General features: G+C 43.8%; 1 protein-coding gene across 1 annotated transcript; it reads left to right on the top strand.

The window, feature by feature from the left end:
• The first annotated feature begins 38,353 nt into the window (after positions 1 to 38,353).
• On the top strand, positions 38,354 to 111,788 carry LOC115084320 (anterior gradient protein 3-like). The gene is made up of 8 exons (XM_029589032.1): positions 38,354 to 38,467; positions 75,888 to 76,031; positions 81,979 to 82,042; positions 89,173 to 89,225; positions 95,703 to 95,779; positions 102,045 to 102,108; positions 109,865 to 109,948; positions 111,136 to 111,788. The coding sequence occupies exons 2-8, from the start codon at positions 75,926 to 75,928 to the stop codon at positions 111,183 to 111,185; spliced, it is 498 nt and encodes a 165-aa protein (XP_029444892.1). The 5' UTR covers positions 38,354 to 38,467; positions 75,888 to 75,925; the 3' UTR covers positions 111,186 to 111,788.
• Positions 111,789 to 144,179: the final 32,391 nt, after the last annotated feature.

Raw genomic sequence — 144,179 nt, 5'->3', positions numbered from 1 at the left:
TGCATTTGCCCTTGTCTGAAAATCCACAATGCCTTCCATGTTCCGCTGTTGAAACTGCTAGTCCTGTCAGCGTTTCATTGGAAGCCCCCCGAACCCCTGGATGTGGCAACTGACGAGGACCCTATTTACCAAGTCCAAGGTATACTAGATGTCAGGTACAATCACAGATGTTGAGAGTACTTAATCTGGCAGGGTTTCGGTCCAGAGGAAAATACCTGGTAACCTGCCTCCAATATCTTGGACAAATCTCTCCTCCACCAGTTCCATCGTGAGCACCATGACAAGCCCGGTCCTTCTCGGAAAGGGCATAAGGGGGGCTACTGTTGGGAATCCAGGCCGCAGACACCACAGTCGGGTCCCCCTACCTTACCCGGTGGATGCCAGCCTCAGCCTTCCTCCACGGTCCCACGAGGGAGACACCACCGACTGCTTCTTTGGGCTCCGCCCCCCTAGATGCACATGCACGGCCTAGCCAGGAATTTAAAGGGGCCATGTCAGGAAACCTCCGCCTGGCCCCCAGTGATGACATAACAGGCTGGGGCTATTTAAACCCACTTCCTGCTTCCCTTCCTTGCCTTGGCAATAGATCAGCTCAAGAGATTAGTTAGTTGCTTGTTCCTGCATTCCAGTCTCCATTCCTGTGTTCCTGCTACTTCCTGCCTCCGTTCCTGTGTTCCAGCTTGTTCCAGTGCCTTTTCCCATGTTCCTGCTCCTGTGGTTCCACTCCTCGTCCAGTTCCTGTCTTCAGTTGTCTCCTCGGCTCTGACTTTAGCTTGGTATCCTGATTCTCCTGTCTTCTGCCCGTCCTGACCTCTGGCATGTTCTCTGGATCCTGCTTGTCTTCTGCCTGCCCCGACATCTGGCCTGGTTTACCGTGTTGCTCCGCTGCTGCCCACCTTGATTCCTGGACAGTCTCCATTCTTCTGGATCTCTGCCAGCCTTGACCCGGATCGTCTACTGCAGTAGTTCTCAACCTTTTTTAGGCCGGGACACACCTGACAGATGGTTCTCACATGCATGATACACTGAACATGTGACCATTTATTTATTTATTTATGTATCATTTTTTTATATACCGCGGTACGTAATGCACATCACCTCGGTTTACAGTAAACAGTAATTCAGCCACAAAAGGCTTTACAATGAACATATATGGAAAAAGCAAAGTGCTAATTTAAACAGAAAAACTAGGAGTATACCTATCAAATACATATATGTAACAATATTAACAAAAAGTTTGTCTTGAAGGGATTTATTTGTAAGGAATAAGGAGGGTAAGGGAAAAGGGCAGGAAGGAAAGGGGGGAGTTAAGGGGGAAAAAAAAGGGAAAGGCGGGGTAGATTAGAGGAGTTCTGCGTAGGTTGAGAAGCGAAGAAGTAAATGCATGATTCCCATCCTTCAAAGAAAGGCTTTTCTAAACAGCCAAGTTTTTAGGTTCTGTTTGAATTTTCGGTGGCAGGGTTCTTGGCGCAGATCAGCAGGCATATTATTCCACATTTTAGTTCCTGCTATGATGAGCGAATGTTCTTTGGTGGATGTAAGTTTGGTTAGTTTAGGAGAAGGGATCGGCAGTCTGGCCTGATGTTGGGATCTGATTGGAAGGTTTGTTTTTTTGAAATACAGGTGTTCAGGAAACCATTGCATGTTTTGGTTATAGATAGCCTTATGAATTAGAGTAATCGATTTGTATATGATCTGGGAAGCTACAGGTAGCCAGTGAAGTGATTGAAGCACAGGAGTGATGTGATCGTGGCGGTGCGTGTTGGTGATGATGCGCGCCGCTGCATTTTGAAGCATTTGCAAAGGTTGCAACGTGTTTTTTGGTACTCCTAATAGCAAAGCGTTACAGTAGTCAAGTTTTGATAGAATTGTAGCTTGAAGTACTGTACGGAAGTCATATGGGTGTAATAGAGGTCTGATACGCTTTAGTGTGTGAAGTTTAAAATATCCGTTTTTAACAGTGTCAGCGATGAATTTTTTAAAGGTAAAATTGTTGTCTAAAATAACGCCAAGACTACGGACTTGTTGAGTAGCCAGAGGGTGGCCTTGGGGTAGGACTGTTGTGTTCAGTGTGGAGTTGTTTGTAGGTGAGATGAAGAGAAGTTCAGTCTTGTTCGTATTAATAGCTAGAAAGTTGTCGGTGAGAAGTTTTTTTATTTCAGTGAGTGCAGCATTCCAAGTGTTTAGAGCATTTGAAAGAGAGTTTTTTATAGGTATGAGAATCTGCACATCATCTGCGTAAATAAAGTGTTGGAAACCCAGTTTTGATAGAAGACGGCATAGTGGAGTGAGATAAATATTAAACAGCGTTGACGAAGGTGCAGATCCTTGAGGTACTCCTTGTGTGAGGCTTCTAGGTTTAGATTCATATTGTCCACTTTTAACACTGTAAGTCCTGTTACTCAGGTAGGACTGGAACCAGAGTAGTGCAGTGCCGGAAATACCTATTTCAGAAAGGCGTGTTATAAGTGTGTTGTGATTAACAGTGTCAAAGGCAGCAGATATATCCAGAAGGGCAAGTATGTATGCATGGCCAGAGTCAAGGGCTTTTAGGAGTGATTCTGATAGTGATAGGAGGAGAGTTTCGGTGCTGTGGTGCTTTCTGAATCCATATTTTGATGGAAAGAGTAACTGATGTTCGTCAAGGTACTCGGAGAGTTGTTTATTGATGATTCTTTCCATAATTTTGGATAGGAAGGGTAGGTTCGAAACTGGTCGATAGTTCGCTGGGTCTGAGGTGTCAAGGTTTGGTTTTTTGAGAGTTGGTTTTATGATGGCATGTTTAAATTGCGAAGGAACTGTGCCAGAGTGATCGATTTGTTGAGTATTTTTGCTAAGGGTTTCGCTATGATGGTGCGAAAAAATAGAAGTATTTTAGTGGGCATAGTGTCTGCAGGATGTAGGGCTGGTTTAATTTTCTTTAGTATTGATTCTCCTTCTATCTGAGATGTATTTTCAAGAATGGTAAGCCTTGCTTCATTGTTTCTTTTTCTATGTGTGGTTGGTGAAGGTTGTATGGTGGAGGAAGACAGGGTAACTGGAGATTGTTTGTTGTTGAGGTTGCAGTTGGTTATTGCTGATGAATAGGGTGGACTTTGTGAATTAAAGCGAGACATAATAGTTTGTATTTTGTTGTTGAAGTAAGCAGCAAGTTTCTCACATTTTGATTTGTCCTTGTTGTTAGAGTTTGTATTGACTGGAGCAATAATGAGGCTTTTTACATATTGGAATAGTGCGTGTGGATTAAATTGATATTGGTGGATTTTAGCTGCATAATAGTCCTTCTATACTTTGTCAGTGGTTTGGCGGTAGCGGTGGAGTAAAGCTTTGAATTTTTGAAGAGTTGTTGTATTTTGGTTTTTGCGCCACTCCTTTTCAGATTTGCGGAGCTCAATTTTTATTGATTTTAATTCCGGTGTGTACCATGGTTTTTTGTTAATCTTTTCTGTGTTGATTTCTTTAGTTTGTATGGGGCAGAGCTTGTTTGCTATATTGCTTGTAATTTGGAACCAAGATGAGGAGGCGGTGTCGGCATCTGTGAGGTCTAATTCTTCCATTTGCCCCTGTTTCCAGAAGGAGATCGTTTTCTTGCCGAGAGATGTAGGTAGAGGGTGTTTGATAGTGCAACATGTATCAATTCTAAAGTGGTCTGACCACGGTATCGGGGTACAGCGGGGTAGGTCTGTTTGAATGATCGAATTGGTAAATATAAAATCAAGTGTATGGCCAGCTTTATGTGTGGGACTCGTGACTGCTTGTTGATATCCTAGTGCATTTAGTGAAGTCATGAATGCTTTGCAAGCTGGAGATAGTGGGATGCGGTTGATGTGAAGATTCAAGTCTCCTAGAATGATGGCTGGTATATGGATTTCAATGTGTTTAGCAATGAATTCTATGAGAAGAGATGGATTATTTTCAAGAATGTTTGGGGGAGCATATATTAGGCAGATTTGAAGCGTCTCGGATTTAAATAAGCCAATCTCGAGTTTGTGAGGGAGAGGAATGGCTTGTAGGGAGAGGTTGAATTTCTTTTTGGCAGCAAGTAGGAGACCTCCACCTTTTCGTTTGTTCCTTGGAATTGAAAAAACGTTTTATGCATCAGTGGGTAGTTGATTCAATATAGCTGTGTCAGTGTCCTTTAGCCATGTTTCTGTGATTGCACAAATGTCTGGAGATTCTTCAGTGAGTATATCACTAAGTAGTGTGGCTTTTTTTTAGAAGTGATTGAGTGTTTAATAGTAGTACTGAGAATGTTAACAGACCTAACATTTGTGTAATGGGAGCAACCATAATGGGAGTTAGTGTTCTATGAAGTGAAATGTTTTGGTTGCGTCTCTCAGGTCTGTGTACAGAGTTGAAGTGTTTAATGGTGGGTATGTATTGAATTGTCATCTTGGAAAGTGGTGAGATACTGTTAGACTCTTGGGTAATGGGTTGTGAGTGAGTTCCTAATCTCGTTCTTCTACCTGCTTAGGGGTTTTGTTTTTTTTTTTGTTTTTTTTTAGTTAGTCAATAGGGCTACACTTTGGGGCTGCACAAAGGGGCGCACAAAGGGGCCTGCCCCTTTGTTGCGCTCCTTCGGCGCGCGACGCTCGGCGCACAGCGCTGGGCAGATCTTCGTTTTAAAGTTCCCCAGAGCCTCTCTGGATTGGTTAATAGGAGCGGCTGCTCCTATTGACTGGTTCAGGAAGGGCTGCTTAGTGGGCGGGACTTGACGGCGTTTGAAGGCCCGCGATCGGCGCTGGAGCCCCCGAGGGTAATGGTGAGTTTAAAGGGCCTTACCCCGGTGGGTCTGCGGCGCCGATTGCGCAGGCCCTCCCTCGCAGCATCCGGCGGAGAAGAGGAAAGAAACGGCGGGCAGATCTTCGTTTTAAAGTTCCCCAGAGTCTCTCTGGATTGGTTAATAGGAGCGGCTGCTCCTATTGGCTGGTTCAGGAAGGGCTGCTTAGTGGGCGGGACTTGACGGCGTTTGAAGGCCCGCGATCGGCGCTGGAGCCCCCGAGGGTAATGGGGCTAAATGTAAACATGCACTCTGCATCCACAGGAATCCCCTCAACCCCCAGCAATGTGCAGAACAGATCTAGGGCACTACCCTGTACAACTTGCCATACAAAAAAGATATTCTGGTTCTGGTGACATCCCAGTAAAAGCAAAACAAACTCCTTTTACTACCAGGCAAAATAGCCCTTATGAAAAGACAGTAATTTACCACTAATGCATATCCTATTGAGAAAACACAACAAATAAGATTGATACAAATGCCTACATGCTAGTTAAATACCTCACCTCGGTCACATATCCTTCACCAAGTACAGAAAAACCACAAATTATAAATATGGAGACAGAAACTGGAATGGAAAAGCAAAAAAACCATTCTGCATGCAGTGCAAACTTGGAGAAATGGAAAGAGAAATATAGCACCTAACAGACTCTCAGGATTTGCAATAATGCACACAAACTAACCCGCACAAAGTTACACCTGTATTATGGAACACACTCAAACAGATGTACCTACGAATGTCATTAAAAAAACCTTTAATTAAATAAATAAATAAATAAATAAATAAATAAATAAATAAATAAATAAATAACGTAACAGTCCTATCTAAGAAATACAACTATTAAACCAGGCCCTAAACACTAATACATTTCCTATTGGGAAAACAGAATAAGCCAAGCTGCTATAGAGCCCCACACAGAAATAACTGAAAAGCTATACTAAAAATGTTACAAAACAGCTGCTGAACAAAATAATATCCAACAATTAAAAACTCATAAAAATTATTAAAACATGTCCAAATATCAATAAAATATTTCAAAACAGCAGACATTGCATAATACCCAATAATTAAAATGGCAGTCAATCAAGAAAAATAAATTTAAAAAGCCACCTTTACTTACCCTCTCCAGCAACTCTCCTACTCCTTTCCCTTCCAGGCCAATAGCACTCACCAGAAGCAACAAGGGCTGCTGAAGCTCTGTCCTCACAGTCCTCTTCCTTAGCGCCCACAACCTGTCACTCACACACACACACCCCCAATTAGATAGACCCCACGACCAGTCTCGGTCTCTCTCACACCAGTCATCTTCCTGACCTGTCTCTCTCTCACATACGCACACTAGTCATCTTCCTGACCAGTCTCTCACTCAATCACACTCATGCTCTATTATATACAAGCTCTCAATCACAAACAAATGCTCTCACACCCATTCACACCAGCTCTTACCCAAGCTTCCATTCACACCCACACACACAAGCTCTCACCCAGTCTTCCATTCACACCCACACACACAAGCTCTAACCCAGGCATCCATTCTCACACGCACACACAAACTCTCACCCAGGCTTCCATTCCCACCCACACAAACAAGCTCTCACCCACACCAGCTCTCACCGTGGCACACCAGCTCTCACCCTGGCACACACACACACAAGCTCTCACTCATGCATCCATTCACACCCACAGACAAGCTCTCACCCAGGCTTCCATTCACACCCACAAGCTCTCACCCAAGCACCCATTCACACCAGCTCTCACCCTGGCACACACACATACACACACACACACACAAGCTCTCACCCATGCATCCATTCACACCCACGGACACAAACTCTCACCGAGGCTTCCATTCACACCCACACACACAAACTCTCACCCAGGCATCCATTCCCACACACACACACAAGCTCTCACCCAGGCTTCCATTTCTACCCACACAAACAAGCTCTTATCCAGGCATCCATTCACACCAGCTCTCACCCTGGCACATACACGCACAAGCTCTCATTCATGCATCCATTCACACCCACAGACACAAGCTCTCACCCAGGCTTCCATTCACACCCACAAGCTCTCACCCAAGCACCCATTCACACCAGCTCTCATCCATGTATCCATTCACACCCACAGATACAAGCTCTCACCCAGGCTTCCATTCACACCCACACACATAAGCACTTACCCTGGCACCCAATCACACCCACAGACACAAGCTCTTACCCTGGCATCCATTCACACCCACAGACACAAGCTCTCACTTAGGCACCCATTCACACCCACACACACAAGCTCTCACCAAAGCACCCATTCACACCAACTCTCACCCAGGCTTCCATTCACACCCAAACATACAAGCTCTCACCCAAGCACCCATTCACACCAGCTCTCACCCTGGCACCCATTCACACCCACACACACCAGCTCTCAGCCAGGAACTCATTCACATACAGACACACCAGCTCTCACCCAGGCACTCATTCACACATAGACACACCCACTCTCACCCAGGCACTCATTCACACACATACACACCCCCTCTCACCAAAAACATATTCTTTCTTCACTGCAGGGATGGGCTCCAGTTCTGCCGTGGCTTTACTCCGGCAGGCTTTATTTTTGCACCACCACGGGAATGGGCTCCCGTGGAGGCCTCAGTCGGGGTCGGGTTTCCTCTTTGCCACCATGGGGATGGGCTCCTGTGGTAGCCTCGGTTGAGGTTGGCTTTTCTCTTTGATGCCACGGGCTGTGGCGGCCTTGCTTCATCGGGGTCGGGTTTCCTCTTCACCGCCACGGGCTGTAGTGGCCTTGCTTGGTCGGGGTCGGGTTTCCTCTTCACGCACCACAGGCTGTGGTGGCCTTGCTTCATCGGGGTCAGGTTTCCTCTTTGCCACCATGGGGATGGGCTCCTGTGGTAGCCTCCGGGGTCAGGTTTCCTCTTCCGATTGGCCTGCTTGGGGGCAAGCAGAATGAAGGAGGCTTCCCATTGGGCAATGGGGGTAGGAAGAAAGGAGGCTTCCAATTGGCCCACGGGGGCTGGAAAAAGGGAGAAGGGAAGTGCAACGGGCAGTGGGACATTGGGAGATGCGACACACCTGCCGGTGTTTGGCGACACACTAGTGTGTCGCAACACACCGGTTGAGAAGTGCTGGTCTACTGGACTCTTCTTGCCAGGAGACCTTCACCTACGTCCTGCCGGCCCCGACACCCAAGGGCTCAACCTGCAGGGAATGAGGGCTGATATAGGTGAAGCTCCAGTCTGGTCTCCTGGTCCTGAACTGCCTCCTGGCTATGAGAGGTAAAGGTGCGAGACTTAGAATGCACTAAATCAATAAGAATGTGAATAGAGTTATGATCTGAAATAATACTAGTCAAGATCGCACTTTCCCTAACTTTGTGAAAAAAAATTTGGAGTACATATAAAGTAATCTATTCTGTACATAGTATGTATAATCTTTCTTCCCCTGGTGCTGATGTCTCCAAATATCTACTAGGCATAACATCTCAGTGAGATATGTAGCTAGCTGAGCCAGATTTTACCTGTGATGTCTTGTCGATTTCTGGGTCAGGACACACATTCAAATCCTTTCCTATGCACAGATTTTTAAACCCAATTGAGAGTATCCTATCTGTCAATCTTTTATAAAACTCTTTTTGGCCAACATTTGGGCCATAAACAGTTACAAGGAGTAATCAAGTATTATAAACCCCCCCTTCAAGGCCAAAATGTGACCTATGCACTTGCAAAGGAAGATTTTTATCTATAAAATGCACACTTTCCTACTTCACAAATTATAGGAGGAATGATATACTGCCCCTACCCATCCTTTGCATGTTTCCTTCTGGTTAAGTGCATTTCTTGCAGCATCAAAATTTTGGTTTTGGATTTCCAGGCAAATTGCAATACATGTTTTCTTTTGATGGGTGATGATATGCCCCTAACATTTAAGGAGATACAGGTTAGCATGTTATTCATACTACCAAATTAAAGTCTAGGGTAAAAACAGGGTTCACAACATATGTATCCACAGCATTAAATCACACCATGTTCACAACACACCAACCTACTAAGATGCATAAAAGTCTACACCAGAGGCAAAACATCTTAATAGAATTTGACAAACTGAATTGGACTTGTACAGTAATACAGGTAACTAGACACTAGTATGCCTTTCACCCCTTTCCCCTCCCATACATCCCCCACCCATCCACCCCCAAACCAAACCCTCCAGCTAACCCTAAACAACAGGTCAGCCAGCATACTCCTCCAATTTAACCATATCTGCCTTCACAGCACTAAAGGTCAATTGCTCCTCAGATGGGATAACTATCGGGGACTAAGGGGTGAACCCAACACCCAACCCAACTCTTCTAATCCCACTAAAGAACTCTACAGATTCCTCCCAACTTCAGACCTTCCTTTTCCTTCCCTGCATTCTACTCCCCTTCCCTGCCCCACAACTCTATTTACCCCCTATCCCAACTCATTTCTACCACTGCCATCAAAATCCCCAAGCATTCATTTAAGAATTTTTCTCCCATGAAAAAAATATGTCAGCATTAAAAAGGCAATTTTCAATGCAAACTGAAACCTAGACAGTCTAAGCAGGCAAGGCATGTGTGTGAATCAAGCGATAGGCTGAAAGATCTTAGTCAAAGTCCAGGTAACACAGGATCCTCACCCATGAAGCCTCTGCTCTGTCCATTCCCACCAAGTAGCCACAGCAGATCAAAAGGTACTAGCCACCTTCTCTCACTGCAAATTCAAAAAGAGCAATTATTAGCTAGGGGAGGCAGACTATGAGCGCATATCATATTATGTATAAACTTACCAGCCTTCATGCATCAGATGACTATGCTCATCCCATTCCAGGTAGATGGTGTAATCCAGCATTTCAGCTCCAAATAGACTGTCCAAGAACAAGAAAACTGCAAGAATAGACTTAATAGTTGATGACTGTAGGATCCATACCTCTGTCCACTGCTGGCCGGTCTTACCATCTCTATGGAAACAATGCCTGTTGCAGGAAACTTTTCAATGGCACAGCAATTGAACAGAGAAGGAAAAGAATAATAAAAAATAAGTCCATCAAACAAATAAAAGGAGGTAGCTTGCTATTCTGAACCTTACAGATTGCCACAATTAGGAACCGATCAAACTGTTAGAGGCACTTTGGTCTCCCACAGTGTAATTTCGGTTTCTTGCCTGTTTGCACCTATGGTGACGCTATCTTGCTTTCAGACTGCCATTTCTGAAGCTACACTTCTGCATCTTTAGCAGCGTTGAAAACCATAGGCTTTCCCGGACCGAACATCTGCAGCTTTGCAGGATATTGAAAGCATATTTAACATTACTCTTGCAGTTCTTTTTTAACTACAGGGAATGCCTGCCATTTCTGCTGCAGGAAATGTCAGGAAAAAACATAATGTGATTACCCTGATAATTATTATCTTTCAAATCTCTGGCATCATTAAGGATCTGCTGCTTATCTTGATAGTTGTGCAGTTTAATTATAACTGCCCTGGTGTTTAAGAAGATCCAAGATGGCCGCACCTCACGAATAGGAGCTGAGAGAGGTCCTGCTACTCGTGCGAATTTTTGTCCTGTTGCCCATTCCTCATGCCTCCAAAAAGGAAGGGGAAAATCAGGGTTTATCCCTCAATTCCTCCACCATCTTCGACGATGCAGCAGGAAATCATTCGGTTCCTTACCTCACAAGCTTCAGGAGAACCAGCTGTCGAGGAACCATTGGAGCATGGAACTGAGGGAGTAGCTTCCACTCTGGAGGAGACAACGCTGAGCCCGGATCTTAGACCAGCCCTGTTACAAAACTCAGGGCTCATGTTTCAACACTGTGCGCTGAACGAAGAAATTCCTTCCAGTATGTTGGCAGAGAATACAACAGATACCGTGGCTTCACAGGTTGTTGCAGCTAGTGAGATGGTACCGGGAATGCCGAACAGCACAGGGACCTCGAGAACCATACAGGCAGAAGGGGCAGAAGGTAAGTCTTATAGGTAATAGCCTGCAATTACTGAAGGAGACTGCCCCAGAAGTTAAGCCCCTAAGGATTTCTGAACGCCCGGAGGTTGTGACAATGGCTGCATTATGGGACTTGGTGGTGGGGGTTGCAGCCACACTGAACAATCTAAACACCAAAGTTGAGTATTCGGCATCTCAAAATACTCAAAAGTCTTTGGAATTACAACAGAAAGTTGATTCGATATCCACACAAGTCTTGGTTCTACAGGAAAAGGAACGTGAAAACCTAGTTTTCAAGGCTGCAGTGGTTAAATATAAACCATTTCTTACCAGAAGAGTGGAAGCTCTTGAAAATGCTAGAAGACACTTAAATATAAGGATTCTAAATTTTCCTCGGATTCTGGGAGAAACCCCGTATGTTTCCTTAAAAAGATTTTTTCAAGATGTCCTTGGATTTGAGGAAGGGAATTTACCCGCAATCGGTTAAATTTGCAAGAAAATCTAACTGAAATAGTAGAGAGTTCAGTTCTAGAGTTGGACAGAGCTACTCTCTTGGTATCATTAATAACTTCAGCAGATGTGCAAAGCATTATGAAAATGTATTTCAGGAAGTTTCCAATTACCTATATGAATGAAAATGTAAACATTTTCCTGACTTCTCCTTGATAACACAAGAGCGATGTAGGAAATTTTAGCCGTACGCTCTGAAATAATTTCCTTAGGATATATTTTCATGTTGAAATTTCCTTGCAAATGTGTGTTAAGGAGGGGGTCAGAATTAAATGTTTTCTTTACAGTTGAACAATTGAAAGAATTTCTTCAAACTAAGACCCCCATTACTTCATCTCCCATAAATTAAAGAAATGAGTAAGCTTGTAGAAGTGTAGCTTTTCTATCTATTAAGTTTTGTTTAATTGTCTCCCTGAAATTGCTGGATCCTTTAAATAATAGTATATTGATTTATGGATATAATGGAGTCTATATATACATTTCTTTTTTTTTTCTTTCCTCTTGAGGATGATTTGATTATTTGTATAATGGAAATTGTTGCTTAGACTTCCATTGGTTTATCATTTTTTTGCAAATTGAATTTTGTAAAAATTAAAATTGACAAATAAAGAATTAAAAAAAAAATTATAACTGCCCTTGAGTGTCCACCCTGTGAGGGAACTGGCATGAGTGCCTGATGCACTCTATCTAATTTAAATAGGCCTTTGTTATTTCAGATATGCAGTATCTGACTTTTGAGGGGCCCCAATTATCCAGATATTACAGTGCCTGGATCTGTTTTCCAAGTCATCTAGTTTTTCTTGCATATTAGGCACATGTTGCTCGATTTTATCAAGTTTAGCATTCATCGATGTAGCAGCCCTTTTGAGATCTATGATGCATAGTTAAGCCTCCTCAAGGCATGTGTTGTTTCCTGCATCACGTGAACTAATGAAGCCACCTTTTCTACAATTTTTCCTATTCTCTTGTTGAATTTCAGTGAGATTTATTCCGCAAACTTCTCTAGCAGTGAGTGCAGGTAAGTCGTGTGTTCTGAAGTTACCCCGACCTCAAACTCTGTGTTAGCAGCTTTCTCAGAGGCCAATTCCTCAATTCATGCCACTTTTTCCTCCTGAGCACTTTTGGGACATTTTTATTTTTAGTAACTTTGTCTGCCCACATTGAAGGCAAAGAATGTCTACTGGTGCTTTTAGCTTGAGACATGCTGGTGATTAAGGCAGTAAAACCAAAAGGATCAAGTTTAAAGCAAATTCAAGCAGGATCCCCGATGAGCTGCACACTCTCAGGTCAAAGCATATCTGGAATTCCATAACCACATCTTTTTGTAGGAAGTTTGTGTAGGATATAAATGTCCCCATGAGCATGCTCAGTCTCTAGTGGGTTGGAGAAAAAGATTAAAGTGAAAGTTGGTGGTGCTGAAGTTAGAGATTTTTCCAGGATCTCAAAGCAAGAGGAGTTAGGAGTTTGAGATTCATCCAGGGTCTCATCTGAGGAGTAGAGATTTTTGGTGGGCCTCTGCTCATCAGATTCAGTTAATTACTGTAGAAAAGAGATTTGAGAAGATTTTTGGATGAAGATTGATTGACCAATGCCAGAGGGAAGGGCATGCCTCCAGTATCCCAAAGGATTGGGTCAAAGATCTTTATGTCTGTGCGACCAGTAAATAGTGTGGGTGAAGGGCAAGGACTAAGGATTTTGAGAAAAGGATTCAAGACACTTGAAGAATTTTAAGAGTTTGGATTACAGTTGCTGTTGTGATCTGTTTCGAATCCAGTTTACCATTTTTATGCTTGGGGATAATTTTCCAACTGATTAGTTTATACTGGAGCTACACTCTAGTTATCCCACCCTTACTGGTGAGGATATATTTTACATGGATGAAGATACAAGAGGTATAAGAGAGCTGAGAAGATCTAAAATCGACAAGGAAACCATATGCCATCTCAAAATGTTTCCAGCTGATGTGACCACCTTACCCTGCCTAATGATAGAACTGTACCTTCTCACACCACAAAGGCTGGAAGAAGGTAAAGGCATGCTTGTATTAGCCTGAATGGACCCAAAGAAATTAGAGACAGACTTGTCAAGTCTCCCACATTAGGTGAGAGCCTCCCAATCTTCCATGCAGAATCAGGAAACTCCCACCAAATACAAGAGACTTGGACACACTCCTGATGCTTCTTCTCTCCTGCTCTACCTTCTTCCTGCCCCCTGATGGCAGAAGGAGTAGCAAGAGTCCATTCTGTTGCTGCCCAGCACTTCCAGCCTCTGTGATGGCACCACAAGGAAGTTCAACAACTTGCAGGGTGGCACGTTCTACATGCTGATCACATGACTCACACCCAAATGTAGAATAAGAAGACAGAAGAGGATGACACTATGAGTCCTAGGCTCCAGCCTCTGGCATCAGGCCTGGATCTGGATTGAGGCCCAGCATCGGAACCTGGCTTCTGGACTGGGTCCGGCGTCAGGCCTGAGCCTGGGGCCGAGACAGGCGTCCAGTCTAGGCCCCAGGCCTCGAAGTGCTTGGGCTTTGCATAGGGCCTAGGTCAAGGTCATTGGATTCCCCCCCCCCCCCCCCAACTGGGTAAGTGGGGGCTGGGGAGGATCCTGGCCCTGGCATTGTTTTGGGTGGGAGGGATGGGTGTTGGGGATGGGAGGCCCTCAGTGACCCCATTTCTTTTTCTTTTTTTTTCTGTTTTTGGGTTTGTTTTATTTTAATGTTTATTTCAGTTTTTTAAATAAAAAAATGAAATAAACATTAAACAAAACAAAATTAGTGGGAGAAAATGCCCTCAAAAGCAAAACAAATAACGAAACAAAATTTTTACTTCTTCCCACCCCTATTAGAAACTGGATTATGAAGTTCAAGAGACTGCACAGTGTTGACACTGGCACAACAAAGTTATTTTTCTAGAAAGACTACATGGGGGAGAAGCGGGTTGTTTGCTGTGTGTGCTGAAAATCTTTCTTACAATTTGCTTCCCCCTTTGCAGCTTTGGTAGATGTGTGCTTGCATCGGACCACGCAGGCTGGAAGGAGAAACATGCAACTGCCCTCCCATCTGCCTGTACAGAGGAAGAAAGCTGAGGGCTGTAAATATTAGATTAACAGGGGATGGAGAGAAGGAGGAGAATGCTAGGGTCAGGAAGCAGAGGGAGGTTGGCAGTTTTTATGGAAAAGGTCAAAAGGGGGCCCATCCACAATTGCCCTTAAGGGGTTAAAGCGACCCTGTTTTACTGGTCCCTAGGCTGGACCTAGTGTGTTGCTGTAACTGAAGCCTTACTGTGGCCAAGTGGCAGAAGCTATTCGATTGTTATCCTGAGGCAGGAACGCTTGATGTGCTTGTTTTGTATTGTTTGGCATGAAAAAAAATGCCTGGCTTCAAAAACACTGGCTCCATTTCCTGAGGGCATCATTTATTTGGCTCCCTCACAAGTAATTAATTGTAAAGTCCTTATAATAAATACTGGGGAGTAATAAACCTTAGTGTCCTCAAGTTGGCTAACTTTTCTTCCCAGCTATATTAGCATTCTAACAGGTCAATGCAGAAAGGTACATTCAGCCAAACGCACAGTTTAACCCTCACTTGAATGCACACTTTGTGTATGTAAAGCTTTCTTCTGATGCAGGAAGGAGTTTTATATTACTCCTGGGGGAATTCTGTGCTACTGCACATCACAGAATTTGCACAGAATTCCCCACCTGCGCAGAATTTCCAAATTCTACGCAGAAAATAGCAGAGAAGACCACGGCATGCCGGAAACGGAGCGCGTGCCAACTGTTCGCGGTGAAGATGAAGGCCCGGCGCACCGTTTGTGGCGAAAAGGGAAGGCCCCCATGTGCCGCGCTCCGTTCGCGGCAAAGATGAAGGCCCGGCGTGCCATTTGCAGCACGCGGGGGCCTTCCCTTTTTGCCACGAATGGCATGCCGGGCCTTCATCTTTGCCGCAAATGGAGCACATCCCGCGGCACATGATCCGTTTGCGGTGAAAAGGGAAGGCCCCCGTGTGCCGCGGGACGCGCTCCATTCGCGGCAAAGATGAAGGCCCGGTGCACCATCCACGGCACACGGGGGCCTTCCCTGTTCGCTTTGAACGGCGCACCGGGCCTTCATCTTTGCCGTGAATGGAGCACGTCCCGTGGCATGCCGGTGAGAGAGAATGTGTGTCAGAGAGGGGAGGGTGAGAGAGAGCAGGAGGGTGTGAGAGAGAGCATGGGGGGGGGATGCTGGTGAGAGAGAATGTGTGTGTGAGAGAGGGGAGGGTGACAGAGAGCATGGTTGGTAAGAGGGGGATGGGGAGGGTGAGAGAGAACAGGAGGGTGTGAGAGAGAGCATGGGAGGTAAGAGAGGGTGGGTGGGGGGATGCTTGAGTGTGGGTTTCAGACAGAGGGAGCCTATATGAGGAGATTGTGAAGGAGTGTGTATGTGTGTAAGAGATTGGGAGCTTGTGTGTATGAAAAAGGGATCATGTGTATGTGAGGGTGCTAGCCTGTGTGAAGGGATTGTGTATGTGTGAGACAGAGCCTGTGTGAAGGGCTGCGTGAGAGAGAGACATAGGTAGCCTGTGTGAGGATGAATGAGTGAAAGAGAAAGGGAGCTTGTGTGGGTGTGTATGCAAGAGAGAGGGCCCTGTATGAGGGGATGTGTGTGTGTGTGCGAGAGAGTGAGAGAGCATGTATGAGGGTGTGTGTGGAAGGGACACTCACAGTGAACTTCTAGGGAAATTCTGCTCAAAATATTTAAAATTCTGCAACTTTAAGTAATAATTTTTTCTGTAATAATTTAAAATGTAATTACTTAAAGACTCCCAAAAACTACTATTTTCTAGGCTTGTAAGTCCTCTCAACGTAAAACTACAAATAAACAACCCCAATATTAGAGGAACTTGTTACTTAAATATTCCAAAATCAAATTTTTATTATTATGGGAAATTGTATCAGAAATGTCATGTGCCTCACAGTTGTCTGGCTCTTGCCCACACAGGGCTGCAACCAGTTTCGTGTATGTAGCACTCACAGTTACCTCATTTACTTTTTCCCATCAGTTTCATTTATTTACCAAAAAAAAGTTTTTTCTTTTTAAAATTTGTTTCACCCCCCACTCGTGTTACCCTAAATTTAAAATCACATCCAACACTTCTTCTTAATGTCTCAATATTGCTTCACATTCAAATCGCATTTCTCTTTTTCTTTACTGTTCACTCTCACTCCTGTACTTGCTGTTTTCAGGAGTCATCTACTGTTATTTTCGCTGCTGTTCAAAATTCCACCACTCCAGTGCCGTCTGCTGTAAATACTCGTTGAGTTTGTTTTTATTCTTTCATTGCAGTGCTGTCTACCGCTACTGCATACAAGCTATTCAAACTCCCAACATTGATGCTTCGGCGGTTGTGCCCGCCTTCTTCAGGGGATCTCCTATCGTGTAAGACACAACAAAACTTACTTTCAAAGCAACATTTTAACAACTTTTTCTCTCACACTTATAAAGCCACCAAACAACCGGTCTGACTTACTTTCAGTTTCTTGGCCACATCCGGCTCCTTCTCACAGCACACCAAATCACAAATGGCATTTTTTCACGCTCAATCCCACCCCTCCAAAACCACATCTTTTAAACGCCTTCCTTTATCTAACTGACCACCAATCAGCTTCCCGCTAGGTACACCGACCCCAATACACTTCTTTATTCATTCCCTCAGGCTGAACCATTCCCAATTTAAAGATCCATTTTTGTTCTTTCTGTAACAGCTTTAAATCCACATTTCCTCCTCGCTGATCTTTTTTTACAACTTCTAAGACCGTGCATTTGAGCTCCTCAAAAGTATGTCCTTTCTCCATACAGTGTTGCACTAAGGGTGCCTCCATTTTTAAACATTTCAAGGCACTCTTATGTTCTGTCAGGCGTGTTTTTAATTTTCTTACAGTCTTACCCACATATAACAGTTTACAAGTGCACCATATTACATATATCACAGCCATAGTGGTACGTGTTGATCTTACTACCGGGTACCTATCCTTTCAACTTTTCAATAGGAATTTGAATCTTGGTATGGGCGACCACACACATGGCACATGATTGACAGGGATAATGACCCACTTCTTCAAGACTGGTCTCCTCTACTGGTTTAAACCAAGAGTGTACCACTCTATCTTTAATATTACTCCCACGCCGATATGCTATTAAAGGTTGCTCCTTAAACACCTGATGTGTTTGTAGAATGCGCCAGTTTTTTTTAATGCTCCGTGTCACTTCATGCGCACTTTCAGAAAATGGCAGAACACAGGTCATTCTACCAGATTGGTTCTTCCTCTGGAGATTCAGTAAGAGGTCCCTATTATTCCAACGGGCCCGTTTTATGGCCCAACGAATAACCTGTTTTGGGTATCCCCTCTCCAGGAACCTCTGGCCCATTCCCATGGTCCTTAAACTCTGTGACCGTAGAGCAGAGCTTATGTAACCGTAGGAACTGCCCAAAGGGAATGCTATCTACAAATTACGAGGATGACAGCTGACATAACTTAACAGCGTATTCCTATCAGTGGGTTTTTGAAAGATTTTAAAGAAAAACCGCCCTGACTCAATCATTATCTGAATGTCTAAAAAAGCAACCTTCAAACCCCCATACGTGTATGTAAACTGCAACGAGGGGTCGCAGGTGTTCAACCAATCTCCAAATTTATAAAACTGTTCCTTGTCACCTGTCCAAAGGACTAGGATATCGTCAATAAAATGACGCCATAATAATATTTCTAGGAAGCTGGCAACTCAGCCACACTCCCAGGAGCCCTGCCACCTGTCTCCCACATTTCCCCAGCAACTGTGTCCTGGAGAAGTGAGAGATGGGTGAAGGATGAGGGTATGTGTGTAGCCTTGTTCCCTCTTCCCTCCAGCCGTTCCCACACACAATTAACAATGTATGCATTTATAACAGAGCTCACATAAAAAGGGACATCAAAGTACAGTCTTCTGATGTAAAAATCACTTACAACAACATATATATTATATTTGCATGCACTGCCAAGGTATCAGCCAGAAACCACTTCAAGAAAGCGACTTGGAACCAATATGGTATTAGAATCTTCAGAGGGATAGCCAGGTTAGTCTGGAGTAGGCAAAAATGATAGGAATTGGGTGGCACCTTATAGATTAACCAGTTTATTGAAGCAAGAGCTTTCACGGACACAATCCTCTTTGTCAAATGCATGAAGCGATGTACAGGAAATTAGTAAAATATATACAAAACAAAAAGAAGGCATTGAATTTGGCAGGACATGGGGTGGAGAGAGTGTTAATAGCATTATAGTATAGCCTACTGACCACTGAGGTAAGTGTGAAAAGACAGAATGATTTGAGAGGTGGCAACATTTTGAGGCAGCAGCAAGTGCCCCCCAAAATAGTACCCCTGCAGCGATTGCATCATTTCCACGCCTGACAAGAATAATTTAATTTAATTTTCACTTTTTATCATTTTTAGATTTTATTGTACTTGTATCTTTTATTTTATTGTTTATAGTTTTTAATAATCGAAAAAATATTTTTAGTTTCATGAACACTGAGTTGAGTTTATATTGGATTTTATTGTATTTTTCTCTTTTTGAAACTATGTGATGACTTTTTATTTTTATTTATGTAAACTGTAGAGACAGAAACTTGCTTTCTGTGCAATGATATATAAAAACTGTATAAATAAATAAATGAAATAAACACACAAACACACACATACCCTCCCCCCCACCATTCTGCCCTTTCTGCTATTAGCTCTATTGGTCAGCAAGGCTGTGACATGCAGCTGTGCATCTCCCTCCCTCCCCTGAATTTAAATGTGTGTTCAGCCTGTGCTGAATACACGTTTTGCCCTGTTTAAGGGACATTTTAATTCCCAAGCAATTAGCATATCATTAGCTTATTGTATCATGAGTTAAAAAAAAATGTTAATCTGTGCGTTAAAACTGTGCACTGAAATCCAATGCACAGCTTCTTAGTGCACAGATTATTGCATTAGCCAGTAAAATAGTATGCACACAGTTAGTTATGAATTTGGGAAAATATATTGTGGAAGAAGATTGGTTATGAGGAAAGAGAGGTTTATTTTCTTTCTGTTAGTTTAAGTCCCCAGGCAAGTTCCTTCATTGATCTTACATTTGTTTGAAAGTCTGATTAGAATGATTTCAAAACTTTTAAAATGTGTATGTGCTAAGTTTTTCAATATTTCAAGAATGACCTTTTAAACTCTTTAAATGGATTTTAATTTCTATTTGATGTAATTTATTAAGATTGTGAGGGCAATTTTTCAAACCACTATATAGTTGCAAACTATGGGGAACTTTTAACGTGCACACTTTGCATACATTTTTCAAAGAGAAACTACCTGCATGTGCAAAGTACATGCACTAAAAGGGATTGCACAATTTGCACCTGTTGTTTGTGTAGAAGGCAGAGGAGGCACAAAATAGCACGCGTGCATAGGAAAATCTAGATGTTTCCTCTCTAACCTAAACACATGCACAGAAACACCTCTTTTACCCATAGCAAAAAGGACGCACATTATGGAAACCATGCGCACTTTTAGCCACATTTGAGGATGGCTGAGATCAGGAAGACCATTTTACCCAGGTAAATACCTGTTTATCTGAATAAATACCTTTTGAAAATAGACCTCTGTAAAATCTCCTAAATATATGTTACAAGTGGGGATGGTAAATTTTAAACAGCTAAACAGCCATGCAGATGCACATCTATGCGCATATGCTGGCTCGCACTAATAGATGGGGCCATTTTATAACATGCACGCATATTTATCTATTTATTTATTTATTTATAAATGTTTGTATACCGCCTTTACAATTCAAAGAATTAATCAAAACGGTTCACAACTATCATACACAATAATAAAATAAAACAAAACATCCAACAAAAAAAAAATATATATATATATATATGTGCGCATGATATAAAATAGAATGTACGTGCGTACATGTGCATGTAATTTTATATGGGCGCGCACATGTACGTGCAAATGCTGCCTCTACCGCGTAAGTGGGGGAATTTTGGTAGATATGCGCATTGACGCAATTACCGTTTTCTCCAGTCCGTTGTCAGTTCACCCAGTTAAAGGATAGGATTTTCTAACCTCCCCTACTTAATAAGTTCTTTTGTATCCTTTTAGTCCCAACCTTTAAAACCCTGCTGACTAGCCTCATTTTTTTTGTTTTATTAGTTACACACCATTCATTGCAGAAGTAAAGATAAGCATGTAGGGACCCCGGCATGTGCTTGTGCTTTTAAACATTTATGCACTGGTTTGTGGTTTCATTAAAAAAAAAAAATCCAGGAATGCCCACAGCCTGCCCCTTTTTCAGAAAAAAAATTTTTGCATGCGTACCAGGAGATATGCACGTACTCACGCATTTTAAAATCTGAATCCCAGATTCAGTGCACGTAGGACTTTTAAAATTTGCCTTTAAGTGTTTAGAAATGCCTAGTATTGATACCTGTAAAAAGGAAATTATTTTAATAATAAAATTGTGAGGGTTGAGCTTCACTTATGTCAAGGCTTGGTGTGCCAGTAAAGGGTTAACCTTCCCCCCCCCCCCCCCCCCCCAGACTGTAACTGGTTGGATCCAGAAAACAGGGCTGGCAGGATCAAGGGACAAGACAACTTCACCTGTACCAACCACCAACCCCTCAAGTTGAGCCTTTGGGTTCTGGTGGCTGGCAGGACTTGGATGGTCCAAGGGCAGGGACTTAAAAGGATTCACAAGAGCAAGGTTAACTGTAGAACAAAGGAGACAGAACAGGTTACCCACAAGAGACAGACAAACAACCAGGTTGGGGAACACAGGACAAATAAATAGAGGGAAACGAGGAGGCCACAAACTAAGGCCTTAACAAACAGAAGTAAACAAGAAACAAAACACAAGCAAAAGACACAGAGAGTGCAGGCCACAATAATGGGGCCAACACTTAATAATAACAAGGACAAAGTGAGGCAGAACCAGAGGCTAGGAACCCTGCAGCTGCACGAAGAGCTAGAGAGACCCAAGCTGAGACAGGGAGTGGCAAGTGAGATAGGCTTAAGTAGCATGGAAGTGCTGAGTCATGAGCCCAAGAGGTAGGACTTGTGCAGCACAGCACATGGCCCCCCCTGTTGGCCCCTGCTGGCAGAAGGGCCGCACAACTGCCAGGATCCTCACAACTTGCCTGTTTCCTGGGTAAATCCCATGGAACCTACAGAAAGGAAAGAATCATTGTTATAATAAGAACTGATGTACCTATTTCCACTCATCCGACCGGCCATCTAGATCAGTTCATCAAGGAACCCTCCTCACCCCCTCACTCAAAACTGCACACCTCTCTTCCACCAGGGAATGCACCATCTCCATAGTGGGCCCATCCCTCTGGAATTCCATGCCCCTCGAGCTCAGATTGGAAGTCTGCACAAAAAAATTCAAAAAAGGTTTGAAGACTTGGCTCTTCAATCAAACCTACCCAGATCTGAACACCCCCCCCCCCCTCCAGCCTCCCTCCCTCCTCCACCCGCCCACTCCCCTCCCTGTGTGCCACCCTCATCCTGCCTTTTCTGGTTCCCAAATCTTCCGCCAGCCCTTACGCCCCGCCCCTCCCTGGTCCCTCTCCCTCCCCTCTCCCTGCCCCCTGCTCCAGTTCTGCCACCCCCATATTTATCACGCACCCTTGCCCCCTCCCCCGCCCATTTCACCCTCCTCCCCCTGAGCCCTCACCCCCTTATACTCAGTGCTAACACTGTACCTTGTTTGTTCCTGCATTTTGCTACAATATATTCAATGGAATATCTTGTATACTGTTCGATGCTTCCTGTTTGATGCTTACTGTAATCTTGTAGATAATGCTTTATGTTAGTCCTTTGGACGATTGTTCATTTGCTTTTACGCTGACCTGTTTCTTCCCTTCCCTTTCTCAGAGCTTTTCTCTTCCCCGCTGTCCCCTTTCCCCTTCCCTGTTTATTGTATTTTCTCCTCAGTTTTATGTAAACCGCTATGATGTCTATTCGAATAATGGTATAGAAATATATTAAATAAAGAAATATATAACAAAATAAAGAAATAAATTGAAAGAAATATTAGTTTTGAATGAAAGAATAAGTAACTTTTATCTAATAGTATTTGATTCCTTTTCGCAGCAGAAGTGATCCTATGGCAATGAAACTAATTGCCCTTTTTAAAATTATTTATAGGGTTAAATTGTATGTAGGATTTGTTTATTAATTTAAAAATATCCAACTTATATATGTAATTACATCTTTTCAGCCTAGAACATAAGAACATAAGAACATAAGAAATTGCCATGCTGGGTCAGACCAAGGGTCCATCCAGCCCAGCATCCTGTTTCCAACAGAGGCCAAAACCAGGCCACAAGAACCTGGCAATTACCCAGCACTAAGAAGATCCCATGCTACTGATGCAATTAATAGCAGTGGCAATTCCCTAAGTATAATTGATTAATAGCCATTAATGGACTTCTCCTCCAAGAACTTATCCAAACCTTTTTTGAACCCAGCTACACTAACTGCACTAACCACCTCCTCTGGCAACAAATTCCAGAGCTTTATTGTGCATTGAGTGAAAAAGAATTTTCTCCGATTAGTCTTAAATGTGTTACTTGCTAACTTCATGGAATGCCCCCTAGTCCTTCTATTATTCGAAAGTGTAAATAACCGAGTCACATCTACTCGTTCAAGACCTCTCATGAACTTAAAGACCTCTATCATATCCCCCCTTAGCCGTCTCTTCTCCAAGCTGAACAGCCCTAACCTCTTCAGCCTTTCCTCATAGGGGAGCTGTTCCATCCCCTTTATCATTTTGGTTGCCCTTCTCTGTACCTTCTCCATCGCAACTATATCTTTTTTGAGATGCGGCGACCAGAATTGTACACAGTATTCAAGGTGCGGTCTCACCATGGAGCGATACAGAGGCATTATGACATTTTCCGTTCTATTAACCATTCCCTTCCTATAAATCTCCTAACATTCTATTTGCTTTTTTGACTGCTGCAGCACACTGAGCCGACAATTTTAAAGTATTATCCACTATGATGCCTAGATCTTTTTCCTGGGTGGTAACTCCTAAGATGGAACCTAACATCGTGTAACTACAGCAAGGGTTATTTTTTCCCTATATGCAACACCTTGCACTTGTCCACATTAAATTTCATCTGCCATTCGGATGCCCAATCTTCCAGTCTTGCAAGGTCCTCCTGTAATGTATTTCAGTCTGCTTGTGATTTAACTACTCTGAATAATTTTGTATCGTCCGCAAATTTGATAACCTCACTTTATATATATATATATCATTTATATATATATTGAAAAGCACCGGTCCAAGTACAGATCCCTGAGGCACTCCACTGTTTACCCTTTTCCACTGAGAAAATTGACCATTTAATCCTACTCTCTGTTTCCGGTCTTTTAACCAGTTTGTAATCCACAAAAGGACATCGCCTCCTATCCCATGACTTTTTAGTTTTCATAGAAGGCTCTCATGAGGGACTTTGTCAAACGCCTTCTGAAAATCCAAATACATTACATCTACCAGTTCACCTTTATCCACATGTTTATTAACCCCTTCAAAAAAATGAAGCAGGCTTCCCCTGCCTGCCTCCGAGAACAATCCTGAGCTGCCTGTGATACTCATTCATTAATTATACAATTGGTAGCAAGATTTTGGAAGAGTTATGGTTACAACTGGAAGCAGAGTTATGGAAAGGTCTATTTATTTATTTATTTGAAAAACATGTATTTATCGCCTAACAGAAAATATCTTCCTAAGTGATTTACAGCAAAAAATTCAAAACATTATTTATAAAATTACAAAATACATAAAATCAATTATAATAATATCATCATCAAATCTGAGCAATTTTTCTTTAATTCCTCTCTATCAGGTACCTTCTGTTCATTGAGCAATTTCATACATCAAGCAGGCTTTTAAAGCTTTCCTAAATTTTAAAAGATCTACCTCTTCTCTCAAACTCTTCGATATATAGTTCCAGAAATGGGGAATCATTCCGGAAAATGATCTTGCCTTTAGATGAGCATGTTGAAACATTTTAACATCCTGGACCTTTAAAAAACATTCTTTCAAGTACCTTAGACTTCTAATGGGTCTATACCAACTAAGACGATTCTTCAATTGCTGTGGGCCAGTTCCTTTCAGGGTTTTAAAAGCCAGTCAGATTCTTAAACTTCCAATTAGATCTTACCAGTAACCAATGCAACTCCAATAATAGCGGCCCTGCGAGGGCTCTCCTGGAACTTCTAGTTACTATGCAAGCCGCCATATTCTGAATAATCTGCAGCTTTCAGATAGTTCTAATGGGCAATCCCAAAAATAAAGCATTGCAGTAAATCGATATATGATAGAAGTAAAGCAAAAACTATAGATCTCAACATCATCACATCCAGAAATGGTCTAATTTGTTTAAGGAATTTGATTCTCAAATAACATTGTTGCGCTGGACCCTTGGCCTGGTGCAAGATTGGTATGGCCCTCTGGTCGGACCCAGAGAGTGCCTGCCAACAGGAGGCGGAGCACATTAGGAGACAGAGGCTAGCTGGAGCTTCGCCAATAATGGTCCAGGGTTTCCACAGGTTGAGCCCTTGGGTACTCGGACCACCTGGACTTAGGTGGGCCTCAGAGGGTCTCCCAGAGAGGTAGCAGAGAGGTGTGCCCACCACGAGGAAGGGTGCATGGCTGATGCAGAGAGGATGGACCAGACCTGAACTGGAGACTCCGGACACCTCAGGAAGGTAGTAATTCAGGAAAGCTCTCCGGATGGAACAGGCAGGGCCTGTGGGTCTGGTCAGATGAAGACCACAGTCAGAGTCCAAGCAGGTCGGTCTGGTGGTCATGGAAGTCAAGAAGAGAGTGTCCGAGTGAAGCACAAGGGTCAAAGCCAGGGTATCCATCCAGAAGTGGTCAGCCAAAGCAGGGGTCAATTCCAAGGTCAGTCCAAGCTTAGTCAAGGCAAGCGAGGGTCAGTTCCTGGTGGCGGTCAACATGGTCAGGCAGGCAGAGGTCAGTTCCAGGCAGCAGTCAACATGGTCAGTAGGCAGGCAAAGGTCAGGTCCAGGCAATGGTCAGTCATAGTCAGGCAAGCAGAGGTCAGTACCAAGAATCAGTCCGAATGGTACTACCAGGGAACGTGGAGCAGGAACAAGACAGATGCTGAAGACATGGAGGACCACGGGAACATTGGGACACAGAGATGCTGGAACAAGGAGACGCTGGAATGAGGGGACACTGGAACAAGGAGACGCTGGAACAAGGAGACGCTGGAACAAGGAGACACTGGAACACAGGATCAGTCACAGGAGCAAGGAACAGGCAAACTAGAAACACCGAGGTGTCGACCGATTGCCAAGGCAAGGTTCTGGAGACAGGGCCTCGCCTTATATACTGTGGCCATGTGATGTCCTCAGCATGCATCTGACACGGGTTCCCGTGCTTGGCCCTTTAAAGGGAGTGATGTCAGTCACGCACGTGCCTAAGGGTGGGGCCAAGGAGATGGAAGATGTGGAGCCCCTACGGGAGCTCTGCTGAGAGGCCTGTGGCATAGAAGATGCCGAGGATGCCTGGGGAGAGCATCGGGGGTCATCAGGAGCTAGCTGCTGCGGCAAGGCTGAAACTGGTGGAGGGCAGCGCGAGGTGAGCAGGCACGACCGCGGCACCAACGTGGCTGGGACACGCAACAGTAACCCCCCCCCCCTTCTAGGCTTCCCCCTTACTGGTTTGGGTTTCTCTGGGTGAAGACGATGGAACTCCTGGAGAAGACTCTTGTCGAGAATGTGGTGAGAGGGCACCCAAGAATTCTCTTCTGGACCAAAGCCCTCCCACTATAGATGGTACTCCCAGTGGCCTCTACGGCATCGGACGTCCAACATCTCTCTGACCTGAAGGGTGTCTTCGGGTTCCGCAGATTGTTGCGTTGGAGGAGGAGGCCTTCGGGAAGGCCAAGACAGGATCAAGGGTTTCAATATCGACATGTGGAATGTGTTATGAATCCCCAGCTGGTAAATGACTGTTCCTACCCGTCGTAGGATAGGGAATGGACGAATTTGGGAGCTAGCCATTGGGAAGGCAATCTTAGCCGGATGTGCTTAGTGCTAAGTAGGACTCTTTGTCCAGGTAGGAACGTGGGTGCAGCCCGACGATGGGCGTCTGTGGCAAGTTTGGTCCAGTCAGCTGCTTGGCAGAGTCGTTTCCTTACTTGATCCAAGAGGCGGCGGATGTTTTGTGCCATGGATTGAGCTGCAGGTGAGGGCACACTGAGTGGTACCAGTAGTGGTAAGCGAGGTTGACAGCCAAAACTATGATGAAAGGAGAAACTTCTGTGGCAGAGGCGATATGGGTGTTATGGGATAGTTCTGCCCATGGCAGGAGGTCAGCCCAGTTATCTTGTTGGTCATTGACATACGAACACAAGAAGGTTTTAAAGACCAATTGGTCCTCTTGGCCTGGCCATTTGCTTGTGGATGATATGCTGACTTCAAGTTTAGCATGATATTGAACTTCTTACAGAGAGACCTCCAATATTTAGTGGCAAATTGAGGACCATGATCGGAGACGATTTCTTATGGGAGTCCATCTAAACGAAATATGTGGGTTAAGCTGATGGGAGACCAGGCAAGGAGACAAAGTGGGCCATTTTTGAGAAATGGTCTATTATGACCCAGATTACGGTATTCCCTTTTGAGGGAGGCAGATCCACGATGAAGTCTGTGGAAAGACTAGTCCAAGGCTCGGTGGGTGCAGGAAGTGGTTGAAGCAGCCCCCACCAGTGGCCAGTCAGGAGTTTTTTGCTGTGTGCAAACCGGACAGGAGTCTACATAGTCTTGGGAGTCCTTAGTCATACCAGGCCACCAATAGTGTCTTCGGAGCATCTCGAGAGTTCGGGTTCGGCCGGGATGACTGGTCAGCTTGGAGTCATGAGCCCAATGAAGGACACATTCACGAAGACAGCGGGGGACCAGCGTCTTCCTGGAAGGTACCATGGTGTAACTGCAATTAATATGCAGGCTGGATCAATAATATGCGTGGGGGTCTTGGGAGTGTCTTCTGGCTCGACGGAGAGAGAGAGCGCATCTGCACGAAGATTTTTCACTGCTGGGTGATAGCGGAACAGAAAGTTGAAGCATGCAAAGAATAGAGCCCAGCGGGCTTGTCTCGGGTTGCGTAACTGAGCCTCTTTTAGGTGCTCCAGGTTTTTATGGTCGGTATATATCGTGAACCTGTGTTGCGCCCCTTCAAGCCAGGGATGTCATTCCTGGAGGGAAAGTTTAACTGCTAGGAGTTCGCGATCCCCTATGATATAATTTTGTTTTGTGGGAGAGAATTTGTGTGAATAAAAGGAACATGGAACCAGGGTTCCCTTGGTGGAGTATTAACTCAAGACCGCTCCTGCTCCAATGGCGGATGCATTGACTTAGACTATGAAGGGGCGACTTGGATCCAGGTGACAAACACAGGCCAGTGCAGAAAGCCTCCTTTAAGGCATGGAATGCTGATTGGGCCTTGGGACTTCACACTCGATCACATCCCTTCTTCGTCATGGCGGTGAGTGGAGCGGCCAGTGTGCAGTAATTGGCGATGAAGTTTCAATAGTAATTTGTAAAGCCAAGGAATCTTTGTAGGGCTCAGAGACCCACTGGTTGAGGCCAATCCCGAATACCCTGGAGTTTGTCGGGGTCCATGTTGAACCCGCAGCTAGAGATGAAGTAGCCCAGGAATGGGAGACTGGGTTGCTCAAAAAGACACTTCTCCAACTTAGCATAGAGATGGTGGTCTCTGAGACACTGGAGGACTGTTTGAATGTGGGAATAGTGAGACATCAAATCTTTGGAGAAGATGGGTATATCATCCAGATACACTACAACAAATGAGTACAAACGTTTCTGGAAAATCTCATTAATTAGCCGCTGGAAGACTGCAGGGACATTGCTTAGCCCGAAGGGCATTACTATGTACTCATAGTGTCCGTCTCTTGTGTTGAAGGCGGTCTTCTATAGAAACATAGAAACATAGAAATGACGGCAGAAGAAGACCGAATGGCCCATCCAGTCTGCCCAGCAAGCCTCACACAATTTTTCTCTCATTCTTATCTGTTACTCTTAGCTCCTTGTTCTATTCCCCTTCCACCCCCACCATTAATGTAGAGAGCAGTGATGGAGCTGCATGCAAGTGAAATATCTAGCTTGATTAGTTAGGGGTAGTAGGGGCAGTAACCGCCGCGATAAGCAAGCTACACCCATGCTTATTTGTTTTACCTAGACTATGTTGTACAGCTCTTGTTGGTTTTTTTCTTCTTCTCCCCTGCTGTAGAAGCAGAGAGCCATGCTGGATATGCATTGAAAGTGAAGTATCAGGCACATTTGGTTGGGGTAGTAACCGCCGTAACAAGCCAGCTACTCCTCGCTTTGTGATTGCGAATCCTTTTTTTTTCTTCACCCCTGTCGTTGAAGCTATGCAGGATATGCGTGAAGCATCAGTTTTTTGTTTTTGTTTTTGTTTTTTTTTTTTTTCCCCCTGCCGTTGAAGCAGAGAGCTATGCTGGAAATGCGTGATGTATCAGTCTTTCTCCCATGCCGATGCAGCAGAGAACCGTGCTGGATATGCATGGAAAGTGAAGTATCAGGCACATTTGGTTTGGGGTAGTAACTGCCGTAACAAGCCAGCTACTCCCCGCGTTTTGAGTGCGAACCCTTTTTCTTCTCCTTTGCCGTTGTAGCAGAGAGCTCTGCTGGATGTGTGAAGTATCAGTTATTCTTCTCCCCTGTCATTGAAGCAGAGAGCTATGCTGTATATGCATTGAAAGTGAAGTATCAGGCATATTTGGTTTGGGGTAGTAACCGCCGTAACAAGCCAGCTACTCCCCTCTTTATGAGTGCAAATCCTTTTTTCCATTACCTCTTGCTGTTGAAGCTTAGAGCGATGTAGGAGTCACAGTAAGCATGTGTATGTTTATTTAATAAGGGTATTGTGTCAATAGCCATCATTCTGGCGAGTCACCCACTCTTCATTGGTGGCCTCTTGACTTTATGGATCCGCAGTGTTTATCCCACGCCCCTTTGAAGTCTTTCACAGTTGACATCAGTTGACACCTGATGTCTAAATGTCTTCCGGTTGAATCCATACTAAGTTATATGCCCTATGTAGGTTTAGTTTAGTAAAGATTTGCACGCCCTGCAGGTGGTCGAAAAGTTCACTGATCAGTGGCAGTGGGTACCGGTCCTTATGAGTTACTGTGTTCAAACCTCTATATTCTATACAGGGTCTTAGACTGCATCCTTTTTCTTTACAAAGAATAACCCGGCACCTGCCGGTGAGGTAGAGGGTCTTATGAACCCTTTGCCTAAATTCTCTTTGATGTACGCCGAAATCACGAGTCTCTGGGAGTGAAAGAGGGTAGGTTCTGCCCTTGGGAGGCGTGGCACCAGGTAGGAGTTCTATGGGGCAGTTGAACTTCCAAAGCGAAGGCAGGATATCAGTGTTTTGTTTGGAGAACACGTCTTTAAATTCCATGTACGGAGCAGGTAATCCAGGAAGGGCTGTAGAACTTAAGACTGAGATAGAAGGAGACACTTGTCGTAAGCACTGGGTTTGGCATTTTGGGCCCCACTGAGTGAGTTGCAGGGATTGTCAGTTAACGTGGGGTGCATGTAACTGGAGCCAAGGAAGTCCAAGGACCACGGGGTGTGTTGATCGTTTCAGGATCAGTAGGGAGATCTCCTCATCATGGAGAGTCCCAATGGTGAGGTGGATAGCCAGGATGGGGTATGTGATACGATCAGAGAGTGGTTATCCCTGAATTGAAGCAATATGTAGTGATACATCCAATGGTTGAACTGGTATCTGAAGGAGTGTGACAATCTCCTCTAAAATGAAATTTCCACTCGCCCCAGTGTCCACGAGGGCGGTGGTGGCGAATGAACGTGACTCCCTGAAAAGGGAGACTGGCAGCAATAGTTGAGGGCCAGAAACTGTAGCGCCCAAGCTCGGTCCCCGCCAGAATTTGGAGTTTCCCAGATCCACTGGTCAAGTCTAGAGAAGATGGCCAGAGCCACCGCAATAAAGGCAGAGTCCAGATTTACTTCGTCGGAGATGTTCTTCTGGAATCAGGTGGCCACAGTTGATCTGCATTGGTTCCTCGGGAGGTTGAGGGGCCGCAGGTAAGGCCTTCAACCGGGGGCTCGCAGAATGGGGTGGCTGTAGGGCAGGAGGTCAAAGAGCCCTTACTTCCTGATGCCGTTGCCGAAGACGGTAGTCGATCCTTCTGACCAGAGAAATCAGGTCTTCCAGAGATGCAGGGATCTCCTGGGCAGCCAGCTCATCTTTAAGGACAGGAGATAGTCCCTTGATGTAGAGTGCCTGCAGACAGTCATCCTGCCAGCCCAACTCTGTTGCCAGAGTTTGGAACTCCACCATATATTCGGCTAGCAGGTGTGAACCTTGACGGAGGTGGAGTAGGTGGTGGCCAGCGACCGCCTGTCGACCTGGGTCCTCAAAGGTGCATTGGAAGACAGATATAAACTGAGGGAGGTGGAGTAGAATTATGTTGGCATGCTCCCAGAGCAGGGAAGCCCATGCCAGGGCCTTCACCTCAAGATGCGAGAGGATGAATGTGATCTTTGTCACTTTATCTGGGAAGAGCAAAGTTTGCAGTGAGAACTGCATGTAGCATTGATTAATAAAACCTTGACATAGACGAGGATCCCCATTGAAACAGAGTGGAAGTGGGAGGGTCAGCAGTGCCCGTGAGGACAGGGTATGGGCAAGAGCCCCTGGGTTGGCCATGGCTGATTCCTCCAATTGAGAACGCATCTTTTCCATGGAGAAGGCCAAGGCTTCCATGATCCATTGTTGTTCTTGGACATGAGTGACCAGATTAGGGATGGCCTGCGAGGCCGGAGACTCCACCGAGTCCATGGCCTTCGCAACCTTTTGTGCTGGAGGTGGACCCTTGGCCTGGTGCAGGATTGGTACAGCCCTCTGGTCAGACCCAGAGAGCGCCTGTCACCAGGAGGCAGAGCACATGAGGAGATGGAGGCTAGCTGGAGCTTTGCCAATAACAGTCCGGGATTTCTGCAGGTTGAGCCCTTGGGTACCCGTACCGCCTGGACTTAGGTGGGTCTCATAGGGTCTCCCAGAGTGGTAGCAGAGAGGTGTGTCCACCACGAGCCAGGGTGTGCAGCTGATGCAGAGAGGATGGACCAGACCTGAACTGGAGACTCTGGAGACCTCAGGGAGGTAGTAGTTCAGGAAGGCTCTCCAGATGGAACAGGCAGGGCATGTGGGTCTGGTCAGATGAAGGTCATGGTCAGAGTCCAAGCAGGTCAGTCTGGTGGTCACAGAAGGCAAGAAGAGAGAGTGTCCGAGTGAAACACAATGGTCAAAGCCAGCGTATCTGTCCAGAAGTGGTCAGCCAAAGCAGGGGTCAATTCCAAGGTCACTCTGAGCGTAGACATGATAAGCCAGGGTCAGTTCCAGGTGGTGGTCAACATGGTCAGGCAGGCAGAGGTCAGTTCCAGGCAGCGGTAAACATGGTCAGTAGGCAGGCAAATGTCGGGTCCAGGGAGCAGTCAGTTGTAGTCAGGCAAGCAGAGGTCAGTACCAAGAATCAGTCTGAAGGGTACAACCAGGGAACGTGGAGCAGGAACAAGACAGATGCTGAAGACACGGAGGACCTCGGGAACACTGGGACAAGGAGGCGCTGGAACAAGGAGACACTAGAACAAGGAGACACTGGAACGAGGAAACACTGGAACAAGGAAACACTGGAACAAGGAGACACTGGAACGAGGAAACACTGGAACGAGGAAACACTGGAACGAGGAGACACTGGAACGAGGAAACACTGGAACAAGGAAACACTGGAACAAGGAGACACTGGAACGAGGAAACACTGGAACAAGGAAACACTGGAACGAGGAGACACTGGAACGAGGAAACACTGGAACAAGGAAACACTGGAACGAGGAGACACTGGAACGAGGAAACACTGGAACAAGGAAACACTGGAACAAGGAGACACTGGAACGAGGAAACACTGGAACAAGGAAACACTGGAACAAGGAAACACTGGAACAAGGAGACACTGGAACGAGGAAACACTGGAACAAGGAAACACTGGAACAAGGAAACACTGGAACAAGGAGACACTGGAACGAGGAAACACTGGAACAAGGAAACACTGGAACAAGGAGACACTGGAACGAGGAGACACTGGAACGAGGAAACACTGGAACAAGGAAACACTGGAACAAGGAGACACTGGAACGAGGAAACACTGGAACAAGGAAACACTGGAACGAGGAGACACTGGAACGAGGAAACACTGGAACGAGGAAACACTGGAACAAGGAGACACTGGAACGAGGAAACACTGGAACGAGGAAACACTGGAACAAGGAAACACTGGAACAAGGAGACACTGGAACACAGGATCAGGCACAGGAGCAAGGAACAGGCAAAACTAGAAACACCGAGGTGTCGACCCGATTGCCAAGGCGAGGGTCTGGGGATAGAGCCTCACCTTGTATACTGTGGCCGTGTGATGTCCTCAGCATGCGTCTGACCCGGGTTTCCCGCGCTTGGCCCTTTAAAGGGCGAGACATCGGCCGCACGCGCTCGCCTAGGGGCGGGGCCGAGGAGATGGAAGACACGGAGCCCCTATGGGAGCTCCGCTGAGAGGCCTGTGGCGTGGAGGAGGCCGAGGACACCTGGGGAGAATGTCAGGGATGTCGGGAGCTAGCGGCTGCAGCAAGGCCGGAACTGGTGGAGGGCAGCGCGAGGTGTGCAGGCCTGACCATGGCACCAACGCAGCCGGGACGCGCAACAAACATTTCCTCATCAAAAGAGAGACATGTTTTTCTAAATTCAAAGCTAAATCTAATTGTACTCCAAGAGATTTAACTTCCCCCTTTGGAAAAATGTTCTCCCCCATCCATTTCAATGGAAGATCTAATCTGTTATTTCCCAAAAGCAAAATTTCTGTTTTCTTGGAATTCAACACCAATTTACTACCTGATACCCATTTTTTCACAGATGTCCCAGGGGCACAAAGATCTGGATATCATCTGCATTTATATATATATATACAGTCGATACTCAGCTTTCCGAATAATCTGGTTGGGACTCTCTTTTATATCAATTAAGGAGTGAACAATTGGCCCCATCCCACTGTAAGCCTCACCCACCATGCCAACTGGCTTCCTATGTCTTTTACAATACACAAGGTTTACCAGTAGTGCAACAATAACAAAAAAGATTCATCCTCAGATAGGTGATGGTCAGTGATGTCTGCATTAATAGAGTGCACAAACCAGACAGCATTAATGTATTTATTTCCAGCATCAGTGCCTTCCAGTGTGCATCCTTTTTCAAGCCTTGTCCTAATCACTTCTACATTAAAGAGAAGTATGGTTATAGAAAACTACCAGATTTTTCCAGATCTACTTAGTCATCTCCAAGTTAGGGAACTGTGATGAGAGACTTTAGAGTACAGTGTTCCAGACTGTAAATGCAAATATGATGTATAAAGAATTCTTCATTGATGAGTCAAACAGCTGGGTTCCTCCATTCTCATTTCAGACACATAGGGGTAGATTTTTAAAGAAGCAAGCGCACACACATGGACGCGCTGATTTTATAACATGCGCGCACCGGCACGTGCATGTTATAACATCGTTGGGTCATGCGCACATGTGCAGGCGGCGCACGCAAGGGGGGAGGACTTATGCAATTCCCATGCGCAACACATCCCGGCCTTTCCCAGTTCCCTACACCTCTATTTAACCTTTCTTCCCCTTCCCCTCTCCTCTCCTCCCCACCCCCTATCCCTATCCTATCTAATCCCCATTTTTTTTTTGTTTTACCTTTTGCTTCTCAACAGGAGCTGTAGCAAGTTGCGCATTTCCCCTGGCACAGCAGCAAATGGCCGCTGTACTGGCCACCTCCAGCCCTGCCCCTCCCCACCCCCCAGACTGCCCCTCCCCATCCCTTTATCTGGGCCCAGAAATTCGGCACATTATGGGGATTACGCACATGGCTGGGCCCCTTTGAAATTGCGCGCAGCGTGTGCAAGACCCAGCCACGCATGTAACCCCCGTTTTTTACATGCACGGGGCAATGAAAATTCGGTCATAAGACATTATCTTCCCAACAGCAGAAAACAGGCAGTGCTGCATATGTCTAGCAGTGCTTTAGAAATGATAAATAGTATTAACAGGATCTCTCCTGACTTGTTTCACTACAGTGAACCCTGGAGAGAAAACCAGAGACAAAGTTTAATTGTGTGACCTTCATAAAAAAGGTATCAATTACGCAGACCCAGCTCCATAACTGAAAGAAAGTGAAGAATGCTGGTACCTTTCTATCTTTGGCATAGGCCATCCGCAGATTACAGGTCAAATATGCATTTGATTCAAGTGCTGATTAATTTCAGAAAAGTACCTGTTGCCATTAACAGTTGACATTCATCAGATGTTTTACTGTTGCATCATTCAAGAAGACAACAGATTACTTACAATTCCTGTGGTGACTCAACATTGACACCAGCAATGAAATCGCTGAGTATAGAATAAGTGTTCAAGTTTTTGATAATAGTCAGATGGACATCACTGGAAAGAGAAAAGGAATAAGTACAGCTGCAGACAGTTTGTGGAAGTCTTTTTTTACAAGGGTTATGGATAAGAGAGGGTAGCAATCACTAACCTGAGGCACCATGAAATAGTTTTCGAATCTACAAAGGTAATGAAGATCTTCATATCAGAAGACAGCACAAAAGATTTGATACCAGTTCCACATAGATTTGGACTAAGCTGTGACTTCAAAAGCCTTTGAAAATGTACTCCTAAATGACTAAATATACCATGACCAACAAAAACCTCTATTTGTCTTCATATGCAATGAACGTAAATCGTTTGCATCACTCGCAATCAATGACCTCATATAGGCAATTCTTGGTCGGAGCCTTCATGTTAGAGAGTGTACCGACTGGTAAGTAGTATATATCGCACTACCACTCCATGTATAATCATCGGTCATTCGAATACTTTTTTTTAAATATTTTTATGTGATATCGCCTTAAATTTGTGTCATTTCACCTTAATAAAATTATTATAAGACTTGTATCATTTCTTTATCATATCGCTACTTAGCTTATTTTTTTGACGTGTATGAAGAAACCGTTCGACTCAGTGCCATGAGGATAATAAATGCCCGACACGGTCCGTGTTTCGGTTTTTCACCTTCTTCATAGGGCCATGATCTTTTTGTTCAAAGTAAATGTCCGTGCTCTGCTGTTAACGTTTCTTCACGTTAACAGCAGAGCACGGACATCTACTTTGAACAAAAAGATCATGGCCCTATGAAGAAGGTGAAAAACCGAAACACGGACCGTGTCGGGCATTTATTATCCTCATGGCACTGAGTCGAACGGTTTCTTCATACACGTCAAAAAAATAAGCTAAGTAGCGATATGATAAAGAAATGATACAAGTCTTATAATAATTTTATTAAGGTGAAATGACACAAATTTAAGGCGATATCACATAAAAATATTTAAAAAAAAGTATTCGAATGACCGATGATTATACATGGAGTGGTAGTGCGATATATACTACTTACCAGTCGGTACACTCTCTAACATGAAGGCTCCAACCAAGAATTGCCTATATGAGGTCATTGATTGCGAGTGATGCAAACGATTTACGTTCATTGCATATGAAGACAAATAGAGGTTTTTGTTGGTCTCCTTTTTGTGATGGATAAGTATTGACTAATACCTCGAACAAATAATTTTGAGAAGTTTTTCTATCTGTAAATATACCATGATCCATAGGGTGAATGTTTTGGACTTGCAAAAGAATATCTGCTAGTCCAGAGAGAGTAACCAGTATGTAGAAGGGATGTGCTGTCATTGAAATTTCCCAGTTAATTTTCAAAACAAAAGAAGAATGAACAAAAGTTTGTTTTATTTTGAAGCTAGCGCTCTAAAAAATAGTCAGAATCCCTCTTCTCACCCACCAATCCACAAAATTGAAAGGCCCCACAGATTTCTGCAAGATATTCTTACCCCATGTGCAAGTCTTCCCTGAATGGAAAGATCCTTTAAGGTCCTGATAGACAGTTTTTGCCTCCAGCCAACAGTGGCCTCTGTGGGCTTTAGGGATTAACTGTTCAGTTTTTCCAGCTCCTTGGCCCATACTTCCTGCTGATAGCCATCTTGTTTTCTGTCTGGGCTTATGTAATTGTTTGGTTCTCATTCTCTGTCCCTTTGCTGGAGTCCTGCTTCCAGAATTTACCTTGCTGCATCGATTCCAGCATATTTTCTCATTTCTCCATATCCACTGATTCATCTCACCTGGTCTTCCTGTTTCCAAATGTTCACTTATGCTTCATACTATATCCCTGCTTAGTCCTGATTTGAGGCCACTAACCTAAGCCCAGTCGGCCCTCAGCACCCGAGGGCTCAACCTGAGGTGAAAGTGGGCATTGCAGGCAGAAGATACCCTGCCGCTATTCCAGCAGGGACTCATCAGACATGCCTTACCACTGTACTGGCTACTCCAGCCTCAGGTTTAGACCCCAGCAGACTACACCCTCACAAATCCCTAGTCACTCCTTCCCCACAACTTCAGGTTTTCAAAATGGCCACCTGTCAACGAGAGGCTGGCTTTATTATGTTGCACTGCAGATGACACTGAATATATGGATAAAATTACCCACTCAGCGGGTTTTTTAATATGAACATCTAAATTATTTGCTGGGAAGACATAGTTCACACAAACATTCAAACCAAACTAGTAGCACAGTAGATAGTTCACTAATGTGATTATGCTTATAGATATGAATACTGTATATACCTATTATGCTAAAGTATTTAAATGTATTGTTCATTTCCTATGTATTTTATTTTATCTTTTTTATACTTTATGTATATTTTGACAATTTGTAATCTGCAATGAAACTGTCATACTTGTGCTGAATATAAATACTTTAAAATAAATAAATAGTACTGGGGCTGTGGGAAGGAGAGTGCTTAGGGGAGCACTCTTTTGGGAGCTATGCTGAGTGGGTGAGAGCATGCTGTGTCTGTGGAATGGGGGCTGCACTTGGAGGGGCTGTGCAGGGTGTAACAGTGTATTATTAATTTGAAATAATAAAAATGCATCCCAAGAAATATGATAGCAACACAAAAACATTGATAAACATCAATTTGAAGCATCTTCAAAAAACTCCTAATTAGCTGAAAAATAAACACTGAAATTTACATTTTATGAAAACCAAATATCAGAAGCCTTACATATAATATGTGTTTATACAATCCTTTGATTAGAGAACATGCAACACTTGGTCATATTTTCAGAAATGTCTACTTATTTAATTTTTTTTTATTCCTTTTCTAACAACCAAACAAGAAGAATGCTAGAAGCTGCTTCTGCATAGTTTATAGTGCACAGACCTTGATGAAACGAATCTGATTGGCTCAGTTAAATCTTAAGAATTTTTGATTTATTGATGAATCTTTATTTTTTATGGCTTTGTTAGACATTTTTCTGCACTATTAACATCAAATAAGACTATTCCATTATCGCTTTTAATTAGAATTACAAAAGAATCATTGATGATGCTGTTTGCTTTGTTTTGTTTCTCTGCATTCAAGTAGTATTTTGTTAACATTTTTTCATACAAAGTAACTTTCCTATTAACTCTGTACCTAATCTTTGAGCATTAATGAATTCAGCCATTCATATGAAACAATAAGAGTACACAGGTCCAAATTTCAGTGGAGGTTTCAGTTTTCACTGGGCTTAAACCAGCCCTAAACTACCTCAGGATAAAAGAAGAATGCACAGGTCCCCCATTTACTTTTGCATCCTAATTTGCTGACATCTGATACAAGTTAAGATGGAGAGAAAGTAGAGCATTCAATGCACAAGTATGGGAATGCACAAAGGCAAAGTTTAAAAAAAAAAAAAAAAGTTGGCTTGAGACTTCCTGCCATGTTCCCGTGTTCCTCCCAGGTGACTCATACCTTGTTGCCATGGAGACAGAGGCACGCAGGTCAGGTGTCCTCTGTGTCTCTATATATCACACCTATTTTAACTGGTAACTTTCAGAACAGGAAGGATATTTTTGTATAAACCTCCCCAACTCATGTAAGTAAAGGCTTTGCAACACGTTTACCGAGTGACATGAAAACCTGATACAAGTCGTGTAACTGATGGGTTAAGTTACTATGAGGGTTGTAAGATCAAGCCTTGGAAAGCGTGTGCTTGAAAGAAATGTTTAGCATGCTTAGCTTTTTATCTGGCTTAATTTGTATTTACATAACTTAATGTTTACTATAAGGTTTCTGTGCTAACAGCGGGAATAGCTTAGAACGTGCATTTCTCAAATATGCGTAACACCGCACCACGGGTTTTTAAGCTCTGATTCACAAAAACCTATAATGTCTGTAGCAGAATGTTTACTGCATTACTTCCCTTTAGAAGCCATCACTTCTTCCCATGCAAAAAGAATGAAACTTGAGCAGTCTTTAAGCTAAAGGTCTATGCATTTACAGTGAATGTGTTTCTTATAGGCATTTATTTGTAGCGATTCAATAGATTTTGTTCATTTAAAACATTTTATCATTAACTTTTTAATGGCATTCTTTAGAGCCTTTTATCAGAAATGAAAATCAGAATATAGGACCCATGTATAAAGTCTCCACAAGCTGAATGCAGTATACAGATATCTAGGAATATCTTTTCTAGCAAAATAAAGTGAACTATTCAGTGATCGCTTATAAAGGTTTTTCTTTAACAGTATAAAATCTGTTAACAATTTGGCTAGAATAGTCTTTGCCTGTGCAACTATTTATAATTAGTTACAACTAGTATTTTTTATTTTTGTGAAGTTTTTTCCAATAGAAAGATTTAAAAGGAGTAAGAAGTGCAGGAAAATTATGCATAAGAGACCTGCTTTTTGTGTCCATGCACTATGTATTATGCTTAAAAAGACTGGATTCAATGGTATATTGGGCTTCTTTCAACCAATCCAGTTATGCAATAGCAATGTTCAAATGTCAATTACATAACAATATAGATAAAACCCAATTTATGCTGCATGTAGTAATATTGGAATATTACAAATGTGCTGAAATCATATTCCATGGTTTTCTGAAAATTACTAATTTATTCTGAAACTTAATGGGCAACCCAAACTCTGAGTTGATCTATCACTAACCAGGAATTTTATGTTTGGAGTCTATTTACAGGCAAGCAGTGATCATTTAAAAAAAAAAAATTACAAGAAGTTCTAGAAATTCAAGTATTTCAGATTTTCTTCTCTAAATACTGATTATGATATGTCAGACTCTATGAAAGAATTCTAAAGCCCCAAAGGAGGAACACATTTTAAATAATTTAAGTGGGTGTGTATCAAGAGCTTTTGTGTCCTGCTTTCATGGTATTAAAGAAGACCTAAAATCAGTGAATGGACTCTTCTGGTTTTATTATCTTTGGCTTATTGTATGATGCAAATTCCCTTGCCCATGATGCAGATTTTATATGCCCTGATTTTTTAAATTTCTGCACAATTTTCTAAAATATACTGGCATATGTTTTGTCATTATTTATGTGTTTATTTTATTTGATTGATTGATGAACATTTGATATTCCACCTTTTCCTAAGTTGGTCTCAAGGTGGATTACAATCAAATGTATAATTACAAATTTCAATTGCAGTTGCATTTCAATTAATATTCAAAATAATTTATACAATCAACACAGGAACGAACATGAAGGGAGCATATAAGATGTAAAAAAAATTGTGTATGTTGTTTGTACTGATCACATTGCTGGATGTAGCGGAATGGAAGAGCCATAAATACATAAATAAATATAAACAGATATGGTTAGAGATACAAGGCAGATTGTAGAGGTCATCTAGTTTGATGATACAGTCTCATGTTCACGCTCTGGTAGTCAAGTGGTAGAGAAGTCTCTTACACAGTCTTTGCTACATTCTTTATTATGGAATCTAGGAGAAGGCCTGGCTGAATAGCTAAGCCTTAACTTTCTTCCAGAAGGTAAGGTAACGTGTCTCTAGCCATAGAGATAGGGATATCTTGTTCCTTAATTTTGGAGCACAGCAGCTGAATACATGAAGTCTTGAATAAGGTAATCTGGTAGATGCCAGAGGAGGAGAGGATGGGGGAGACAATTGGGAGGATCAAATATCTCTCCCAGATTCTATTTTCCTACACTCCCACAAGAGAACATCAGGGGCAGGTTTATTCATGTATTTGAAGGCAAAGCAAAGAGTATCCTGTATTTGATCGTGAGCCACCAAAACTGATTTATGATTGGCTATATGTCATCAGTTGCTTTGGCCCTTAACACATTTTCTGGCAGCCATATTCTGCAGCATTTAGTCTTATGGAGGTGGTGAATGCACCACACTGGAGTCACATGTTAAAGGGAGATTTCAGAAACATCCCTTTTATCATGCTAAGAAATATGAATTTTAAAAAATCATGTTTTATGGAGGAGATTGATTCTAGTTATTAAGAAAAATCCCATTTCTGACACCAGCATACTCCTAATTTAGGGGTCTGTGCCCTAAAGCTTAGTGTGCACAATCAGCTTGTTTAGTAGTGTGCCATGAACTAAAAGCCTTCTGTTCCAAAGCCCTAGAGAATTAACTTCAAGTTGGGAACCTAGACCTTCAGATTTAAAATGTTTCCTGAGCACAGCCCTTAAAATTAGGCACTTTAAATCACAAGACATCTAAAGAATGGGTGGGGATGGTGCGGAGAAATTAATTTAGGCACTCAGCACTGGTTTCCAGCAATGGATGCCTTACTTTAGGTTCTCCCAGTGCCTGCTCAGACTTTAGACACCTCAAGTTAAGACACCTAAAGGGTCCCTTTCCTAGAAGGGGTGCATGATGCTAGGGTTGATCCATGTGATCTTTTAGCTAGTATACAGCAATGGTCATTCCTGTGGACAGTTTGTCCAATGGCCAAACAAGCATTGAAGACTTCAGCATGAACATCTGTCTGGTCATCTATGGTTTCTTTCATCTCACTTCTTAAAAATCTTTGGATTTGAATATGCACCTTTTTCCATATAACTTTGAGCTCTCACAAAATGTGGAATCATACGGTTAATTCCCCAACATTACAGAGTGCTCTTAGAGGAAGAATGCACAGATGGCAATTCCCATAGTCAGAGCCATCAGATTGCTCACAGACATCACTCGGATGGATCTGAAAGGGTTGGGCCAAGCAACATCTGAGCACAGTCCTTTTTCTCCTTACACTCTGTCAAGACTAGATGTCCTCTGAGGGAATGGCTGAAGAAACAGCAAGGAAGGCTGTCTAAAAAAGCCGTGAGGGCAACAAAACAGGATTAGCAGCCAGATGTCCAAATAGTATCCTTTATTGGGTAGTAACACGAGTAAATGAACAATGCCCAACTCTGGCCAAGTTTCGCCGTCTTACATTGGGGGTACGTCAGGGGCTACAACATACAATAACACATACATGTAAATCATAAAAATCATAAAAACATGACTGAAACGCACATTAAAAATGGTTTTCTGTCTGGGCTTATGTAATTGTTTGGTTCTCATTCTCTGTCCCTTTGCTGGAGTCCTGCTTCCAGAATTTACCTTGCTTCATCGATTCCAGCATATTTTCTCATTTCTCCATATCCACTGATTCATCTCACCTGGTCTTCCTGTTTCCAAATGTTCACTTATGCTTCATACTATATCCCTGCTTAGTCCTGATCGGCACCATTTTTTATTAGTGGCAGCCGACGGCCCGTGAGCGGGAGATCGCTCCCGGGACCCCCACTGGACCACCAGGTGATTTTAAAATGTTTTGGGGGGGTTTGGGAGGGTGGGGGAAGGTAGGGGATTAGTTTTAAAGGGTCGGGGTGGGTTTAGGGGTTGTTTTGGTGTGCCGGTTTTCCTGCCCTCCCCCCAAATAACTCCCGTTAGTGGACACTAACCCGATTATCGATTTTTCACGATAAATCGGGGGAATTTCTATTGTATCGAGCTCTTTAACGATTTTTGACGATTTAAAATATATCGGACGATATTTTTAAATCATCAAAAAATGATTCACATCCCTAATAGGCAGCGGTGTCTTCCAGGCAGAAGTGAAGTCCAGATAGCAAGTCCAGGAACATGGGCCCTCAAGGAGCGAGTACCAGTTCCAGACAGCGACTTGAAAGAGAAAAGAGAAAGAGGCCCCCGAGGAGCGAGTACCCCAATAGAGTTGTCCAAGTGGAGGCAGAGTAGCTAGGTTCGGAGAGCGAATCCCATCCGAAGGAGTTCTAACCTTGCTAACTCATAAGCTAGCAATCGCGTAGGCTTTTTGTATCCTGGATGCATGACATCATCACAGGGGGGCGCCCCTGAGGTTCGCACCACTGAAGGTACTTGAAGCAGGGACACGCGGCGCGTGTGCCCTTAGGCAGCTGAACAGCATGGCGGGAGGCAGCACCCAAGCTGGTACGGGGATGCCAGATAGGACAGCAGGAAGATGCCACAGCAGCCAAACGTCTGTCAACCGCAGGAAGAGTCACCAAAGAGGTAAGAAGGGCAGAGTGGAGACATTGGGCAGTGACGGTCGCAACAGCTACTTCTAAATCTGGCAAAATGGAGGCTGCTTTCGCAGCCGCAGTTGGCATGAAAAGAGCGAAGCAAGATCCTCCCTCACCGGACAAGGCCCCAACACCTAAATCGATGGCGTTGGCGGATTTAGCTCTGACCGAATTAAAGCAACTGAAGGAACTAATTCAGCTTAACATCGATGCTACAACGGCTATTCGCGGCAACCTTCAAACTATGTCAACTGAAATGAATGTCTTTCAAACACGACTCAATGATCTGGAGACGCTAACTTCATCTCTGTTGTTGGCAACTGTACCATTACCACATCTAACCAAAGATGTCGAGAAGCTGCAACAAGACATAGAGGACCTATCTAACAGGAACAGCCGCAATAATATTAGGATATTAGGAGTTCCGGAAGGGGCTGAAGGATCGGATATATTGGACTTCGTACTTAAACTAATTCCCTCCACTCTGCAGGTAAATTTCGATCAACCCTTTGAAATCAAAAGGGCTCACCGGGTCCCTTCCAAGATGCTGCGAAACCCGAGGTTCCCCTGGCCTATAATCTTTAAAGTTCTAAGATACCCTCAAGCCTTGATGATTCTAACGTCGGCTCAGAGCAAAGCCCCTGTTCACTACCAAGGCCAGTCGATCCTTTTCATTCCTGATTTGGCGAAAACAATGGCTGTTCACCGGAAGGCTTTTCTTGCCATGCAGCCTCGGCTGCAGGCCCTAGGAGCGAAATATGGCGTCCTATACCCGGCACAGCTGAAAATAACTTTTAATAACCAGATGAAAATCTTTCACACCTCGAAAGATTTCTTGCTACTTCAAGAAGAAGCTTCAGGAACGGTTACATGAGAGGCTTCCTATTCAGTTGTACTCTCTTTTTTTCCTGCTAAACTGGAGATTCTTCAGCGATGTCTGAACACACATTCTCAGACTGATGAGGTCTCAATTTTCTTTTTTTTTATTCCTGCGATTGTTTCCTAATTCTTTTTGTTCTTCGTTCTCTTCATAAGGAAGTAGTCTATAGTCCGTGGTGTATTCCTTTCTTTTTTTGGGGCCCAATCTATACTGTTTGTAATTAATACAGAGCGTATCCATTATTGGGACTTCTGTTGGCATTGTATGAAGGTTTTTTTTTATATGTGTATTATCAAGTGTTTGGAGTGTGGAAGCCAAGAGTTTGGAGCCATCAGTCCACCTAGAGGCTCTTTATTCCTTTTTGACCTGTAGTGCTTGTACTGGTTGGTCTTAGTGCCTCAAGATCTTTATCCTCTCTTCTTTTTCATGCTTACTCCCTTCTCTTTCTATGTATACCTGCACCTTCTCTCTTTCTCCTGTTGTCTCCTTCCCTGCTCTCCTCCCCTCTTGTTTTTGCCCTGATTCTTATATAGATATAGATCATTTTGATTCACATGGGGGCTTTCTACACCTGTCAATATCCGCTACACCTCACTCATGACGACTACCATCTCTCATTTTACTCTGGTTTCACTAAATGTTAATGGCTTTTCACACCCCATCAAAAGAAAAAAGATACTAACATTTCTGCAATCTCTGCAAGTGGACATTGCGCTCAATCAAGAGACCCACCTGAATAATTCAGAATCATGCAAGCTAAAACAGCAATGGGTCAGGTGTTTTTTAGCCCAGCAGTCAAGAAAAAGAGAGGGACCGCTATTTTGCTCCACAAATGTTTGGGTGCGCAGATTCTGCATCAGGCAGCAGATGTTGATGGCTGTTGGAATCTTCTTCATATTCTCCTACAGAATGAAAAGTTCTCTATTCTCTTTATATGCACCCAATCAGGATGAGCTGGTTTTTTTTAAGCAGCATTTGCACAAATGCTCTCCTTGGACTCAACACAATGCATAATAGGGGGCGACTTTAATCAACCCCTAAACCCTATCCTAGACATAAAATCGTCCGCTAAACCTAATCTCTCCAAATCCACAACCATGCTGAGTCATCTCATCTCTACTTATGGACTTTCGGATCCCCGGAGTTTGTTTCATCCTAATGGCCTGGGCTACACCTTCTTTTCCTTCCCACATTCTTTCTACTTGAGGATATACTTTTTCCTCACCTCCAGCAGTATGATCCCCAAGATACATTCGGCTAAGATCTGCCTGATTTTAATTTCAGATCATGCTACGGTAACACTTACCTGCAGTTTACAAATAGATCATCAATGGTGCTTCAACTCCACTCTTTTATCAGATCCTGCTTTCATGGATCTGCTCAAAATCAAGATCTTGGAATACTTCCAACTTAATACCACATCAGACATTGCTATCCCTACTCTCTAGGCAGCTTTTAAAGCTATGATCCGGGGCGAAGTAATTAGTTATTCCATACCTCAGAAGAAAACCCAGAGGGCTGCTCTTCAAGCTTTGCATCAAGAGGTTGCTTTACTGGAACAAGCTCACATCCTAGCTCCCTCACCTTTGACTTTCAATACTTTACTAAAAGCCAGATATCAATACAATCACTTATTCAGTTCACAAGTGAAGCTGAATCTCTTTCAGACCAAAGCTCTCTATTATGCTGAAAATAACAGATGTGGTCATTTGTTATCATCTCTATTAAAGAAAAGAATGGATAAAAAAATGAATTGTGAAAATTCAATCCCCTTCTAAACAGTTGTTGACTTCAGATACTGAGATTTTGCAAGCATTCCGAGACTTTTATGCTTCCCTCTACCAATCCGAAGTATCCTTACCATCTGAAGAGACTCATAGATTTTTGTCATCCTTACCTCATGTTCCTCTCACAGATGTTCAAACGGCTAGCCTGGACACTCCCATCAAGGTGTCTAAGCTTATATCACCTTTCTATCCTGGATACACTTGTATCATTCCCCTTCTGCTTTTCTATATATCAATAACCAGATGTCCACTCATTTCCCCCATTTTAGAGGTAAACGGCAGGGGTGTCCTCTCTCCCCGCTATTATTCAACCTGGCTTTGGAACCATTGCTGACGGCTATTCGACATGACTCATCTATTACTGGGATTGCTGTTGGCACTGAAATGTTTAAGTTGTCTGCTTATGCTGATGATGTTCTTCTCTTTCTCTCAAATCCTGCCTCTTCCCTCTCTAGCCTTTTCATGCTCATATCCACTTATTATTCTCTTTCTGGTTACAAAATCAATTGGCATAAAACGGAACTCCTCCCCTTAAATTACCGTGGCACTATTATAGATCTCTCCCAGTTTCAGATACAATAAGTGCATAAAGGTCTCAAATATCTGGGGGTATATTTCTACATGAACCTAGTGGACACTAGGAGTGTGCATTTGGTCCCTACGTATTGGCAATCCGCAACGGATGTGGCCATATTTGTTGTATTCATGGGGAAGCGAAACGTATCGCAATTCCCCACGAACACACAAATCTTTGCCGAATTATTCAGCAGCCTAAAGAAACCAATTTAAATAAACCCCCCACCCTCCTGACCCCCCAAGACTTACCAAAACTCCCTGGTGGTCCAGCGGGGGGTCCGGGAGCCATACCCTGCACTCACACCCTCGGTCCCGGTTTCAAAATGGCTCCGATAGCCTTTGACCTACTATGTCACAGGGGCTACCGGTACCATTGGTCAGCCCCTGTCACATGGCCATCGGCGCCATCTTGTGCTCCTACCATGTGACAGGGGCTGACCAATGGCACCAGTAGCCCCTGTGACATAGTATGGGCAAAAGCTATCGGCGCCACTTTGATTACTGGCAGCCGACGGTCCGAGTGCAGGAGGTCACTCCCAGACCCCCGCTGGACCACCAGGGACTATTGGCAAGTCTTGGGGGACCCTTCTGACCCCCACAAGACTTGCCAAAAGTCCAGCAGAGGTCCGGGAGTGACCTCCTGCACTCCAGCCATTGGATGCCAGTACTCAAAATGGCGCCGATCGCCTTTGCCCTCACTATGTCACAGGGGCCTGTGACATAGTGAGGGCAAAGGCGATCGGCGCCATTTTGAGTACTGGCAACCGACGGCTGGAGTGCAGGAGGTCACTCCCGGTGCCATTTTGAATACTGGCAGCCGATCGCCTTTGCCCTCACTATGTCAGCCCCTGTGACATAGTGAGGGCAAAGGCAATGGGCGCCATTTTGAGTACTGGCATCCGATGGCCGGAGTGCAGGAGGTCGCTCCCGGGAGTTTTGGTAAGTCTTGGGGGGGGGGGGGTCAGGAGGGTGGGGGGTTGTAGTTAATTTAATTTTAACAGGGGAATGAATAGAAATTGACGTATTAACGTATCGGGGCACCATACGGCTGAATGCAACGTATCTGCCCCCCAATGAATCCGAATCCTGAATGCAATGAATGGTGTCCCTCTGCACATCCCTAGTGGACACGATCACCTATTGTGAAACGATGATCTTGCAACAGCTCCTGGATGCTGCATTACAGTGGCCTCCACTACACTTAACCTGGTGGGGCAGACTGGAAACTATTAAAATGGTTTTAGCCCCAAAAATCACTTACGTTCTCTCCATGATTCCCATTTTCTTTTCTGCAGATTTCTACACCCACGAGGACCGCTTATTAACAAGATTCTTATGGCACAATAAAGCTCCTGAGATTGCACTTAAAAAGCTAAAGGCCAGCAAGCAATTAGGGGAGGTTAATTTTCCAGATTTTTATGCTTATCATCAAGCTTTCATTTTACAGCAGGGTTATCAATACTTGTTCCTCAAGACCATACACTGGATCACCCATGGTGGCTCTGCATAGAACGAAATCTGTTCTCCCCCTTCCCATTGGAAATTTTCCCTGGCATGACCTTATCTCCTCGGTATGCTTCTAATCCGATACTATGCTCTCTCCAAAGGGCGTTTGCAGAATTGGAAACCTTGCGCCCACCACTAACCTGCTCATGGCAAGCTTAAAAGATAGCCCCTTAATGGGGGAATACCCTAATCCATATTGACAGCAGTCCTCTCAATTGGCCTATATGGCAAGATGCTAATATATGGTCTCTCTCCGATGTGTTTCAAAATAGTGCTTTGTGCCCTTTCTCGTTGTTGCAAGATCGATACAATATTTCCAAGTCTCAATTTTATGCCTGGCTGCAGCTTCATAATGCTCTACAATCCTCTGAGAAGCGCATACTTGATTTTGACAAATCCCCTTATCTACTTGATATCTATATAGAATATGGTTCTAAAGGTCATATAGCATTGCACTTTTATAGATTAATTAAGCAACTGTCCCGAGGCATGGCAGTGCAAGCTTTGTACAACACCTGGTCAGATGACCTATTGGAAACGCCTTCCACGGCAGCCTGGAAGTAAGTATGGAATACCTCTGTTCGTATATCACTGTCTTCCAGTTTAACACAGATGGCATTCTGTTGCGTTCATGCCTGTTCTTGCCCTCGCTCCACCCTCTCTACCTTGGTAGCGACTCCCTTCGGGTCTGACAGACAGATGCTGCCGCGGCTTCTCCTCACCACTTCTCCCCAGAATCCCCGAGATGGCCTGGCGCTGCGAATTCGCCATGTTCTTGATGATGTAAGGGCGCACGCATGCGCACGTGCTCCAGAGTTTGTACCGGCAAGGGCGCAAACCTCGGGGGCGTCCCCCCGTAGTGACGTCATCCACTTACAACTTAAAAGGCCTTTGCTTGCAACTACGAATCGAGTTAGCAAGGGGGGGGAAATCTTCTCTCTGCTGCTCTGCCTCCACAAACTTACCTAGGGGTACCCGCTCCTCGGGGGCCCCGCTCTCTCTTCTTGATTTCAGACTGCTAAGACGGGATCTGGTACTCGCTCCGCGAGGGCCTACATCCCTGAATGCTCAGAAGACTCCTTACTGCCTTGAAGCGATTGCAGACGTAAACACTGTGAGTTCTATTACAGATAGGAACTGGTACTCGCTCCATGAGGGCCTATGTTCCCAATCTCTGAAGACTCTCTTCTGTCTAAGACGTTATCGCAGGTATGGAGATCGTGAGTTATTATTGCAGATTGCAGATAGGAACCAGTACTTGCTCCACGAGGGCCCATGTTCCTAAAACCCTTCAAAAACTCTCTTCTATCTCAGAAGCTATCGCATACCTATATCTGGTGCATTATTATTTCATATTGCAGATAGGAACCGGTACTCGCTCCACGAGGGCCCATGTTCCTAAAACTCTTCACCGACTCTCTTCTATCTCAGAAGCTATCGCATACCTATATCTGGTACATTACTATTACAGATTGCAGATAGGAACCAGTACTCGCTCCATGAGGGCCTATGTTCCTAAAACCCGCCAAAGACTCTCTTCTATTCCAGAAGCCATCTCATACACAGATATTGTGAGTTCTTATTTCAGACTGCACATAGGAACCAGTACTCGCCTATGGCTCCTGTTCCTGAATATACTGAAGACTCTCTGTTGCATAGAAGCCATTACAGATATCTACAATTGTGAGTGTACCATCTACTACTGGTTATATATCCAGCATACCCTGTCTACTCACTACCTATAGTCTCTCTCTACAGCTCAGCAACCCAGAGATCGCAATTCCAGTATCTGAGGGACTTCAGCCCTGCCGGGCACATCAGCTCACTACTGCCACCTCTGGTGGTTCTACTTCCTGTCTAATAAAGAACTATCTATGTTTGTCTCCATACTCCAGCCTAGCCGGTGGTCCCTCTCAGGATATCCTCCTGTGGGTGTTGTCATCTGCCATCGGCCCAAGGATTCACCAATTTACATTAAAGTGTTCATTCCTTACACTACTAGAGTGGTATCATAACAGACTGCCACTCTGTGGGGAACCAACCCATAACAGATCACTAACTCCATCTACGGAGTACAACGGACTGCAGGCTACTCTCCTCGGGGGAGCAGATTCCATAACAGATTGCTACTCCTCCTCTCTGGAGGAACATATCTACATCAGGTTGCTAACTACTCTCCTTTGGAGGAGTTGATTACTAACATTCTGCTAACTCCTCCCCTCTGGGGAAGCAGATCCATAACAGATTGCTACTCCTCCCCTCGGGAGGAGCTAATCGATAACAGATTGCTAGCTCCTCCCCTCTGGGGGAACAGATCCATAACACATTCTTTATACTACATAGGGCTGTGTGGACCCCATGGAAACTCCACAGAGCAGGGATAACCCAATCTCATGCTTGCTGGTCATGCTCAGAGGCTAAGGACACCTTATACCACATGCTTTACTCTTGTCCTTTCACACACAGATTCTGGACACAAATCTGGGCAACTATATATGACATTTTAAAACTAGATATTCCACTCTCCTATCCTATAGTTATTCTTAAAGGTGCTTATGCCTCCCTCCTGCTTTCTACCCCACACCGCAAATTGTTGGATTTTTTATTTACAGTTGCACAGCACAATATTTTATATAACTGGAAGAATAGTGATATGCTCTCAGAACATCTGTGGTGGAACTCCGTTTGTCTTTATTCCAAATATGAAAAGGCTATGGCTGTAAAGTTTAATAGGTTAACTTCTTGGTCTCTAGTGTGGAAGCCATTAGACACTTATCTCACTTCTAGATGAAAAGCTACTATGTGTGGATGTCCTCTCTCCTGATATAGTCATGATGAGTCATCCTCTCCTCCTCCCCTACCCCCCCCCCCCCCCACAATCCCCATCTTTTTATTTTCTATTTTTCTCTTATCCTGACCTCTTTTTTTTTTCTTTTTTTTTTTTTGTTCCTTCTATAGCCTCCTTGCTGGGGCTATCCCCTAGTTTCTTCTTATACTCTCTCTTATTATAATGCTATTTGCTCTGTTATGTCTTGGTGGTAACCAACGCTGCTTATAAGCTTACCTTTGTTTCAACTCAGACCTTCATGTATATAACTGATTTTATTGTTATTGCTGTTTACATTGTACCTATACCTGTATGGCTTCAATAAACAAATTTAAACACACACATAAAAAAAAGGAATGAATATATTTTAACAGAAAAATCACACTCCTCTAAAGTAAAGCCCCTACACTGCAATCTGTACATGGCCCACAAAATCCCCAAGCTTTCAAAAAGTTTCAAGCCCAGTTCTCCCAAAACGTTATGTGCCTGTTAAGCCCCCAAGGCAATCCAAAGCTCCTCCACCCCTTAGGCCTGTAACCTCCTACCACCTCCATAAGGCCAGGGCCTGTTCCTACTTTGTGTTCTTGTAAAGCAGATAACTCAACAGCTCATCCCTGATGTATTGTTCATGCTGTAATCATGGAGCCTGGGAAACTGACAATGATGTTCAGACCAAATTTTTCAGTGAGATGTTGCTCCAGTGTTGTAAAGAAAATGGGACAGGCATGCCACCTCTCAACATATTCTGATATGCATGGATCTTAGCTGCTTTTTCTTTGAGGTCCCGATTATTAGTAGACTGTTTGCCATTGTCTTAAGAGTGACTGTGCAATGCAATAATATTTGTTTCCAAATAGAGTTTATTGTTGTCAGGAGCTTCCTTGTTGAGTATCTGCCAACGAGCATGCATATGTTCTCAAAGATCAGCTTCAGAATGCAGTGGTTTTCCTCCTGAGTGAATTTCCACATCATTTGGCATAGTTATGCCCTTTGTGCTGTTATTTGCGGTGCAGCTTGATATTCCTCTTCCTCCTATGCCTTCTCCACATGCTCCTCTGCCACTTCCTTCTCCTCTTCAAACTGTTCAATTCTCGACAGACTTAGGAGGCACATGTTTTGTGATGTGCCTATCTCCTTTACATCTCTTCTTTTCCTTTCTCCTATCCCTTTCTCCCCCTATTATGTTGTCTTGTACTTCTTCACCCGTTGTGTAATGGGCCTTACCTAGGCTATATGGGGCTCCTCTGGCACCACTCTTTTCTGACTGCATCCCTACTCCAACAGTCCCTCTTCCCTCTCCATCTCTTTCTTCACTATTATAGACCTCCTTCCTGTAACTTCCATTCTCCTCCTGACACTTCCACTCATCCTTCTCTCCTCCCTGTTAGATCTATCTACTCATTCATCTCTGACATGCCTTCCACACCTATGCACATGCAGAGATACTCAGCTCCTTCCACACTCCATTCTCTCCCTACCTTCTCTCACTCTTCACTATCAAAACCAAACTTATACAGAAGACAGACGGAGATAAATATGCTCTCATGCCCTCACTCTTATATCTGTATCACACAAAAGGTACATAGGACAAGGCACTCTCCACAACCTTTAAGTTCTTCTGAGCTGCAGTTGCTTTCCCATTCCTCCAATCAACACTAACAACCTGCCCCCTGTGCCAGACTTTATTTTCTACTAGTTTGAAATAATGAAGAGGAATTATGGGGAAAAGGGGACTAAAAATGCTTAGTTTAGTGTATTAATGCTATCTGTGTAGCTTCCACCCACTATATAGTACTCAAGTGGATGAAGTGCTAAGCAGGTTGCAGCCCATTTTCATATTTATCCCAGCTGCCTCGGTAGTCAACTCTGGAAGTCACCTTGGGCCTGAACTGCTCCCACCTTTCACTCCTTGGGGAGGTTGCAGCACATCTGCATACTTCTTCCAGGTGCCTCAGAGTATACGCCAACCCCCTTGGGCTTCCACCAGCTAGCCAGGAAGTGCACATGATAGCTTTACCTCAGATCAATAGATTTTTCCTTCTCTTTATTTCCTGTGGCTCCACTAGAAATACACATCCTGATGCTGATCCTTTCCAGTCTTATTCTCTGCTGTAAACCACTACTAACATTTTTTACCTCACCTGCCATTCTGTTTTCTGCCCTACCTACTGCTAGTGAGGTTCAAAATGTTCTTCCTCTCATCCAGCCATGACTACTCTCCCTACATCCTAGTCACTGTTATCACAACTCCACCTCTCTTCTCTACCTTCTGCTCCTCCTCCTACTCTCAGCTGAGGATATCAATCCCAATCTGGCCTTCCAAGGCAATTGTCACCCCACCTGTGCATATCAGATCATTACCTCTTCATTTATACTTGTTCTTTTATTATTAACGGTACAGATACCGCCTTGCTTATTATGCCTGGTAGATGATATGGCTAACTTAATTAAGTATATTTCTCTGAATGTTCGAGGGATTTCATCTCCTGTTAAGAGGAAACGTATCCTATAATTTGCACCCAGACAGGAAGCACGGGTCCTCATGCTTCAGGAAACTCATTTAACCAATACAGAACACGAAAAGCTGAAACAGGGCTGGGTTGGAGCACAATGCCCTAAGTAGGGGAGTAGGTATATTGATTGATAAAAACTTACCCCTTAAGGTATGTCATCAGTATAAAGACTCAGAAGGTCACTATATTCTGCTTGACTGTGAACTATTCACTCACTCTTTTACCCTAGCCACAGTAAATGGTCCTAATTATGATCAAGGAGCATTTTATATGGGCTTACTAGATACCCATGGTGGTTTTTGGAAATGCCCATATGTTGGTGGTGCCTGGAATGTATGCTCGGATGTAATGCTAGACAAATCATCCCGACCTAATAAAGAACACCCAGGGTCACCTGCCCTCAGGGAGTATGTGGACACACTTGCTCAGACTGACATCTGGAGATTTTTCATACCCAACGGCTCATGACTATACTTTCTATTCTCCTAGACAAAACATGTACATTAGATTGGACTTTTTTCTTTGCTCCTCCTCTGTAGTATCTACAATTCATGGATGTGATATTTTAGCTAGCACACTGTCGGACCACTCTCCGGTGATACTTACTTTGTCTCTGGGAGAGACTTCCCCCCCACCTGTATGCCTATGTGGCAATTAAATAATACTTTGTTGGGCCATGCTCACTTCCCTGACCTGTTGAAAGAAGCTGATGAAGAGTTTACTGTCTTTAACCCAGCTGAAGACTATTCTCCAATACTTAGATGGGAAACATTTAAGGCCTGGTTCTGGGGTAAACTAATTAGTTTTGCCAGTTTCCTTAAAAAGGAGCATGTGACTAAGGTTCAAACCTTGACCATTAAAATTAAAAGATTAGAAGATCAGCACAAGCGTGATTGTTTACCCAGAACATACAAAAAGTAGGAAACCTGTCACAGGGAACGATGCTCCCTTGAAACTGATAAAATTGAAAGGGCTTTCAAGCTGGTTAAATCAAAATGTTATCAACCTGAGAACAAAGTGGGTATCTTTTTAGCAAGAACTGTGCGAAAAAAGATTGGGAAGACCCACTCTCAAGACCCACTCAAGACCCACTCTCAAGATTGGGAAGACCCACTCTCAAAAAAATCAAACCAGCCTATCATCCATCAGACAACCTGCCCACCAAAATACTACTCACATGCCCTGCTACTACAGCCAAACACATCGCTAACATTCTGAACAAATCCATTACCCTTGGCCAAGTCCCAAAGCAACTCAAGCATGCCATTATCAAACCCACTCTCAAAAAACCTAATTTGGATCCCAATAACCTAACCAACTATCGCCCTGTATCAAACCTCCCCTTCCTCTCCAAAATACTGGAAAAGATTATCAACAAACAACTCACCGAATATATTGACGAACACAACATACTCTCCACATCCCAATATGGTTTTCGCAAACACCATAGCACAGAAACGCTACTCATCACCCTCTCAGAATCTATACTTAAAGCCATAGACAATGGACAATCCCACATACTTGCACTGTTAGATATCTCTGCGGCTTTCGACACTGTCAGCCACTTCACACTCATCAAACGCCTCATGGAAATTGGCATTGCCGGCACAGCCCTACTATGGTTCCAATCATACCTTAGTGACAGAAGCTACAGTGTAAAAATTGGTTGTAACAAATCCAACCCTGTCAAACTTTCTCAAGGAGTACCACAAGGTTCATCCCTCTCTTCAACCCTCTTTAATATATACCTCCTCCCCCTCTGCCATCTCCTCTCCAATCTGGGCATCCAGCACTTTATATATGCTGACGACGTGCAGATACTCATTCCTATCAATGATTCCATTGAAAATGCAATGAAGATCTGGAACTCTGCTCTTTCTGAGATTAATAAATTACTCTCCGATAATTTCCTAGCACTCAATACTAACAAAACAGAGCTACTCATTCTTTCTCCCCCTAACAACCCTTCATGCAGTCTCTCCCCCACCCCCTCACTACCCGGTTGCCCTCCTACCCTACTAGTCCGCAACCTTGGCATCATGATAGATTACCAATTTAACCTCAAAAAATTTATTTCAGCCACTATAAAAAGCGGATTCTTCAAACTCCACACCCTGAAGAGAATTAAACCTCTGCTCCACACCTCTGACTTCCGCACAGTACTGCAAGCGATGATCCTGTCCAAAATTGATTATTGCAACGCTATCCTCCTAGGATTACCAAAATGTACGCTACAACCCCTACAGTTATTACAAAATGCCGCTGCACGCATCCTCACCAATACCCACCGTCATGACCACATTACTCCCGTCCTTCAATCATTACATTGGCTCCCCGTAACTTTCAGAATAGTATATAAAGTACTCACGCTCATACACAAAGCCATTCATAACCATGACATGCAATGGTTCCCTGAACATCTCCTGCTTCACACCCCGACTAGGCCCACAAGAACGCCTCACCAGGCCAAACTCCAGACCCCCTCTCCTAAGTTCATGAAGCACACTACTTTCAGAGAGCGATCATTCATTATTGCAGGAACCACCCACTGGAATAAAATGCCTTCCCAACTCCGCCTTGAACCCTGCCACAAAAAATTCAAGCACAATCTTAAAACATGGCTGTTCAAACTAGCGTACCCTGACTAACGAACTGACTCTCCCCTTAGATGCGACAAAATCCTCCATTCCGACCCTCGCCCTTTCTACTTTCTCCCTCCACCCCCTGTGGATATACCCATCCTCCTCCCCTTCCCTTATTACCATCCCCTGCAATCTACTCTAATTGCTCTGATTTAATTCAATTATTTGAACTAATATGTACATATGTATATAATTCTCGTATCATATTCTCCTACCATTGTTAACCCTCTCCCTGTTAAAAAAAAAAAAAAAAAATGATAATATTGTAAAGCTTGTTGCTAAGTTATGTTACAATGTGAACCGAGGTGATGTTTTGCAAACGTGCCTCGGTATATAAAAAACCCTTAAATAAATAAATAAATATTACGAATTAAAGACAGTCGAGAAATAGGCATTTCAACCTCTCAGGGTAATGAAAAGGTTTTTTGGCAATACTTCTCTCAGCTATACTCTGTTACTGCTCAGATTCCTTTGGAAGACATCTTGTGGGGGGTTTTTTGACAAAATAGTTTTTATTGTCAAGGGATGTACAAATTCGCGCAAAAAAAACAATACTCACAGCATTATACAGAAACAAGAGTTTCAACTATATGTTGAAGCCTCAGTATGACGTAACAAAAATATTAATCATTGTGGACAGTGAGAAAAGCACAGCCATCTACAGCCCCCTTTCCTTTTATCACTTCAAATTTCCATCCACCCTACCACCCCATAAACAGTCATACATCTCCTGAGCCAGGTTGGACTCCTGTCCCCCACAGCCGCATTCTCTCTCCTCACGCATACCAGACATCCTGCATCCAATTCACTTCATCCCCCAACCCCCCCTCCACCCCCAGAGATCAGAGAAGTTAAGCCCAAACATTGGAGTATCCAGCAGTGTGTAGATTTGCCTGCATCTGTCTAGGTAGTCCCCTAAAAAAAAACCTGCCAGCAGTTCTTGTAAAGTTTGTCTCTTGTGTGATGTCCCAAAAGACAATCCATGCATTCCAATTGGAGCTCTGATGCCATCCGGCAATACCAGGGTGCAACAGTGGGAGAAGTATTCGGTTCCACCCATATTGACAAAATAGTACAACACGCCATTAGCATCGCTAAACGTCCAAATTTGGCAAGGGAGAAGACTGCGAAGAGGGTGTGTAACCACCATGTAACCAGCATGTTGAGCAGTTATGCCTGTACACTGAGAGATAACCTTTAAGACCTGAGTCCAGAAGAGACATACTGTCGTGCACTGAAGGAGATGATGCATCAAGGTGTCTTCCTCCTTGCCACATTTGATGCATAGCGGGGAATCCATTAGCCCCATCCGGAAGTGCCATACATCATCGTAATAGGATATATGAAGAAGTCGATATTGTAACTCCCGAAGCCCCAAGTCTGGGTTTTGTGTATGAAGGGATTTAAACCATCGCTGCATTTGACCAGATGTCACTTCTCTGTCCAAAATAGCCGACTAACGAGATGCCAATAAAGTCAGATGATCTCTACTTTTGTATTCCATGCCAAGCCGCTTCCAGCCAGCGATAGTGTTAGTAAGACATGCCATATCAAAAGGTTTTGTGGCAAACAAGGTTTCCGCTGCTAGTACCTCCACCGACCAATGTAGAACTTGTATATAATGTTGGACTTGTAAATAGCCAAAGAAATGTTTAGATGGTATTTGAAAGGTTCTCATTAGGGTTTGGAAGTCAAAGAATTCATGTGTTTCGGGATCAAACATGTGGAAAAGAAATACCACCCCTCTTGTAGCCCAGGTTTGAAAAATACCCCTGCAGTCCCGGCCTGGATGAAAGTCCAGATTCCCTAACAATGGAGTCAACAAGGAAGAGAGACCTCGCAGGCCACTCAACCGTCGTAACCATCTCCAGGCCTTTATACAAGGGTAAATTAAACATCTTGGAAATACCAGTGCCCTTAACCCTAACGGGTTTAATTGAAGAAGAGAGAGAGGTGACCAAGGAGCAGCCATGCTATTCAATAAACCCGCATCACAGTAACAATACTGATCTATGATCCATTCTCCCACAAACCACAGCTGGCAGGCCGCATTATATAGCCTAAAATCTGGCAACCCGTAACCTCCCGCCTCCTTAGGGTGTTCCAAAATTGTATATTTTATGCATGCCTTCTTACCCTTCCATATAAACCAAGTCAAACACGAGCGCAGGCGCTGTACATCCTGAACCGTTAACCAGCAAGGAAGCATATGCAAAACATATAGTATTCTGGGCATAATGATCTTTTTTAACATCACACACCTGCCAAAAAAACTCAGCTCGAGAGGGCACCATGCTGTCAGCTGCGATAGGATTTTGGCAATCGTGTCAGTAATATTAAGATCATATAAAAGGTGGAGATCCCTAGGGACCCAAACTCCCAAATATCTGAGCTTCCCAGGTGCCCACACAAATGGAAAGGAGCCCTGCCAGGTAGTCTGCAGCCGCGGATCCAACGCCAAGGCTTCAGACTTGGAATAATTTATCTTCAACCCCTCTATCTTCTTAAATTGATCAAAAATATTAATAATAACAGGCAGACTAATAAGGGGTCACCCCAAAAATAACAGTATGTCATCCGCAAAGAGCACTATCTTAAGAGGGTGACCACTAAGGCTGAGCCCCGCGAAACCCTTTTCCGCCCACAATTTCATGGCCAAGGTTTCGATAGCTAGTACAAATAAAAGCAGTGAAAGGGGGCACCCCTGTCGTACTCTGCATTGGAGTGCAAAAGAGTCCGTAGGGGCTCTGTTCAACAAGATTCGGACACTGGGATTTTTATATAGGGTTTCAAGCCATGTTACAAATGCGCCTGTAAAGCCATATTGACTCAACATCCAAAACAGGTAATCCCAGGACACTGAGTCAAAGGCCTTCTCTGCATCCAAACTCAGGATCATGGCTTCTTCCACAGAATGATAGCTTAATGCCGCTATAAGTTGCCTCGCATTCCTCACTCCCTGGCGTCCCTTAACAAAACCCGTCTGACCCTCTCCAATCATTGTAGGCAAAATCTGATTAAAGCGGGCTGCCAATATGGCCGCCAAGATTTTGATGTCCACATTTAGCAAGGAAATAGGCCGGTAGGAGCCAAAATCCGCAGGGTCCTTGCCTTTTTTTGGAATAACAACAATAACAGATTGATTAGCCTCAGCGGGCAGTTCTGTAGTATTAATTAAGTCATTATAAAATTTAGAGAGCAGGGACAGGAGATGAAATTTAAGGATTTTATAAAACTCTGCCCCTAGTCCATCTTGCCCTGCTGCCTTCCCTTCCTTCAAGCCCTGGACCACCAAATATATTTCTTGTTCGCTAACAGGTTTATATAGCATTAATCGCTGATCCAGGGATAAATGTGGCCATTGTATCTTTTGAAAGAATAAGGTCGTGGCAGCAGGATCTCGTCCCTTCCTCCCATAGAGTTCCTTATAATACTCTAAGAACCGTGCTGCAATATCTGCGGATGCAACCACATGCTGACCATTACGGTCCTTTATCCCTGCAATAACTGTTTTCTGATTTCTGGGCCGAATGAAATGTGCTAGCATTTTACTGGGTTGATTGCCATGTTTATAGAGCTGATATTGGTAGTAGCGTAATGATTTGGAAGCTCTTTGATGTAAATGGCTATTTAGAGTCTCTTGCAGCTGATCAACACGGCCCTTATTAGTTGGGGACAGATCAAGCATATGCTGCTGCTGAGCGTTCTTAAGCTCAGTAGTGAGGCGTAGAATCTCCTCGTTACATTGTCGATTGATTTTGGCAGTGTAAGCAATGATGAGCCCCCGCATCACCACCTATCCAGCCTCTCATAACATTGCAGGGGAGAGGTCAGGAGTATCATTAAACTCTATATACTCCTTCCAGCATGTTTGCAGGTGGTTGTGAAACACATTATCCAAAAACAAGTCTGGTCTCATACGCCAGGAAAAGGCCCCTCGTGACTCCCTACCGCATAGCACTGTAATGTGAATTGGCGCATGGTCCAATATTGTAGTAGCACCTATATCCGCTTCCACTACCGCAGGGAACATTTTATCAGAAATTAGCAAATAGTCCAATCGAGAGTAGGATTGGTGTGGATTGGAAAAAAAAAGTATAATCCTGCTCAAAGGGGTGCAGTACTCGCCATGCGTCAAGGAGCTGAAACTCCTGACATAGAAAATTGATCCCTTGGCTCACATCCTACTGAGCAATCGGTTTTGCTGGTCTACAATCTAACTGTTTATTCGCCACTAGATTAAAATTGCCCCCTAATATTAAAGTGTACCCAGACAGTGCAGTTAGTAAACCTACTAAATGAGAAAAAAATTTATGAGAATAGGTGTTAGGCGCATATATATTGCAGAACGCCACTCGTTGCTGATTAAGAGTTCCCACAGCCACCACATATCGCCCCTCCTTGTCGTGATACTTGCGGGTAAGTTGAAAAGGTAGCTGCTTATGAATAAGAATAGCTACTCCTCTCTTACACATGGAGAAGGAAGAGAACAAGCACTGCCATACCCAGTCCCTTTTCAGTTTCCCATGCTCTGCATCATTTAAGTGCATTTCCTGAAGGAATACCACTTGTGACTTTGCGTGCTGAAACATAGCTAATAATTATTTCCTCTTACTTGGCGAATGAATCCCATCTACATTAAGGGATGTTATTTTAACCTTCTCCATTCCCATATGGAGATGTAGATAGGCAAAGGTCCCCTCCCCAGGGCCTCGTATCTGCAAAAACAGAGGATTCTGGGGCCTCCCAGCCACAACCCCAGGACCCGAAGCATACACAATCCAGTAAACTGTTCCCTGGTCTCTTCCCCTGGTCTCTGTCCTTGACCTTGTTCCCCCTTACAGTTTCCCCTTGTAACATCCGATCCCCATCACACAAACACCCAGTCAACACATACATCCACATCCACTCAAACATCCTAACAGACTCCAAGAGGTATAGGGTCCCCATCTTCCTTCCACCCTCTATCAGGTGTCCCTAGAAACCCCCTCTCTCCAAGCAGCCCCCCCCCCTTAAGATCCTGGTCAAAAACAAAAGTGGATTTCAATATACCCAGCTAGCAGTTCTGACAAATACTCTATAGGCAGTTACCTAACAGTACTAGGAACTCCCAAATGTAAACTGAAACTGCAATATGTCTGTGAATAAACCGGGTGCCTACCATAGCTCAAGCTGGCATATAAAATTTTGAATAAACTGAACTATCAAACTTTAGCATTTAACAAAAGTAGGACTTTTCAGGCCCTTGATCCCCTAGAGAGACAAGTCACAAAGGCATAGGCCACGTAGAACCTAATAAGAAGAAAAACCTATGCTATGCCAGGGTTTTGCAGCTTTGCGATGAAGGCTACAGCCTTTAGGGGTGTGCATTCGTTTTGAACGAATGCACATTCCGCAACGTATAGGTCCCTATTCATTGCATTCGTGGGTCCGTGAAACGAAAGGCAAACCCTACAAATGCAACGTATCATTACCGAATTTTTCCTCGTCTTAAGGAACGAATTTAAACAAAACCAGCTAAAACCCCCACCCTCCTGATCCCCCCCAAGACTTGCCAAAAGTCCCTGGTGGTCCAGCGGGGGTCCTGGAGCGATGTTCTGCACTCGCGCCGTCAGCTGCTGGTATTCAAAATGGTGCCGATAGCCTTTGTCCTTACTATGTCACAGAGGCTACCGGTGCCATTGGTCGGCCCGTGTCACATGGTAGGAGCAATGGACAGCCGGCACCATCTTGTGCTCCTACCATGTGACAAGGGACGACCAATGGCACCAGTAGCCCCTGTGACATAGTAAGGGCAAAGGCTATCAGTGCCATTTTGAATACCTGCAGCCGACGACGTGAGTGCAGGAGATCACTCCAGGACCCCCACTGGACCACCAGGGACTTTTGGTAAGTCTTGGGGGGGTCAGGAGGGTGGGGGTGGTCCAGCGGAGGTCCTGGGGCTATCTCCTGTACTCGCACCATCGGCTGCCGGTACTCAAAATGGCGCCGATAGCCTTTGCCCTTACTATTTCACAGGAGCTACCGGTGCCATTGGTCGGCTCCTGTTACATGGTAGGAGCACAAGATGGCACTGACCGTCCATTGCTCCTACCATGTGACAGGGGCCAACCAATGGCACCGTAGCCCCTGTGACATAGTAAGGGAAAAGGCTATCAGTGCCATTTTGAATACCGGCAGCCGACGGCATGAGTGCAGGAGATTGCTCCAGGACCCCTGCTGGACTACCAGGGACTTTTAGGAAGCCTTGGGGGGGTCAGGAGGGTGTGGGTTGTAGTTACTTAAATTTAAAGGGTTGGGGTGGGTTTTTTTGTTTGTTTTTACAACTTTAATGGGAAACGAATACCGAATTCAACTAATGAATAGATCGGGTTTCCCCCCATTGACCGAATGCAACGTATTTGGGTCCCGATGAATACGAATACCGAATCCAACGAATACTTTCCATCTGCACATCCCTAGCGGCCTCAGCTTTTGTATGGAGAAACAGCACTTTATTCTCATGATGTACACGCAGTTTTGCAGGATAAAGAAGAGCAAAGCGGATTCCGCGCTTATGAAGTTCGGAACATGCTGGAGACATCTCCTTCCTTAGGGCTGCTGCCATTGCCCCTGATATTCCACTGAAGACGCTCTGCGAAAGGCTCTTAGCAGCTGCACTTTATACGCCCAATTTAGGATGCGGGCCATAACCGGCTTGGGCCTACCATAGGGCTCCCTAGGCGGACCTATGCGATGTATTCCCTCACAGCGCAAGTGATCTCCCGGCAGTGTCAGCCCTATGTGCTCAGGAAGCCAGGACTCCACAAACTGTAGCAGCTCGTCCTCCTTGACAGATTCAGGTAGCCCAATTATTTTAATGTTGTTTCTGTGGCTCCTGTCCTCTTAATCTTCTAACTTAGCTAGAAGTTCTGCTTGTTTGGCCTGTAACTCAGCCACTCATCACTCTGACTCTGCCAGACAGTCTCCATGCTCTGAGAGCACCTGTTCTGCTCCATCCAGACGCTTAGACTGCTCTTCTAAAGTGTCTCTAATGCCATCCAAGGAGGTTTGAATTTTTTTTTTTTTTTTTGTAATCTGTTTATTGAGTTTTATGAGTACAAACTACAGTGTTCCAAACAATTAAGAACAACCTGTTTACAACCTGAAAAAACTAAACCCTCCCCCCCCCCCCCCCCCCCCCCCCCCCCCACCCAGTGTCCCGGTAGTGTGCTCTGTAAGTCCAATCCTGGGAAAAGGTAATCCTCTCTTCAAATGGGCGTCTCCTGCGACCGTCCGGGGTGACTTGATTTCATACCCGCTCACATGTCGTAGGGATGTCCCTCTCCGGGTCGGCATCCTGGTCCACCTGCCATGGATCTATGGCCACTCCTGTAATCGGGGCCAAGTGGGTCGTGAATGCACTCCAAACGCGTGAGGTAAGTACAGTTCTCCGGGGCTCTCGGTAGGATAATAGGGCGTGTTCCATGGAACACAGCCGGGTCATAAGTCTAAACCAGTGCTCATAACTGGGGCCGGTGTTATTCAGCCAATTTGTCAAGATAACTTGCTTCCCCACTACTCCCGCCTTCCAAATAAATAAGAGTACCGGGGCCGATAATGGGGTGGGGAGTGCGGTCTGGACTCCAAACAACCAAAGATTGGGATCTGGCGGCAATGTCCTACTCAAAAATAGGGAGCACGCTCTGACAATTTGATTCCAAAAACGGGAACTCGAGATACAATCCCAGAAACAATGATGATATCCCCCTTCTGCATGGAGGCATTTTGGGCAGGTCGGGGATGGGGCGATTTTCATTTTGTATGCCCTGGAGGGCGTAATATAAGAGCACCAGAGAAACTTGTACTGTACCTCCCTCAACAAAACATTATCCGCCACAGCACATACATTCTTAAAGCAGGACATAAATTCAGCATAAGACAGTGAGAAGAGTGGCCAGGTCTGCCACCGAGTATACAGCGAGCGAGGGGGTCGATCATCCACTATCTCCCCCACTGCTCCGTAATAACCTGAAATTGTGGGCTTACCCCCCCTCCTCGTAGATAATATCTCCCATACTCGCTTGGTATGTGGAGTCTCCCCCATCCTAGGGCGGGACTTGTGAATGAAATGGGCTAATTGTTGGTAGGCATAAATATCTACCTCCGCCAACTGGTACCGGTCCCGTAGGATAGTAAAAGGTAGAATGTCTTCCCCTGTATCTCCCAAAACATCAGAGATATAAACAACCCCGAGCTCCCTCCACTTCTTAAACACCCCTCCTCTATTCCCCGGGGGAAATAACACATTGCCCACAAGCGTTAACAAGGGTGTAGGGGTGCTCGGTGTGGTACACAGGTTACATAAAAGAAGCCACGCTTTCCTGCATGAGCGCACTATGTCTAGTTCTCGTAGAGGGGTAGGTACATATTGTAGAGGGAGTTGAATTAAGGGGTTGAGGGAGGCGACGGTCAACCACTCCAGGAGACATGAATATGGGGTCAGGGATGAGGTAGCAAATGCCCAATCACTTACATGACGAAGGCAGCAGGCTAAGTTATAGAGCTCCAGGTTTGGGCAGCCCAGTCCCCCTCCAACGCTAGGCGTCATCAATACTGAGAAGGGGATACGTGCCCTTTTGCCTTTCCAGAAGAAGGCGCGTAGAGCTGCCTGGATCACTCTGTGATCAGCTTTTGTAATCCAAAGTGGCGCCATCTCCAGCACATACAGCCATTTGGGGATTAACATCATTTTATATAGCTGTATGCGCCCCGTAAGGGACAAGGGAAGCAACGTCCATCTTTTCAACGTATCTAAAGTGTACTGTAACAAGGGTTTGATATTAGCTCTGTAAAGATTCCCTCCCCGGCCTGGGACACGAATCCCCAGGTAAGTGAGCGATCCCTCCGCCCATTGCAAGGGGAAAGCTCCCTCCCACCGAGCGCGCACGGTGTTTGTAACATCTAGCGCCGCCGATTTTGTATAGTTTATCTTCAGGCCTGCAAAAAGACCAAACCGGCGCTGTATGTCCAGTACTTCCGGTAGTGATGAGTTGGGTTTGGTAATAAAAACCAGTATATCGTCAGCAAAGGCCGCCGTCTTAAACACATGCCCTGGCCCTCCCACACCAACCACTGAGGGAGTGTGTGTGAGTTTCCTAAGTAGAGGGTCGAGGGTTAGTATATAAAGCAAGGGCGATAGGGGACAGCCCTGTCGAACTCCCCTCTGAACTGTCACCGCTCCTGAAAGACACCCGTTTACAAAAACACGAGAAAGGGGGTTATGGTATAGCAAGGTCAGATATCTCAAATAATCTCCCCGGATGCCAAACCGTTGCAGGACCGAAAATAAGTATACCCACTCAACACGATCAAACGCCTTCTCTGAGTCCAGACTTATGGCTAGGGCCGGTATACTGTGCTGTTGGCAGAGGGTCATAGCCGTCAACAATTTTATCATTTTAGCATTGGGTTTACGGCCCTTAACAAAGCCCGCCTGGCTCGGGGAAATCAAGCGGGGCAAAAATATGTTCAAGCGTTCTGCTAGTATCTTGGCTAATATTTTGTAATCACAATTTAGCAGGGATATTGGCCTATATGAGGTGGGGTTAGTTGGGTCCTTCCCTGGTTTGGGTAATACGATAACATGAGCTTCGTTGAAGGTGGCTGGAAAAGTACTATTGGTAAGGCCCGCTTCGTAATAGTTTGCGAGGGGAGTGAGCAGAAGAGGCGACATTATTTTATAGAACTCATAAGAGAGCCCGTCTGGGCCCGGGGATTTGCCTGTGTTTGCTGCGCTTATCGCTTGTTCGATTTCGTAAGCCTGCAAGGGACGGTTCAAAAATGTCCGCTGGGACGCATTTAGAACCGGTATGGGGAGGTCCTGAAAAAAGGCCTCCTCTGCGGTCTGTTCCCCACCCCTTCAGATGAATAAAGTAGGCTATAAAACTGGCGAAATACTTCACTTACTTCTTTTTCATTAGCTGTGACTAATCCCGCTGGGGTGGTTAAACGGGCTACGAAGGCCTTGGGCCGGTGAGTCCTAGTCAGGTTCGCCAGTAGGCGTCCCGGTTTATTTCCAAATCGAAAGAAGTCTCGTTGTCTCCTCCAATCATACGCTTGGGCTCTTTTATTCAAAAGGGTGTTTAGACGGCCCAACACACTATAATAGGCCTCTCTAGCCTGATCGGTGTTTTGGAGTGACAAGGCTTGTTTCCTTTCCTTTAATGAGGATTCAAGTTGCAAAATCGCTTGATTAATTTGCTTATTTCGAGTATGGACGTAAGAGATAATTTCCCCCCTTATGACCGCCTTCGCTGCCTCCCAATAAAGGTGTGGTGTGTCTATATGTCTGCTATTATTTAGAGCATACTCTTTCCACTTCCCTTTAAGGAACTGTTGGAAGTGACAGTCGTCTTTTAGAAACGCAGGGAAGCGCCATATCCGGGTGCGATGATCGGTAGGCTGGGAGTGCAGCGCCACGGAGACTGGGGTGTGATCCGAGACAGAGGGGGCTTCTATCCCGGCCTGTCGCACTTCAAAGAAAGCGCTCTGTGAGACTAAAATGTAATCAATTCTCGATTGTGTACCATGTGCTTTAGAGATATGGGTATAGTCACGCTCCGTGGGATGCAGCGTCCGCCACACATCAAGCAGCTCTAGCTGCTGACAAAGATAAGCCACTCCTCTCTTTCTTTGTCCCGGAGGGGCATGTGTAGGTGTACTCTTGTCCAGAGCTGGGTCATGGACCATATTAAAATCTCCTGCCACATATAATGTGCCCTGTGCCTGAACATGTAGTAAATTACAGAGGTCCACAAAAAATTTATGCGTATAGAGATTGGGGGCATACAGTGAACAAATAGTGACTGGTTTGCCTTCCCAAGTTCCCAACAATATGATATAACGGCCCTCTGGGTCTGGAAATGTTCTAGTCACTTGCAAATTTGCTGCTTTGTTAATTAAGATCGCTACTCCCCCTTTACGGTGGCACGCTTCAGCATATTCGCATCTGCCTACCCAGTCTCGTCGCAATTTGCTACTCTCTAGCGCTGTGAGATGGGTCTCTTGGAGACACACCACATCGGCTTGGAGCCGCTTCAGGCGCGCCAGTACTTTGCCCCTCTTTATTGGGGTACCCAACCCATTAACATTCCATGAGACCAAATTTAACATTGCTGAAGCATATTGAAATCAGAAATCAAAAACATCGTATGCGTAGAAAACAAATGGGAAGAGGGCTCCCAGCCTAACCCTCCCCCTCCGAATCCCTTTGGCTCGGACCTCATCTGCTGTAGGCGGACCGTCGGGACCCCGTAGTGTCGCCCTTTTGCTCCCAGGATTGTGAAATACACACTGTTGGGTTCCCCCCCTTTCTGTCCCCTCCCCCCGCCTGTCTTCCCCTTCTCCCCTCCCTCCATTCCCCCCCTCTCCCCTCTCTCTTCCCTGTGGTACCCCCTTCTGTACTCCCTCCCCTTCCCCCATTATCCTCCCCAATCCCCTCCCCTTAAACCTGAGTAAGTCGTAATCTGCCCCCCGTCCCCTCCAAGGGGGGGGGGTGGGTGAGTCTACGCACTCAGAGTGGGCAGGTGCCCCGCCTCTGCACACCTCCGCATGAACCTGTAAACATTTAAATGAACTTGTTATTATATAAAAGAAAAAAACCAACGTCCACAAACCAACTCTGTTTAACCATAAAAAATAGTGGCACTCCTGTTGTCCCTGCAGGTTGACCGCTTCAACCAAAGCTGCTCGCCCCTCCATACTGCGAGGTCCTGAGGTTGCGTCCCTTAGGTCGAGGCGCCCTCCGCCAGCCAAATGGGGTATACTATGTGCAGGCCATGAAAGCGCCCCATACATCCCACAGCTCCCTGTCCGGGCCCTTGTAAGTAAAATCCCAGCGTGGGGAGGCTAGCCGTTCCATTTAACCCAGTCGCCAAACTTTCCATGCTGTAACTACAGTCTTCTGGGTCCTGCGGTCCGTGTAAAGAGATATTTGGGGAGTGCCGGGTGGGTTTTAAGCAACCATGTAGTAGGTCAGGCGTCTGTCTGGCCTCACTGCCTCTGCGCTGTACAAAAATGGCAGGCGTCCTCCACCCGATGGAATCCGTCCTCAGCCACTTGAGCCCTGCAGGAAGGCTTGCGCCGCCGCTGGCTCCGCGAAGCTGTGCTGCTTGCCATCCCTCCATATTTTGAGCACTGCGGGGTAGTGAAGCGCAAACTTTATTTTTTGCTCAAACAGCTTAGAGCAAATAGGTGAAAACTTCTTCCTTTGCTGTGATACCAGGACTGAGTAGTCCTGAGTAATTCTGATTTTTTGCCCTTGATAGACAACGTCTGGGCTCTTCCGGTAGGCCAGCCAGATTTTTTGCTTGACCGCAGAGTTCAAAATTTTGGCAATGGCCACTCGGGGCCGCACATCCGACTGCCTGCGGATCCCCAGCCGGTGCGCCCGCTCAATTTTTAGCTCCCCTTCCAGGTCCGCAAGCCCCACGGCCCCCGGCAACCACGATTCTAAAAACCCCCCCAGACCATTTTCGTCCAGGGATTCCGGCAGCCCGAGAAAGCGGAGATTGTCCCGTCTAAGCCAGTTCTCCAGCTCGTCCAGTTTATCTTTGCAGGTTTGCATTTCAGTATTTTGTGTGCTGACGGTTCCCTCCATTTTGTTCACGCGGTCCTCTAGGTCTCCAACTCTCCCTTCTAGCTGGTCAATGCGTGGGTTTAGGTCCAGCAACGCCGATTTCACCTCCTGAAGTTGCTGAACTATGCCAGCTAGCTTTGTGTCTAGGGTGGCTTCTAACGTCTGTTGCAAGACATCCACTGTTAAGGGTAAGCCTCCGGTTGTCCCCGTCTCGCCGACCCCCACCGCCATCTTGGGATCCGCAGACTTCAGCTTATCTTTGTCCTTATCCCGTTTTCCACCTCTGGCGGCCATTACCGGCGACGATTTGTTCATAAAGTGAACAATCGACATGTACGGCAGCAAAACTAGCAATTGGTAGTCAGGTTCTATTCGGCCGGTATTCGATGCCGGTAGATGCAAAGGCGCGGCACCCGGAGCCAAGGAAGAGCGCGTCTACCCTAGCACATCGCCCCACGTGACTCCTTGAATTTTTAACAAGATCACCTCCAACGCTGCGGTCACACTGCATGTTATTTGCCGGATCACATCTTCAGAGATGGTGGCTTGCAACCTGGAGCTCTCTGATGCGGCTGCCATCTTAGGTACACGAGGGAGGCTGGCAGCGTGGTTTCAGCCACTCCGTTGTCGCATTACCTGCTGGTCCTTTTACTCCCTCCAGGGGCCCAAACAATTGGGGAGCTGTCTGAGGCTGATTTTAATTGAAACCACTGCAATTTGACCGCATTGGGAAGCAATTCACAGAAGGGGGGCCGCAGAGCTCACTCTCAGTGCTGCCGCTTGGCTCATGTCATTGCCGGAAGTCTCTCGCGGCTTTTAGCGACCTTGGCACTCCTGAAGGTATCTGACACAGAGGCAGAGCAGTTAGCAGTTTTGATCTCTGCATTTGAGATACAAACAATGATTAAGCTCTTACCAAGTGGTAAATGTCCCAGGCCTGATGGCTACTCTATTGACATTTTTAAAAAATCTCTATCAGAATTGACCTCTCTCTTAGTACCTCTTTATAACTTTGATGGGGACCCGATGCCCAGTTTTGGAACTTTGACAGATGCCACTATTTCTCTTATGCTTAAACCTGAACGAGATCTTCAGGACTGTGATTCATGTAGGCCTATCTCCCTCCTTAACTCCGATTTGAAAATCCTTGCTAAGGTGCTACAGTTGTGCCTAGCTAACTCGTTACTACAAGACGATCAAACTGGTTTCATAAAAGGGAGGGTCTCTACTTCTAACACCAGACACCTGTTCAATATGATTTACTTAGCTAAGAGAAGAGGGATCACAGGAGTTATCCTAACATTAGACGCAGAAAAGGCCTTCGACTGAATGTCATGGTCCTTTTTATTCGAGGTTCTTTGTTAGGTAGGCCTCCCAAATTGGTTCCTTGAGTGGATTTCTGCCATGTACACCAATCCTAGAGCACGGCTATTAATTAATGGTTCTCTCTCTTTCTTCTTTCCATCAGGCTTGGAACAAGACAGGGATGCCCGTTATCACCATTACTGTTTGATCTAGCTATCAAACTGGCTATTGCTTTTCATTCCAACCCGGCGATACAGGGGGTTAAAATAGGGTGATTAGAACATAAAATATCCCTTTATGCTGACAACATCCTAATTTACTTAACCTCATTGAGGACCTCTGCTCCTGAACTGTTATCACTTATATGACATTATGGGACCCTAATGGACTATAAAGTTAATTGGGACAATTCCGAAGTGTTTAATTGGGGTGGGATGAATTTTTTCCCTGCACAACCCTATTATCTATCCCATCACACTTTTAGTGTGTCCTTTGGTGAATACTCCTCTACTACCATCCCACTATCAATTGATGTACCTCAGACCTCTTCTTTCTGTATACTTATTTCCTTGGTGCTTTGATATCCTCTCATGGCTTTTGATACCATCTTTATGCTGATGATTCCCATAATTTACCTCTACACCAGAAATTTCATCAGAAATCCAGTCCCAAATCCAAGCCTGCTTGTCTGACATTGCTGCCTTGATGCCCCACCACACCTTAAACTCATCTTGGCCAAAATAGAGTTTCTTATCTTCCCCCCAAGCCTACTTCCCCTATTCCCCCTTTCTTTATTTCTGTGAATAACATTAATTCTCTCAGTCCCCTCAGCCTGTAACCTTGAGGTCTTCTCAACTCCTTTTTATCCTTCTCTGCACATATCCAAAATACTGCTAAAATGTGTCATTTCCTTCTCTTTAACATCACCAAAATTCATCCCTTCCTTTCTGAACACACTACCAGAGCCCTTATACACTCTCTCATTACTTCCCGCTTAAACTACTGCAACCTGCTCCTCACAGATCTACCAATGAACCATCTTTCTCCACTACAATTAATCTAAAATTCAGCTGTGCAATTTAGCTTTTGCCAAAGTTGCTACACCTATATAACACCTCTTCTCAAGTCAGTACATTAGCTCCCTGTCCAATCCTCTTACTCACCTACAAGAGCCTTCACTTTCCTCTCTTTTTTCTCTTTTACACCCCTCCTCATGCACTCCACTCTTCAGGTAAGTCACTCCTATCTATTCCCTTCTCCTCCACTGCCAATTCCCAACTCCGTGCTTTCCACCTGCCTGCATCATATGCTTGGAATAGACTTCCTGAGTTGGTGCATCATGCACCATGTCTTGCCTTATTCAAATCCAGGCTAAAAGCCCATCTTTTTGAAGCTACCTTTAAATCTTAACCACTGATGATCCCACGTACAGCCTTATTGATTTTAACCATTTTCATAATAAATTAAATTCCCAAAGTCTCTTTTGCTCTGTATGTTTGTCTTGACTATGTTATAAGCTCTACTGTACAAATACTGTATCTTATGTTTTTGTACAGTACTGTACAAAAACATGCTATAGAAGTGATAAATAGAATAGAAGTGATAAAAAGTAGTAGGAGTAGCAGTAATTTGGGGGCTTACCTATATGCTAATATGTACATGCTATGAAGGTAACCTTTTTGCATGTACATATTATGTTTTTGCATGTACATATTATGTTTTAAAGTGCATATTACATTTCCAGCAACACAAGGTAAAACTTTTTTAGCATGGGTTTAGGTGCCTATGACCCTTAGTAATGTAACATTAAAGAACTGAAAACATTTTACACCTATGCCCCTTTCAGCATATGACTGCTTTCACAATTGATTTGAGTTCTAAGAATTGTATTAAAGAATTTAACGCACAATTTACAAAAGTGTATCTGTAATAAATCATGAGGATACATTAAAGGTAAACATAATGCCTACTGCCAAAAATCTGCACTGCATAAATGCCCAGTGAGAAACATTCAGAAAAGTTGAGAAGCTGTGCAAAGGGAAAGTGCTTTTCTCCTGTTCATAATGTTCTGCACATCTCCAAAATTGTTCAAATAAAAGCTATGCAGAAATGTTCCTTATCCAAAAAAGTGCAGAAAAGGTTTATTAACTCTGCCCAACCAATATATTGCAAACCTGAGTGCAGTCCTACCACACAATTTTCACTCTTCAAAACTGATTCACATATAGAAAAATATTTGAACAGTCAGCTATGTACTAACTGATGAAGTTCTTTATCGAAATGAGCAGGTACTATAAGAGGTTTATCTCATGGCCCCAGCTCATTTAAATAGCATGCAAACTCATTGGCATGTATTTTGTTTGTGATAAAGGCCATTGAAAATCCCTGTGGCACAGTTCAGTTTTGCAGAAAATGTACCACTTTGAGCAGTTTTCACTGCATTATTTTTCTATAGGAAAATAGCTGATATGCATGACTTTTCAGCTTATTGATGATTTTGCATAATGTTTGTGAGCAGTTTCACAAACACAGAATTATGTTCAGAAAAAGGTAAATAGTATGCATAACTGATTCACTGTTTGCCATTTTTCCATATGTAATTGTGTTTTAGAGCCATAGGTACTTTAGTATGTGGACCACAAAAATGCATTATATTTCAGAAACTATATATTTTTTCTTAGTATTATGGTTTTAATTTTACTTCTGCATGTGTTTTTTATGTATGTTTTAAATTTTATGTTTGACCCAAAATTGAAAATACCCATGGTACTTAACACTTTGTATTTGCTTTTGCACACTGCTGAGAAATTATCTAACTTTAATATGTGCATTAAGAACATAAGAACATAAGAAAATGCCATACTGGGTCAGACCAAGGGTCCATAAAGCCCAGCATCCTGTTTCCAACAGTGGCCAATCCAGGCCATAAGAACCTGGCAAGTACCCAAAAACTAAGTCTATCCCATGTTACCATTGCTAATGGCAGTGGTTATTCTCTAAGTGACCTTAATAGCAGGTAATGGACTTCTCCTCCAGAACTTATCCAATCCTTTTTTAAACACAGCTACACCAACTGCACTAACCACATCCTCTGGCAACAAATTCCAGAGTTTAATTGTGCGTTGAATAAAAAAGAACTTTCTCCGATTAGTTTTAAATGTGCCCCATGCTAACTTCATGGAGTGCCCCCTAGTCTTTCTACTATCCGAAAGAGTAAATAACCGATTCACATCTACCCGTTCTAGACCTCTCATGATTTTAAACACCTCTATCATATCCCCCCTCAGTCGTCTCTTCTCCAAGCTGAAAAGTCCTAACCTCTTTAGTCTTTCCTCATAGGGGAGTTGTTCCATTCCCCTTATCATTTTGGTAGCCCTTCTCTGTACCTTCTCCATCGCAATTATATCTTTTTTGAGAGGGCCTGATTCACCTAAAAGCATTCTAAACTTTGAAGAATAAGCAAACAGGTATTGGAAAAGCAGATGTTTGAGAAATATCCAGCCTGAAAAAAAAGATATTCAGAACACACTATGCTTATGCCCTCCACTATCTAGAAATCTACCTACAATCACTCATTCACCCAATTCACATATGTAAATCTACCCCTCACCTGGGGAGGGGACCACAATTCCCAGTCCTGCAGAGCGCAAAGCACTGGATCATTCACAGCAGGGTTAGGAAACATACGGGTAGATTTTATAAATCTACGCCCTTCACATACTTTTTTTCACGCACCAGGCGCAAACAAAAGTACACGGGATTTTATAAGATACGCGCGTAGCCACGCATATCTTATAAAATCCGGGGTCGGCGCGCACAAGGGGGTGCATATTTGTGCACCTTGCGCGCGCCGAGCCCTGCACGCGCTGCCTGTTCCCTCTGAGGCCGCTCCGAAATCAGAGCGGCCTCGGAGGGAACTTTCCTTCCACCCCCGCACCTTCCTCTCCCTTCCCCTATCTAACCCACCTCCCCGGCCCTATCTAAACCCCCCTTACTGTTATTGTAAAAGTTACGCCTGCCAGCGGGCTGCTGGTGCACCATCTCCCGACCCGGGGGCTGTTCCAGAGGCCTCGGCTGTGCCCCTGGAATGGCCCCGGGCCGGCACCACGCCCCTGACACGCCCCCGGAACACCCCGAACGTCACGCCACCCACCCGACACGCCCCCCCTAGTGAAGCCCCGGAACTTACGTGCATCCCGGGGCTTGCACATGCCGCCGAGCCTATGCAAAATAGGCTCGGCATGCACAGGGGCGTTTTAAAAGGGTTACGCACGTACCTTATGCGCGTAACCCTTTTAAAATCTACCCCATAGGTTCTGTGAGTTGGGGCAGGAATACACCTACAGGCCACTAAGAGGTTCAAAAGTCCACAAAAATAACAGTGCACACTGAATAATGTGTTCCAAAAAAATGTAGAGCTTACTAATCATATCAAAATCAATGACAGTCTATAGTAAAATGCTCAAAACAGGATACCACATTTCAAGTTCCACAAGCAATCAAAGTCCAGGCTTGAATCCTTATGTTTCTTAAGTGCAGTTCAACCACGCTAGGATTCCAGTGTCTTCTCATAAAGGCCTTTCTCTATTCAACCCCAGAAAAGAAAAAATGTAGAATCCCCTTCGTATCTTACTCTTAATCACTCGCTCACTAGTGGCAGCCTTGTAATAGGTAATTCTCGCAACAATTTCTGGGTTGGCTTCCTCCCTTTCTTCACTTTTCACCAGTCTTCCCGGTCTCTTCAACTACTCCAGAGCACGTCCTCTTCCAGTGACTCATGGAATCATTCATTATACCACCTCATAAACCCATTCCCCTTGGGGAAGGGCCTTCCTTTCACTAACTCCCTTAACTACACCTTCCTGGACTTCCCATTGCAGGAAAGCTCTCAATGATAAAACATATTAGACAATAGGAAAAAGTGACAGGGGGGGTCACACCTACATACTTACTTTTATTTTTATGCCATCCTTCCAAGACCCCTCAAGGTTCATTACAGTAAAGCAAACAGAATCGAAATATAATAGAAGTAGGTGCACAAGATATATTAAAAAAAAACCAATATATCAATGAACATCAACATCACTATGTATTCTTGGGATTGTAGAAATCATAAGACATTATCAAGAGTAGAGGAGAGAAATAACATATTCTATGCATGACAGCAGGAGCAGAGTTTGTAAATCACACAATCCCCACCTATAAGAAAGGGCTAAGACACAAAATACTCCTGCAGCTCTGTTTTTGATTGCAGAATATGAATAGTTTTATTCACATAACCCCTTAATAATCTTCTGAACACTTCTGTTTTTTTTATAGAATTGAGGCCAATAAGATTCTTTTATTTTCATTTCTAGAAAACAGAGGTCTATTATTCGTTCACCATGTGTCTGTGCTAGTTCTCTGGATAAACTTATCTGGCTAACTAGTGCTGTATATTCAGTGGTGCAGTCACACTGCTGAATATACCCAACTATCTTAAAGTTAGCAGGATAAAGTTAAACCGGCTAACTTTAGGACAGCCCTATGGCTTGACCAGAGTTGGCTGGATAATTCAGCTGGCTACCTCTGAATATCAAGTTAGCCAATTAATTTATCCAGTCAACTTAACTCCTCCCTGATCTGCCCATCTCCACCCCTGACGTAGCCAGCTAAAATTTTAGACAAATAAGGGCCTCATTTTCTAAAGTATCACAGGCCTGCGATACTTTAGAAAATTGCACTAATGGGGGGTCAAAGTGGGGGGGGCGGTCCTGCACTAGCCGGCAGCGATCGCACCGATGCGGTGCGATCGCTGCCAGTTTCGCACCCAATAGCGCCACCACAGAAGGTGTAGCTATTGGGTGCGAAGTAGGACGCAAAAATGCCCTTACCTTTTCGCCATCCGCGGCGTCTTCGCTGAGTCGGCCCTGGTGACGCCCCGACTCCTCCTCTTCCGGGGCCCACTCTGCCCCGATTTAGGTAGCGCAGGCGTGCGCTAACAGCGCAAGCCTGCGATAGCCTTGGTAAATACGGCCCTAAGTGACTTATCCAGCTAAGTGGTGCCTGCTGATCCTAGTGGATATTGAGCAGCTCCACTTAGCCGGATAAGGAGTATTCTTCCAGCTATCCACTGTTTTGAATATTGGCCTCATTGTGTTCAGATAACTAAATAATGTCAAGGTCAACTACTTGTACACCAGGCAATTGTGATGTAGTAATTTAGGGATTCCTGGTAATACCATCTATGTGTCCAGTGGAATATGGTCCTGCTGATCCAGAGTAAAACTACAGACACAAATGACTTCCAAGGACTAATAAAGTTGTTTTTGTTTTCTAGCCCACCGCTGCTTTGAAGACGTATTCTTGAAAAAAAAAATGCTAAATTCAACTTTGGCCCTCTCTCTCCTGCTGATTGCTGTCGCTTCCAACCTAGCAATGGCAATCATGAAGGAAAAGAAATTCCCCCAAACGCTGTCAAGAGGTATTTATTTGTTTTGTCTATTAGCTCCATTTTTTCTTCTCAACTTCTTCCACCCCACCCACCTGATGGCATGCCCAGCTGGTTCAGGGTAGGGATGTGCAGACAAAAAGTTTGCGTTGATAAGTTGATAAGTTGAAGCTGAGGGTCGATTTCGTTCAATATGGACATATGGAGAATTCCATAAGTTGAGGGTCTGTCCATAAGTTCACCGGTTCCCTAAATAAAAATGTAAACCCCCCACCCTCCTTAATTCCCCCCCCCCAAGAATTACCAAAACTCCCTGGTGGTCCAGCGGGGAGTCAGGAAGCCATCCCTGTATTCCTTTGCGAGGAGCACGTGACGTCGGCGTCACGTCGGAGTGACGCGGACGTCACGTGCTCCTCGCAAAGGAATACAGGGATGGCTTCCTGACTCCCCGCTGGACCACCAGGGAGTTTTGGTAAGTCTTGGGGGGGTCAGGAGGGTGGGGGGTTTAAGTGTTTATTTAGGTTCAACGTATTCAACATAGCTATGTTGAATAAGTTGAAAATCGCGATGCGTTGCACATCATCACTTTTTTAAGTTTAAAAAAAAAATAAGTTGCGTTTTACATATGCGTTCAAAACGAATGCACACCCCTAGTTCACGGTACCCTTGTCAACTTGGAGCAGTACCTCCTCTGAGGTACAGCTTTAGCATTGCTCATTGGCCAGCACAGGCTGAGCATTCCACCTTGTGGCACGCTACGGCTCAACTGGGCCCCAGTTTCTCTTTTTTATGGTAGTTAATCTACAATTATAATATAAGTATATGCTGAGCATAGTTTGCTATTAATCAACCTCTTAACTTCTTCAGTTTCTGTTTTGATCATTTGAAACAATGTCAACTAAGTGGTGAGTCTGATCAGAACTGGCTGGAAAAAAATCAGCTTTGACCTACACTTAGTTGTGATCATTCTTATGCACAAACATTGATGATATTTAAGGAGCATAATGTCACAGTTTGATGTTTTGCAACAGTAATGAAATCAAAATTCACCAGATTCAATCGTTTAATACAGGGCTTTCCAACTCCAGTCCTCAAAAGTCACATAGCAGTCAAGTTTTCAGGATAACCCTAATGAATATGTTTGAGATAACTTTGTATACACACTATCTCAACTATATGCAAATCTCTCATGCATATTAACTAATTTATTTATGTATAAATGTAGTTTATTTATTTATTTATATCCTGTTTCTACAAAGTTTGAAGCGGGTTACGAAAGTATATTCATAAAATTCAAATTTAAATTGAAGACATAAAGAACATAATTGGAGACAACACAGCTCAGGGTTTCTAATGACCTACTTTAACAGAATATTAATTAAAACCTGGCCTGCACAGTCCAGAATTCAGCAAACCAAGTCTGACCAGAGATTAAATGCATCTCTAAATAAGAACGATTTTAATATTTTTTAAAATCTTGCCTTATCCAATGTTAATCTGATTTCTTTGGGGATCAAATTCCACAGCAGAAGCCTGGCAACCAAGAATACATAATCTTGTGTCTCAACCAAATGGGTTAGCTTTACAAATGGAATCAGTAATCGACCCTTATTGGCTAACCTCACATTTCGAGATGGCTGATAAATGTGTAAAAAGGGAGCTAATCTTAGGTTCCCAAAATTGTACAGGAACTTATGCATCAAGCAGGCTGCCTTATATTTCACGCGCCATTGGCATGGTAACCAGTGTAATGATTGAAGAATGGGAGTGATATGAGTGTACTAACTAACTCCAGTCAAAATACGTGCTGCCGAATTCTGGATAATTTGTAAAGATCTGAGAATGATAATAGATATAATTAGGGATATCTTGAAAACAGACCAGTTTGTGGTTCTCAAGGATCGGAGCTGGTCAGTCCTGTTTTCAATAAATTCTGGTGATGATCTGGAGTAGAAAGCAAATTTTGAGTTATCACAAGATACAAGAGCATCATCAAACACAAATATCTGCTATATGTATGATGCATATCAAGCTGCACAAGTTTGTATATAGGACAACCCAATTTGGAATACTCTGTACATGATAATAGGGGTTTGGGAACCTGTCTGCTGCTATGCACCTTGTATCCCCTTCCTCCACACCTATTGGGACTGGCAGTGCTACAGACAGTTCTCTATATTACCTCCTATACTTACACAGTCCGAATATTTCAGAAAGGCCACATGTTTTACCACAGAATTAAAATCAAATCAAGAGCAGGTTAACTGCTCTATCACTGTGCGTGAAATATTTTTGTTAATTTATTTTGCTAAAATTTTTTTATATTACTTCCTATTACTTCCTACACTCAATGTGGGTATGTTTATTTTCAAATATTATTATGCTGCCTAAAAAAAATTTTTTAGGAAGAGTAGAAGGTTTCATATATAGTGTAGGTGTCCCCGCACCAATTTGTTACTGATTATAATCATTAACCTCCTACCACCTCCTCAATCATTTTCTTTAAAAAAAATTTTGATGCAACTTATTCACAATAAAGTCCCAAAAGTTTCAATAGACATCCGTCGTATTTTATTGTTTGTAAATCTGTGCACGGAGAAAGGTGATTTTATCTTTAAAGATGATACCTTCTGACTTCCTATATGTTGGCTTCTTTAGATGGTAAAATGGGGCTAGGAAGCTGGTTACCTTTATTAATACTCTAAACAGGCCAAGGTTTCTGACACATTTCAATCCATCAATGATGCAGAGCTTTATTTAGTAGGGATGTGCATTAATTTGCAACGATATTTCCTATTTTGTTGTGGTTCAGGGGGCCAATGAAACGATATAGGAAAACCCACAAAATTTTGTGTGGTTTTCTTATTGTTTTTTTTTTTGGGGAGGGGGGAAGGGCACATAAAAAAAACAAACCCAAACCCGCCCCAACCCTTCAAATGTAATTAATTGCAGCCCCCCCCCCCCCACCCTCCTAACCCCCCCAAGACTTGCCCAATCCCCCCAAGATTTCCCGAAAGTCCCTGGTGGTCCAGCGGGGTCCCAGGAGTGATCTCCCCCTCTCGGGCCATCGGCTGTCACTAATCAAAATGGCGCAGGCCATCCATTGCTCCTACCATGTGACAGGGGCTGACCAATGGCACCGGTAGCCCCTGTCACATGGTAAGGGCAAATTGCCCCTCCCAATCCCAAACCCAGCACATTCCATCTCCTCATACCAGCAAAATTATAGCACACTCTGCCCCCCCCCAGCCTGACTCCAGCACACTCTGCCACCCCAACAACCTCAACCCAGTCATTTTAGTCCCTCTCCTCAGCCTAACTCCCATCAGCAAAACTGAAAGACAAAGAATAAGAGAAACAAAAAAAAAACCCTGAAACACCCAAATTAAAAAGAAGTTCCCCCTTCCTTTGCACAAAAATCCAGTTAAACAAAGGTCCCCTGGCTGCCAGGATCCCCTGCCTCCAGAGCCCCAAGATTCAGTTCCAGTTCCTCACTCCCTCCCACCAAACCTGATTGAATAAAGGAACTTGCTGGGCCCCCCGGATCCATCCCTCCAGCCCAGCCCTTACCCTATTGTGGTCGCTCCTACCTGGCTGCTCCTGCATTGCTAAATGACTGCTGGTGAACCTGAGGCTGGTGCCATTTTTATGAATAGCAAACTTCCACCTCACAACAAAATGGCACGAGCTTCAAGTTGCCCAGCGACCATTTTGGAATATTGATCGAGCTGGGCAGGGGTTTCTGAGGATCGCTCCTGCCCTCGAAAGATCGAGACAGCAATGGTGTGGGGAGAGGGGTCTTGGGGGGGGGGGGGGGGGGGCTGGCTAGTTCCTTCATCTTACCAAGTTTGGTGGGAGAGAGTGAGGGGCCAAACTGAGTTATTGTATTGGGGGCCCATGTCCAGATGGACAGAAAATTCTGGTGTTTAGGTGGGTTTGGTTGTGAGTAGGCTGTACGTTCCAGTGTGGCCCAGCCTGTTGGTAACCGTCACTCGCTGCATTCAACCATATAGGTGCCAACAATGCCAAGTCTGCTGGGGAGTAGGGAGTGTAGGCACACCCCACTCCCCAGCAGCAGACAGACAGCACATCCAATTAAGTGAAATATATATGTAGTTATATCAATATAGTAGCTATAGATATAGTTAGATAGAGATATTTATAGTACAAATATGTTTCATAAATCATGTCACAATATCTGATGCTTGTGTCATCCATGATTTTGGGGAGTAGTCAAAAATAAAAAGTCAAGAAATGCATATATTAAAAGAAATCCATATTGTATTATCTGAAGGAAATCTCTGAAATGGATGACTGGCCTGAACTATGATGTTTCCCCTCAGTTCTCACCATTACAAAGAAAAATTCTAATTTTGTTGTCACCTCAGCATAAATTCCCTCCATTTCCAGGCACTTTGTAAAGTAATGCAAAACTCTTTAAAAAAAAAGAAACTTAAAAGCTATACATGAAACTTGCTATATCAAATCAGCACTAACTTCCAGAACTCAAACAGTAACAACCCTATGAAAAGGCAACACTACAGATATTACACCAGACCTTAGAACGCCAATGCACCTCCTACTGGGAAAACAAATCACACCAGACTGCTAAAGATCCCTCTCAAAAACTACGCAACAACAGACTACCTCACTTCAGTCACTCAAGCACATGTTCACCAAATACAGAATAAGTGACCACAAATTAGAAACAGAAATATGCACAGAAAATCTAAATAGTTTTTGTTCTGCTGTCATCTCCAATCTCATTCCCTCTCCTCATGTTCCCTATAGACTGGAGGTAAAGAAGGTGGGGACCAACAAGGGAGAAGAGCTGGTTTAGGGAGCACTAGAGTAGCTCTCCTTTGCTGTACTGTGTGCTCTGTGCACTCTAGCCTCATCCCTCTCTTCCTTGCAAAGTAAGAGAGTGTATAAGGAACAACAGGAGGGGAGGTGCTGTTTTACAGAGTGGAGTAGCTCTTCTTTACTCTGTTCTCTGTACTTCAGTCTCACCTCCCACACTGCCTGGGAGAGGAGGGGCTGGAGCAGTATGCAGAACAGCTGTTTCCTGCTTCCTAAAATAATAGATCGCCCTCTCCAAAATTATAGCACTCTAGGTGATTGCCTAGTTCACCTAATTGAAGAACTGACCTTGTTGCCGTGTGATTGTGGTCCTTTGTTCAGTGAAAACCATTTTTCACTCATTAGTTCCCAGATTTTTCCAAAGGTGATAATCGATTTAATCCAATATTCACCCTAATTTTAGGCTGATTAAAAAGCTGTTCCAGAGCTGCAGATGCAGCATTTCAAGGCCTCCAGTCACTGCTGGAAGCCAGTATTGGCCAAAGCACATGCTGTGTTTCAAGCCCCACCCTCCACCAGTAAAAGTGCTCACCCTCCTGTTGGCATGTTTCAAGTCCTGCCTCCTCACACACCCCCAAGCAGCCAAAGTACCTGCTGCCTGGTGCTGTGAATGCATTTCAAGCAGGCCCTGTCCACCAGAAGGACCTTCCAGAGAGCTCCCTGGCTCTGCACAAATGCAGTGCTGCAGAGCTTGGGAGCATCAGTAAGCATGCTGCTTAAGGACTGAGGAAAACCCTGGAGCCACCATCGATAAGGATGAATGAACGCTGTTGCAGTGTGGTGCAGGGAGAAAGATATTTTCAGCAGGTGGCTGGGCATGCTAGGCAGGGGATGAGGGTAGAAATATGGATGCTGCTGAGTGGATGGATGGGGAAATCTGCTTAATAATTTATTGTCCTTCCTTCTGTCCACCAAAATAAACTCCGATAATTACCCAGAAAAATGAGTCTTTTTTTATTTTCAACTCATTTTCTCCTGTTTTTGTTCTTGTCATAATAAACCCTGATAAATTCCCAGGGAAAAATACAGAACAATAAAACTGAGAAAGAAGGTCCCTACACATAATGAACTGTGTAGGATCCCAGTATCTATTAACTGGTATTTCCTGTTTGCAATGCAGGTTGGGGTGATGATATTACCTGGGTGCAGACCTATGAGGAAGCGCTCTACCATTCAAAAGAAGAGTAAGTAAAGAAGCTGTGAAAAGAGTAATTCCACTGAATCTTGACACTGGAGTGCAAAACCTTTTTCTGAAGGCAATGGATGCTCAAAGGTTCACCAAATAGCACAAGATGTTTCTCGTGTCACTCAAACAAATGATTCTACAGTATGCCATCTGTTATGAAAAATTTAAAATGCAGTGTTAGACCAAAAACACAGGACTTAAGCAAGCTGTAGTCACAACCATAAGGTCAAGGCTTCTAGAGATTTATTGATTGATTGATTGATTGATTTATTTATTTAGGGTTTTTGGTTTTGTTTTGGGTTTTTTTTAGAGCTAATTCACATCCTGCAATTTTGGCTCTCAGGAGGTAAATAGCAGACAGCTGTCCCCGTTTACAGCAGCAGGTATTCAGGAAAACCTGATATTCAGCAGCAAGTCCGTATCTTTACAACTCATCATAGAACACATATTCAGAAGGGCCTGAGTAAAGGGGAGACTTTTCTGAAAGGATGGGCTCCACCTTAACCAGAGTGGAACCAAGCTGCTGGCACTAACTTTCAAAAAGGAGATAGAGCAGCTTTTAAACTAGAACAAGGGGAAAGCAGACAGTCACTCAGCAGTGCATGGTTCGGAGAAATGTATCCTTGAAGGATACTAATGAAACAGGAAATTTAGGGCATCCCAACAGAGAGGTTCCATTAAAAGCAAACATAGTCCATATGCCTATATGTAAAAATTCACCAAAGCTAATGATTTCCGAATTATCCCAAACAACTGAAAAGCAGGTTGTTAAAACAAACAAAAAACACACTTTGAAATGTCTGTATGCCAATGCCAGAAGTTTAAGAAGTAAGATGGGAGAGTTAGAGTGTATAGCAGTAAATGATGAGATTGGCATAATTGGCATCATAGAGACTTGGTGGAAGGAGGATAACCAATGGGACAGTGCTATATCTGGGTACAAATTATATCGCAATGATAGGGAGGATCAACTTGGTGGGGGTGTGGCACTTTATGTCCGGGAGGGTATAGAGTCCAACAAGATAAAGATCATACAAGAGACTAAATGCTCAGTAGAATCTATATAGAAACATAGAAACATAGAAATGACGGCAGAAGAATACCAAACGGCCCATCCAGTCTGCCCAGCAAGTTTTGCACTTTTTTTTTTTCTCATTCTTATCTGTTACTCTTGGCTCTTAGTAACCTTTTGATTCTATTTCCCTTCCACCTCCACCATTAATGTAGAGAGCAGTGTTGGAATCGCCTCTAAGTGAAATATCTAGCTTAATTATGGGTAGAAATCCCATGTGTGTTGGGTAAGAGTATAGTGATAAGAGTATACTACCGTCCACCTGGACAAAATGGTCAGATGATGAAATGCTAAGAGAAATCAGGGAAGCAAACCAATTTGGCAGTGCAATAATATTGGGAGATTTCAATTACCCCAGTATTGACTGGGTAAATGTAACATCAGGACTTGCTAGAGACATAAAGTTCCTGGATGTAATAAATGATTGCTTCATGGAGCAATTGGTTCAGGAACCAACAAGAGAGGGAGCTATTTTAGATTTAATTCTTAGTGGAATACAGGATTTGGTGAGAGAGGTAATAGTGGTGGGGCCACTTGGCAACAATGATCATAACATGATCAAATTTAAACTAATAACTGGAAGGGGGACGATAAGTAAATCTGCAACTCTAATACTAAAATTTCAAAAGGGAAACTTTGATAAAATGAGGAAAATAAAAGTGTTCAACAGGCTTGGACATTGTTTAAAAATGCAATCCTAGAGGCGCAGTCCATATGTATTCCACGCATTAAGATAGGTGGAAGGAAGGCAAAACGATTACCATCATGGTTAAAAGGTGAGGTGAAAGAGGCTATTTTAGCCAAAACAACATCCTTCAAAAATTGGAAGAAGGATCCATCTGAAGAAAATAGGATAAAACACAAGCTTTGTCAAGTTAAGTGTAAAACATTTATAAGACAGGCGAAGAGAGAATTTGAAATGAAGTTGGCCACAGAGGCAAAAACTCATAATAAAAACTGTTTTTAAATATATCCAAAGCAAGAAACCTGTGAGGGAGTCGGTTGGACCATTAGATGACCGAGGGGTTAAAGGGGCTCTTAGGGAAGATAAGGCCATTGCAGAAAGACTAAATGAATTCTTTGCTTCTATGTTTACTAATGAGGATGTTGGGGAGATACCAGTTCCGGAGATGGTTTTCAGCGGTGTTGAGTCAGACAAACTGAACAAAATCACTGTGAACCTGGAAGATGTAGTAGGCCAGACTGACAAACTAAAGAGTAGCAAATCACCTGGACTGGATGGTATGCATCCTAGGGTACTGAAGGAACTCATAGTTAAAATTTGTAACTTATCATGAAAATCATCCATTGTACCTGAAGACTGGAGGGTGGCCAATGTAACCCCAATATTTAAAAAAAGCTCCAGGGGCGATCTGGGTACTATAGACCAGCGAGCCTGACTTCAGTGCCAGGAAAAATAGTGGAAACTATTCTGAATATCAAAATCATAGAGCATATAGAAAGACATGATTTAATGGAACACAGTCAACATGGATTTACCCAAGGGAAGTCTTGCCTAACAAATCTGCTTCATTTTTTTGAAGGGGTTAATAAACATGTGGATAAAGGTGAACTGGTAGATATAGTGTATTTGGATTTTCAGAAGGCATTTGACAAAGTCCCTCATGAGAGGCTTCTACGAAAACTAAAAAGTCATGGGATAGGAGGCGATGTCCTTTCGTGGATTACAAACTGGTTAAAAGACAGGAAACAGAGAGTAGGATTAAATGGTCAATTTTCTCAGTGGAAAAGGGTAAACAGTGGAGTGCCTCAGGGATCTGTACTTGGACCGGTGCTTTTCAATATATATATAAATGATCTGGAAAGGAATACGATGAGTGAGGTTATCAAATTTGCGGATGATCCAAAATTATTCAGAGTAGTTAAATCACAAGCAGACTGTGATACATTACAGGAGGACCTTGCAAGACTGGAAGATTGGGCATCCAAATGGCAGATGAAATTTAATGTGGACAAGTGCAAGGTATTGCATATAGGGAAAAATAATCCTTGTGGTAGTTACACGATGTTAGGTTCCATATTAGGAGCTACCACCCAGGAAAAAGATCTAGGCATCATAGTGGATAATACTTTAAAATCGTCAGCTCAGTGTGCTGCAGCAGTCAAAAAAGAAAACAGAATGTTAGGAATTATTAGGAAGGGAATGGTTAATAGAAAGTAAAATGTCATAATGCCTCTATATCACTCCATGGTGAGACCGCACCTTGAATACTGTGTACAATTCTGGTCGCCGCATCTCAAAAAATATATAGTTGCGATGGAGAAGGTACAGAGAAGGGCAACAAAAATGATAAAGGGGATGGAACAGCTCCCCTATGAGGAAAGGCTGAAGAGGTTAGGGCTGTTCAGCTTGGAGAAGAGACGGCTGAGGGGGGATATGATAGAGGTCTTTAAGATCATGAGAGGTCTTGAACGAGTAGATGTGACTCGGTTATTTACACTTTTGAATAATAGAAGGACTAGGGGGCATTCCATGAAGTTAGCAAGTAGCACATTTAAGACTAATCGGAGAAAATGTTTATTCACTCAATGCACAATAAAGCTCTGGAATATGTTGCCAGAGGATGTGGTTAGTGCAGTTAGTGTAGCTGGGTTCAAAAAAGGTTTGGATAAGTTCTTGGAGGAGAAGTCCATTAACGGCTATTAATCAAGTTTACTTAAGGAATAACCACTGCCATTAATTGCATCAGTAGCATGGGATCTTCTTAGTGTTTGGGTAATTGCCAGGTTCTTGTGGCCTGGTTTGGCCTCTGTTGGAAACAGGATGCTGGGCTTGATGGACTCTTGGTCTGACCCAGCATGGCAATTTCTTATGTTCTTATGTAAAGCTATGTGGTTTGTGTCTATACTCTTCATTATCAGGCTTTGCTTCGCCTCTGCTCCTACCCACAAATAGCTAGTCAGCCTCCCTTTTGCCAATGTTGTACCCATTAATTATTATGGGAAGGAAAATGTATTTTCTATTTTCTTTTTCTCTTATGGGGGCCAGTTCTGCCAAGTTTAGGAAGGATGCTTAGGGAGTGAGGAAACTAATAGGATAATAAAAGGAATCCTATTATCAAAGTACAGTATTCTGAGGTAAAAACTTTGCTTACATTATATTTGCATGCACTGCTGTGATGCCAACTAGAAACCCCTGCAAAAAAGACATTCAAAACGCATATGGTATTAGGCCTATTGTGATGTATGTTGGGTGTGGGTTTGACCCTCTGAAAGCCTGAATACACTAATATACTTCCTATTAGAAAAATGTCTCACTTTAGTCACACATGTAGAACATAAACAAACCCTCTCCAAATACAGAATAGAACAACTATAAAAGTAGAAATACAAACATGCAGATAAAAACTGAACTGGAAACCGCAAAAAGCCAGACTCTCTATGCAATGCAACATTGAAAAAAGGGAATCATCACCATTCCTCAAACAGCAAACAATAAAATCAAGAAATAAAATAAATACATAATCATAATACTAAAAACATACTAATAATATTATTTTAAAACTGATGAATAAAAGATCAAATAATTAAAAACTCATGTACAAGTTGTTTTAAATATCCCAAACACCAATAAAATATTTCAAAACAGCAGACACAGCAAATAACACCTGAAAAATAAAACTAAAAAGGATTTTAAAAATTCTCACTCTCCATACCTGGGAACGTTTGATTTCTATTTGCCCTGAAATAGTCATGTATTATCAGACAGAGATTAACTGGGATTGTTGTACTCACACATGCTCCCTCTCATACATACTCATGCTTTCTCTCACTCCCCCACACACAAGCACACATGCTCTCTCATTCTCCCACATACATGCTCTCTCTCACTCTCCCACACACAAGCACACATGCTCTCTCTCACTCACTTCCCTTGATTTAGCAGGCAGCAGCAGCAGCAGCAGAGTCTCCTTCTTGAGCCCCCGTGGCCAAGGGAATGACTTCTGGCCACTGGGCATTAGATTACTTCCCGGAGGTCGCACTCCTCTTCCGCCTCAACAGTGCAGCCCTGCTGAAATCGACGGCATGGTCAGCACTGCCTTAGTAAGTGGAAAAGCAGCGCAGCCCTGCTGGCAATGCTGTTGATTCTGGCGGGGAGGTGCTGCTTTTTCTTGGCAGCACGGACCTCTTTCTTCCATCACCAGTGGGATTGGGTCCACCGGCAGCTCCACGAGCCTCCTCTTCCTCTGCCAATGATGGGATCAGGTCCACTGGCAGCAGCACAGGCCTCTCTCTGCTCCCGACGCTGCCCCACCAGGTGTGCCGCCCTGTGCAATTGCATGGTTTGCATACCTGGTGGCACCGAGCCTGGTTGCCATCCTCTGAATGTTTTTTAATTCCACTTTGGCTTTTTTGAGATGAGTCAAGCAGAACTGCATACATTATTCAAGGTATAGTCATACCATGGCTCAATACATAGGCAATATGATATTTTCCATTTTATTCTCCATTTCTTTTTAGATCATCCCTAATATTCTATTTGCTTTTTTAATCACCACAGCTCACTAAGCTGAGGATTTCAGTGTATTGTCCACAAGGACAGCAAGTTCATTTTCTTGGGTAATGACCCCTAATATGGAACACAGAATTGTGCACCTGTAGTTGGGATTATTTTTCCCTATATGTCTCACTTTGCACTTTTCCATATTAAATTTCATTGGCTATTCAGTTACCCAGTCTCCTAATTTTGCAAGGTCCTTCTGCAATTCCTTGCAATCCACAAAGATGAGATTTGTACAATGTTCTCTCAACCTAGCTTGATGGACTCTCTACCTGGATAACATCAAGCTAGGTTGAGAGAACATTGTACAAATTTCATCTTTGTGTGAGTTTCCTCACTCCGAAGGACATCAAATCTTCACAAGAGTGTACGGTTCTGTTCTTATGTCTCACTCTGTATGTAAAAGTGGCCCCTAACCCCCACACTACTTCCTAAACCTCACCTTGAATTACTAGGTGGGCATCCTATATTAACAAAAATTGCTGCTTACTATGGTGCCACCCCCAGAGGTTCTCTCTCTCTCTTTATTTCTTTCTCTCGCTCTCTTCCTCTCGCATCTCAGGCCCTTCCCCAGCCTAAAAATGCCCAAACGGAATTTGCGAAAAAATTGCACAGTTTAATGCAATCGAAAAAGGTGTAGTTTTTTTTTACGTTAAAACTGTGCGATATGGCTTCAGAAAGTGTGAAGCCAGCCCACTTTTTCTGAAATCCTGCCCTCGACTCCACCCCAATCGCTCCCCTTTTAAAAATTTGCATCGCACCATGGTGCTTATCGCATGCGATAAGGTATTTTTTGCATGTGAAAATGCCATAACGTGATTTGATAAATGACCCTGTTAGAATTGAACTTTTTAATTTAGGGATGTGCTTCATTTAAAGATATCAGGTCGGGCTTTGGATCGGCCGCTCCGCAAAAAAATTCATTTTGTTCGGCAATTTTCGGCGAAGTGTGTTAGTGTGTACTAACGAGCCTTAATGCGCATTAACAACCAATTAGTGCATTCTATCTCAGCATTAGTGCGCAGTACCCTGACCAAGATAGTGTGCACTAGCTAGATGTTAATGCGCATTAAGGCTCGTTAGTGCGCATTAACAGGTTATTAAGTGCGCCCTAACAGAACTTACAGTGCACTAAGAATGTGTTAGTGCGCTGTAACTAATGTTAGTACACACTAAAAAAAATGCAACTTAAAATGTAAAAAGTATCAATTCAGAGGAGTTTGTTAGCTAGAAAACAGTACGCACTAATTGGTATTACTAGTATTACATGTATTTATCGCCTAACAGAAAATATCTTCCTAAGTGATTTACAGCAAAAAATTCAAAACATTATTTATAAAATTACAAAATACATAAAATCAATTATAATAATATCATCATCAAACCTGAGCAATTTTTCTGTGCACTAAATATCTGTTAGTGCGCAGTACTTACTAAAGGTAAACACATTCTAATAGGACATTTGGTCAAATTAAAATAAATTAATTTGATTTGTCACAAACTAATCAAGACTTTTTTTTTTAATTCTCTGCAGAAACAAACCACTGATGGTAATTCATCACTTGGAAGATTGTGAATTTAGCCAAGGTAATTTTAATTACACAAAGGCCATTTTGAAAGAAGAATAGTATCAGAATTTAGTGTTGAGGTACATTGTATATCAGTTGGTTAATTATGGCTAATGAATACATTCCTAGCCATACACAGTAACATGAATCTAATCATAGTACCATGTCTGTGCTTACTGTATATATTGTTATTTATTTGATGTGCATTTCTTTTGGCTTATTTAAGAAAATGATCTAGAAACAGTAGATGACAGCAGATAAGGACCAATTTGCTCATCCAGTTTGTCAAGCTGTCTTCCTGTCTAGTTTCCTGTCATTTTGGATAGATGAGCATATAAATTCTCATTCTTAAACTAACAACATCTCCCCTCCCCCACTGCTCATGCCTTTACAAAACCTTTCAACCCTAGTCCTACCCCTATATGAGTCCCACCTCCATTGGTAGGCGATTGCAGACATTATTATTCCTCTTTGGCTTTTAAAAGTTCCATACTTAATCCAACCCTCAGAATGCTTCACATGTCTTAACATTAATTTTTTTTTGTAATAATTCATACAGTGACCAAAACTAGTGAAGCCATTGTCTGAAACATGGCCACCTCATTCTCATAAACATTAAGGGCTGGATTTTAAAACCTACGCGCGTGGCGTACATTTGTGCACGCTACTCGGCGCGCATAAATATACGCCCGATTTTATAACATGTGCAGCCCTACCCCCCCACACCACCTTCCCTTCCCTTCCCTTCCCCTAACTCTCCCACCCCCAATCCCTAAGCTAAACCCCCCTAATAAAATTAACTTACAAGTTAAGCCTGCCTTGCGCAGGTGCAAGTTGCGCGCGCCAGCCGAGTGCCGATGCGCAATCCCGGGTCTGGAGGCTCCTGCCCTGCCCCCGCCTCGGACTGCCCATGCCATGCCCCTTTCTGCAAGCCCCGGGACTTGCACGCGTCCCGGGGCATTACACACACCGCTGGGCCTTTTGAAAATAGGCCTGGCACGCGAAAACCCCCCCCCCCCCCCATGCGCATAAATTCAGTTGGATTTATGCGCGTAGGGCTTTTAAAATCTGCATCTAAGGTTGTAACTATGCCCACAATATGCAAGTTATCCCAGACTTCTTGGAAGCCTATCACAACTACACCAATGATGTTAGACTTGTAACCATGAATGTTCCATAAGGCTACCCAGTATTAAGACACACACAGCTTCACCAATGCACTTCAGTTCTGCCGTGCAGCATCCCTTGCTATTCTAGTAAACCCCATTCCCCACATCCCTACCAAGAGACCTCTATTCTGTCCTGCTGTACCCTCTGCTATTCTAGTACTGAAACAGCCTCCCCATTTATGATCACACACACACACACATACACACAACACACCTCTGCCATTGTCCTTCAGTCCTGCCCTGAAGCATTCCCTAATCCCTACTATTCCAGTACTGAGCTCAGTAACTGAAAGAAACTGCAACTGTAGTACAGCAGATCCTAACTTGCAGTGCCAGATCAGTTGCAATCTCTGTCAGTCCTTTGCAGCTATTTCACATTACCTTGTCTGCATTGTATATTCCCTTTACGGCATAGGCTCTGAAAATGGAACCTAAGATTATAGATTAATGTCAGAAGTAAGATGAGGGGGATGAAGAAAAATGAATGAAAATATTGTCTCTAAGGTTCTCTAGGATTTAACAAAGATATATTCCAATATTCAATTAAAGAACAATTTGTAAACGCAATAAATACTATAGCAATTAGATCTCAGAAGATGGGGAGGGCAATTCTCACAGGAAGATTACATTTTCCATAGAAAAGGAATTTTAAGGTCAAGGGGCTGTGTTAAGCTTGAGGGAAGGAGGAAGGTTCAGAAGAAACTTATTTTTACTGAGAGTGGTATATACTTGGAACAGCCTACCAGCAGACATAATAGAAGCCAGTTCTGTGAGAAAATTAAAAAATGCTTGAGACAGATATAAAGGACTGTGGTAGGAATAGGGTAGGAGGTTGCAGTATTGCAAACAACATTAAGCCTTCATTTCCTCAAGAGCAGAGGAAAGAGGAGGGGTAAAAATGAAAAAACAAGCAGTACATAACAGAACTAATAACTATTACTTAGCAGCACCACAGGAAACTGGGTTGCTGGAGTGGAACCAGAAAGCTGCAACTTCTCAGAAACCAGCCAGGTCAAAGATGTCAAATTGTTGGTGGCCATTGGTCAGATACAGTTCCTCAAAGCAACAGGGACTTATGTGGCTGAATATTTTGACAATGGCCTCACTGCTTTTTGTGAAACATTCTCACTAGTTTAGGTAGATTTTTAGATTATTACAAAGCTTAATGGTACAACACGGGTAGGCGAAGGCCCTAGATGTTGATTAGGTATGGAACTTATAAACACTGTACTTACTTTCGTACAATAGTGGAGAACCAATTGTAGCCCCTATCTCAGTGGTAGGGAGGCAGGGGTCAGACTGGGTCCCAGGGCCAACTCCTTGCTTCTAACTCCTTCTCTATTGCAGTCTGTAGGCCCCAAGGGTCGGGTTCTTATTTGACAAGGGGGACGGAATACTCCTTCTGGACCTAAGGTGTCAGGAGGTGACTTTCAGATTCTCTATCCTGGGGAGGTATCAGCTCACTTTCAATATCAAAGGATTTGAGTGCCAACAAATTACTCTGGACACTTGAGTTGAGTGTCCAAAACAAAACTTTATAATATCAATTCTTAAATGGCAAATCGTGGCTCTTTTCATATCAACTTGTAATCATAGCTCTCCAAACTTTCTCTATCTGTGCAAGGGTCTCTCAGTAGTTAGACCAGGGAAAGCACTCACCGTCCAAGGCTGGAACAGCAACGCTTCCCAGTTGGAGAGGAGCATCCCAGTTTGGGCAGAAGAAGGATGCCCTTCCAAAACTACTGGCAGACAGAAATACAGGATTTCAGTCTCTGCACAAACTTCCCAAATGTACCTCTTCTCTCCAGGGTGAAGACTCCAGAAGGGGCCTCCACGTGTAAATAAAAGATATTACTCACAGTTCTCTTTCTCCAGATGACACACAGGATATTTTGGATAAAAGGACCAGGCAGCAGGGAACGAAGCAGCTCTTCTACTCCCTCACTTCAGAGCAGGAAGAGTGGCAGTAAAACATCTCCCAAAAAACACAGAACAAATCTTCACAAAAAAGGCAAAAATTGGAACTCTTCTGCAGAGAGTCACCCCTGATCCATTCACGACTGGTGAGATGGAGAACAATGGATTCTTCTCTACTCCCAGCCTTTCCAAGAAAAAGGAAGGATTCCAAAAACAAAGCGGTAGTCGGTCTAAAGTAGCCACGGATGTGAGAAAAACAAAAGAAGACCGATGCTTTGGAAAGAAATTTATTAAAATAGAAATAACCACCCGACTCTGGCCGAGTTTTGCCCGTAGGGCTACATCAGGGGCTTTTGAAATTGATTATGTATTCGGGCACACTGTGTAGTGTTCAAATTGTATGCTGATTTGATTTTATGGAGTGTATATGGAATGATTATTGGATCATATCTTGTAAAGTAATCCTCAAACGATATTCCTATCCACTGTTTAAGTGGGACAGACTGCTGCAGTCTCTTTATCCATGGTTAGTATACTGTGTAGTGCTACAGTCGTGTTGCACACAAAAGCACATTTAATTGAAAAGAGCTTCAATTTTACCAAAACCATAAGCACAGCAAGGCAAGCAGAGTTCAGATGTGGTCAAGAATCAGGCGGGTGGTCAGTGGCAGGTGAAGTCTAAGCGTAGTCCACAGGCAAGCTGAAGTCAGTATCATAGGTCCATCCAGGGAAGATAGGATGGATAGGCAGGTAGGGTAGCGAGGAGCAACACAGGCAGGCAGGCAAAGACACTGAAGAACTGAAAAACTGAAGCCTGACCACAGATGAAGAACTGACGAAGAACTGAAGACTGACCACAAAACGAAGACAAGGATCACTGGAACATGGGATGCAGGAGACCAGGAACTGAAGAGACGAAGACCAGGAACACTGATGCAACTCGCTCTACTAACAGTAGTGAACCTATTGCCGAGGCGCCGGTTGCACGGAGAAAGGGTCTTAAAAGGCCAAGGTTTGTAAAGTCATCAAGAGGGGCCACAGGCTTTCCCCACTGCAGTCCCTTTAAATTTAGACAGGAGGCATATGCGTACACCCAAGGAGGACATGCCTCCCCAAGGAGAGTTGGCAGCATCCTAGCCACAAATGGAGGTGGGATGCAACTGCATCAGATAGCTGCATTCTGTATTGGTTAGGAGTAGAGGTGAATGCTGGCAGTCAAGTTAGTCTGTCCATGCTTTTAGGAATAATTAACTATATTTCAAGGAGTGTAATTAGCTTATGGAGTCTCTATATTGATAATGAGATTTATCACTAACATGTTAAACCATGTTAATTTTCATGAACTGCTTTGCATGTATTTGCATGCAATGCAGCTCATTAATATTTTCTGTAAGTTGCTCCAAATTGTTCTGCATTATCAGTAATGCATGTTCATGCTCAAATAACATGCATTGAAGACCTAATTTGGTACTTAACTCATGTCACCATGTTACATAAAACATAAACATAAAAACATCGAAATGACAGCAGAAAAGGACCAAACGGTCCATCCAGTCTCCCCAGTAAGCTTATGGTAGCATCCGCCGCCCCATACAGGTGTCCCCCATAATGGTAACATCAGGGGATGGCATCTGACGTGCCGTACAAGTTACTCCCATACTTATATTCCCAAACCGTCAAAGTCAGGGCCCTTGTTGATTGCTGTCTGAGTCCAATTCCCCTTTATCTCTTGCCATTAAAGCAGAAAGCAATGTTCAAGTGACATCACAATTATAAGACTTATTGGTTAAGATTAGTAACAGATGCTTCAGCAAGTTACCCCATGCTTATTTGCTTTTCCAGACCGTAAAATTGAATGTCCTTCTTAGCTGCTGTATGAAACTAATACCACTTTACCTCTTCCTCCTGCATTAAAGCAGAGAGCAATAATGGAGTTGCATCAACAGTATGAAGTCTTATTGGTTAAGGGTAGTAACCACCACACCAACAAGTTACCCCCATGCGCTCTTTTCCTCATTTCCATCCACTAGCCTTTAGGGATCCACAGTGTTTATCCCATGCCCCTTTGAAATGTTTCACTGTTTTTGTCTTCACCACCTTCTCCGGAAGGGTATTCCAGACATCCACCCCCCTCTCCTTAGCAAAATTGCCCCTAGCCAACTGTGTTACAGTTAACTAAGTTGATGCAAATTTTCAACTGTGACCTAGTCAGATATGTGAATTTTCAGCTGCAATCTGCAGATATGACATAGATGCTATATTTATGTCAGCTACCCATGCACATAAGTATAGCCAGCTAAACTTAGCTGGCTAACATTGAAAATTGGCACTAGCCAGCTACATTTACATTCCTTCCCTGCAACTTGACCACTTCTCTTGGAATGTCCATCTTTTTAGCAGCTAAGTATAGCAGTCTAGTGAAGCAGAGTGCTGGGTGAAATTTTCACCTCTGGGGATTTAGCTGGCAAGATTAATTTGAAAACTGACACCATTCTGAGCAGTGGCTGCTTCATTGGTACCCCAGTTCTGAGCAGCTGTTCAGGTCTCATTCACTACCACTGAATTCAAAGATATACAAAATTATTATCTCTTAATATTACATCAATAGTTAGTTTTCTAGTGCTGTAAATCCTTAGTGGTAAGGCTGTTGCTATGCTCCTTTCACCTCGGCAAAAACTCCCAGACTTTCACTATATCTCAGACATATTGGGGCCAATGCAATACAGTGTGCTCAGCTGAGCGCACTGTTTTAACCTGCAGTTGGACGCGGGTTATGTAGGAAAGCCCACAGCCCCTTATGCTAAAAGGGGAGTAGCACCTCCACCACGTGCATCCAATGCACTGTTAAGCTAATAGAACTCATCACATGAAAATGCATGTTGAAGCTATGTCACCCCAAATGCAAAAAAAGAATGCGTCCTATACGTATATTTTTGAGCTCAGAAATTTACATCTGCCCAGAGAGGCATTAATTTCTGAGCGGTCTTCCTTGTTCCTTACGATACTATACATATAGCCCCTGAAGTGTCTTTTAGAGAGTAAACTGGAAGACACAATGGTCGTGTAGCCCTTGAGTCATTGCAGCCACAAGAACCCAGCTCCAGCTTCCTGAATAGCCAATGAACCAGGAGAAGGAGCAAGCAGCAGAGGTAAGAAAGTGGTCATGGTGGGCAACGGCAGTGGCAGTTCAGCGGGGGCAGAGCAGTTATAAGGAGTTTGGAGCATTAACATCTGGACTCTACATTAGCATGCTGCCCGGTGCACAACCAGGAATACTGTGGTTTATAATTAGCACATGAAGCATAAGTTCTGCAGGACCAGACTGCACAATACTACCTGACTGAATGTCCTTGTACAGCACTGTGTCTGCTGGCGATTCTCAATAAATATAACTATTATCTGTTTTCCAGCACTGAAGAAAGCTTTCGTAGAAAATGCTGAGATTCAAGAAATAGCTCAAAATTATTTCATCATGCTGAATCTTGTGGTAGGTATATTAGCTGGTTTACCAATGTGGTTTATTTCAGTTCTTCAACATTTTTGCACTGTGACAACATAGAATGATCGACAGAAAGTTCCTTTCCCGTTTCACTGCAAAACATTTCAGATCTATACAAACTCAACCCAATGGCAATTTCTGATTTTATTGCTAAGTCAAATTCTTTGAACTTCTGCAAGCTGTTTGTCAGCATCTGCACTGAATCCTCTGGAGCATCCATGTGTGCCACATTGTCTCATGTCACCTCATGTGGAAGTGGATCTGAATGGCTCATATTGTCTGCATGATGCTACTTGTGACTTAGTATTCAATACAGACTAGTCATACCCAGGCAGACTGAGGTGACCGGTGACTCTCCTGTATCTGGATACTCCTGGATTAGAGAGGAATGCTTGGGCAAGTGCTTGAATATTTTTTGTAAAGTCATGATTCAACCAGCACATTGCTAATTGACATTACTGCTTTTCATATTGTTTTAAAATGCTGCAGGAGGGTCTGCAGGGCTGGTGCTTCCATCTGTCATCTAGAGCACCATACCTTTGGGAGGGGCAGGGCCAGCGGAAGCACTAGGCAAACTAGGCCTGGGCCTAGAGCGCCGACCATTAGGGGGCACGAGCCATATGGGGCCACAAGTGGCGGCATAGAGAAGTGGAGTTTCACTGGGCCACGAGCAGCGTCCAACCTGCTCGTGGCCCAAAAAACCACACACTCAGCGGGCGTGATCGAGACAGAGATAGGAGTTGGGGGGCCGAGACCAGAGGGTGGTGACGTGACCAGGGGGTGGTGGCGCGACCAAGGAGGGCGGGTGTAAGGCAGAAGGTAGGGCACCTAATCTCCTTGCTCCAGCCCTGGGGAGAGGGACATCAAAATAATGGGAGGAGGCCCAGGGCCACCTGTGGAGTCCATCCTGACAGAGGCTTAAGAACACAGGAGCTGCCAACAGTAGGTAAGTCTTGGGGGTCGGGGGATGCAAGACTGATGGTTGCCTACAGATCCTAATACCCTTGCAACAGTCCTGAGGGTTTGGTTTTCTTTTGATGTTTCATAGTATGAAACCTTTGTCAACATTGAAAATTGCAAAAATTACATTTTGTCCCGCACACAGAGTTGCCAATAGGTTTCATTTTTTCAGGACAGCATTTTTCCCATAGACACAGAAAGGGAAAAAAGCCTTAGTAAATCAGACTCTTTATTTTTTAAATAACACAATATAATCACTGTATGTGAATAATAATTCATTACGAATGTTAGAACATAGAAATTCCATACTGGGTCAGACCAAGGGTCTATCAAGCCCAGCATCCTGTTTCCAACAGTGACCAATCCAGGCCACAAGAACCTGGCAAGTACCCAAACATTAAATGAATAGATCCCAAGCTACTAATCCTTATTGATTGATAGCAATTTATGGACTTCTGTTCTAGGAACTTATCCAAACCTTTTTTAAACCCAGCTACACTAACTGCACTAACCACATCCTCTGGCACACCCCTTTTAAAATCCCCTGACTCAAGCGGTAGAAGTGGGATTTGAGCACACACTTAAAATTTGGTGTGCATGTGCATGCAGCCAGGCTATTTTATAACATGCGAGCATATATGTGTGCGTCCCTGGGCTTGGACCAACGTATGAACGCAAATGTGCGCCTGTGCATCAATTTAAAAGTTACCATCCCTGTATGTCAACCATAAAACCCTGCTAAAAAGTAATAAAGACACTTGGAACCCATATGATATTAGACCTATTGTAACACATGTTGGGTGTGCTCTTGGCACTCAAAGCCATGAGTAAACAGAATTAAAATTACAATATAGTAAACCTCCCATACCAAAATGGAACTAACTGCCAGAACTCAAAGAGTAACGATCTTATCTATAAAAAGGCAATGCTGTAAAAATTAGACCATGCCCTAAAACACTAATACACCACCTATTAGGAAAACAGAACAAGCCTAGCTGCTATAGAACCCTACATAGAAACTGCATGCTAGCAGAATACCTCAAGTTGAATCATGCATGCAGAACACAGACAGACCCTCAGCAAATACAGAATAAAGAGACCATAAAATAGAAATTAAAAATGTACCGACAAAAACTGAACTTGAAACCACAACACTAGTATCTGAATGTAGCAAAACAATGGAAAAACAGAAATGTTGCCATTCTTTATAAAATATCAAACAATAAAATCAAGAAATATAAAACATCAATTATTGTAAAACCATAGAATTAAAAATATTTCAAAATAGCTGGCAAATAGAATGACATCAAATAATTAAAAACTCACAAATTTAAAAAATATTCCAGAGTCCAAAACAATATTGAAAAACAGCAGACACATCAAATAACTCCCAATGATTAAAACTAACAGATCAAAAAGCAACTGCTCTCCATACCTGGGAACTCTTGGTTTCCAAATGCCCAGAATTTGTCGTGGATTAACTGGTAGGGTGGAGAGGGGAAGCTTGCTGTGCACATACTTTCTCCTCTCTCTTTCATATCACACACATATTTGTTCTGACACACACACAGGCTCCTTGTCTCACTCACACACCTACCCTCACCCTCATACAGGCTCCTTCTCTCTCTCATTTGCACAAACCCTCACTCCCTCACACACACACACACAAACAAACCCCTTCACATAGGCTCCCTCTATCACATACAAACACACACCCTCACAGACACACAACCTTTTTCTTACAGATACTCTCATTCACTCACACAGGTTCCCAATCTCTCAGTCATGTACACACTCCCTTACACAAGCTTCCTCTCTCACACACATGTACACACACACACACACCCTCACTCCCTCACACACAAACACTTCCTTTCTCACCCACATACTGTAGGTTCACAGGTTCTCTTGCTCTCTCACAATGATGAGTTCTGCCCATTGTTCTCTCATGAGGATGAGTTCTTCCCACTGCTCTCTTGGGCCTCTCTCTCTCTTCTATGTCATCAGCCACAGGTGAGATGGGCTCCACCTGTGCTCTACCAGGCCTCTTTCCTCTATGTCTTTGGCCGCAGGCCTTTTGGCAGGCCTCATCTTCAGCCATGAGTGGGATGGACTCTGTTTGTGGCCCCAATGGGCCTCTCTCCTAATCTCCAACTGTGAGCAGGATGGGCTCCACCTCTGCCTCACCTGGACTATCTTTGGCATGAGCATGTTGAGCTCTGCTCGCAGCCCAACTGGGCCTACTCTCGGCCTTGAGCAAGATGGGCTCCACTCGTGGCCCTACTGGGCATCTCTCCTAATCTTTGTCCATGAACAGAATGGGCTCCACACATGGCCCCACTGGGCCTATCTGCAGCCATGAGCAAGATGGGCTCTGCTCGCGGACCCACTCAATTGCCCTCTTCTGAGTCTTCAGCTGCTGGCTAGGGGCTTATATTAGCAATTTTGCCACTCCCTAATGATTGGTTCCCTAGGCGACAGTCTAGTTTACCAAATGTAAACACCAGCCATGTACCCCAAGCTTGACCTCCTCTCCAGCTCTTTCTGTCTCTCTGTCCCTTCAGATCCTAACCCTCCACCCTCTTACTTATCTTGCTCTCCCAACTCCCCAGCAAAACCCTCAGCTTTCTCTCTGCCTTCCTCTTGTCTTCCGGAGGCAGACGAGAGGAAGGCAGAGAGTGCTGCGGGTGTGGTTTCAGCCCTGGAATGCCCCCGGGCTGAAACCACACCCACAGCACCACCCCCGAAACGCCGCGTCACCTGCGCCACGCCCCCGAAATGCCGCATCACGACCGCCACGCCCCCGACACGCCCCCTGGCACGCCTCTCCATGCAAGCCCCGGGACTTACACGCATCCCGGGGCTTGCGTGCACCGCCGAGCCTATGCATAATAGGCTCGGCGCGCGCAGGGGGGTTTGGGGTAGGTGGATAAGATGATAACATCCAATTTAGATGATATAAATGAAACTCCCATTTGTCATTCCTTTGTCCTGATGTGCAGTCATATACTTCTTTGTTGTCTTTGTACCTGGAGGGTACCTCTTCACTCTTATCGTCACTATCCAGATGCTATAATAGTGATTAACACCAAATGGGTGACACTGGTCTTTTCCATATCCACTTCTCCTCCCAAGAATGGCTGGAGATTCATTCCTCCACAAGAGAGTATACTGACTCTCTCAGTGAGAGACTCCAAACGTTTTCTGATGGTAAGCACTGAGTCCATGGATCCTTCGGCACTCAGATAGTAAAACTAATGTTAACTTAACATAATCCCAAAATGGTGAAGAAGGAAGGGTGGATAGAACCTCCTTTACCCCAAAATAAATAATAAAAGTTGCATATTTAAAGAGGGTAAAAGGCATCTTTTCCTCTAGTCTATAACCAGGTTTCATCCCAAGAAGCCCAAGGGTCCTTTGCCCAGTAAAACAACAATACAGGAGCATACACAGAGATAACCTGCCTCCTAAAAAGGTTAACTAAAATTCCACACTGCAAAAAGGTGTCACTGGGTTTTCACGCATATCCAGCATAGTCCTCTGCTTCAACGGCAGTGGAGCAAGACTGATACTTCACTTTCAATTCATAGCCAGCATGGCTCTCTGCTTCAACGACAGGGGAGAATGAAGAAAGGTTGATCTATATTCAGGCAACAATCAACAAGAACTGAATTACACAGTCTGAATAAACAGATAAGCATGGGTGTAGCTTGCTTATTGCGGTGGTTAATACCCCTAACTAAATTAAGCTATTTCACTTAGATGCAGTTCCAACACTGCTCTCTATATTAATGGTGGGGGTGGAAGGGAAATAGAATAAAAAAAGGTTACTAAGAGCCAAGAGAAACAGATAAGTATGTGAGAGAAAAAAAAAAGTGTGAAAGCTTGCTGGGCAGACTGGATGGGCCGTTTGGTCTTCTTCTGCCGTCATTTCTATGTTTCTATGTTTCTATGTATGGGTTTCTTGGAGACTGGTGGTCCAGGAGCATTTGGCTGAAAGGGCATGAGTTTAGAAGCCCTGGATTCTGAGCATGTATGGATCTTGCAGTAAGCTAGAGCGTACTTACAGATGAATGTTTGAAGTCGTCTTCCTCCCTTCGGATTTCTGCGGCTTCAAAAAGGGTTGTATGGATAAGGTGAAATAGTAATATCACCTTGGGAGAATAGGTTCCTTATATTACCTTATCATGCTGAGATTTTGAATACAATGAGTAGTGGAGCACCACTTGCGGTTCCTGACTCTCCTTGCTGAGGTTGAGGCAATCAAGGAGTGCATCTTCCAGGAAGACATCCCCCATGGCTCCTGTCCATGGCTTGAAGGGCAGTAGCATCAGCTGTTCCATAACTCAGTTGAGGTCCCCTGTCATCGGTAATTTTGAACCAGAGACACAGTTGGAGAATGCCCTCCATGAATCTGGAGACTAACGGGTGACCTGACCCCTGGGATCCTTCGGGGGAAGAGTGGTGAGCTGCAATAGTGTTGCCACATACTCTTAATAGATGTTGCTAGTGACCCCGCCTGATGCAGAGAGTGAGGGCATCTCCATAGACATTCTGAGGGCAGAAGAAGGGTTAGTTCTGCATTCTCCACACCACTTCGAATGCCTGGTCCACTCCTGAATTCTTCCCAGGTAGGTTCCTGGTGCATCCCGAGGCCTCTTGAATCAGTCGCGATAAGTTCAGGTACATTGCTGTTGACCCCTCTAATTCCCACTATGTAGTTGGGGAAGTCGCACAGAAGGCCAAATGGATTTGGGTTGCCCAGGCAAGTGAGATGGGCGTATTTTCCGCTGCCAGGGTCATTGAAAGGAGACTACGAGTGCACCATGCTGCACGGAAAAGCAAAGACTGAAGCAGGCTGGGAGACCACGTGGTTATATATATAGGCAGGCACACAGGGCTCAGCTCTGTGTGCTTTGAGGAGCTCCGCCACCTAGAGGACCGGAGGACAATCCCCCCCCCCCCCCCCACCCTCCCAGAATACATGGCTAATTCAACCCTGCTTAACTGCGGAAAATCCACATTATGGTCATAGGGCAAACTTATGTACATAACTCCTAATTTACTCTGAGCCTATTACTTGTCCTGTTTATCCATAAGGTAGTAAAGTCAAAGATCATACAAAACATTAATGGCTCATCATAGAATAAAATATAGGGTCCTTTTTTCTACACAAAATTGTTGCAGTGACTTAGTTGCTCTCAAAAACTGATTTTGAAAAGTATTTGTACACAGATTAGGTGTTGACTAATTTATTTTCATTGTTAATGTAGCTTTGTCTGCTTGTTTTCAGCATGAAACCTCAGATAAGAACTTGTCACCAGATGGACAGTATGTACCTCGAATAATGTTTGTTGGTCAGTATAAAATATATCTTACTCTCTTTATTTTCGGTGTGCATAATTCTTTTCTGTGGAAACTTTCCCTGGCAGAAGCTGCAGGGAATTAATTCTTTATGCAAAAGATGCACTATTTCAGTATTGTATAGGGATATGCTTTGTTTGAAATGAATCAAAAGAAAACAAATTGAAATGAATTGAAAGAAAAATGAATGAAATTTAATTTGCATTTTGTTTTCTTTACTGAGTAGCCACCAGCCCTGGCCTGAACTCCCACCACTCCTTGCTCCATTGCAAAATTTTTAAAAAATCCAAGGCCGTAAGGGTCTGCCGTCCTCCTCCAGATGCCTCTAACTTCATCACTGGATGTTAAAATCCAAATGGGGTAGGAATGTGTGGAGATTTTTTTCTAGATACAAGGTCAACATGATAAAGCAAAATATTGTCAGCATTTTATTTTAACGACCAATCACAGTTACATCTCTACATTTTATTCAAGCAACATATACATGTGGCAATCCCAGAGGTGTTCTGCTTTTTTCCTTCCCAGACATTCAAAAATATATTTTTCATCCCCATAAAATAAGAAGCATTGCAATTTTGCTCTGACCAGGCACTAGGTGCAAATTTAAAATTGCCCTGGTTTCCAGACAGCATGATTGCAACATTAAATCATTAGACAGTAGCATGCAGAAACAGCATTCTTAACCTGGCTTAAATCATTTCTGTTGTGACACTCATTTAGCTGGCCTACTCAGAGATCCAAGAACATCTGAGGTCCTAAACTTGAGGGCCCTTTTTCTACTCAAATTCCACAGATGGAAGGAAAAAGTTCAAACAATGGATCAATGTATGGGCAGTAGCTGGGAGGGTGATATAACCGAGAAGGAGGGAGATTATCACATTTTTTTTCCCACTTCAACCTTTTGTCCTTCAATATGCATGTGCTCATTGACTACATAGCATATAGAAACTGATCTTGATAAGTTTGAAGTATTCAAATAAGACAATACCATTTCTGAGAGAAGGAGAAGTTATAGATATGAATCTGTCACAGGTTCTGAGATCTGAGCACACTACCCCAGGAATTGTGCAGGTCTGCAAGACAGGACACTGGGCTGGTCAAAGGTTTGTCTTCTGCCTATCCAATCTCCTCCCCCACAGGTTGAGCCCATGGGTTCCAGGGGCCAGTAGGTCTTTGCTATGGCAGCAGTACATCATGATGAATCTGGACAGGCTGGAACAAGACTAGACAGGCTGGATTAAGGCTGGACAGAATGGAGCAAGGCTGCAACAGGACATTGAGCTGGGACTGGGACTAAACACCAATACAGACAAGATGAGGTACTGAGCAGCGACTGGGAGAGACACAGGCAAGACAGGATACTGGACAGGAATTGAAATTAGATACAGGATGGGGCAAAACAAGGAGTGAATACCAGGAACTGGTCTGGGTTGGGCATGGCAAGACCAAACAGGTACAGGACAGGATAAGACAGACTAGGATAGGACTGGACAAGGACTAGGCAAGACAACACAGAGCAAAGAACATAGAAGCCCGAAGGCAGCAAGGCTGGAGGCCAGAAGGCTGCTAGGAAAAGGCCCAATGACTACTAAGCAAGGTAAAGCCTAGATAGGCCACAAGGCAAGGAGCAAGGAACAAGAATGTACAGAGGCCACAAGCCAAGGTACAAGACTAGAGTGGCCAGGTTAGAGAGCCAAGGGTGACTTCATGAAGAGGCAAGGTATTTTTGGCAAGGCTGGATTAAATAGGACTGAGACTTGGGCATGGCGAGAGCAGCGAGGAGGAGCTTAGCAAGGCTCATAGAGAGGCTCACTGAGGACTCCTACTGGTGGGGAGGCATCACAACAGTCCAGATCAGGGCATGGTGAGGCTGCGCAACAGGCAAAACCATGACAGAATCTATATCTTTAATTGCTTCACTTGGGCTCACCTCCAGTTTTGAGGTTTCCATGCTGCTGCCTGCCTGCACTCTATTCATTTATATCAGGATTGGCCAACTCTGATTCTCGAGATCCACAAACAAGCCAAGGTTTCAGGATATCCACAATGAATATGCATGAGAAAGATCTGCATGCACTGCCTTCATTATAATCAAATCTATCTTTTGCATATTTATTGTGTGTGTATCTTCAAAACCTGGCCTGTTTCTGGCTCTTGAGGACTAGAGTGTTGCTGCATGGCAGGGTCGGGCCCGTGTTCCTTAGCAGCAGCAGGAAGCCACTTCTCTCGGTCGCGGTCCACCTTCCCAACACGAGCCCCATTGATGCCGATGATCCTCCTCTCCCCGCAGCTCGGACGCCGCCCAGCTCCTCCGGCAGAGGTCCTCCCACTAGGCACGTGCACGTGCCTTTCTCTGTTTCTTAAACGGCCTGCAGCAAGGAAATGCTGCCAGCCCTCCCTGGCGACATCATCCCTGCGACTGTACATAGGGCTGGATCTGGCTTCCAGCCTTTGCCTTAACAACAGGTCTATTTGCTTCCTGCAATCTGCATGTTATTCCTGAGTTCCTTCCTCATTCCTGCCCTCCTCGTTCCCTCTGCTTGTCTTTTGGCTTTGACTTCGGACCGGACTTGACAACGAGCTACGCCACCTGCCATGACCGTTGCCTGGACACCAACTACAAACTGCGCTACCTGCCTTTCCTCTGGATTTCCATCTTGTGGAGGCCCCACATAAGTCCAGCCTACCCTGGTACCTGAGGGCCCAACCTGAGGGGAACGTGGGCTGGTGGTGGTGAAGATCCAGCAGGGTCTTTGCTAGTCTTCCGCCTCACCTACCGACAGTGGGGACTTGTGGAGCCCCTCCCCACAGGTGGCGACAGCTCCCCCTCGGTTCAAGGGTTCACCCCCAGAACATGGATTTGGTCACCTCAGATTTATTTTCTCATTATCAATCAACTGCTGTATCAGACTCAAAACTATTCTATCTTATCAAGAAACAAAAATTTGTCTCTTTCTGAATTTGTTCTGAAAATAATGGAAACTTTGTTGATGCCTCTGTCACATGGTTTCAAAGACCTTTAGAATTGCCTCAATGTATACTATATCCCAGAGGTTCTCAAACCAGGCCTGGGGATCAGGTTTTCAAGATATACGTAGTGAATATGCTTGAGGTACATTTGCAGGCACTGCCTCCATTGTATGCAAATCTACCTCATGCATTTTCATTGTGGATATCCTGAAAATCTGACTGACTAGGGTTGAGAAGAACTACAGCTATCGCCTATCTTTTGCATTGTAAATGTAACAATATGTTTAATGTTTTAGCATTTGGAGTGCAAAAACTTATAGCTTTAATCCACAGAATTGCTTCTAAATTGTCTAGATTAAGGTTCCTACTAGTGTGATATCCTTTGGGATTCATGTACTTTATCATGGGGAATGTTCCAATATTGGCAGGTTCCTAAGGAGCAGTGTTAGCTAAGAGTAGCAGGATGGTTCATCCCCAGTAAGAGCAGTGCCATAAAGAGTGACTCCAGGAGTCACAAGGGGGATTCACAAGATTCTGAAGAGACCAGGGAGAACAGCCAAGGGACTATGCTCTGCTCTGCTCTGGGGCTCTTGAAGCCACAAGAAAGGGAGATTTCCTATAAGACTGGTCAAATGTGAAGAAAGGGAAGAATCCAATCTAGAAATAAAGGGATGGGCTACTTTTTCCAAGCCTACCACTAGTGAGTAAGTAATTAAGAATAAGATACAAAGGGGATTCTGCACTTTTCTTTCTAGTGCTGAAGAGACAAATATCTTTTTGAGAAGACACAGGGTTCCTAGTGGTGCTGAGCTTCACTTAAGAAGTACAAGGAATCAAGCCTGTATTTTGGTTGCCTGTGGAACTTGAACTTTATCCTGTTTTAAGTTTTTGTACTCTTTTCTGTCTATTGATTTGTGTAAATATTGAGACTTTTTATTTATTTATTAAACTTTGCTTTTGTATGAAACACTCTACCTTGAGTGTGGACTAGTTATTTTTCAAGTATGATCCCCTATAGGTTACCTTTCCCCTGTAACAAAATCCTTGTCTCCCAACCCTCAATGAGTTGTTCAATGCTCAGCAGGACTGGGAAAAGTGACCCCCTTCCCAAGGAGGGTGGAGGGGATTATAAAGGTATGGCCTATACAGGAGTGGATAATATCCCAAGTTAGAAGGCTTGGGATATTACTAGGTTCTGAATTATCTTTCTCTGCTCATATCAACTCTGTTGTAAAATCCTCATTCTTTAAGCTAAGGATGAATAGGCATTTGTGACCTTTTCTGGAATTTGAGACCTTTCACATCATCACACAATCCCAAGTATTAAACAACTTAGATTACTGTAGCAATACAAGTTATCTTTGCAACTCATTCAGAACGCTGCAGCTCACATTATAAGCTCCTTATCAATGCGTGAACATATCTCCACTAGTCTCATATCCCTTCATTGGCTACCTCTGAAATGGCAGATAAAGTATAAGACTCTGAATTTAATATACAGAATGCTACATAATGATTCCAAATGCTGGACCAGCTGGATACTCAGAATTTACAGGCTTGCACATTCTCTTTGTTCAGAAGGAAAATGTCTCCATGAGATCCACACTGTCAAAATGGCAAAACCGGAGCCAGAACTCTCTACCTGATGATATCAGGACGATATGCAGCACTATTCAATTTAAAAAGACCCTAAAAACTCATTTATTCAAACAAGCATATGGTTTAGATTGCGTGCTCCATTTTCAGGCCCTCGCAGTCATGACTATTATTGCAGGTTTTTCTTTTCGTATTGTGCTTTGTATTTGTTGAATATGAATGCTGTTTGTAAGTCACCTTGAAATGGTTCCCTGAAAGTGTGACTGATACATTTTAATAACCTTGAAACTTAAACTATTTTTCTCCAACAGATGGCAGCAATTTTATCTTTGCTTCTAGGTATCCCCTCTGTACTCAGCATGACTGGGAAGTGTGATGCCTTCCCAAGGGGGGTTTTACAGCAGCAAAATTATTTACAGAAAATATAAAATGCTGACACTGATTTTAAACATTTTCACCAGCAGGGAAAAGGGAGTTATATTGCTTTTGCTTAGTTCACCAGAGAGATCCTACCTCAAGTACTGTGTTTATTTTTGGAGGTTATACTTCTGTAAGGACACTGAGTGGAAGATCTACTAGCAGAAGGACTACTAAAATGTCTCAAGGCTTGCAATACAAATGCTACACAAAGTCAGGGAGAGACTTAAAGACCTCAAAATGTACTTGGTGGAGGAAAAGAAGAAAAATGACAAATATGATAGAAAAATCCAAGTTTTTAGCAGGCTTCATTAAATTACAAGAAGGGGGCACTATCCTCAGAAAATGCAACTGAAGGCCAAAGGCTCATGATCTGAAATAGCCCACTAGCAGAGGTGGAAGGAAACAAAAGCCTTGACAAAATTTAAACATGCTTGGGACATGTTTGACCTCATAAACAGGCCGATACAGTACAGTGCGCACATTTTACTTTCAGAAATTAGCACCTACCCAAAGGTAGGCGTTAATTTCTCTGGGCACCGGGAAAGTGCACAGAAAAGCAGTAAAAACTGCTTTTCTGTGCACCCTCCGACTTAATATCATGGCGATATTGAGGTCCTAAAAGTTTAAAAAAGTAAAAAATTAAAAAAAAAAAATGTAAAATGGGCCTGCGGCTGGCGGGTCGAAAACCGGATGCTCAATTTTGCTGGCGTCCGGTTTCCGAACCCGTGGCTGTCAGCGGGCTCGAGAGCCGATGCCGGCAAAATTGAGTGTCGGCTGTCAAACCCGCTGACAGCTGCCGCTTCAGTCAAAAAAGAGGCGCTAATTAAAATAAATTAAAATACTGTATTGCGCACACAGGAGAGTGGCCTGTGCATGCGCCGGTGTTACGCTTGGGCTCCGGTCAGGAGGCGTGAACACCACCCAGCAGGGTGGCTCCAGGTGGAGAGAGACAGGAAGCTAGAAACAGTGTCTGGTTCCAGGCTGGGTCAAGGCAGGCAGCAATAAGCAGTGTCTAGTTCAGGCTGGGTCAGAGCAGGCGGCAAGGAGCAGAGTCTAAGTTCAGGCTGGGTCAGGGCACAGTAAGCAGGGCAAGGCAGGTCAGAAGGCCCGTAGGCCACACACACACAGAAGGCCCGTAGGCCACACACCATAAGCGGGGCAAGGCAGGTCAGAAGGCCCGTAGGCTCCACACACACAGACAGAAGGCCCGTAGGCCACACACCATAAGCAGAGCAGGGCAGGTCAGAAGGCCCGTAGGCCACACACACACAGAAGGCCCGTAGGCCACACACCATAAGCAGAGCAGGGCAGGTCAGAAGGCCCGTAGGCCACACACACACAGAAGGCCCGTAGGCCACACACCATAAGCAGAGCAGGCAGGTCAGAAGGCCCGTAGGCCACACATACACAGAAGGCCCGTAGGCCACACACCGTAGTCAGGGCAAGCAGGTCAGAAGGCCCATAGGCCACACATTCACAGAAGGCCCGTAGGCCACACACCGTAAGCAGAGCAGGCAGGTCAGAAGGCCCGTAGGCCACACATACACAGAAGGCCCGTAGGCCACACACCATAGTCAGGGCAAGCAGGTCAGAAGGCCCATAGGCCACACATACACAGAAGGCCCGTAGGCCACACACCGTAAGCAGAGCAGGCAGGTCAGAAGGCCCGTAGGCCAGGTGAGAACAGCGAGGAAGGAGGCCCGAAGGCCGCGCAAGGCAAGGAAAGGCCCGAAGGCCGCACAGGGCAAGGCAAGGAAAGGCCCGAAGGCCGCGCAAGGCTAGAGCAGGGAGCCCAGGTGAGCTCGATGCCGAAGCACCGAGGCAACTGTCAGGCAGGGTTATAAGGGCACACCCAGAGCATAGAGTGGACATAGGAGATGGACTGGGCCTGTCAGGAAAGCCAGCACTAGAGGGACCCCTGGTGGTGAGGCGGTAGCACAGCAGCCACAGCCGTAACAGCCGGGAGAGCGGGCGCTTGCCCGCTCTCCCGCAATTTTACTGTATCGGCCCATAAGTTACTGTACTTGTCAAGGTATAAAATGTGCATCATGTTGTAAACTGTAAACTTGGAACGACAGAATATAAAATGGCTAACTAAAATAAATAAATAAAATATACAAAGGGCAGTTGTAAGAGCAGGGCTGGGTGAGAAGTAGGGTAAAATAAATGGAGAGAGCATTGCTATAGTTATGAACTTACACATCCACCATGGTAGACGACCAACAAAGGGAGATAACAAAACTAACTTGCACACTGCAGTGACACAGTTGCCTTGAATTCCCAGGGGCAGGCAGCAGAGTCCAGTAGCATGGAGCAGTAGTACCTTGACCTAATCGGGGAGAGGGAGGATGGCAGGCATCCTAGAATGGGCAATAGGTTTCCTTGAATACAGTGCCTGGCTAAGGGTAAAAAGCATAAGGAGCAATGTCCTACAGGTACTCAGGTAAGCACATGTAGCACCTGTCTTTAGCTAGAGCAGGGTCGGCAGGAGCTACTGAATAGACAGGGGAGGTCAAATTGTTCTTATTTGCCTGCATCTAATGTACACCTTCTTTTATTTTTTTTTAGATTTTTTTTAAGTTCTTTTAATTCTAATTTTTATTTTATTTATTTATATTATAATTTTATATGATTATATGACTGTTTTTGTCTTGAACCATTACAATTGAATACAGAATGATGGTACAGAAGTTTAATAAATAAATAAATAAATAAATAAATAAATACTTGATAATATACGATTATTATTACTATTATTTTCAGATCCTTCTCTAGTAGTAAGAAATGATATCACTGGAAGATATTCTAATCGACAATTTACTTATGAACCAAACGACATGCAACTGCGTAAGACTTCAAACCTATTTAGTACTTCAGAACAGAATAGAATGGCAATGATTTTGTAATTTTTATTTTATAATATGAAGAGAGATGCATTGTTTTGTCCATGCACTTGTGGAGTTAAGATTTTTCTCTCTATTATCCAAATAATACTGACTAGTGTTGAGTGGGAAAGACTGAGGCTCTTTGTTCATGTCAGACTCAAGGAAAACTATGAGAGGTAGATATTCGGCAGTCCAGTAAACAGGAAGGATATCCGGGTAGTTACATCCAGAATATACCCAGATTAGTGTTCTGCTGAAGTTTCCCAGGTGGCTTTAGGACAACCACTATTCAGAACAGACTTCCTTGGCTCTCTCTAGCTGGGTAGCACTGAACATCAATACTTCCTGGCTAAAGTTTAGCACCATCTGCCCAGTGCCACCTCTTCTTACCCCAACTAAACTTTGTCAGGGTAATGAGTTACCCGGATCAAATGTAGCTGGGGGAATGTGGGAAAATATTTAAGTCTCAGGTTTTCTCCAGGTAACCTGAAAGTTACCCGGAAAAACCCTTTGAACATCGACCTCTGAATAGTTAAATCCCTTGAAAGGGCTTGGACAAAATATAGTAAAGCTTTAGCTTATTTGTATTCTGTTTAAAGAAGTTTCTTCTTTCTTTTTCGCTAGCGCCCATTATTTGTGCCTTTGCTCAGTTCAGTTTGTTATTGCTCACCTCAAAAGTGGGGGGTCATTACACTGATAGCTACACACGGTCCCTTCCAACTAAGCAAGCTCACAACCTGCTTCCATCTTACAAGTCAATGAGCTGGGGGAGCACATTTTGTTTTTAAGAAGAGATCTTTAAGTGACATTAGAAAAATAAAGCTAGTATTTTTTAAAATTGTGTACTTATGACAAAAAAAACATTTTGCTAGAAAACCAGAATTTATTTGCCTAGTTTATCTCACCATTGAGCATCAAAATGTTTGATCATTTTCCCAAGTGTTCTGTTAGAATTAGTAAGTGAACCATTTTTCTTATGGTAAATCCAATTCTTTAAAGAAAACACAGCAGTAAAAAGGTCTTTAGGAAGAAAACTTTGATTCTATAAAACATTATGTCTATAAAAAACAATGTACTTGACCATACTGACAAATGTTTCTATTGCAGATATCAATATAACAACTTCCCTTACTTTCTTGTTTCTTTCAGTGAAAGAGAACATGCAGAAGGCCAAACGACTCCTTCAGACTGAACTATAAATTGCAGTTCACCCATCTCCAAGAAGTTAAACGTTGCCAAGCACACAACAGTCATCAAAATATACTCTTCTGTACTGTGCACTGAGCCAATTATTGTCAGAGTACCATATTGCTTTTTTATCAGGTCAATGCAGAAGAGACAGTAATGTGACAGTGGATTTGACTATCTACCGCCGCCCATTTCTGTACAATTTGTATGACTTCTGTCCCTCCTGTTCAAACTCCACCTATGTCATATCCCTCACCCCTTCAAAGAACTTGCAAAATCCCTACCTGCCTTCAGATATCTAGCAATATCTACACATCTAATTGCACTGTATGTAGCAACAGTAGTTACATATAAACATAGAATATGTTGGTAGATAAGGACCACTGAGTCCATCCAGCCTGCCCATTGTGCCTTCCTATACTGTGCTATCACAAATCCTACTCAGCATAGCTCTTATCACTTGATGTCTTCTTCCTTTCTCCCATATTAGGTGTGATACATTATTTTAACTTACATGGACTATTGGTTAGGTATTCATAGCACTAGTAAGAAACAGTCTATGCTCTTTTGCAGACAAAATTATTTCTGTTTAATACAATTTAGTACCAAATGAACTGACAGTGTACATCTTTTCTTCAATAGGAGCACTTGTAGTTTGGCTTAGTGGGAGAAAATCTTTATTTCCTGACGTCACAAACCTTTTGTCCCACTAATATCTGTAGGACAGAGGGGAGCTTTGTGTACCCAAACTGAAATTTAAGAGATAGGTCTTAAATATTTCTTATACCAAGGCTCCTTCTGGCATATTGAAATAAGGAGCCATAAATCCTGCAGCTAGAGTGATCAGGGTTAGCCAGCTAAGTTATCCAGCTAACTCTGAATATTGGAGTTTCCTGGATAATTTAACTAGCTAATTTAACTTCTTTTAGATATGTCCACAGAATGTTCCTAAGTTATCCAGCTAAAGTTTAGCCAGGTGAGTGCACAAAATATTGAAAAGTTGGCATTTAGCTGGATAATTTATGAGTTATCCTGCTAAATGACTTTCAGTATTGACCCCTAGGTGTCACTCATGTGATAATGTCTCCAAATGGGTCTGTTTTGCTTGTGCCATTACAGGAATAAACCTCACTCGTAAGCCAGAATAAGTTGGGTATGATCTCAACCTCTCAAATTTACTAGCAGTGTTCTTTTTAATATTGGCATTGTGCCAGAGAGAGCTTCCTTCTGAACCTCATAGGGTGCAATATGTACAGGCCATCTATAAATTCAGCACTGGATGTTGCCTGACAGCTCTAGTGTGATAATGGAGGTTGTGAATGCTGCAGAAGAAGCTTCCCCAACCAGTGGCATCTCTAGACAGAAATATTTGGGGTGGTGACAGGTGGACAAGCCAAAATGACATTTACTCATATCACACCCCTGCCATTAAATTGGCAATAAAATATGTATAAAAAAATGTGCCAAGGTCCTTCTATGCAATAAAATAAAAAACCAACAGTTTCAATCTCCCAGAAAAACAACTATTAAAATGATTTTATAACCTTATTCAACCAATTCTTCTGTATGGATATGAGAGTGAAGTCTAGAGTCTGTAAAAGAAGGGACAGAATCTTGATAGAAATCCCACACCTCCAGTTCTGTAACACAGTCTGCAGCACAGAAAATCCCCACAATGGACCTAGGTTATTGACCCTTACAACTTACCACACAAAAATAAAACTTTCAAATTCTTCTGTCTCCTCAGTAAGAGCAACACAAATACCTTCCACTACCAGACACTTTGTGAAGTAACATAAAACTCTAACAAAACAAAACTTAGAACATGTATAGTAAACCAGTCACACAGTAAGAGCACTAACTCCAAGAACCCAAACAGTAACAATCCTACTTATGAAGAGGTCCTAAAACACCAATAAATCTATTAGAAAAATAGAACAACTCAGGCTGCTATAGATCCTTATACAGAAACTACACACTAGCAGAATACCTCACCTCAGTCACATATGAAGATCACAGATAAACCCCCACCAAATAGAATAAGCAGCATATAAAGTATAAATAGAATTGTGCAGTCAAAAACTGAACTGGAAAGCACAAGCCAGATTCTGTATGTAGTACAAAAATGGAAAAACAGAAACATCATTATTCCTCATAAAACAACAAAATCAAGAAATATATCAACCATACTAATAAAAAGAATAAATATTTTAAAATACCTGACAAATAGAATAACATCTAAAAATTAAAAACTCATTCAATTTTTTAAAAATTTACCAAACGCCAGTAAATTATTTCAAAAACACAGACATATCAAATAAAATTCAATAATTAAAACTAACAAGGATAAAAAAAAGTCTTGCTCTCCATACCTGGTAACTTTTTATTTCCAGTCTCCCTGAGATTAGTTTCAGAGTAGGAAGGTGCACAAACCTTATCCTCTCTCTCTCTCTCTCATGCATACACCATGTTCATTCTCTCTCACACACACATTCCCACACACGCTCACTTTCTGGCTTTTTCCTTCTCACTCATGTGCACAAGCCCTTTCACACTCAGTGGCTTTCTCTCCCTCACACACACACAGGCTCTCTCATACTCAGTGGCTCTCTATCTCACACACATACATACAGGCTCGCTCTCTCTTTTTCTCTCACATACACACAGGCACTCTCACAAACAAACACAGGTTCTCTCATACATACATACACACACAAATTCAAGCTTTTTTCTTTCTCATACACAGGCTCTCACACATAAACACACAGGGGTTTTTTCTCCTCTCATTCACATACTCATGCTCTCTCTCTCTCACACACACAGTCTTTCACACATACAGGCTTGCTCTGTCACTCACACAGGCTTTCTCTCACATTTACATAGGGCCTCTCATACACAATAGACTCACATTCTTTCTCATACACATACAGGCTCACATATTCACAGAGGCTCGTACACCCACAGGATCTCTCTTCCTCTCTCTCTCTCTCTCTCTCTCTAACACACACACACACACACAAATACTTATAGGCTCGCTCTCTCTTACACACACATACACACACACACACACACAGGGTCTCTCTCAAACAGGCTCTCACTTATATATATACATAGGCTCTCTCTTTTACATACATTTACATACACACAGGCTTGCTCTCTTTCTCTTTCATATATACACAGGTTCTCACTCTCTCTCACACACACATACAGGCTCACTCCCTCTCTCATAGATACGCAAGCTCTCACAAAAACATAGACTCACTGTCTCTCACTCTCATACACACACACACACACACACACAGGCTGGCTCTCTCATATACACACAGATTCTCACACATACAGGCTGGCTCTCTCTTTCATATACACAGGATCCCTCTCTCATACATACACTCTAATTGTACTGCATGTATAAGATAATTTTACAAGAGGTTTATGATTAATAAGTTTGATAAATGGAAGCTGTAGTTGATAATACTAATTACTGCCAGTCAATAAAAAGGATTTCCTATAGGTACCTATATTTAAAGAAAATACAACTTCAAGTCTTTTAGTCTGTTCACTTTTATTTATTTTATGTAAAGTATCTTGTCCCAGTCACATCTTGTACCTCAGTGAGTGCAGTACCTAGGAAGCTAGAAGACTTTGTAATCCTTTGCTGGGGTGTTTGCTGATTCCCTAGGGACAAAAAAGTTATTATTCTTTGGGGCTGCTTTTTCATACTATTCCCTCTTATTTCAGATGTCAAGGGGGAGAGTTATTGCTGTGATGGGGGAAGGAAATCCTTCTTCCAGGTGATGGAGTGTTTCTCCTTATGTGCGTGTATTTCCCTGGTGCTGTACTCTCCTCAGGAACAGACAGGCTGGACACAGACCGGGTATTCAAATAAAATTTACTGATTATGTCCAAAACATCGATCACTATCCCACATACGTTCCACAAATGAAACTGTGCATTTGAACTATTTACTAGGGATGTGAATCGTGTGATCGATCATCTTAACGATCGATTTTGGCTGGGGGGGGAGGGAAATCTGATCGTCATGGGTTTTTTTGTTAAAAAATCGTAAAAAATCATAAATCGGGGGAGGGCGGGAAAACCGGCACACCAAAACAACCCTAAAACCGACCCCAACCCTTTAAAACAAATCCCCCACCCTCCCGAACCCCCCCCAAAATGTTTTAAATTACCTGGGGTCCAGTGGGGGCGTCCCGGCGCGATCTCCCCACTGGACCCCCCCACTGGACCCCAGGTAATTTAAAACATTTTCGGGGGGTTCGGGAGGGTGGGGGATTTGTTTTAAAGGGTCGGGGTGGGTTTTAGGGTTGTTTTGGTGTGCCGGTTTTCCCACCCTCCCCCTCCCCCGATTTACGATTTTTTGACGATAAATCAGGGGAATTGCTATTGTATCGCGGCTCTAACGATTTTTGACGATTTAAAATATATCTGACAATTGTTTTAAATCGTCAAAAAATTATTCACATCCCTACTATTTACATAGTCTCTCTGCTGGGATGCTTGTGTCCATCTCTTTAGCTCCTGGGAGGGAACTTGCCTCTCTTTCCTCATCAGGGTACAAAAAGCCCAGTCAGATGGGAAATCCTAGGGGAGAACCCCAAATCATGAAAAGATCCTACCTGAGTCCAAGGTTCTGTCTTTTGCCCACTGCCTGTGTCCTTTGTGGTGGAGATCCAGTTGGGAGTCTCCAAATCTTGATGTTTCATTCTGCTCTATCTTCAATTGTGTGTGACTTCTCAGGGGGGCAAACTCAATTGTTTCCAGTCTTGTCCAAAGTTTTCACTCTCCTGACTCCAAATTGTGAGGTTAACAAAAAGGGGAAAATCCAAATTGCTCTCAAGTCCAAAAATCCCTCACTGGGAGGTGCTGTCACTGGTCTTGCTTCTTCTAGGGAGTCGAAGGATAACTCATAGGTCTCCAGCCCCTGCTGTCTGGATTGGGAGGGTTGCCCCTCTCCAAAGGGGTACAGGGTGTTCCCCAGAACAAGAAAAACTTATCAAAAACCTGACCAAAATCTCTCTCTCTTTTCAAAAATGATGCAGACCCTCTCAGACAAAGAGTGTACTGATGAGAAATCTCTACATGTAGGGAAATACACCAAGTAATGGTTAGTAAGCCCTGAGTAACTAGTTGCCCCTCCTACTCTCTCTCTCTCTGTCTCTCTCTCTCTCGCTCTCTCTCGCTCTCTCTCTCTCTCTCCCTCCCAAAATATCTATCTGGGCATTGCTTGCTTAGCTTGCAAAGTGAAAATATCAAAGGTGCAATAAATTTTATCACGGGCACTATTCATGCAAAATTTACAGAAAAATGATAAATCTAGGTCTAACCCCTACAGTCTTCATTCTGTTATATGTATAGCTATATTTATAGCAGAATGATGAGGCATGAAAAAAAGGGGGCAATAGTAGGATGCCAGCCACATCGTGACAGTGCAGTTTTGCCCATTGTTGTGCGGTCGCGCCACACACTATCGTCCCCATAGTGCCATGGGAAAAGGTGTAGTTATTTCCCGCAGTGCTGCCGGCGATTATGTGAAAAACATTATTGTCCACAGAGCTGCCAAGAGATGACTCCACCCAAACCCCAACCATACTCCTACCCTTCCCCTAATTAGAACAATATCACCATGAATAGGCCCGGTGAGTGTAACCCCCTCCCCCACCCTCCATGCATGTAAATCCTCTGAAAATCCAGCCATAAATACATAACTATTTTGTGAAATTTTTCAAAATGTGTGAAACTTTTCTTGCAATTCAAACAAGGTACAATGTCACAAAATCGAGAAAATATCACCATATTTCATAAACAAAGCGAAACATCACCTGTGACAAAAAAGGGTCCTAATTCAATACTATATCAAATAACTGATTTCTGAGGTACTCTTAAAGTACTGAAAAATCACAGCTAATCTACAGAGCCTACTGCTGATGCCAGTTGGTAGCAAATTTTAGGTGGAGTGATAAGATTATAATTTATTAGACTGTAATACAAGTCTTAAAAAGTGTAATTTCATAGCATCATATGTCAGGCTAAAGTTTGTGTGTAGCCGGAATTTTTGAATCAGACTTATGCACGTAAGTCTGCTTTGAAAATTAGTAGGTGTGCGTAGAACCCTGGTGTCCTACACGCAAGGACAAATGTATATGCATGTGAATAGATTTAAGCACATGCTTTCAAAAGTCAAAAGCATCTGCATAATTAGTTTCCCTTATCCAACTCCATCTCCCCAAATGCCTTTTTATAACATGTAAAAATAGCTTTTGTGCGTACTTTTATACATATAACTCCTGGGAAATCTTAAATAGCCCATTTATGCACATAAATCCCGAGTTTATGCACATCAGTCTTTTTGAAAATGCAGTGCAAAATGTATATTCTGCGGCTCACACATCTCCAGCACATTAGATCAATGAATTGTCATTTTTAGTTTTTGATATAGGCATATAATAGTATTAATTTTGGAATTTTACCAGTGGGTTTTATTGACAAAGTAAAAAAAAAAATAGCAACAATAAGAAGTTTCAAACAATTTGTATCAAAATTGTTTGAATAATTTAAAGCAGATCTGCAGTCCATTGAAACATGAATTGGATTTTTGAAAAAGTCAGAGTATTTCAAATTCACTTCAGATTTCTTTAAAATAGGTTATGGTGAACCAATCTGATGAGCCTTCAAATATTTCCAGGTTTGTTGATTTGCTCGGCAAACCTGTTCTGAAGAAGTTCACACATTCACAATTCTGTCATCTCTTTGAAAAGAATGGGAGTGTTACATTTCTTATCCATTTTTTTCTCCGTGATCAGCCAGCCTTTTGATTTTACAGTTGTGTTTCTATAATGCACAGCAATGAAGACCAAAAAATTATAAGGTGATAACTTTTATGACTGCTTTTTGGGAATTATCACTCCCTTTCCTCCAGTCTAAACAGACATTTGTAGCAAATTCCACAAAATAAAAACATTTCAGTTCAGACTCCTGAACATATCATGGCACCTTCCCCTTCAGATTTCTCCAAAATTTCAGTTTGTTGAGTAGACGCTGAGAGGTTCTTATTTTAAAAACTCACTATATTATCTACCTTCTAAATGGGCTGTGACCGACGGCCCGCAAATGCGCAGTAGAGAGCAGCTCTCCCGCGCATGTGTGAAAGCACGTCGGTCAGAGGGGAGCAACATGGTGCTGGGAGGAAATGGAGCAGCGGAAGGCTGCCTTGGAAGCGACGGGGAAGAGCAGCAGTGGCAGCGGCGGCACAGACACAGAAGGTCTCCGGGGTTCTCTCTCTCGCGCTGGGAGGAAATGCCTTGGAAGCGGCGGGGAGGAGCCGCAGCGGCACAGACACAGAGATGGGAAGTCTCCGGGGGTCTCTCTCTTGCGCGCGCACCTCACCACGAGCATCGGGCGGGCCAGCAACAAGCCCGGTGGTGAGGCACGCGTGAGAGAGAGAACCCCGGAGACCTCCCATCTCCGTGTCTGTGCCATCCAGCGGCCGCGCTTAACTGGACCTTGGGGTGGCAGGTGAGTGGCCGACATCTTGCAGCAACAATGAGGGACCTGAGCTGCTGCCGCCGTTGGTGCGAAAACATCCGGAGAAGGAAGGGGTTCTGGATGAGGTGAGAGAGGAAGGAAAGGGAAGATAAGAGGGGATGGAAGGAAAAAGAAGAGAATATGAGTGATGTTCTGGAGAACATAAAAAGAGGGAGTGGAGGAGGGCTGAGGGAGAGAGAAGGGGTTGTGGATGACGTGAGAGGGGAAGGAAAGGGAAGATGAGAGGGGATGGAAGGAAAAGAGAAGAGGATATGAGTGAGTAAGTGAGAAGGGTAAAGTTGTGGGAGAACATAAAAAGAGGGAGTGGAGGAGGGCTGAGGGAGAGAGAAGGGGTTGTGGATGAGGTGAGAGAGGAAGGAAAGGGGAGATAAGGGGATGGCAAGAAAAGGGAAGAGGATAGTATGGGGGGAGGAGGAAGTTGGGACGGGAGGAATATCGAGAGCTCTGACCGACGTAGGAGTGAGTCACATAGCATAGTGACTGAGAGGGGATGGGAGGGAATGCGAGTGAGGGATGGGATTGGGAGAAGGTGGGGAGTGGAGGAAATGGGAGTGAGAATGAGGGGGGGTTGAGAGTGAGGGAAGGGGGTTTTAGTGAGAGGGGAGGGAGGCAGTGGGAGAAAGAGGGTGAATAAGATTGAGGGAAGGGAGTTTGAGTGGGGGCAGGGGAGGGAAGGGAGGTGAGTGGAGGAAGGGGGTGAGTGACTGAGGGGGAGGAGGATGAGTGACTGAGGTGAATGGGAGAGGGGAAGGGGGAGTGAGGGAGAAGAAGTGTAGAAGAGTGCCGTTTCCGAAAACCGAACCGAAAAAAAGTTTTAATGTAGCCCGTTGTTACGGGCTTAACGGCTTGTTATGTATAATTGTATATTTAATAAAGATTAAATTTATTTAAAAAACCTCACTGAATGAGTAAGATAACTAGATATTTATCCTGTTGATTTTAATGTTAAAACTTTTTAATCATGCAATACAAAGTGACAAGCAACCGAATCCATATAATTGTTTCTTATGCACACCAAGCACCCTAGCAAGAACAACATTACTTTTTCAGTTTCACACAAACACACTCACACACCCATTACCCAGATAACATTTTACACAAAGTCCGACCTAGTCTATAATCTCCCCAACCCATTAACCCTCCCAACCTCCCCCTCCCACTTCCATATACTCTGTCTCTTCCAGGTGTTATCATCGTAGTATCCAGGAACAAGCGACTTGAACATCCTTAATTCTTCATTGTGGAAGGGCTGCTAATGTACAGTACAACTCCAGAATCACATTGCTCCTGGCCCTGGGGGAGGGCATGTGTATTTCATCATCCCATGATGCTAGGAAGGTGTGTGTGTTGGAGGGAGGGGGAATTAGCTTTAAAAGAGCATACTGAAGCCATCATCCCCATTTCCATTAAATTAGGCAGTGCATTCTCCATACCCAATAGGAAACATAGAAACATAGAAATGACGGCAGAAGAAGACCAAACAGTCCATCCAGTCTGCCCAGCAAGTTTTGCACTTTTTTTTTCTCATATTTATCTGTTACTCTTGGCCCTTAGTAACCTTTTGGTTCTATGTCCCTTCCACCCCCACCATTAATGAGAGAGCAGTGTTGGAACTGTATCTAAGTGAAATATCTAGCCCAATTAGCTAGGGTAGCAACCGCCACAATAAGCAAGCCACACCTTCGCCCACCCAGACTAAATAATTCAGTCCTTGTTGGTTGTTGTCTGTATATAGAACCACCTTTCTTCATTCCCCCTGCCGTTGAAGCAGAGAGCTATGCTGGATATGCGTGAAGTATCAGACTTTCACCCCTGCCATTGAAGCAGAGAACTATGCTGGATATGCATTGAAAGTGAGGTATCAGACTTTCTCCCCTGCTGTTGAAGCAGAGAGCTATGCTAGATATGCTTGAAGTATCAGGTTTTTCTCCCCTGCCGTTGAAGCAGAGAGCTATGCTGGATATGCATTGAAAGTGAAGTATCAGGCTTATTTGGTTTGGGTAGTAGCCACCGTAACAAGCAAGCTACTCCCTGCTTTTTTGTGAATGCAAATCCTTTTTTCCACATTTCCTCTTGCCGTTGAAGCTTAGAGCAATGTTGGAGTCACATTAACCGTGTGTATGTTTATTGAATAAGGGTATTATCTCCAGGTAGTAGCCGTCATTCCCACGAGCCACCCACTCTTCATTCACATCCTCTAGATTTTATGGATCCACAGTGTTTATCCCACACCCCTTTGAAGTCCTTCACAGTTCTGGTCTTCACCACTTCCTCCGGAAGGGCATTCCAGGCATCCACCACCCTCTCCATGAAGAAATACTTCCTGACATTGGTTCTGAGCCTTCCTCCCTGGAGCTTCAAATCGTGACCCCTGGTTCTGCTGATTTTTTTCCGACAGGAAAGGTTTGTGGTTGTCTTTGGATCATTAAAACCTTTTAAGTATCTGAAAGTCTGTATCATATCACCTCTGCTCCTCCTTTCCTCCAGGGTGTACATATTTAGATTCTTCAATCTCTCCTCATAAGTCATTCTATGAAGACCCCTCCACCTTTTTTGTCGCCCTTCTCTGGACCGCCTCCATCTTGTCTCTGTCTCTTTGCAGATACGGTCTCCAGAACTGAACACAATACTCCAGGTGAGACCTCACCAAGGACCTGTACAAGGGGATAATCACTTCCCTTTTCTAAGTCAATATTCCTCTCTCTATGCAGCCCAGCATTCTTCTGGCTTTAGCTATTGCCTTGTCACATTGTTTCGCCAACTTCAGATCATTAGACACTATCACCCCAAGGTCTCTGATTGATTTTAAGTTATCTATGATCTATCTATTCTCCTGTTACTAATCTCTGATGACATACTGCTAATCAAGAATGCTGAACCCTGCCTTAATGGATTTCTTATTCAAAAAAGTGGGTAATAAAAAAATGTTTCCAAGCACACTAAGGGTGAAGGCAAAAGCAGGGGTGGATCAATCAGGCACCACGTGGGGTGCCTTCATTAGGATGCTGAAATCTCACCATCCCCCATGGTCTGCGCTGGTTGCCCACTGCCATACTACCACCTGTGATTACAACTACTGCTGTCATCTTAAGCAGCCCAGCCCTGTCAGACTCTGCAGCATGGCCTTATGAGGAAGAACAGAGCCATGGCCCTGCCGCAATAACTGGGAGATCCTTAAGAGAAGGAGGAGGCGTATGCACGCAGTATTTTTGGATTTGCCATCGGAAACTTAGGAAGAGGAGGAGTGCAGCAGCCTTGCCAGAATTGCTGGAGGGGCCTTAGGAGTATAAGAAAGAGTGTGGCAGCCCTGCTAGAATCACCGGTGAGGCCTTAGGAAGAGGAGGAATGCCATGGCCTGCTCTGTAGGAAGAAGCACTAGGCCAGAGATGAGTCAGCCTTGCGGCCCCATGAAGAACTGCTCTCATTGGTTGCAGGGCTGACCCAACTCTGGCCTAGTGCTCCTTTTTACAAAGCAGGCTGCGGTACTCCTCCTCTTCCTAAGCCCCTTCCTTGAGGCTTCATTTGTTGCATTTTACTCATTTGTTTTAAAAGATTGCACATCCCCAAAGGTTAGCATTTCAAAAGCTTTTAAAATTATTCTACCAATTGAGGTAAAAAGATATCAAACAGGAACAAAATCTCCGCTAAGCAGCATTTTAGTCAAACTGTTAGTCACACAATTAAAATCAATGAATCTTTTTCTAATCTTAAAGCAGGCAGTTAAGTTCTGTGTTGATTCTCCAGTAGAGGCAGGGGTAAGATTTAAAGCAGTCTTAAAAGGTGTGTTTATGTCAGTTGTTCTCTCAACTCCGTCTTCGGGACACACCTAGCCATAGCCAGTCTGGTTTTCAGATATCCACAATGAATATGCAAGGTATATATCTGCATATAATAGAAGCAGCACAGGCAAAATTATCTCAAGAAATTTTCAATGTAGATAAACTGAAATCGTGCCTGGCCAGGTGTGTCCCAAGGACTGGGTTGAGAACCCCTGGTTTATATATCGGTCACAAAAGCCATAGGAATAGTGCAAGCACAATAAATTCTGCAATTTTCAGGCTTCTTCAGAACCAAATGATTTTTTTTTTATTTTTTTTTTTTATTTCCTTGTAGTTTTGTTTTTGTTTTGTTTTGATTTTTGGGGGGTGAAATTTGTTGACACTTCATTGGCAACTTTTGCAGTCAAGTATTGAATGAGATTCTAAACCAGGGGTCAGGAACCTTTTTGGCTGAGAGAGCCATAAACGCCACATATTTTAAAATGTAATTCCATGAGAGCCATACAATATGTTTAAAACTAAATACAAGTAAATGTGTGCATTTTATGTAAGATCACACTTTTAAAGTACAATAAGTCTCTGAAAATATTACACCAGGCCTTAAGACACCAATACATCTCCTATTAGGAAAACGGACCAAGTCAGGCTGCTATAGAGTCCTACACAGAAACTACACGCCAGCAGAAAACCTCACCTGAATCACGTGCTGTCCCTCACCTAACATAGAATAAAGAGACCAAAACGCATAACAAGAAGCATGCAGACAAAAACTGAATTGGAAACTGCAACAAGCCAGAGTCTCTGTATGCAGTGTAACAAAGGAAAAAAGAAACATCACACATCCTTATAAAACAAATCAAGAAATATAAAATCATCAGCAGTAAAACTGTACTAACAAAAAGAACATATTTCGAAACAGCTGATGAGTGGAATATCCAATAATTAAAAACTCATATAAAACATTTCCAGATACCAACAAAATATTTCAAAATAGCAGACACAAAGATCCAGTAATGAAAAATAATAAGGATACAAAAATTTTTTTGCTCTGCATACCTGGGAACGTTTGATATCCAGGTGTCCTGAGATTGTTCTGAATTAGCAGGAGGTGGGGGTGGTTTGCTTGGAACTTTCTCCTCTCTCAGTCACATACCAGCGCTCTCTCTCACACTGGCTCTCAATGACACACCTATACACACATGCTCTCAGTCACTCACATATACAAATGTTTTTTCTCTCTCACTTATATAGGCTCTTAATTACACATTTACACACATGCTGTCTATCTTTTCACGCTTACACACACACAGGCTTTCAATCACATAAATACATGCTGTCTTTTTCTCTCACACACAGACTCTCATTCACATGCTTACAAACATGTCCTCTCTTTCTCTCATTTACACACAGGCTCTCAATCACATACTCACATGCTCCCTCACCTAAATCAGCTCTCAATCACACACAGACACACATGGTCTCTCTCTCTCATTTAAACACAGGCTCTCAATCACATACTCACATGCTCCATCACCTAAACCAGCTGTCAATCAGACACAGACACACATGATCTCTCTCTTACTTATACACACAGGCTCTTAATCATACATACACATGATCTCTCTCACACACAAAGGATCTCAATCATACACACATACTCTTTCAAACAAACAGGTTTTCAATTACAAACTTACACATACAGGTTCCCAATGGTAAACTTACATTCATGCTCTCTCTCTCACAGGCAGGATCTCAATCACAGACATACTCTCTTTCACATATACAGGCTCTCAATCATTCACATACATGCAATCTCTCACTCACACACACAGGATCTCAAACACACATGCTTGCTCGCTCATTCACTCTCTCTCTCCCCCCCCCCCCCCCCCTCCCCCCCCCCCCGGGAACTCGCGGCAGCAGCAGCCACCTCCCAACGCTAACCTCCTTCATTTTCAGCCCTCGCGGAGGCGAAGGCGGAGTCCCATCGGCCGCGGTTGAAGATTTTCATTTTCCTCCGAGCCGCGCTGCAGTCTTCTTCCCGCGCAGGCACCCGATGCTCTCCACTTCCTCTTCCGGGCCGCGGGAAGAAGAGAGCACCGGCGTGCTCTCTTCTTCCCGCGGCCCGGAAGAGGAAGTGGAGAGCATCGGGTGCCTGCGCGGGAAGACCCGCGCAGGCACCCGATGACTCCAGCGCTGGCACCCGGATGACTCCAGTCGGCGTGCTCTCTTCTCCTCCCCCCCGCGGCCCGGAAGAGGAAGTGGTGAGCATCGGGTGCCTGCGCGGAAGAAGAGACCACGCTAGTGTGGTCTCTTCTTCCCGCGCAGGCACCCGATGCTCTCCACTTCCTCTTCCGGGCCGCGGGGGGGGGGGAGGAGAAGAGAGCACGCCGGTGCCGCTGACTCCAGCTGTCCTGCCGCGTTCCGCCCGGGCTGACAGCATTTTAAGCCCGGGCGGCGGAGGACCGGGGAGCAGCTGGGTCAGCGGGGAACCGCGAAGTATGGCGACACGTGTCTGCGAGCCAGATGCAGCCCTCAAAAGAGCCATATCTGGCTCGCGAGCCATGGGTTCCCGACCCCTGTTCTAAACCTTGCATGTTTCCCTCAGTTAAACTGAAAAGACAGCTGGAAAGGGGAAGGACGCCAGTTGGCATGCAATGGGGCAGAGCTGGTCCAGTTTCAAGTGGAAAAGGTGGAGTTTCTTCAATTGGCTCCAAAGAAACAAACCGGAAACTGATCCAATGTTGCAAGTAATGACCAGGCGAAGAAGAGGATTGGTAAACACCAAGGAATTTATTAATATATCTCGTAATAAAAAGCCCAACTCGGGCTGAGTTTCACTCTGTTTCGAGCTGCTTCAGGGGCTGTTTGAGCAGGTCTTAGAAAAAAGCCAGAGATTGTCCATTAACAGATGTCCATACGGATTTCTTGTTGTGACTTAATATTCCTGTGAACAAAGCGTCTTGTAACAACTACAAGGAATATAAGGGTCACAGCAAGAAATCCGTATGGACATCTGCTAATGGACAACCTCCGGCTTTTTTCTAAGACCTGCTCAAACAGCCCCTGAAGCAGCTCGAAATAGAGTGAAAATCGGCCTGAGTCGGGCTTTTTATTATGAGATATATTAATAAATTCCTTGGTGTTTACCGATCCTCTTCTTCGTCTGGTCACTTCTTTCAATTGGCTCCAGACAGGAACATTTAACAGTTTTACATTACTCTATGACAGGGGTGGGCAGTTCCGGTCCTCGAGGGCCACAAACCAGTCTGGTTTTCAGGATATCCCTAATGAATATGCATGAGAGAGATTTGCATGCACTCTGCCTCAGTTGTATGCAAATATATGTCATGCATATTCATTAGGATATCCTAAAACCTCGACAGGTTTGTGGCCCTCGAGGACTGGAATTGCCCACCCCTGCTCTATGAGTTATTGCACCAAGGGGCATACCATATTAGCTCTACAGGAAAATGAAGTACATTCCTTCTTTGACTTTCCTACCAAATGAGTTTGGAAGCCCAGGGCCTTTGCAAAACGTCCTCATCCCCAGGAGCATTGCTTTTCCTTCTCTCTGTCCCAGGAGCATTCGTCTTCCTCTTCCTCTCCCTCTCCACCCCAACCTCAGGAGCATTATTTTTCCTCTTTCACCTCTTTCACCTCCTTCCCCACCCACCGCAGGACCCAGGGTGTGCAAATCTTTCTCATGCATATTCATTGTAGATATCCTGAAAACCTGGCCTGTTTGTGGCACTCGAGGACTGGCGTTCATCCTCCCTGCCTAGCTAGTTACTATGGGAACCTGAAGAATCGATTTCTGAGGCTTCAAAATAACTTTAAAAATTATTTATTATACTAATTCTGAGAAAAAACATGGGTGTTAAAAATAAGTGTATTAATTAGCCATGGGGTAGATAATCACAGCAAACATTCTTTCAGATCTGACCAAAGCATGTAGTGAAATGGAGCTTTGGAAGATTTGTTGCCCCTTTCAAAAAAAAAAAAAAAGCTGTAAACTCATCAGCACAATAGCTTCAGGACCTGTTTTTTTGTACAGGCCTCCTATAATTCTAGTTAAATTGCTATTGTTTAAACAATTATGTAATGTTTCAGTCTAGGTATTCTTTTCACTATTAGGACCTGTGCCTCAGCCTGATGAATTTTTTTGGAGGGATATATAATTACTACATAAGGCATATCGTATACGATAGTCTTCAAGTGTATCTCCCTTACATTTTGGATAAGGGATTTGCCTACAAGTGCATCTTGGCATTAATGAATAATTTGGCAAACTGCATGTTAAACTGCTGCTTTCAAATAGAGAACAAACACAAAATGAAACATTTACTGCTGTCCCCCAACATGCCATTCTGGATTAATGTAAGTCTTACCATGGCAGTGTTAAGCAACCCTGCCCTTTTCCAACGTCATCAAACTCCAATCTAGGAATCAGGAAATTGACGGAACAGGACCCTCCCCATATCCGTCTCCTACCAACTGGGTGTTGGCTCATGGAGCAGATGGACGGTGTGAGATTTGCGAAGGTGTTTGATTTCCCCGTAAGACTATGCAAATATTTGCACTGAAACCAGAACAAAAGGGAAATGCTGTGCAGAGAGCTCAGGCTTTGGGACACCTCAGCATTTAAGCAGTAACAGGAACCACATGAGTAATCTGCAGGCCTCCTTAGGAGGGTTTGGCGCCGGTTTGTGTGCATACAGAATGTTTAAGGAAAACCTCCGAATGCTGAGGTGTCCTAGAAGCCAGCACAAACCTCACCTTTGGCCCGACGAAGCTGTAAAGTATCCTTACTGCAAACAATGTATGTAGGCCTTCCTTGGCTCACAGAGTAGACTAAATAACCAACCAATATTGTCTTGAAAGTTTCGGTGCCTAGTAAGTCATCTTTCCGGCCTGCTGGCTCATGCCAAAGGCCACATTTTTACATAGGCAAAACTGCCTGTGCATTAAGGAATGGAGGTCAGATATAAAGGCAAATGGAGGGGAGGGCACATTTTTGAAAGCCGGTTACCTGTCCAAACAGCAGTCTGCCCGGGTAAATTTGACCTGTGAGAAATTTGCCCTCCTTGCCCAAATAAAAGTACGTGGAGGCTTCCATTCTTTGCGAACTTTTAGCCGGGGGAGGCATTCCATATTCAAATATATGCCTGCTCGGTTACCCTCGCCCGGCACCTGCTGGCACAGCAGGTACAAAGTACTTTGCATTGACTCATTTTCAAAGAGAAACTGTCCAGTTCACATGCTGCTTCTCACACAAGGTTCTGGTTTGGCCTGAAGTATTGCCCACAGTGTATATTCCATTTAGCGAAGGGGCATCATTACCCCATAAATGCACACTTGCACAACACTTACTGATTGTCAAACAATTCTGATATGGAAAATTCTTGAACTAATGAGTGGCTGAGAGAGATTGACAGCAATGGTAGTTGTGAAGTTTATTATTCCTTTTCAAATAGCCCATAATTGTTTTTTTTGCTTCAAGACAAACGTAGAAGCCTGGTTTTGCTTCTTGCTCTGGTCAGAAAAATGCAGAGGATGGAAACACAGTCAGAGCGGCACACATGGACAGCTGCCTTCTTAAAGAGCTGTACATTGGCTCAGCCTGGTGGCTCAGTGGTAGCACCATGCCCTGCCATGTGACAGAGCTGGGTCCCTGGACCAAGCCTCTGGCAGCAAACCACACATAGTGATTTCTGAATGAAAAGTCATCACTCCTACTTTCTCTCTCTGCCACCAGCCCTTTTTCCTTACAGATCGAAATGCGTGCATTGTGAAACAATAAACATATTTTTACCCAGTGTGAGGTGTCAGTTTTCAAAACCCTTTTATACTTGGGTAAATGTGCTTTCCTGCATAATCAAAAAATGATCTTCCATTAGCCTGAAGTCAGGGGTAAGAAGCAAATGTTACTGTGTTAAAAGAATGCATGTATTATTCCTTGGCTTAGCCACACGTTGGCTTGTTGATCCAAACCACAAAAAATATACCTAGCACACTAAAATGACCTTGCTATTGGGATTAGTGTAAAAAACTGCAATCTTGATGATAGCTGATCTTTAAATAACGAATCCTTGTTTCATACAGAATTTCAGTGAAAAAAACACAGAAGCTATTAATCCTTCTATATTGACTTTTTAAAACCATAAATCCTCTAGTCTTAAATGTCATTTTCACTTACGCTAGAAGGGAGGAAGGGAGGAAGCACTGTAACTGACAGCCCACTGAGTAAACATTCAGGAAAGATTTCCACTGCCTGCGCAAGATAAATGCAAATGCTCCCTTGAAGGTTTCCACTTCTTTGAAGAACCAGAAGCATTTTCTCAGAAACTCAGGACAAAGGCTACCATAAAGTTACATTTTACCAGTGAGGCCCACTCTGAGAGACAGCATCAGCACCTGATCTCTTGAACTCCAAACCTCACCACCTTCTCCACATGATGCATCCTTCCCTGCAGCTCTTTTCTACTATGCTTGAAGTTCTCCTAAACTTTGTAGGAAACAGGGCCCAAAGAAACAATGCATTCTGTTCTTTGGACAGTGATGTGCTAGCAGTTCCTTATCGAGAGGATCTCACCAGCTCTGCTCCTCTGCATGAGATATTCTTTGTTTCATAAAATCATCTAACAAGAGGGACCAGAATTATTTTAATAAGCAGCCCCATCTAGCAAATTGCTCTATTTAGAATATTGTTACTGCATGTCATCAAATCTACAGGGTCATTCATCAAAATGTGCTATAGTATTAATGCATGTGATATTTATGTAACCACATGGCGTGAATGCAACTTTTTTGAAGGGGTAGGATTAATGAAAATGAGTTTTTCCTGGTGTTAAGCTGTGCAATATGACCATATTTCTAATATGTTCTCTCACCCTAACTTGATAGTACCCTGTTATAGAGTCCATCAAACTAGGTTGAGAGCAGGGCCGGTGCAAGGGGATTTGGCGCCCTAGGCGAGCCTTCTCCTTTGCGCCCCCCCTCCCCCCCGTTGCGCCGCTACCCCCCGATCTTGGCCCTGATTCCTACCTCATTCTCGATCACGCCCACTGACTGTGCGGTTTTCTGGGTTGAGAGCAGGTTGGACACTGCTTGCGGCCCGCCAAATCTCCACTCCACTTTGCCATTGTTTGCGGCCCCATATGACTTGCACCCAGTGGTGCACCAAGGGTCTCCAGTGCCCAGGGGCCAATGCATTTTTGTGCCTCTCCAGCACCCACCCACCCCCCCTTAATCCTTCTTGTACTAATGTTTAAGGTCACAGAAAATCAGTGGCATCTCTAAACAGAAGAATTTGGGGGGAAGCCAAAATGACATTTCTTCATCACACCCACCTCTATAGGTGGGTGTGATGAAGAAATGCTTTAAAATTGGTTATAAAAAAAAAGTGTTAATAAAGTCCAAAGGGTCTTCTGCATAATTTTAAAAAGCTGGCCAGTTTCACACTATATAATTATTTGATAGCCTCATTCAACTAATTCTATATGGCTATGAAAGTGAAGTCTGGAATACATAGGAAAGGACAGACTGTCAATATAAATCCTGCACCTCCAGTTCTGTAACTCTGTGCATCCACTGAAATTCCCCCAAACAATGGAGCTTGAATGTTTCTCTTACAGCTCATCATACTAAAAAATATTTTCAAATTCTGGTGTCACCTCACAGTAACAGCAGCACAAACACCTTCCACTGCCAGACACATTGTGAACTAACACAAAACCCCGCAAAAAAGACACTCAAAATCTATACTGCAATCCTATCATAACATAACAGTAATAACACCAAGGACTCAAACAACAATAACCCTACCTGTGAATAAGCAAGGATAAATATTACACTGGGTCCTAGAATACCAATACATCACCTACTGAGGAAACAAAACAAACCCGATTGCTATAGATCCCTATACAGACACTACATGCTAGCAGAATCTCTCATCATGGTCACACACACAGAGCAGAAACAAACCCTCACCAAATACAGAATACAAAATAAAGGAGCACAAATTAGAAAAAACTGAAATGGAAACCCCAAGAAGCCAGACTCTGTGTATTAATAATGGAAAAACAGAACCACCATTCCTCATAAAACAATAAAATCAAGAAACATAAGCATCAGTTATAATAGTAAAACCATACTAATAAAAGAATATTTTAAAACTACTCATAAATATAATTTCTATTAATTAAAATCATATACATTTTTTACAATTTCCCAAACACCAATAAAATATTTCAGAACAGCACATATATCAAATAACACCCAATAATTAAAACTAATAAGGATTTTAAAAAGCCCCTGCTGTCCATGCATGGAAGCTCTTGATTTCCAGTCACCCTGATATTGTCCAGGATTAGGAGGTTATCCTCTCTCTCTCACACATACTCACATGTCCATTCTCTCTCACACATACACTGTCACATACATACACATTCATGCTCTTATACCCACCATAACCTCTCGCTCTCACAGACACTGACACACTCTCAGGTGTAAGACACTCTCTCTCCAACACACACTCCCCCACACACACACTCTTACACCCCTGGATTTTCTCATACACACTCATGCTCTCACTCTCACTGGCTTCCTCACATAAACACAAACACACACACCCAGGCAAGCTCCCAATCAATCTCACACTGACCCCCGGGCAGGCTCCCATTCATTTTCACACCACTCCCTCCTCATCCCCCAGGCAGGCACCAATTCATTCTCATACACAGACACACCCTCAGGCAGGCACCCATGCATTCACACACATACACCCCCAGGCAGTCTCCCATTCATACACATGCACACATTAAAGGCAGACCCCCTCTCTTTCTTTTGCCAGCAACCTCAGAGCCTCTCTCATTCCTCTTCTGCCACTGTCACTGCTGCCGCGTGGCTATTGGGGAGGTGCTGATTGCTGCTACTGGCACTGAAGCCCATTCTGCTGCCTCCTCTCTGCAGGCCCCGTGGGCTTCCACTTCTTCCATGCTGATCTCCTACATTGTGCATAGAGAAAGTGCTACTCTTGCACATTCCCAAAGATTACATGTGCCAATCAGTAAAAAGTATTTTTTTTTTTTTTTACTTTGCTGTCTGATCTTAGTTTTCTAATCGGTTGGTCACAGGATTTTTTTTCCACCTTTCCTTTATTTTTTTTGCCAATTCCTTTTATATTGTCTTTTTTTCTATTTCTTTTCTTTTCATCTGTCTTCTTCCTTCAAAATCACAGTCAGGTTCTCATTCTCACATGCTTTCTCTCTCTCTCACACACACACACAGGCTCTCACTCTCACATTCTCTCTCTCATACAATCATTCATACACACAGTCTCTCACTGGCACATGCTGTCTGACTCTCACACACACAGACTCTCTCTCACTCCCACATGCTATCATGCTTAAGCACAGGCTCTCACTGTCACATGCTCTCTCTCATACAATCATTCATACACACAGTCTCTCACTGGCACATGCTGTCTGACTCACACACACAGGCGCTCTCTCACTTCCACAAGCTGTCTTGCTCAAGCATAGGCTCTCACTGTCACATGCTGTCTCTCTGTCACATACTCACACACACACACAGAGGCTCTCACATGCTGTCTCTGCAAACATTCAGGTCTTCACTCCCACACACAGTCTCTCAACTCACTCCCGTCACACAAACTCAACTCATCTCATACACGCGCACACACACACACCCTCAGCCGCTCTCTCACCTCTGGGCCTCTTCTTCGCGGGTCGCCGCAGGATGGGCTCTGCAGCGGCCCTGGTCTTTTCGGGCTGCCTGCAATGTGGGATTCGCGGCGGCCTGTAAGCGCTGCTCCTCTTCTGCACGTGGCTGATGCTCCTCCTCCTTCCGGCACGCGGCTGATGCTCCTCTTCCGGCACACGGCTGATGCTCCTCCCCCTTCCTGCCCGCGTGGCTCCGGCAACATTTTTCTTCCGGGGCCGCAGGGGCAGGAAGGAGGAGGAGTATTTGCAGGCTTAGAGCGACCTTTTTTTTCAGGCCGTGTTGACGTGAGGTCCTCCACGGCCATGCCGATCTTCGGCGGCCCTATGAGCCTTCTTATCGGCTACCAGCGGCTCGGCGCCCCCTAATGCTAGGCGCCCTAGGCGATCGCCTAGTTCGCCTAGTGCTTCCACTGGCCCTGGTTGAGAGAACATTGTAGAAATCTCATCTTTGTGAGACTTTCCTCACCCCAAATGATGTCAGATCTTCACTGAGGTGTACTGTGCTGCTCGTACATCTCACTCTGCATGTAAAACTGGCCCCTAAACCCTAAATCATGACCTAAACCTCACCTTGAGCTATTAGCTGACCCTCCTATAGTGATATAAATAGTTGACTACTAGGCAAGCTTTATAAAGAAGCTCTCTCTCTTTCTCTTTCTCTCTCTCTCCAAATAGTAATAGTCTGTCTGGGGTACTTCCTGGGGTGTGAAAACTTTACCACACCCCTCAAAACACTATCTATGCTAAGCACTATGTTAGTGCATGATGTGGTAATTCTAAAATTACCATAAACACACCCCTTTCTCTTACTGAGGGCGTTATCCATGCGATGTTATAGCATTTAGATGAATCTAGGGGATAATGCCTCATTTACTAAAGCTTTTTCCCCATTCAATGTCCATGAGAAAAAAGCTTAGTAAATAAGGCCCATAGTGATATAAAATAAGGTGAAAATTTTACAATGAACTCCTATTTCACATGAAAAATCTTAAACAAATAGAATCCATTTTTCAGAAATGTAGAATTGATAACCTAAGTTATTTGGATATTTGGTGGGATATATGTCCCGCTCAATAACCATGATTAAAATGTTATCTGGCTACTTTTAGCCAGATAAGTTTAAATCTAACCAACTATCTTGTGAATATCGCTGGTTAGGTTTAAAGTTATTTGACCTTGTATGGCCAAATCACTTTACCCTTAACTTTAGTCTTTTGAATATAGCCAGTGGTGCTGCTCAGTTTAAAAAAAAAATTTTAAACTTGGCAGGACTAGCAGCCCAATCACTGTCTCTCTATCCAAGCTGTAAATCATGGGCCCTTGCAAGGTTGAGTGGCCCTCATCCCCCAAATGCCTCTGACAGGATGTAAAGTCCACAAGTGGAAGGGGTGCAGCACTTAGCCTCGATCCATCCTCCTGCCCACTCCCAGGTTCACCATAATTTGGACAAAATTAGTCCCCACCCCACTCCTAACCCTTCCACCTTCCCAGTACTTTGAAAATCTCAATGTTTAGCCAGGATTGAGGTACACTGCTACTGCGACTCACCCCTGCGCTTTCAGATGTTGCTATGTGAAGGGGGTGCAATGCTGAAGTGCCAGGCTGGCATCACAGTAGTTTGAAGTGGACCAACTTAATACATTTCTTCAACAAGCTTTCAGTAGTTAAGTCTCCCTTGCTGTGGTCGGAATCAGAAGGCCAGATGTAATAAGGTGCCCTAGGCTGTACACACATGCTAGCGAGTTGCTGTGCGCGCATCTATTTTTGTGTGCAGAACTTTAAGAAGTCCCAATTTAACAGGGAGTTTTGTACACAAGAAATATACACACCGCCACACCCTAGCAAGTTACCGCCATTCAGAAATGTTACCACAGATTACACCAGTACTTCATTCCCTATTGCCACTAGATATCCTGTGTGTCAGTTGTTTTTCTTATCACCACAACATGGTGGCACCACATCGCTTTCCTTCATCCTAGCCAAGCTTTTGTCATCAAGCAATCGTAGTGGGGCAAATCAGCATGCCCAGTCCATGATCAGCAGGACCAACTCATACATGCAGTATTAGAACCACTGTGCACATCTTACCAGCAGGGCTGGATTTCCCATTAGGAAAAGTAGGCAGCATGTGCCTTTAAGGGGACAAGTCCAAGGGGAAAGGAGAGTTGCCCATAGAAAGGAGGAAGAGGAAGCGCATTGATCGCAGTTCATCTTTGGAGTGGACCACCCCTCCCACTGATGCACCCCTCTCACACACCAGCAACTTCAGAGGATGGGCCTCTCCCCCCTCTCCTCCTCTCCACCACCAGCTTCTGTGCTTAGGGGCACATGACATGTAAATCCAGCCCTGCTTACCAGAAAGGGTCTCCCTTTTATAAAGCCAAATTATGCCAATTAGTATTTTTTTCTCTCCATTCAGGCCTGCCCAATCACATTGTACAGGAACTCAGGTGGCATAAATAATCAACTGCATTGATTACCCAAAATAAAAATGAACAGGAAAATGGTGGAGCTCAGAGCACTAATTATTTTGCTTCATTACAGGCTTGTTTTATTGGCAAGATAGTAATCTTTCATTTTTTGGAAGGCAAGAGAACAAATAAGTAGCCAGACTAGAGACACCTTGGTAAGGTTCACAGGGGATATATATCCAGGAGTTAGGCATTTGCAGCATGGCTGATGCTGGCTGACACATTTTCCTTACCTTTGTAGTTTTATTGCGACTCTATAAGTGACCTTCATACAACTAGCGCACGGTATCACACTTCTCCACCTTATTTTGCTAATAGCAGTATAATAATCATTGGTCCCAAACAACATCACTTTTCTTTTTCTATTTTTTACATTTTGTTTTGGAAGTCCTTTTGTCTTCCCAGACCCTTGGGCTGAGGCCAGATTGTCTCTACCTGCGTCACTAGAGGTAGTGGAGACTTTCCTGCCACGGTCCCTTTAAATGGCTGGGAGTGGAGCATATTTTCACCTACTGAGAGGATGGTGCATTGCTGATGGCAGCATCCTGATGCGTGGTGAGCTAGCGGCATTTTTGCAGGGCTGAGGAACAGTGTGGCCAGCCTGGGCATAGAGGTAAGGGTGACATTTTATGGGGTTAGCCTGCTGACCACCAAATACAACAGGCCCCTTGTATGAAGATGCCTTATAGAGCCACAATAAAATTACAAGGGAAAGAAAATGACAAAAACAACAATAGTTTATGTAAATGCTGATTATGATTTTGTTCAAAGTATTGCATTCAATGAGACTTTTTGTGTATTATCATGCTAATACAACTCTTGGGTGTAAACTGATTTAATTTATTTTCTGCCTGGTCAGCTACCTCAAAACAGATAACATTCAAGTACTGTAGGTATTTTCCTGTCCCCAGAGGACTCAAAATCTAAGTTTGCACCTGAGGTAATAGAAGATGAAATAACTTTCTTAAAGTCACAACAGGGATAAGTGGGATTTGAGCACTGGATTCCCTAGTTTGCAGTCTTCTGCTCTAACCACTAGACTACTCTGCTCCAATGCCTGTAGTCAACTTCTTAGGAAAGTGAAGAACTGTCTGATCTAGGGCTAGGCATCTAGGGTCCTCAAGTGCTGCAACTTGGGTTTTCAAGCTATCCACACTAAATATTCATGAGATGCATTTGCATGTACTACCTCCATTGCAAGCAAAAGCATTTCATGCATATTCATTGTGAATATTCTGGAAAGCTGACCAGTTCACAGCCCTCAAAGACCAGAGCTGAGAATCCCTGGTCTGGTCTGTTTTAAAGGTTTCAAGTTAGAGTCCAAATTTTGTGTTGGATCCAGATTGTAACTGAAAACAGTTACCTATGATTTTGACAAAGCTAATAATTGGAACCCATTTTCCTGGAAGGGTCAAGTCTAAGGATTCTGAGTGGTGAAGTCTTATTACTACTAGTCGTCTGTGAAATGATTATGGATAGCTTTTGAGTATAGAATCAGGTTAGGGTATGAATAGAATCCTTTATAACTTGGGATGGAGGAGTAAGCCATTGCATCGTGTGATGGTGTCTCAGCTGTAACCACTTACTAGAGTTATCTGGAGAGGCTTTATTCAGCATTGGTTTTGTCATGGGAACAATGTGGTAGCCTGAGGTGGGTTCAAGGCCCAACTTAATCACAATATGAAACTGTTCATGTAGGCTTATTGTAGCTGTTAGGATAAAACACATACAAAAAGAAAAAAAAAACACAAGCAGAAAGGTAAGTACAGCTTCTTGGCAATGAAAAAAGAACAAAAATAAAACCTTTCCTCAGATAGGCAAAATCCAATCTAATAGGCTGATGTCAGAAGGTATATTGGGCAGACAGCACAATTGTGTGCACATTTTTTGCCTGCAAACTTTTCTCCCAATGTAGCAAGGAGTTTTCAAATGTGTGTACAAAACGGTGCGTACTGCTTAGCACCCTTGCAGGAAAATACAAATGCTATTTTTTAAATTCCAAACTGTTACATCCTTTGCATCTGAACTGAACCAAACCAAATTTTTTGCTTGCCTTGTTGTTACATTGAATTTGCAAGTGAAAACTCTGCTGTATGGTAACTTTCATGCTTCAGAAACAGAACTGTATGTGACGGGCTTTAAGCTAGGCCCTGTGTCACTTGAGAATGACCCTGGAGTGAAACTGGGTCGGTGAGTTCCATGACCTTTTTTCTGGGATTCTTGCAAATGATTGATAATATTACCTTGAACAATTGCAAGATAGCAGAGTATTTGGCAGAAGAATGTAGTATATGTCAACTATTGTTTGTGAATGGAACTTCTATTGGGTGTTCTAGTCTGTATCTTCTTTGAGTGCCTATAGGAAAAGGTGCCACTAAAGGGAGTATTCTATTCCTAGGCTATATTGGATTGTGTTCAAAGTTTGTCAGGAGTAGAATGGGGAGACCCACTAGAAGTTGAAGTGTCTGAAGTGCCTCTCCTCAAGAAGAGGGCTCCATAAGGGCTTTCCCTCTCAAGAGAGTGCTTCTCTCCAAAAGGAAACTACCATGGGATAATGGATTTGGTTTTGAGGATAAAGGAAAAGAGTTGGGGCTCCATAGTCCATGGAGAGCCTAGGAGTATTGCAGGTTCATTCTGTGTGAGTATGGTAAAACACAAAGACACAAAAAGCTGGTGTCCCCTCAGGCAGCCCCTGGTGAAATCTGCCACTTCAAGACACAAGGCCAGTATTCCCCCGGCTCCCTTTCTGATGGGATCTGCTACTTAAGAAAACCCAAAACCACACTCACACACTCACTCACACTTTGAATCAGCACACAATAGATACAGGGATAAGCAGTGTTTATTATTAATGCCAGGTTACTTTCCACAAAGCAATGCAGAATATACAGATTTAGCAAGGCAATGGTTGCAATGATAATAATGTAGTACAAATAAGTTTTCTATGATTAGGGCAGCTGAGTTGTTTCTGTCAGTAAGAATTATTTCTCACTGTCTGCCCCTATGCCATCTCCTTCCCCTGCCTCTACCCTTTTCATCTGTGCATCAAAAGGCATCTATAGAGAAATGTATACAGTTTCCCAAAAAACAGTTCAGAATGAGAACGCTCTCCCTATAGAGATCACATATCTGTTTACACCTTCTGTTCTCACACTTGTTATAGTCATATGATGTGTGTCAGTATGAGAACCCTGAGTCCACTAACAGCCTAGTTTCTGAATATATCCTTAGCCAAATTTGTCAGACTTAGGATAAGTAGTTCCATTATATCGAGGTGCAGTCCAGTTGAGGAATCTGGGGATCTCTCGATTATGGTTCCCAGAGTGATTCTATAATGTCCTGGGAAAAAATGAGCAGTTCCAAGGGGTAAAAGATCTAGGATGTCTGTAAGAGATGACACATTATGTGAGGAGTGGTTTGAAGAGAATCTTCAAAAGAATATGATATAATTTAGCTTACTGAAAGGAGAAAAGGAGAAGCCAATTTGATGTTCCTTGCTACGTGCTATCTGTGGTACACATGTGAGAGAAGAAATGTGTCATTATTGTGGTTTTTTTCATTGGCTGCTCATGCTGCTGCAGCCCTGCTGTGGAAACCTGTAAGCCCTGATCAAATAATTAACTTTTAATATTTTGCATACTCTGACAGCTGAAAACCCCAGAAATGTTTTTTTTGTTTTGATGATACCTTTTGTGTAAGACCCTCCTTTATCCCGAAGGTGTAGGTTTGTCAGAGGTTGGTATCAATGTTGAAGGAAGGTGGGGAGTAGCCAGAGGGAGCCATAGACGGGAGATTGTGTTTGAGTTTTCCTTTTCAGCTTGGTAAACTAACCTTGCTTCTGTGCCAGGACCAACTACACCAACAGTTTAACCATTTTTTAGTGAACCCACAAATAGTATCTGATACCTCTCACAATTTTATGTGCACTGTTAGAGGGTTACATATATCTTATTTGCCTGTTTGCACCCTAACTTTGTTGAAATAAAGCAATCACCCTGGGAAGCAGCTAGCTATTATACAGACATCAAGTTGATTGCTTTGGTTAGTGCTGCATTATCTCCTACTGCAGGTCCAATTTGTTACAGTCTTTGGAAAGAGTATCAGATTTATGGCAAGATCTCAGGCGTTGAACAAGCTTGGCAGAAATATGGCTACACCCATAATCTCCCTCCAAAATCTGGGTCAGGTGGCAGCACTTGTCTGTATGGTGAGCCACAGTTAAAGCATGTCTCCCCTTATGTGTTATGCAGTGGTGCCTCCAGGTCCATATCAATAAAGAATCCATGAAATAAGCGTGTATATATATGGCCTAAGAACTAAGATAATTTGCATAGTTTGGTTGCTCTAAAAAGCAGACTAGACTTGTTTGGGGGCTTGAGGGCCAGATTTGATAACAAACCTCGGCGTTGTCTGCTAAGTGAGCTCTTCTTCACAGTGAACTCTGTTTGTCAGTACTTTGCTGAGGGGTTTTCAGCAGCCTAGCCCTGAGCACTGAAGCCTGAAGGTTGCATTGATGGAGGTAGGATAAATGCCAAAGATCTTGTTCCCACTTCATGTAACCAACAAGAATTTCCATGCAAAGAGGTCATACAAACAATCCTGAGAAAAAGGTGACTCAGCACAGAAAACTAGCTCTTGTCAGTCTGTATTCTATTATAATTACACATTTTATTTAGTATCTGTAAAATTACATGTGGGATTTTTTTTCCTTTTGCGGTTTAATGTACTGTTTGAAATGTGCTGCACTGTTTGAAACTCACTGTAGCTATCTCCTAGAGCCTGTTTTACTAAAGTTTTCTTTTTCCCATTCTGTATCTCAGAAAGGAAACTTAGGAGTCCATATTCAGCAGCGTTTAATTGAATAACTTGTGAGTTATCTGACTAGATGCTGTCTTTTTTTATATTTCTGCCCCTTTTTTATATTTCTTCTAACTTTTTTATATTTCTAAGGGTTAGCTGGATAACTCATTATCAGGCTAAAATGTAACCAGATAATGCAGGAGCGTTCTGGGGGTGTGCTGGGGAGGTGTTAAGTTAGCTGGATAAATTATATGACTAACTCTGAAAATCCGAGTTAGTGCGATACTTATCGCGCGCTGCACTACCTCCCCTTACTTTACATTTATCCTGCCCAACTCCTCGCACTCGAATATCAGTTTTTCTATTTGCATATGCAATTTGCAATAGGCCGTTTTAGCACGCGGTGTAGTAGTATCAAACGCGATACCACTGTAAGGCCCACGATAACGGCCTATTGCAGTTTGATAAATGACCCTGTGCATGACAGTTGCGTACATTCAATAGTGCAGCTGTGCCTCTGAATATCCCACCAAAGTTAATCAGATAAGTTTATGAGGTTAGCTTAGTATGCCAGCCATGGCTGAATTTTACCCCCTTTTGGGCCGATACAGTAAAAATCACGGGAGAGCGGGTGAGCACCCACTCTCCCAGCACACGCACAGGACACTCTCCTGTGCGCGCGATACAGTAAATTAATTTATTTAAATTAGGGTCCGCAGCAAAAAGAGGCGCTAGGGACATTAGCGCGTCCCTAGCGCCTCTTTTTGGACAGGAGATGCGGCTGTCAGCGGGTTTGACAGCTGATGCTCAATTTTGCCGGCGTCGGTTCTCGAGCCACGAGTTCGGAAACCGGACGCCGGCAAAATGGTTTTCAACCCACGAGCCACGGGCCCATTTAAAAATTTTTTTTATTATTATTTTTTACTTTTTTTAACTTTTGGGGCAGTTTTTACTGCTTTTCTGTGCACATCCCCGGCGCCGGCAGAAATTAATGCCTACCTTTGGGTAGGCGCTAATTTCTTACTATATCGCGCGGGAATGACTAATAGGGCCATCAACGTGCATTTGCATGTTGCGGGCGTTATTAGTCTCGGGGGGATTGAACATGCGTTTTCGACGCGCTATTACCCCTTACTGAATAAAGGGTAAAGCTAGTGCGTCGAAAACGTGCATCCAAATGCCGGTTAACAGTGCGCTCCATTGGAGCGCACTGTACTGTATCGGCCTGATAGTAAATCAAGCTCCTAGTGCTTTTTCCATAACCTCCACTCTAATCACTAAAGTAAAACTTCGTCATAGCCAAAACTACAGTCAGCCGTGTTGACATACTTTTAAGCAAGATACTAGCACCAACACCCATAAGTATAAAAATAATATTAATTTAAATGTTGTTTTCTTGTGGTGGCATATATCAGCACCTTATCAGTCAGTCCCTAACTCCTGACATGAATTGAAAACTGATCATTTATAAGGCCAGTTAGAAATGCTGAACTTGGAATTTGCCCCAACAATAGGCAAATACATAATTTTTCAATTAAAAATATTCCAAATTCAAAAGTCATTTAGATGGACAGTTATCCATCTACATGGCTTACCAGCTATATTCAGCCTTTATCCAGCTAATTTCTAGTCAGCTAATAAGTTAGGTGGCTAGAATATAGCCAGATAAGTTAGGGGCAGTCCCGGGGCATAACTGGTAGGACTTAAGTTAGCCGGCTAAGTTAACCAGCTAATTCCAATATTCAGAGTTAGCCATATGACATAGCCAGCTAAGTTTGGTGGAGTTAAAGAGCTGTCCTAAAGTTTGCCATCTACAGTTATCCAGCTAACTAATTAAGATAGCCGGCTGTATTCAATATTGTGGCTGATTACAGCCCTCATATAAATCTTAGGGATGTTCAGATGTAAAATTTTTGTTTCAGTTTATTTATTCATGTCGTAGGTCACCTCCATTTATTTCATTAGTTTCAATTGAATACATTTTTTGGTTTAATCTGTTCATTCATTTTTTCTTCTCCCATTAAAGTCAGCCTATTTTCAGCTTCAAAATTGGAGTTTTCTAATCAGTTCAAATGAAACTTGTGGGTAGACGGCATCAGAAGGGGGAAGAGAAATCCAATGCATCAAGACTATGTCAACATGGTATTAAAAGTATAATGAATAATATCAAGGACCTGAAATGAGGGAAAATGCTATCAGCATTAGCAGGAATTCTCCAACGTTTTGTCAGAGGAGCAAAGCAGCAGCAAGTGTCAAGATCACCCTAAGGCTTCAAAAAAAGACACTGATAATAGTGGCATGAATCCAAGCATGGCAGGAGCATCTTAAGGCACCATGAAGAGGGAACAAAGCAGCAAAGGTCGCAGAAAAAAGTCCAGGCATTGATAGAGGGACAAAGAAGTATAGCGAGTGGCATGAAGACTCCAAGATACCATGAGAGGTGCAAAGCAGCCACCAACAGTGGCAAGAACACCCCAAAGCATAGATGCTGGGGTACGGCAGCAAGGCTGCGTAGCAGCAGGACCCCCAACGTATAGCATGAGGGGTAGAGCAGCAAGGCAGAGTGGCAGCAAGACGCCCAAAATGTAAAGTCTGGGGAAAGGCTGAGTGGCAGAAAGGTCCCCGATGGTGTAGAGTCTGGTGTACGGCAACCAGTGAGCAGCAGCAAGACCCCCGACATGGTTCATTATGAGAATGGCAAGACCCCCAAGGTGGTGCATCTGGGAAATGGCAGCTAAGCAAAGGAGTAGCAAGACCCCCAAGGTGTAGCATCATGGGCACGGTAGCTCGTCAGAGTGTCAGCAAGACCCCCCCAAGGTGGTGCTTCGAAGGGACATGGCGGCAAGACCCCCAATGTGGTGCATCTGGGGCATGACAGGCAGAATGTTAGCAAAACCCACAAGGTTTTGTGGTCTTTGGGCCCCAGCTCCAAGGCATCCCTCACTGCCAGGTGCAGCAAATGTACAAAGCAATGGATCCCTCAAAAGCCCCCATCTTCTATTGCCCTTAGCATTTATACCTTTGTCTGTTACAAAAAAAAAACCAGCATGAAGACTCCTTCTCCAGTCTAGCGGCCAATCCTCCAGCATCTTTCTCGTGGCTGATATAATATTGCATGAGCTTTGAAAGCTATCCATCACCTAAGTGTGCAGCACAGCCCCCTGCACCCTGATGCTCAATTCCCGCTAGACCTATCGTCCCCTGTCTCAACCAGCTCCCACCAGTGTGCCATCTGGAGAGGCAAACGTGTGCAGCATTTGTTCTGGTCCAGATGTTACTGGTAAAATTCATTTTATCCCCCCCTGCCTTAACCAGCTGTGCCTGTATGTGACTAAAGGATTGGTTGGGGAGAGTCTATCTATTAAAAGCAGTCCTGGAGGGCACTTTGTAATTGGGGGCTAACAGGTGCAGCAGAAGCTTAAAGCCCAGGTTCTCCACTATCTGCAGGGTCTGGTCATCCAGAGCTGTCATTTCCACAATCCGCCTTTTTTTACTACTTTCTATACTGCCTGCCTCGTGCCCTGAAAGAGTTATAAGGAAAATGACCCCATTTCTTGTATGGTGGGTTGCCACTGCAGACATATGGGCTGGAGGCTGCAGGCCTGCCACCTGACTGGTAGAAGGGGCTGTGGGATCAGCTTGGGGAAAAGTCTTCCTCTTTTCAATTCCTTTCCTATGTCTTTTGTTTTGAATGGTAGAGGGGGGTCTCCAGGCTAGTACTGCCATCGTCCCCTGATGCCAATGCTAATGGGTGCTAATGGGTGCTGCTTCTACCAGCATTTCTCAGATTCCCCAGTACTTTCCTTCAACTGATGGCCTTACTGTAATGAATACACTGAGCAAAAGGCAAGTCATCCCTCACATTAAAGTGATCCCAGATCAAGGATATTATGTGCAATCTCTTCTCTACATCCTTGGGGACTTATTCTGGCACTAGAGTTGAGGTTCAGGTGGACTGTGAGAAAAAGGCCAGGGGCATTACTCACACTCTCTATCTGCACTTCCTACTTTTACTGGGGGTTGCTCTCAACATTGTCAGTGTCATCTATCACCTCACTGAAGGCTAAGAGTCTACTTACTAGACCTCTCAAATTTTCTTCAGCTTTTAGCTCTTCAATAGCTTCTGATTCAAGACTCCCAGACAAGATTTTTTCCTCAGAACCAGTTGTTGAAAATATTCAGAATCAGAAAGCATGGAGTAGTGTGCTGCTGGCTTTAAGGATTGTACTTCTGCTGCCCCTGTCCTTTCCCCTACCCTGCTAATGCCAGCCTTGGATAGCTCTCTGCCTTTTGCCCCTGCTCCAAAGGGAAAGGGAAAGGAATAGAAGGCAGGGCACATGATCTCCAAATTTCGATTTCTTACATCTAGACCCGGCTTCCATGCCTGGCTTTCTACAGCTAAAAAAGTCTCTTTTAAATTTAAAAGCAGGACTCCCTTTTTTCTCACTGCTACTAGTACTGCTTGTACTTCTCACAGTCTGGGATAGTTATGTAGCGAAAACTCTGCCCCTGCCATTCCCTCTTCTGCTCTTTCCTAGCAGTGGCATGATGAAATTTGAAATACCTATTGGGGGGTTTGATATCGTAATAGAATTTATTGATAGTGTGCTAGCAGTCACAGTGCTGTCTAGTACTGGATGAGTGTATCT

Source organism: Rhinatrema bivittatum, chromosome 2 (assembly GCF_901001135.1).
Source record: "Rhinatrema bivittatum chromosome 2, aRhiBiv1.1, whole genome shotgun sequence".
Taxonomy (NCBI): Eukaryota; Metazoa; Chordata; class Amphibia; order Gymnophiona; family Rhinatrematidae; genus Rhinatrema; species Rhinatrema bivittatum.
This window is presented reverse-complemented; position numbering and strand designations above follow the sequence as displayed.

Excerpts from the sequence above, each read along its gene's own strand:
- LOC115084320 (XM_029589032.1), top strand. The coding sequence starts at position 75,926 with ATGCTAAATTCAACTTTGGCCCTCTCTCTCCTGCTGATTGCTGTCGCT. Across the intron at positions 89,226-95,702 it reads AGATTGTGAATTTAGCCAAG|CACTGAAGAAAGCTTTCGTA; the intron begins GTAATTTTAATT and ends TCTGTTTTCCAG. Across the intron at positions 102,109-109,864 it reads ACCTCGAATAATGTTTGTTG|ATCCTTCTCTAGTAGTAAGA; the intron begins GTCAGTATAAAA and ends TATTATTTTCAG.